Source organism: Salmo salar, chromosome 17 (genome assembly GCF_965601325.2).
Source record: "Salmo salar chromosome 17, fSalSal1, whole genome shotgun sequence".
Classification (NCBI taxonomy): Eukaryota; Metazoa; Chordata; class Actinopteri; order Salmoniformes; family Salmonidae; genus Salmo; species Salmo salar.
The window spans coordinates 5,219,396-5,341,291 of record NC_138307.1 but is presented as its reverse complement, the minus strand read 5'-3'; the positions used below and the strand labels follow the sequence as shown (position 1 = coordinate 5,341,291).

The 121,896-nt window shown below is 43.4% G+C and overlaps 5 protein-coding genes across 16 annotated transcripts; 3 read left to right on the top strand and 2 right to left on the bottom strand.

Moving 5' to 3' along the window:
* Nucleotides 1–6,066: 6,066 nt before the first annotated feature.
* cbr1 (carbonyl reductase 1) lies at nucleotides 6,067–8,238 on the bottom strand. Its single transcript, XM_014151250.3, has 4 exons — nucleotides 8,105–8,238; nucleotides 7,442–7,723; nucleotides 7,234–7,341; nucleotides 6,067–6,922 (listed from the first exon to the last, which is right to left on the bottom strand). Exons 2-4 carry the CDS (start codon nucleotides 7,719–7,721, stop codon nucleotides 6,486–6,488), a joined length of 825 nt encoding a protein of 274 aa, XP_014006725.1. The 5' UTR covers nucleotides 7,722–7,723; nucleotides 8,105–8,238; the 3' UTR covers nucleotides 6,067–6,485.
* A 28-nt stretch (nucleotides 8,239–8,266) lies between these two features.
* setd4 (SET domain containing 4) lies at nucleotides 8,267–16,546 on the top strand. Of its 3 annotated transcripts, none has more exons than XM_014151247.3 (10): nucleotides 8,267–8,972; nucleotides 9,085–9,157; nucleotides 9,270–9,307; nucleotides 9,389–9,477; nucleotides 9,879–10,308; nucleotides 11,296–11,470; nucleotides 11,730–11,814; nucleotides 11,909–11,989; nucleotides 13,339–13,462; nucleotides 14,149–16,546. In XM_014151247.3, exons 1-10 carry the CDS (start codon nucleotides 8,805–8,807, stop codon nucleotides 14,317–14,319), a joined length of 1,434 nt encoding a protein of 477 aa, XP_014006722.3. In that variant the 5' UTR covers nucleotides 8,267–8,804; the 3' UTR covers nucleotides 14,320–16,546. The 3 variants fall into 3 exon arrangements, with proteins under 3 accessions (XP_014006722.3, XP_045554734.2, XP_082819506.1); XM_045698778.2 differs by having other exon boundaries at nucleotides 9,062–9,157; XM_082963380.1 differs by lacking the exon at nucleotides 11,909–11,989.
* Nucleotides 16,547–17,717: 1,171 nt separating this feature from the next.
* Nucleotides 17,718–22,940, bottom strand: LOC106575083 (ferry endosomal RAB5 effector complex subunit 4). 2 transcript variants are annotated; one of them, XM_014151251.1, is made up of 13 exons: nucleotides 22,562–22,940; nucleotides 22,360–22,437; nucleotides 22,025–22,097; nucleotides 21,865–21,909; nucleotides 21,593–21,661; nucleotides 21,297–21,430; nucleotides 21,014–21,125; nucleotides 20,629–20,649; nucleotides 20,409–20,507; nucleotides 19,873–19,985; nucleotides 19,404–19,509; nucleotides 19,172–19,217; nucleotides 17,718–18,572 (listed from the first exon to the last, which is right to left on the bottom strand). In XM_014151251.1, exons 1-13 carry the CDS (start codon nucleotides 22,625–22,627, stop codon nucleotides 18,473–18,475), a joined length of 1,062 nt encoding a protein of 353 aa, XP_014006726.1. In that variant the 5' UTR covers nucleotides 22,628–22,940; the 3' UTR covers nucleotides 17,718–18,472. The 2 variants fall into 2 exon arrangements, with proteins under 2 accessions (XP_014006726.1, XP_014006727.1); XM_014151252.1 differs by lacking the exon at nucleotides 20,629–20,649.
* A 211-nt stretch (nucleotides 22,941–23,151) lies between these two features.
* On the top strand, nucleotides 23,152–95,867 carry itsn1 (intersectin 1 (SH3 domain protein)). Of its 7 annotated transcripts, XM_082963373.1 has the most exons (41): nucleotides 23,152–23,305; nucleotides 40,419–40,614; nucleotides 44,177–44,244; nucleotides 44,730–44,825; nucleotides 45,542–45,605; nucleotides 45,892–46,058; nucleotides 48,324–48,485; nucleotides 48,681–48,756; nucleotides 50,555–50,667; nucleotides 50,764–50,827; nucleotides 59,303–59,440; nucleotides 59,779–59,891; nucleotides 60,321–60,583; nucleotides 61,102–61,251; nucleotides 61,364–61,504; nucleotides 64,487–64,574; nucleotides 65,471–65,610; nucleotides 67,575–67,661; nucleotides 70,629–70,750; nucleotides 70,960–71,162; nucleotides 71,571–71,692; nucleotides 73,377–73,391; nucleotides 74,398–74,726; nucleotides 74,881–75,055; nucleotides 75,480–75,685; nucleotides 81,659–81,741; nucleotides 82,212–82,378; nucleotides 82,715–82,882; nucleotides 83,208–83,406; nucleotides 84,076–84,270; nucleotides 88,088–88,209; nucleotides 88,690–88,796; nucleotides 89,075–89,258; nucleotides 89,660–89,758; nucleotides 90,343–90,510; nucleotides 90,706–90,918; nucleotides 91,363–91,484; nucleotides 91,604–91,686; nucleotides 92,287–92,370; nucleotides 92,913–93,086; nucleotides 93,257–95,867. In XM_082963373.1, the coding sequence occupies exons 3-41, from the start codon at nucleotides 44,217–44,219 to the stop codon at nucleotides 93,403–93,405; spliced, it is 5,379 nt and encodes a 1,792-aa protein (XP_082819499.1). In that variant the 5' UTR covers nucleotides 23,152–23,305; nucleotides 40,419–40,614; nucleotides 44,177–44,216; the 3' UTR covers nucleotides 93,406–95,867. The 7 variants fall into 7 exon arrangements, with proteins under 7 accessions (XP_082819499.1, XP_082819500.1, XP_082819503.1 ...); XM_082963374.1 differs by lacking the exon at nucleotides 40,419–40,614; XM_082963377.1 differs by lacking the exon at nucleotides 44,730–44,825.
* Nucleotides 95,868–107,726: 11,859 nt separating this feature from the next.
* Nucleotides 107,727–115,639, top strand: LOC106575085 (homeobox protein PKNOX1). 3 transcript variants are annotated; one of them, XM_014151265.3, is made up of 11 exons: nucleotides 107,727–107,813; nucleotides 108,750–108,863; nucleotides 110,714–110,850; nucleotides 111,074–111,245; nucleotides 111,748–111,921; nucleotides 112,111–112,228; nucleotides 112,531–112,628; nucleotides 112,719–112,853; nucleotides 114,445–114,521; nucleotides 114,626–114,798; nucleotides 115,129–115,639. In XM_014151265.3, exons 2-11 carry the CDS (start codon nucleotides 108,813–108,815, stop codon nucleotides 115,308–115,310), a joined length of 1,317 nt encoding a protein of 438 aa, XP_014006740.1. In that variant the 5' UTR covers nucleotides 107,727–107,813; nucleotides 108,750–108,812; the 3' UTR covers nucleotides 115,311–115,639. The 3 variants fall into 3 exon arrangements, with proteins under 3 accessions (XP_014006740.1, XP_014006736.1, XP_014006737.1); XM_014151261.3 differs by having other exon boundaries at nucleotides 112,111–112,258; XM_014151262.3 differs by lacking the exon at nucleotides 107,727–107,813 and adding an exon at nucleotides 107,860–108,030 and having other exon boundaries at nucleotides 112,111–112,258.
* The last annotated feature ends 6,257 nt before the right edge of the window (nucleotides 115,640–121,896 follow it).

Below are 121,896 nucleotides of genomic sequence, written 5' to 3'. Positions count from 1 at the left end.
CATTGCCATCATCTTTGGGCGTTTCTGTAATTTTATCCTCTTATTCGAGGCTCAAAACTACTACACTGAACAATAAAATCCCCAACATTTTCCAGATGCACAAAAAGGCTATTTCTCAATCTTGTGCGCAAATTTGTTTACATCCCTGTTAGTGAGCATTTCTCATTTGTCAAGATAATCCATCCACCTGACAGGTGTGGCATGTCAAGAAGCTGATTAAACAGCATGATCATTACACAGGTGTTCCTTGTTCTAGGGACAATAAAAGGCCACTCTAAAACTTGCAGTTTTGGCACATAACACAATGCCACAGATGGCGCAAGTTGAGGGAGCATGCAATTGGCATGCTGACTGCTGGAATGTCCGCCAGAGCTGTTGTCAGAGAATTACATTTCTCTACCATTAGCCGCCTCCAACGTCATTTTAGAGAATTTGGCAGTACAACCGCAGACCACGTGGATGGCATCATGTGGGTGAGCGGTTTGCTGGTGTCAACATTGTGAACAGAGTGCCCCACGGTGGCAGTGGGATAAGGTATGGGCAGGCATAAGTTACGGACCACGAACACAATTGCGTTTCATCGATGGCAATTTGAAATCACTGAAATGCCGGGATGCGATCCTGAGGCCCATTTTTTTTTTTAAAGGTATCTGTGGCCAATAGATGCATATGTGTATTCTGAGTCATGTAAAATCCATAGATTAGGGCCTAAGGAATTTATTTCAATTGACTGAATTGTAACTCAGCAAAATCTTTGAAAATGTTGCGTTTATATTTTGGTTGAGAATATTTTACCAAAGACAAGCACCCCATTAAAATCGACAGCTCCAGACCTAAATACAAAGGCAACGATGGTTTTATGACCAATAATGTATAATTTACTTATTCAACATTTTGTTGTGTTAGAGCCTGAATTCAAAATGGATTACTGTTTTTTCCTCCCTCACCCATCTAAACACAAAACCACATAATGACAGTGAAAACATGTTAAGACATTTTTGCAAATGTATTGAAAATTAAATACAGCAATATCTAATTTACATAAGTATTCACACCCCTGAGTCAATACTTTGTAGACGCACCTTTGGAGACGATTACAGCTTTGTGTCATCTTGGGTGTCTATGAGCTTTACACATCTGGATTTGGGGATTTTCTCAAGCTCTGTTAGATGGGGATCGCAAGTGAACAGCAATCTACGTCTTTCCAAAGATTGTCTGGACTTTTAGCTTGGCCACTCCAGAACTTTCACATTCTTGTTCTGAAGTCATTCCAGTGTTGCTTTGGCTATATGCTAGTCCTGTTGGAACATACATCTTCCCTAGTCTAAGGTCGATTGCACTATTTGGCTCCGTTCATTGTTCCCTCTATCCTTACCAGTCTCTCAGTCCCTGCCTCTGAAAAGCATCTCCATAGCACGATGCTGCCACCACCGTGCTTCATGGTAGGGATGGTGATAGATGGGTGATGCGCTGTGCCAAGTTTTTCTCCAGACAGCTTTTTTCATTCAGGCCAAATAGTTACATTTTTGTCTCATCAGACCACATAATCTTTTGTATTATGCTCAGACTTTCACGTGCCTTTTTGCAAACTCCAGGTCATGTGCCTTTTTCTCAGGAGTGGCTTCTGTCTGGCCACTCTCCCATAAAGCCCAGATTGTTGAAGTGCTGTCGAGACTGTTGTCCTTCTGGCAGGTTCTCCCATCTCAGCCAAGGAACTCTGTAGTTTTGTCAGAGTAGTCATTGGGTTGTTGGTCACTTCCCTGACCAAGGTCCTTTTTGCCCGGTTGCTCAGCTTGGTCAGATGGCCAGCTCTAGGCAGAGTCTGGGTAGCTACATATTTTTTTCAATTTCCAAATGATGGAGACCACTGTGCTCCGCTGTGCAGTTGCTAACCAAAGTATCCACCTTCTTCACATGCAACATGTCAGGATCCCTCTGTTGACAAGGAACATCATCTGGTGTCTCATTTACTCCTACTACCATTACTTCTTCAACTTCACTCCTTTCTTCCGCTCTTCTCAACCCCTCTGGATAGGAGACATTCTGGACAGCCCTTATTCTTGACACCTCTGTCTCCTTCACCCCAACAGGACACTTCAGAAATTCAGGTGCATGTTCACCAGAATTGCAGCGTTTAGACTCAGCTGGCATATACTGTAATTCTCCCCCATTTGGGCACGAAGGCTCTCACAGGGAATCTCATATAACCCAAATACACGCCAGCTGATTCAAACAGAACATCCGCTTCCTCCATTTCCCCCCCTGGCGCCATGTCTTCCTGCTCTCACCCTGACATGCACTATCAACTGTGGGACCTTATATAGACAGGTGTTTCTTTCTAAATCATGTCCAAACAATTGAATTGGCCACATATCAAGGATGATCATAGGAAATTGGATGCATCTGAGCTCAATTTGGAGTGTCATAGCAAAGGGGTGTGAATACTTACAATTGAAGTCGGAAGTTTACATACACCTTAGCCAAATACATTTAACTCAGTTTTTCACAATTCCTTACATTTAATCCTAGTAAAAAACAACCCGTCTTAGGAATGTTAGGATCACCACTTTATTTTAAAAATGTGAAATGTCAGAATAATAGTTGAGAGAATTATTTATTTCAGCTTTTATTTCTTTAATCACATTCCCAATGGGTCAGAAGTTTACATACACTCAATTAGTATTTGGTAGCATTGCCTTTAAATTGTTTAACTTGGGTCAAACATTTCGGGTAGCCTTCCACAAGCTTCCCACAATAAGTTGGGTGAATTTTGGCCCATTCCTCCTGACAGAGCTGGTGGAACTGAGTCACGTTTGTAGGCCTCCTTGCTCGCACACGCTTTTTCAGTTCTGTCCACACATTTTCTATTTTTATTTTTTTACATTTTATTTGACCTTTATTTAACTAGGCAAGTCAGTTAAGAACAAATTCTTATTTTCAATGATGGCCTAGGAACAGTGGGTTAACTGCCTATAGGATTGAGGTCAGGGCTTTGTGATGGCCACTCCAATACCTTGACTTTGTTGTCCTTAAGCCATTTTGCCACAACTTTGGAAGTATGCTTGGGGTCATTGTCCATTTGGAAGACCCATTTGCGACCAAGCTTTAACTTCCTGACTGATGTCTTGAGATTTTGCTTCAATATATCCAGATAATTTTCCTCCTTCATGATGCCATCTATTTTGGGAAGTGCACCAGTCCCTCCTGCAGCAAAGCACCCCCACAACATGATGCTGCCACCCCCGTCCTTCACGGTTGGGATGGTGTTCTTCAGCTTGCAGGCCTCCCCTTTTTTTCTCCAAACATAACGATGGTCATTATGGCCAAACAGTTATACTTTTGATTCATCAGACCAGAGGACATTTCTCCAAAAAGTATGATCTTTGTCCCCATGTGCAGTTGCAAACCGTAGTCTGGCTTTTTTATGGCGGTTTGGAGCAGTGGCTTCTTCCTTGCTGAGTGGCCTTTCAGGTTATGTCGATATAGGACTCGTTTTACTGTGGATATAGATACTTTTGTACCTTTTTCCTCCAGCATCTTCACAAGGTCCTTTGCTGTTGTTCTGGGATTGATTTTCCCTTTTCGCACCAAAGTACATTAATCTCTAGGAGACAGAACACGTCTCCTTCCTGAGCGGTATGACGGCTGCGTGGTCCCATGGTGTTTATACTTGCGTACTATTGTTTGTACAGATGAGCGTGGTACCTTCAGGCGTTTGGAAATTGCTCCCAAGGATGAACCAGAGGTCTTGGCTGATTTCTTTTGATATTCCCACCTCTTCCCCATTCATTGAGGAGGCTCTCTCCATGCAGACACCTTTTTGGGTTGGGGCACCTTTCAACACATCTATGCACGCAACCACTCACTTACACTACTGGCTACATACACCACTGTATATAGGTTTCTTCAGTTATTAAATATTTTTGTTATTCCTTCATCTGTTGTCTCCCTTTTTGTTACGGGCTTCGAGCCATTTCGTGACACTGTTTAAAGAAAAACAAACTTTGAATTACAGTTTATCCTCGCCCAAAGACTACTTTAATGGTGCGGAACCATCTAACATAGAGTTGTAAAATCCTGACCTATCTCTGTTTTGTTTGTCTTTTTACTTTGTTGTTTTACACCAGCTTCAACATTTTTGAAAATACTATATTTTGGCTTATTTTTCACAGCAGTTAAGATGGAGCAATGATTCAGAACACAACCATTTTTTTCAACGAGAACATTTCTACATCATTTTGCGCCTTTAATAGTCCACAATAAAAAGAAAGACGAGTGAATATCAAAAAGATACACGATTAAAAGTCACAATGCATACACAATGTGCTGTATTTCCCCACACATAAGCACATCTAACTAAGCATGATACATTGTGTGCAGTGGCGATTTTGGCACTTAAATCTTGGTGGGGAAAAAAATGGATGCATGCCAGCAAAGCCACAACACTAAACAATACATTAATCACAATAACCTTAACAAACGGTGCCCATAAACTGTTAGGGCCAACAGAAGAGTCCCAACCACAGTCCCAACACCTTACTACTGCTACACCTATCAGCAGAGCCTTGTCTGACAGCGAAACAGTTAATTCAGCCTTATTTACTGCCTTTTAAAAAAGCATAGCTGATGTGGCTGACTTGCTTAAACAAATGTGGTCTACTGACAATTGAGATGTACAAACTGTGGCATAAGGGTAAATTAGATTAAGACATTAATGAGTGAGCTAGGATGGACGTAGTCAATATAACTATTTGTTCAGCACCTTTGAAATGTACAGTGACAGAATTCAGAACATGGGCCATTCTTAAAGTATTCTCCCTGTACACCAAGTCAGAACCGTAGGATAAATAAATGGGGCATATAAGCAGACAATGAAAGCTCTTAAAATATTCGATGATGACATTTATCTTAAACAGGCTATATGCTACATGTGCACCACCAAGTCAGACAGTAGGTAAAATTATGAAGGTAAAAAGGCACAACATTATTAGGGTGAGGCACATTGGCTACTAAGAGCTTACTACACAACATACACTTAGTATTACTTTCTTAGCTACAGTATATATATGTCCCTGGCATATTACATAATTTATGCAGCAGCATACAAGACATCTTTGGACTCACCTTGTTGTGTCGTGCTCACTTGAACAGGAAGGTGGTGCAGCGGCCCTTTGTGGGCAAATTTTGTTATCAAACTTTGATCAGTCTTCCATTCTCTGGATTTATGGTGCTTTCAAGACAACTGGGAACTCGGAAAAGGTTGAATCATGATGACAAATCATCAGTGATCTTCAGGTCGGAGCTTTATAAAGAGGCCTGAGTTCCCGACTTGCAATTCCGAGTTGGATGACCATTCAAAACTTATTTGCCCAGTCTGAGCTCATTTTATTCTGAGTTCCCAGTTGTCTTGAGCTCACTGAAGTCAGAGTTCTGAGTTTCCAGTTGTTTTGAGTGTGGCAGAAGTCATGCTGGATTGACAGCATGTCCAATGTTTAAAAAGAGACCCTTAAACTCAGACTTGGACCACACACCCACTCCACTGAATAGCAGGCTAGTGATTGCTTTGCAATGCTTGCAGTTAGCCACCGATTCCTTCCAAACCACTCATTGTTGAATTTGCGATTTCCAACTTCTGTAATGTTTATGTCCAATGAGCACTGATACGTTTTATCTATAATTGCTCTTCATATGACTAGGATTTGCCAGTAGATTGTCGACTTCATTCATGATGACTGCTAGCTTGAAGATTTTGGAAGTACTGTAGATATGTGATTTGACGTCATTTTATCTATGGCCAACGACCTTGAGCCTTCTTGGATGGGCACTTCTAATGTAACTATGACACCACCCAAAGGCCTTGAATTTTCGAGTTCTACCCGCAGAGTTTCGGTGACGTAGGGTCCCCATGAGTGACAGAACACTGAGCCAATCACAGTGCAACTAAAGAACATTACCAACCCCTACGCTCCGTTTTTTCCGCTGGCTGCCCCACCACCACAGAAAGCACTGAGCTAGGCTGAAACACCTGCATCTTGGAGCTGCCTTACTAAAGAAAGCAAAAGAGACCAAGTTTGTATGCAGCTTTATTAACTAAATGATTTTAATGAAATTACATTGTTTGCAAACTGATATGTGACACAATGCCAAAATAACAGGCAAAACTATTTTTTGCTAAACAGAGCCCCACCTGATTGTGTGAAAATAAGTTCAGCTTGTAAAATGTTGAATAAATACAATATCATACATAGGTGCTAAAAACATGGTTAATTCCATTGACCTGAAAAACACTATTAGAGTGAGATTGGATAAACCCACAAAAATACCTGGGTTTACACATTTTTGTACCAAAATCAACATTCCTGAATTTTCCTGTGATGTTGTCCTTTCCAATGTATACAGTGCATTTAACCCTCATTCCCACAGATAAGAACAGCCAGACTCTGTAAACCCCTCCAGAATACACACATTACTCAAAAACCTAATCCTCACCACGGATGGACCTTCTTGTCCATCACAAACTGTCCCTGCGGCTCCCCAGCCCCCGCAGGAAGCAGGGCCAGGTAAACGGGGGTGATGGCACCCTCGTCAGGTGACTTGGTGGCGTTGGGCCCAGCCATATCGGTCCTCACCCAGCCCGGGCAGCACGCATTCAGAAGGATCTGATCAGCTGGTCTCTCATGCCCCAGCTTGCGGGCATGGATCCTGGAGAGCACGGTGAGGCCTGTTTTGGACACACCGTAGGCTGTGTCGGGCCAGCCCCCCTGGGAGTGCGCCCCTGCCTGGGCCTCCTGGACAAACCTCTCCATCAGCCCCACCAGCTCCTCCTCTGTGATGTCATTGCTGCGGAACCGGGCCTGGAGTTCAGGGCTGCAGCGGTTCAGGGCGATGGAGCTCATAACACTAGACACGTTCACCACCCTCCCTGAGGACAGACAGACAAACAACTGTGTTGTTAGTAAAATAAACACTTACAGGTATCTACTGTCAACTGACACAGCAAAATAACCCTATGACTATGAGAGAGGGCGGGTAATGTGGTTGTGAGGTTCTGTGGCACAGGAAAAAACGAAGGGTCCTAGAATGTGTATGGTCACAGAACATCATTGTTCTGAAGTGATAAAACACAATGATGTGTGGTCATAAAAGGTCCCTCTGTTCCAGGGGATAGGCTCTACAATCTATTGCTATGCGTCAGTGTTCCAGCTGTCAGTTGGCTTGTTCTAACAGTATTACCTCCTGGTTTGATGATGGGGAGAAACTCATTGCACATGTCTCTTGTGGCAAAGAAGTTAGTTTTGAGAGTCACCTCAGCTTGGGTTCCAAAGGGTGTAGTATCAGCGTCTGTAAAATAAACAGTCATCTCTCAGATCAAAGGGGCATCATATAGCATCATTATGGCCAATCATAGTAGCTATTACATTCTATCAACTTATTTCCGTACTTTTAAAGGCAATCCCAGCATTGTTAATGAGCACATCAAGGCCACCATATTTCTCATTGAAGAAATCTCGGGCCGCGCGCACACTTTCTGGGTCGTTGATGTCAAGCTGTTGGAAGAGGGGTTTCAGCCCTTCAGAATTCAGGCTCTCCACAGCCGCTGTTCCACGGCCAGCATCCCGGCTACTGAGGAAAACATCCCCATTGAATTGCTTGCAAAGCGACCGCACAATTGCAAATCCAATCCCCTTATTGGAACCAGTCACCAGTGCAACTTTTGGCATACCTGAAATGCAAAGTTTACGAGAGAATTAGATTATACCAGATGTGTATTCATTAGCCAGATTCAGTTGAAAAACTATATGAGGACCCGGATTTGTCCAATAGAAACTCTCGTTTGCGTTACGAAACGTTTTTCGTTTGGAGTAGTTACACAGTTTGCATGGCAAAACATTTCTGCAACGGAATCCGACTAATGAATACACTCCAGGCAGAGAACCATTTTCTGACAGGGTTTATGACTGACAACTCTAGAGCGCTTTGCTGCTCAAACTAGAGATATGTTCTAATTTGCTAACGTTAGTTAGTTGTGTGCTAAATTGAAGTGACTACTCTAAAACAGAACCAGTTAGGTTAGTCGATGGTACAGCAGTTTTGATGTACTTACTTTACAGTGGGGGTACTCTTGACGTGTCGAACAGTATTGTTACAGAACTGGCTTCAAACCACTGAGGTTGACACGCTTCAGGCTACTTGCTGGCTTCCGTAACATTAACAGCCTACTGCGCAGAACCGGAACAACAAACTCAAATGTAGATCCGGGTGAGCATGCGCTGAATTACAAAATCAATTTTTACACAATTCTAATCTGTCTATGCTATTATAATTGTATTTTAACATAATTCAATAGACGGATAGGGATAGCCTACTGAGAGATACTTGTGACGCCACTGGTTTGGGATACAGTTTGTTGACTAGATGGGATACAGTTTGTATCAGAATTGACTTCTCGTAGCAGGTTAGAATTTACGCTGCAGGTTAGGATAATTAACGTAGCAGGTTAGGACAATAAGGTTAAGGTTAGGAAAACGGTTAGCTAAAATGCACAAAAAAAGGGGAAAAAAATAAAATAATCACCTTTAGCGGTATCCCCTCTAGCCATGACCGCAACCACATGCTGCTTGGTTGGATAAACGCAAAAGTAGTTATGTTAGCTAGCCAGTCGTTTATTTCTTGGCCATATGATATACTAACGTTACATATTACTAATGTCAAAACGGGTTTAGCAACAGCATTAGCTAGCCACGAACATCAAAACGACATGTTTACAGTTCAACAACATAACCATTACAGTGAGTTATGGAGGCATGAGTGGGATTATTATCAACATTAGAACACGGGGAGTTTGCCACTTAATACGAATGTCTATGGATCTGATTTCCCATCACAAAGCCCATCATCGACGAGAAAGCAACATGGGAGAAGGGCGAGAAAGAAGAGGCAACGGGAGTGCAGAGAAACAACTGTTCAGTCAGGTGCAAATCATTACTGTCACAACCTCAATTCTCAAATTGGGTTCATGTTTCTTAGCCTTACTTTGTGGTGCTATTTGTTACCTCTCCAGTGACACTATCTCATGAACCACAGTTTGTGGCTCTAAGAAAATGGCTGCAACAGAGAGGCTTCAGCTCCAAGCTTCTAGTACCTGCACACTTCTCAGGTAGAAATCCTTCAGAGCCAAGATGGATGCCAAAACGTTATACATTTGGATAAAGGGTTGTCTTCTATTCTTCATACATTTCTAACCAGCAGTTTTGTATTTTTCTTTACAGACACAGGACGTGGACTGATGACCTTACAGCCTATCAAGGTTATGAGAATACCTGTCTTTTACTTAAAATACCAATTTGGTTCCAGCACGCCTTCAAACTCTTGTTCTGATTGATTTTAGGCTGACGATTTGGTGATCTCCTTACCTGAAAAATGCCTTTTAACTACCTCTACTGTTCTAAGGAGCTACATTGGTGAATACATAGAAAGGTAACACATACAAACAGCATCACACACACCAAGGGTGTCTTCATTAGTCGCACACAGTAGAAACATTTTTGCAGTGGAAACCGTTTACTCAATGCTCTGCAACTTGACGTAAAAGCTACTCTTAAACGGAAGTTGAAGTTAATAGGAATTTCTCTCTGCTACCCAGCTTCAAAATAATTAACTACAACTTCCATTTCAAAACTAAACGGAACTCGACAGCTTTTACGTCACGTTGCAGAGTTTAGAGTTAACGGTTTCCATTTAAAATGTTCTCTGCTGAGAACTTGATGTTCAAGTCTGGTTCAAATACATAAAGCTATCTGATTAAAAAAAAAAAAAAAAAAAAATCGAAATATTTATATTTCTAGTTTGTTGATATGTTTTATTAAATCCTCTCCTAGATGGAAACCACCTGTGTCTCCTCTCTTAGCCCTCTGTGCTTTCCTCATTTCTGAGAGACATTTTGGCCAACGTGCAGAATGGAAGCCCTACATCGACGTCCTGCCCCAAAGATACACGTGCCCTGCTTACTTCTCAGATGAGGTCATCAACCTGCTGCCGGGGAGTCTGAGTGGGAAGGCCCTGGAGCAGAGAGCCGTAGTTCAGGAGCTGCACTCCTCTTCGTTGGACTTCTTCAGTTCCCTCCAGCCTCTCTTCAGTCAGCCTGTGGAGAGTGTGTTCACGCATGATGCACTGCGTTGGGCATGGTGCAGTGTGAACACGCGCACTGTGTACATGGAGCACCTTCACAGCCCCTACATGTCCAGGGAGAGAAATGTATATGCCTTAGCCCCCTACCTGGACCTGCTCAACCACTGCCCAGCCATACAGGTGAGACCAGTGACTGCACCTACAATGTAGGAACACACAACTTAGTCATTACTAACCTGGAATCCAAACTGAATTCTGCTCCGTTCACTGAAGTGAAATGGAACAATATTCAGTTTAGATTCCAACAAAAATATAAACGCAACATGTAAAGTGTTGGTTTCATGAGCTGAAATAAGATCCCCCACATTTTCCAAATGCACAAAGCTTATTGCTCTCAAATTTTGTGCACAAATTTGTTTACATGCCCTGCTAGTGAACATTTCTCCTATGCCAAGATATCCCATCCACCTGACAGGTGTGGCATATCAAGAAGCTGATTGAACAGCATGATCATTACACAGGTTCACCTTGTGCTGGGGACAGTAAAAGGCCACTCTAAAATGTGCAGTTTTGTGTCACAACACAATGCCAAAGATGTCTCAAGTTTTGAGGGAGTGTGCCATTGGCATGCTGACTGCAGGAATGTCCACCAGAGCTGTTGTCAGAGAATTGAATGTTCATTTAGAAGCCTCTAACGTCATTTTAGAGAATTTGGTAGTACGTCCAACCGGCCTCACAATCGCAAACCACGTGTATGGCATCATGTGGGTGACCGGTTTGCTGATGTCAACGTTGTGAACAGAGTACCCCTCGGTGGCGGTGGGGTTATGATATGGGCAGGCATAAGCTAGGGACAACAAACACAATTGCATTTTATTGATGGCAATTTGAATGCACAGATATACCGTGACGAGATCCTGAGACCCATTGTCTTGCCATTCATCCTCTGCCATCACCTCATGTTTCAGCATGATAATGCACAGCCCTATGATGTCGCAAGGATCTGTACACAATTGCTGGAAGCTGAAAATGTCCCAGTTCTTCCATGGCCTGCATATTCAGACGTGTGTGTGTGTATATTATTTATATATATATAGACATCTCTGTCTGGTGACAGTTCAAGTTGAAGGTATCAGAGTGAAGTATCAAAATGTACTATGTCCTCAGGTAAAGGCGAGCTTCAGCCATGTGAGCAGGTGCTATGAGATCCGTAGCGTCCAAGGCTGCAAGAGATTCCAGCAGGCTTTTATCTGCTACGGTCCCCATGACAACCAACGTCTCCTGTTAGAGTATGGGTTTGTTGCTCCTGGAAACCCTCACAGTGTGGTGTATGTGGACCAAGGTAAGGAAGTCTAGCTTAGTGGGATAAAATGGTACATGGACCAGTTCTTTTCAGCAACAATTATGTTCATGGTCTCAATCCTAACTTGAGTTCTGCACTCCATTGACATCAATGCATGATGTACGCAAAAGTTAGAGCTCGCACCTCAAGTTAGTTTGGCCTTATGTTTGCTGTAATATTTATTACACTGTCCCTATCCCAATTTCCAACCAATAGAGCCAATTGACTTGTTTTTTTTGGTTATTCATGTGTTTTCCAGTTATCCTTCAACAGTGCATCTGTATAACAGACATAAATCAGCTGGCACAGAAGCTACTCTTTCTGAAGAAAAATGACTTCTTAGCGTAAGTGTTACCAGCATCACAACTTACTGCTGTCTTGTACAGATGCCAGTATTTACAGTACCATGAGTTCACTTGCTCCCTCTCTCTAAAACAGAAACTTGACCCTTAGTTTGGATGGGCCCTCCTGGAGACTGATGACCACCCTCAGGCTGCTGTCACTTAAGACAGAACAATAGTAAGAAATATAATCTTTCAGTTTTATAACAATCAACAGCAGCTGCAAAACATTCTTAAAGGGGCAATCTGCAGTTCAAATAATAACAAAGCGGTCACACCCCCCCACCACTGCTTAGGTAAACAGCTAAGGGGTGGGGCTGGAGAAATCTAACAAATAGGATCCAAGAACTGACCATCCATGATATTAAAACCATGTTTTGAGGCTATAGTGTTTTACAATTACATTTAGAAACAGTGGAGTAAGAAAACAAGCTTATATTTAGTTCTGATTGGGTACAACCGTTGAATTAAGCTCATGAGGCATTTATAAATTATATTATTCTAGAATCAATGGGTATACACAGCATGTGGACACCTGCTCGTCGAACATCTCATTCCAAAATCATGGGCATTAATATGGAGTCGGTCCCCTCCTTTGCTGCTATAACAGTTTCTACTCTTCTGGGAAGGCTTTCACTCAATGTTGGAATATTGCTGCGGGGACTGACTTCCATTCAGCCACGAGCATTACGGGGACTGGCTTCCATTCAGCCACGAGCATTAGTGAGGTCAGGCACTGATGTTGGGCGATTAGGCCTGGCTCGCAGTTAGTGTTCCTAATCATCCCAAAGGTGTTCGATGGGGTTGTGTTCAGGGCTCTGTGCAGGCCAGTCAAGTTCTTCCACACCGATCTCGACAAACCATTTCTGTATGGACCTCGCTTTGTGCACGGGGGCATTGTCATGCTGAAACAGGAAAGGGCCTTCTCCAAAAACTGTTGACACAAAGTTGAAAGCACAGAATTGTCTAGAAGGTCATTGTTAAGATTTTAAGATTTCCCTTTACTGGAACTAAGGGGCCTAGCCTGAACCATGAAAAACAGCCCCAGTTGGCACTATGCATTCAGGCAGGTAGCGTTCTCCTGGCATCTGCCAAACCCAGATTTGTCTACCGGACTGCCAGATGGTGAAGTGTGATTCATCACTCCAGACAACTTGTTTCCACTGTCCAGAATCCAATGGTAGTGAGCTTCACAATAACAGCACTTAATTACCGGGGAAGCTCTAACAGGGCAGAAATTTGACAAACTGACTTGTTGGAAAGGTGGCATCCTATGACAGTACTGCGTTGAAAGTCACTGAGCTCTTCAGTATGGGCCATTCTACTGCCAATGTTTGTCTATGGTGATTGTATGGCTGTGTGCTAAATTGTACACACTTGTCACCGACTGGTGTGGCTGAAATGGTCGAATCCACTCATTTGGCCATGTAGTGTATTTAAATTGAAGTCCCAAAATGTGTGTACCAATCGCATATCAAGATTGTTTAAATTTGGAATGATTTTGAAGTGTGTGAATGTGTTTTTCAGCCCTTTCTGGAAGAGTGTCCTCTTGGGGGCGGTGGTGAGCCAGGACAGAGAGGAGTGGAGTGTCGATGCAGCCCTTAGGCTTTGTCACTACCTGATGGTTGACAACACTAAAGCTCTGGACAAGGTACCGTAGGAAAAAGAGACCTGACATTTAAATAGAAAAAAGCCAAAAGCAAACCCATAGACGTTCACAAAACGTGTCATGAAAAAGTATGGGGGTGTGACTTAAGCCAAGAGATGTCAGTCTCTAATGGCAGGAAAAATGGTCCTCAGGGTGACCGGATTACCAAGAACTTTGGAGGTCCATATATAATAGAAAGAATAGTTGGAAACTCTGTCACCCTTAACAAAAAGGCAGTATGTATAGTGCCGATCACTTGAAAAGAAGATAGTCTGAAATAATACAAAAACTCATGAAGAAGACCGACAGAGGTGAGATATAGGAAGGTCAGAGACAAAAACAGAATTCAGGAGCAGAGGTGGACAAAAATGAATACCTACAAATCGAGAGCAGGAAAGAAATACGGAGAACAGACACAGAAAAGCACAAAGAGCGAAGCAGAAAAGCTAAGAAAATCATGAAGACAAGGTACCGTAGTTGTGAGTTGCACTTGATACCCATGGCTATATCCATAACATTCTAATTTAATTGGTTTCAGTTCTTCTCCATTGACCACTTTAACAGATACTTGCACCTACAGACATAGAGTGGAGCAAACTTATTTAGGATTTTGCTGATGTGCTGATTCTAGGATCTTACAATGAGTTTGTTTTGAAATTGTGTTGAGGCTTTATCCTCTGTTTTTCCAGATATCCCAACTAACAGAGAGGGCAGACACGTCTCTCAAGGAGCAGCTAGCTGTGGTGGAATGGCTACGACGAGAGGAACAAGGAATTTTGGGTCTTAACCAGGAAATGCTGCAGAGTCTTCAGAAACAATTGTTGCCAAGCAGACAGAACAGCATGCACAACTTATTATGACGTTCCAGAACCGGTCACTTTATTTATCTATCACTGGCTATGCTTGTATGAGGAGACAACCATGTCTGTTTCATTATCAGTGCAATGAATTGGCTCAGCAAAAGGGCACGGTCACTAGCTACAGTGAGGGGAAAAAAGTATTTGATCCCCTGCTGATTTTGTACGTTTGCCCACCGACAAAGAAACGATCAGTCTATAATTAATGGTAGGTTTATTTGAACAGTGAGAGACAGAATAACAAAAAAATCCTGAAAAACGCAGGTCAAAAATGTTATAAAATGATTAGCATTTTAATGAGGGAAATAAGTATTTGACCCCCTCTCAATCAGAAAGATTTCTGGCTCCCAGATGTCTTTTATACAGGTAATGAGCTGAGATTAGGAGCACACTCTTAAAGGGAGTGCTCCTAATCTCAGTTTGTTACCTGTATAAAAGACACCTGTCCATAGAAGCAATCAATCAGATTCCAAATTCTCCACCATGGCCAAGACCAAAGAGCTCTCCAAGGATGTCAGGGACAAGATTGTAGACCTACACAAGGCTGGAATGGGCTACAAGACCAATCGCCAAGCAGCTTGGTGAGAAGGTGACAACAGTTGGTGCAATTATTCGCAAATGGAAGAAACACAAAAGAACTGTCAATCTCCCTCGGCCTGGGGCTCCATGCAAGATCTCACCTCGTGGAGTTGCAATGATCATGAGAAAGGTGAGGAATCAGCCCAGAACTACACGGGAGGATCTTGTCAATGATCTCAAGGCAGCTGGGACCATAGTCACCAAGAAAACAATTGGTAACGCACTACGCCGTGAAGGACTGAAATCCTGCAGCGCCCGCAAGGTCCCCCTGCTCAAGAAACCACATATACATGCCCGTCTGAAGTTTGCCAATGAACATCTGAATGATTCAGGGGATAACTGGGTGAAAGTGTTGTGGTCAGATGAGACCAAAATGGAGCTCTTTGGCATCAACTCACCGTGTTTGGAGGAGGAGGAATGCTGCCTATGACCCCAAGAACACCATCCCCACCGTCAAACATGGAGGGTGGAAACATTATGCTTTGGGGGTGTTTTTCTGCTAAGGGGACAGGGCAACTTCACCGCATCAAAAGGGACGATGGACGGGGCCATGTACCGTCAAATCTTGGGTGAGAACCTCCTTCCCTCAGCCAGGGCATTGAAAATGGGTCGTGGATGGGTATTCCAGCATGACAATGACCCAAAACACACGGCCAAGGCAACAAAGGAGTGGCTCAAGAAGAAGCACATTAAGGTCCTGGAGTGGCCTAGCCAGTCTCCAGACCTTAATCCCATAGAAAATCTGTGGAGGGAGCTGAAGGTTTGAGTTGCCAAACGTCAGCCTCGACACCTTAATGATTTGGAGAGGATCTGCAAAGAGGAGTGGGACAAAATCCCTCCTGAGATGTGTGCAAACCTGGTGGCCAACTACAAGAAACGTCTGACCTCTGTGATTGCCAACAAGGGTTTTGCCACCAAGTACTAAGTCATGTTTTGCAGAGGGGTCAAATACTTATTTCCTTCATTAAAATGCTAATTATTTTATAACATTTTTGACATGCGTTTTTCTGGATTTTTTTGTCTCTCACTGTTCAAATAAACCTACCATTAAAATTATAGACTGATCATTTCTTTATCAGTGGGCAAACGTACAAAATCAGCAGGGGATCAAATACTTTTTTCCCTCACTGTATGTTTCAATTAACTTGACCAGTGATTTATTTTTTTGGTCAACATTTTTAAACGTTTGCATAGAAAATAGATGCGACAATTGCCTGCTAGGGTGCATTTCCATTGAACTATTTTGTCAATTAAAAACAGTTGGACGTAATGACATTGCACCTAAAAAACAATTTACAACAAAAATAATAGCAGCCTGTATGCCCTCCCACCCATCTGTTTGTCTCAGGTAGCCCGCAAAAGCCAGCATGGATAGAATGCAATAATCAGGGGCACAACTTTGGTTTTAGAAGTGTTGGGGGCATAAATGTTTTTTATCCAGTTGGATAAACAGCCTACCTGACCGCTCAGAGACATCGGCATGGTCCTAAAGCACACCGTTGCCTCGTTTTGTATCACATTCCAATTATAAAAATGCAATTTCAGAATGTGGGGGGGGGGATTTGTCCCCCCTGTCCCCAGTGAAAGTTGTACTCCTGGCAACAATTGACTAATATTTGCCATATTCTAATAAATCTCATGTGCCAACGTATAGCCTCGACTCTAGCGCCCATGGACAGGCACTATCGGCTGCCTAGGCTTGTCTGTGCCATGTTGAAACTTGCACTGAAATAATTGGAAGGTGAAACTTGCATTCAGCCAACCAGAAAAGCAAGGGGAAGTATTCTTAAGTCAGGACAATTCTTGTGCTATTTTTATAGTTGGAAAATGTTATTTTGTAAGCAGTAGGGATTTAATATTAAATGTAGAGTGGATGATGACATCACGTACCCTAAGAGTATTCAGCAATCTTATTCGAAAAACGGTTCATGTCAATTTGTCACAACAAAGAAAGTTAGAAATAAATGTTTTGGTCCATCTTTAGAAAATGTCTCATATCTGCCATTTCCATTACACACCGCAATTATTTTTTTGCTACATTGCTTTTGTTGAATAAACCTGGGTCAATGGAAACCCGTCTATTGATAGGTCAACGACCTCAGACATTAGGGGTACGTTAACGTTTGCTACATTGCGGAACGGTTTGTACTGAATGACACATTTTCCCCAAACTTCTTGTATGTTCTTGAACAGACTGAAATACATTTGCGCTGGTCGGTGGGTTTCCAGGGTGTGGGATGAAGCAATGAGTGACGTATTTAAAAGGACAGCTGTGCATTTTGAACCCACAACCAAACCCTGCCATGTTTTTTTCCCCAATTGGTTGTTCAGTACAGCACAGTTTCTGTTCAGTTGAACGTTCTATTACGTTCTGTACTGAATGCAGCCCTGTTAACTCTGGCCAATCACAGTGAGGGTCACTTGAGGACAGAGCGTTGACTGGAAGGACAAACTATTTGGAAGTGACCCGTCTCTCAACACTTCTGATATGCCCTCAGAGAGCGGTACAGGTGGACAATGGTATCTCTCCAATCCCAGAAAGCCTCCAGAAACAGGACATTGTTGCTTCCCCACCTTAGATTAAATCATTTACCAAGAATTTCTCTGGTCACAAATGACACACGAAAAGCAGTTGCAGTTTATGTAGAATTCAAGTTGGGTCATGTTCAGTAAGGCACCAAACGGAATAAAACTTTTTTCAAAACATAAGGTTCTACAGATGTTTTGTTTTCTGTTGCAAATGATTTGCTACGGTGTGTCATACTAAACGCCACTGATGTGTTGCTCTGTTGGAGGCTGTAAAAAATTACAAGGCTTCATGCTTGAGGGTTAACCACAAAGGTTTTTAATAAAAAGACAAGCATCAATGTGTTGAATGTAATTACACTAAGCAAAACACACATTATTAGATGTTTTGATCAACTCAGAAACAGACTCTTAGCACATATTTACATTGTACTGGAATGACTGGCAACCAGTGGTATAAAGTACTAATAAAGTTGTTTTTTGGGTAACTTTTACTTCACTACATACCTATAGAAAATATTGAAACTTTTTACTCAATACATTTTCCCTGCCAACCAAAATTACTCATTACATTTTGAACGCTGAGCAGGACAGGAAAATTGTGAAATTGACGCACTTATCCAGAGAACATGTGATCATCCCTACTGCCTATGGTCTGGCGGACTCACTAAACACATGCATCTTTTGAAAATAATGTCTGAGTGCTGGAGTGTGACCCTGGCTATCTACATTTTTAAAACAAAATGGTGCCGTCTGCTTTGCTTAATATAAGGAATTTACTTTTGACACTTAAGTATATTTTAGCAATTACATTTACTTTTGATAATTAAGTACATTTAAAACCAAATACTTTTAGACTTTTACTCAAGTAGTATTCTACTGGGTGACTTTCACTTTTACTTACTATTAAGGTATCTATACTATTACTCAAGTATGACAGTTGGGTACTTTTTCCACCACTGCTGGCCACAAATACATAGGAAATATGAGAGGCAGAATTTGGGAGCCTGTCTTTTACAAGGGGAATGCTGGACCAGAGTGTCTGTCCGCCTCAGAGTTGAACAACCAACCTCTTCCGGACTTGTTTCTTTTGCACCATCTCCATGGAAACTGTGGCATCATACAAAGGCACCGGGTCCTCTAGCTGGGGCCTGCATAAGACAGAGGGCAAAGTGAGCACTGTCCACCAGGATAAACACAAACTCCTCAACATACCAAGAACAAATGTACTGTATAACCATGCTTATTCAAACATATATTTTTTTACTTTTCACCCCTCTCGTGATATCCAATTGGTAGGTACAGTCTTGTCCCATTGCTGCAACTCCCGTACTAACGAAGGTCGAGAGCCATGTGTCCTCCAACACACGACCCTGACAAGCTGTACTGCTTCTTGACACACTGCTCGCTTAACCTGGAAGCCAGTCGCATCAACGTGTTGGAGGAAACACTGTACAGCTGGCGACCGAAGTCGGCGTGCATGCGCCAGGCCCGCCACAAGGAGTCGATAGAGCGCGACGGGACATCCCGGCCAGCCAAACCCTCCCCCAACCCGAACGACGCTGGGCCAATTGTGCGCCGCCTCATTGGTCTCCCGGCCACGGCTGGCTGCAACAGCCTGGGATCGAACCCGGGTCTGTAGTGACACCTCTAGCTCTGCGATGCAGTGCCTTAGACCGCTGCGCCACTCGGGAGGCCCTAGCTTATTCACACTTGCACTGCACATACACTCATTATTGCAGTTCTGTACCTTAAGGTCCCAGTGGAAAGCTTCTCCACTATATCCTTCATGATGTCTGAAAAGGAGCATGTAAGGTTAACATGTAACATATTAGCAATTCTATTATCCACGCTCAACCCCTTATATCAGATTTTCATTTCAATATGCTTGTTTCATCTCAATGAATTATAGTTAGGAGATTTTAAAATTCCTGCCCCCTCCAGAGGCTGACCCAGAGGGGCTGAGGTTAGCTAAAGGATACGGAGGTACCTTCCCTGGCGGGCACTGGATGCCCCCCACACTTCCTCGTTGAGGAAAGACAGGGAGGCGGCCTTCAGGAAGAGGCTGCGGCTATCTGGAGGGTCCAGCTGAGAAACAGAAGAGACGAGCTCAGATTAAACCCCAAACAAACGTTGTGTACAAACTTGAGCAAATCCACTTGAAGGTCAATGGAAAGACAGATAAATACACATTATTACAGGAAACACTATCTAACCCAGATCTCTTCACTACTCCCAACATAACATTGGTCTGTTTTTTTGCAGTATTTTCAACTTCTCAGAAAGCACACATTAATAAGCTGTAACAAACACAAACAATATTTCAATCACCCATGGTATGTAAGTAGTGATGAATAAATCTTATATATGACTAGGGGAACTGAACTGCCAAATGGCTGCTCTAATCCAACACGAATTAATGGTTGGATAGAATACATGACTGCAGTCTACCTGCAGGTTTTGCTCAGTTGTAACCCAGTGACCTCCGACCCCGAGCAGGGTGATGATGTCATGCTTGTAGGGCAGAAGACACCTGGCCTCTGGCTCCTCCTCATGCAATCTCACTGGAGGAACACACACACACACACACACACACACACACACACACACACACACACACACACACACACACACACACACACACACACACACACACACACACACACACACACACACACACACACACACACACACACACACACACACACACACACACACACACACACACACACACACACACACACACACACACACACACACACACACACACACACACACACACCTCTTAAGCCTGTGTCAATGGTATAAAAACAACAGGGCACAACAGTGAATCCATTTCCCTTCTATTCCTGTTACAAACCTTTACTGTTTTGCGTTTAGATACAAAAATCACAGAAGCACACACTCACAGCACTACGATTCATGTTAGACAAAGCTAGCTAGCATAATGGATAACAACAACCTACGGCCCTACATTGGCTTCTTACCTCCAGAGTCCATGACAATGTCCACCCCTAGACCACCCGTCTCTTCCAAACAGGAATCCACCAGGTCTACCTTGGCATCCCACACACCGATCACCCTGGCTAGACACAGGACAGGGAAAACCCTTATGAAGGCTACACGCCAAACAGTGTACCAACAATAAATAACCATTTTTGGTACTCCATTTCCATTGCCCTCCAAGAGGACGCACACAAGACTTACCTACAAGAGACTCTCGCACTCCTAGAATGTGTGATTTGAGTGGAAAAGTGACAGAGGAAACAGAGCATAGACTAGGATTAAATACTACGGGCAAGTTTCCCAGTGAATTTCCATCTAGCATGCTTTTCAGTCCGGGACTATGCTTTAACCTGTGTCTGAGAAACTGGGCCCTATGTGTTGCTGTCAGAACTTTACTACTGTATTTTTCATGATGAGAGTGGTTTAGGTAACAGATAATAACGCTGTCTCATCGCATCCGTTATTACCTGGTTGCATTAATTTACAATCCTCAACTTCCAACACCTTCTCTACTGTGACACCGCTACTCTATTTACACACACACACACACACACACACACACACTTGCCCCCCTCCCCGTTCTCACCGACGCTGGGCCGAAGCTGCTCCAGGAATTTCTGGTCTTCGGAGGACAGGGCTGATGCCAGTACTTTAACTCCATGGTAGTGGGCCAGCTGGATGGCCAGAACTCCAAAGGGCTGAAAGGTATATACACAGCCAAAATAGCAGTTAGTAGTCTTGTTCTCTTAAAGAGAAATGATGTGCTACTATTAAGATTCTTTGCTAACATCTTCTTGTGATGTCCAACTATGGATTTATACAGTGCCATTGAATGCTCAGATGAGGGGCCACTATGGGGAAATACCTACACTGGCTCCGTCCAGCACCAGCAGAGTGTGCCCGGATGCCATACGGGCTAGGGTATGGAGGGCTGTATAGGCCCGCAGTCCATCCCGAATGGCCCCTGCCGCCTCCACCCAGCTCAACTTCTCTGGCTTCTGCACTGGTGAGCGAACACAAGTCACTCAATATTGCAGAAGAAACAATTACTTAATTTGTACCAATTTAAATGTGTACCCTTTATTACTTTGTTAATTTGTACCAACAAATACTAATAGATGTTATAGATGTACTCTTGCGTTACTTTTGGATGTGTACAACATACCAAGATGATGCTCGTTGATGACAATGGCATCGCACAAACCAGACATCGCTGTATCCAAGGGCAGAATTCCTGTCATGTGGAAGAAGGGAAAAGCAAAGTCTAGATAAATACACAATGGTCATATCCAAAAATTATAAAAAGGGAAGGGTCTTTCAATAGGTTATCGGGAACATTGCCGTTGACAATGTGAAAATCATCAAAATAAGGGGATGTTTTGAAACTCTATGATTTATCCTTATGTAGCAGGTTCAGATCCCACCTGTAACATTTACCTACAACTTCATCATCGGGTTGGAAAAAGGTCACCTTAGGCCCAACTGAAAACAGAACAAAAACATTGCAAAAGATTAAAGGTTTGCTCCAAAAATATAGTACATTGTGTAATTAACATCAAAGTGATAAACAAGGTCAATTAGTGAATATTCTGTTTACCTTGGAGGACGATCCCAACAATCTCCCTCCCTACTGGCACCAGGTCCCTTTGGAACTTTAGATCCTCATGGAGCTAACCAGAGGAGAGAGGGTAAGGAAATGTGACAAGTAGCCCATACAGCCATACATGCTGTGTGGTCATGTAAGGTAGGCCTATCATATAGCAACACACAGTTTGGTAAACAACAAAAAAAAAAGTTTTTTAAAAATACAGGGGCTGATATTTTCAGCAGCATATTGAGAGCGACAACAGTAAGTCTTGTCCATTATGGCTATTGCTAGGCGTATATAGTCAACATTGACAATACAATGAGTATAACACACATTAAACTTACTTTTATATCCAGTGGACTAAGGGCACATGCCTTCACTTGCACTTTGACCTGGTTGCTACCGAGGGCACTGGCTAAATTCTGTGACATGTTGAAAAGACAAGCAGTGAGTTTCAGACAGCAAACTAGCGTTATGAGCCCTCCTGCTAAAATTGTTGGCATGCTAGACTAAAGTGACAGCTACATTATTATGTTGGGCACTCACCGTTTCCTGGATGACAAATTTCGCCTCTGCAGTGGTTTCACCTAGCTTACAGTAAAGCCCTTTCATGGTGGAAAAACTATCAGCATGCAGGTGAAATTCACGCGCAATAAGAGCAACTAACGTTAGCTAGCAATGCTGTTTACCTGTGCATTGAAAGTAGAAACTTGTACTGTCAAAACTCTTGTTAAACCATGTCAATGAGTATGCAGATATCTTACAAAACAAATACATGTCATGTTGGACATATGATATCAGTTAAAGGTCTTCGGTTAAAAGAAAATGGGCAGAAAGATAGCTAACGTTAGCTAACGACATGCATAAACAAATATTTGTATGTTTTCCTTTAGTTCCTCTGTACGCCCAAAAAGTTCATACCGCGAGATTGGCTTAAGCTGCCCATTGGTCTTTTGATTTATCGCGTTCACAAAATGTATTGTCAATCAACGATTATAGTCCAATAGGACACTTACGTCACATGTTTGCTATTTGTGATTAGTACAATTTTACGTCGATCATATTATATCGTTCGCTGATTGGCTCGATACTGCCGATACACCTAAAACTCAACGTCTCGCGGTAGTACCCCATTTTCCAATTTGCTTAGCCTTACGGCGGGCCCATGGTGGAAGGGAATTTGGAATTAAAGGGAAATATCTCGCTAAATCGACCATTCAATTTTATCGTATAAGTAACACACAGTACCTTAAATTATCAATTATTTAAGAATGAAAAACGAATGATGAGGTAAGAAAAATATGGTAATCAATCAGTACAAATTTGGAAGAATTTCTGGCTAGCCTGGCTCGCGCTAGCTGGTAACAGTAGCTGGTAGGGGGCAGACAAGACGGTCGGTAGGAAATCGCTGCACTGCACTTATCAACCCATTTCGTGTTATTAGCTAGCTAACCAGTCAGATGCCATTGTATGAATTTTAGTGGATGATATTTCCAAGGATCCTTACCTTGCTAACTAGTTAGCCAACTAGCTAACCAAGTTAATTTGTGTTGGATGTGATGTTAAGCAAGGCAATTAGTATGTGCATTAACGTTAGTTAGCAACCAGTCGGATTAATCAGACTGTAATGCACAATTCATTGGTACGTTTTTTTTTATACGGGCTGAAACATTTGTGTGCGAAATCGTGTAAATGTTCCTTACAAAACAGAATGTTGTATATTTGAACTTATTCTACCGGTTGTCTGTGTAGTTTGTCCTTCCCTTCAACTGCTCTTAATTTGAGACAAAATATCCACAAGAAAGTATTGTTTACCCGACTATTTAGAGAGCAGTTAGGTAGCTACATATATTATTATATGGTTGGGTTCGAAACCGAGGTAAAGGTAGTTTTATATTTGGTTTTCTCTCGTCAATAGATATTGACCCAAGCATGCCATGACAATGGAACTTGTGTATCAGGGGTGCATCTTCCCCTGATTCAGAATATACCATGTTCGTTGTCATGGCATGTCATGGCTCAATAGCTATGAGAGAGAACCGAATATCCAATATAAAACTAATTTTACCTAGGTGACTAACTGAACCATACCTACTGCTAAAAAGTTGGGTAAATAATAAACAATTCTTTCCTGTAGATATTTTCCTCAAATTTCACGCAGTTGAAGGACAAACTGCACAGACAACTGGTAGAATAAGTTTCAATGTCATTTTATGCAACATTCTGGCTTGTAAGGAACGTTTTACAATATTTTTCATACAAATGTGTCACGCTGTATATACCAATTAATTCTGTATTACAGCCTGACAACTCAGACTAACTAGCGACCAATCATATAAGCCAACCGGCTAGCAGACTGACTAGCTAGCTAACGAAGCTGCATTGACAGTTAGCTGCCAGTTACCTTGCTAGCTAGGTATGATTTATTTTGTGCTGTGGGCTCTAAGAATTTAAATATTTTGCTTAGCTTCAATAGGAATGACATGGCCATAGCTTTCTATTTGCAATAGAAAAGAAGGCTCTGGACCTGGCCATATCTAACAAAAACTGCAGTGCCCTTGCCCTGACATCATTAGTCTTGCACAGGTTGGATTATTTTGATTCTTTTGTTTTAGCTAACGAAATGAATATCCCGCACAAACTTGTCTACTCTAGGATATTTCTGTGTTACATCTCGCCATGTCACTACGCATGCATTTTCGCGTGTGTTTATCAGAGAGACCGGCAGAGAAAGAAAGAGAGCATGGTTTTTAACAGCCATGTTTGGCATTGTCTCACACGCACCCTGTGGGCCAACCTAAACCTAGCCCTAGCCCCGCTGTCTGACTCTAGAAGTCATGCCAGCTTGGCTGTCAAGAAAGATCATATAAATGATTAATGTGAATTGAACTTTGTTGTTGGCAGTGACACCCTACCCCAAATTATCTCTATTTGAGGGGCATGAAGGAAATGACATGCTTTGATTTTGTGATATGATTTTGGTCACAGCATAGAATCATTTTGCCACCATAGTTTAACTTTCCAGTGCTATAGCCTGCTGAGTTTTGTCTGACTTGTAGGAGACCCACTATACTGCTCTGGCGCCAATGATTAGTGTTAGCGTGCTAATTCAGTTATTTGGTTTTCTGCTTTGTCTTACCATGTCTTAACAGCAAAGGCTGGGGGAGCTCTGCTTTGCTGGACTTGCATCTCCCTCTCAAATGGGGCTTTGTATTTTTCTTTATCAGCTTTATTCAATACCATAGAGTAGGGCTGGGCGGTATATACCGGTATCGATGCATGGACCATTATGGGTTTTTACTTTACCTTCTATAACAGTATTTGAATGTTTGGTTTGTTAAATGTGATATGCTTTGTGTAACATCCATTTTTATAGTTTACACCGCTCCTTGAGACATCCCTCTCCACTCTCCATGCCGCTTTCCACACAGATCAGGTCCCACTCCGTCACTCAAGGAGCGCATTTGTTGTTGCTTTACCACAAGACACTTGCATTCAGTCTGCATGGTCAATGCAGCACATGCAACAATGTTGATGACAATGATGTTGTTTTCACTTTTCTTCTCAATATATATCTACAAGCGTTCTATAATTACACTATTAGTTTGTTTTTCTTACATCTGCAAACAACTAGTTTGTTTTTCCTTGGCATGTTTTAGCTAAATTGTGTTAGCCTCTAATCCTAATCACTAGTTAACTGGCTAGCTAGCTATTAAAATGTACTGAGTCAAAGCAAATGTAGCTAGCTATACAGCCTGATACCAGTGATGGTGTAGGCCTAAATCAGCGTGTTGTTTGTGCAACAGTACCTTTTAAATAAAATAGGAAAAGCATGAATATGTTGCCAACACGAAGAAACATTTAATGAAGCCAAAGATTACAGGGTCTCCTAGGAAATACTGACCAACACTTTGGTTCCTACCCTGTCACAATAACTCCTCCCTGACATTTTCATTTGTTGTCATATCAAACACATGTTTGATACCATTCTATTTACTCCATTGCAGCCATTATTGAGTCATCCTCCCTTCAACAGCCTCCACTGTTATATTCTAAATATCGAATTTTAATAAACATTCGATTTCCATGATTCCAACTGTTCACCCAAGTGTTTTGATGTAAATCGCAAGTCAAATTGCAATTGCAACATTTGGTTAAAATAAGGTCTAGATTTTTTGCCCATATTGTGCCCTACGTGGCAGTGTGGAAATGATCTCAAATGAGTGCAGGAAATGCAGAAATTGATTAAAATGAAGGAAATTATTTTTGGTTGAATTGAACAGTATTAAACAATCAGAATGGAGGAACCCATTGAAATCACTTCAAATGTATGTGTTGCCACTCTAGGGTCACATACTACTCAAAGCAAATTTCAAAAACATAAAATACTGTCATATCAAAAAAAAAACATGGTATGATAATTTGACCGTATCGCCCAGCCCTACCATAGAGTCATGGCAAGAAAATGCAGAAAATTGCGCTGGCTGGTAGGAAATGCAATCTTGTTTACGGTAGGTAGATTTTCAATGCATATAATATTGAGTTTGCTTTCGAACTGGTGCTGTGCTGATGAAGCATCTGTGAATTTTCCTCTAAGGGCTGAACATGGTGTGCTTATTGCAGAGGGAATTCCAGACTTATCAACTTAACTGAATTGCCTCCGATGCCGACTAGTGCAGGGAAAACGGCCCACCAAACCTAATCTTTTCTGCGATTTTACATTAATCTTAGCCCCGATGCAGATCAGCATAGTCTATGGGCTAACTGATAGGCAACAGGCTTGTGTTTGTGTGCGTGCATGTATGTGAGAGAGCTTTGGCTGCGCAGTTGCAGACACTGCAGCGCTCCTATCTATCGCCCCTGGGTTGCTCAGCTACAGGGCAACCTTGCCTTGACATTGGCTGGAGCATGGCATTTCAGGTCCTCAACAGGAAAGTGTCACATTAAATCTACCCACCAGCAGTCCACACAGTCAACCGCAGTCCATTTTCAGCACATTTAATTATACTGCCAAAGCAACATGATGTAGGTTACAGCCAAATATGTTTCAAAGAAGCAGGCAATACCCTTGTCTTGGCGTGCAACATAGACGCTGTCGCTGCCCCATTCCCCACCTCAACCTTTTGATCGTTGACCAGTGAACCAGTGCTGCCCTTTGGTAACCAGACTACCAATCGGTTGCACAGCATTCACTGCAGGATCTGTGGGCCTGAGATTGACAAGCCATCTGATAAGTTAGATAGTCATCTGATGTTTTGTTTTTTTAAACACCAACTCCCTTATATCCAAGGTCATGTTGGTTTGATGAGTGATAATTCTGATGTTGGTGCTGCAGTTTGGAGTAGGATTCCCTCAAATACTACCTGCATGCAGTTTGGACCTCTCTTGGGGATGGTGGAAAGAACTGTGTGTGTTGCACAGTTCTCAATTTGGTTGTACAGTGCATTCGGAAAGTATTCAGACCCCTTGACTTTTTCCACATTTTGCTATGTTACAGCCTTAGTCTAAAATGTATTAAATTGTCCCCCCCCCCCCCCCCCCCATCAATCTACACACAATACCCCATACTGACGAAGCAAAAACTGTTTTTTTGAAATGTTTGCTAATTTATGTATATTTTTTTACTGAAACAATACATTTGCATAAGTATTCAGACCATTTACTCAGTACTTTGTTGAAGAACCTTTAGCAGCAATTACAGCTTCGACTCTCTTTGGGTATGACGCTACAAGCTTGGAACACCTCTATTTGGGGAGTTTCTCCCATTCTTCTCTGCAGATCCTTTCAAGCTCTGTCAGTGTTGGATGGGGAGCGTTGCTGCACAGCTATTTTCAGGTCTCTCCAGAGATGTTTGATGGGGTTCAAGTCCGGGCTCTGGCTGTGCCACTCAAGGACATTCAGAGACTTGTCCCAAAGCCACTCCTGCATTGTCTTGGCTGTGTGCTTAGGGTCATTGTCCTGTTGGAAGATGAACCTTTTCTCCCAGTCTGTAGTCCTGAACACTCTGGAGCAGGTTTTCATCAAGGATCTCTCTATACTTTGCTCTGTTCATCTTTCCCTCGAGCATGTCTAGTCTCCCAGTCCTTGCCACTGAAAAACCTCTCCACAGCATGATGCTGACACCACCATTCTTCCCGTAGGGATGGTGCCAGGTTTCCTCCAGATGTGACGCTTGGCATTCAGGCCAAAGCATTCAATCTTGTTTTCATCAGACCAGAGAATCCAGTTTCTCATGGTCTGAGAGTCCTTTAGGTGCCTTTTGGCAAACTCCAAGCGGGCTGTCGTGCCTTTTACTGAGGAGTGGCTTCCGTCTGGCCACTCCACCATGACGGCCTGATCGGTAGAGTGCTGCAGAGATGGTTGTCCTTCTGCAAGGTTCTCCTATCTCCACAGAGGAACTATGGAGCTCTGTCGACGTGACCATCGGGTTATTGGTCCCCTCCCTGACCAAGGCCATTCTCCCCGGATTGCTCAGTTTGGCCAGGCGACCAGCTCTAGGAAGAGTGACACCTCTTTTTATTCCTTTCTTCAGTTGATCCAGATGGGCCTGTGTCTGGGCGACTTGGATCACTTTGTATGTCTGTGTTTTGATAGCTTTTTCTCCTACACTTTTTTGGTTTGGATTTTTCACAATGCTTTTTTTGCCACTATTAGTATTCTTCTGAGCAGCTCAAGGACACCTATATAAGTCACTTGATTACTTAAATAACCTCCCCATATAACCTTTCTGATGTAACTCTTGGACGTCTAAGTCCAAACTGTACAAATCGCAGAAGATAACATTTGGGATGGAAAAACGCTTTGTGTAAATTTAAATGTGTAAAAGCACGTAAAGGTTGTGAAATTATATTATTTAAAAAAAAATATATATATATATACATACATACATACATATATACATACTACCGTTGAAAAGTTTGGGATCACTTTTTTATTTTGTCCATTTAAAATAACATCAAATTGATCAGAAGAACAGTGTAGACATTGTTAATGTTGTAAATGACAATTGTAGCTGGAAACAGCAGATTATAATTTTTTTATGGAATATCTACATAGGCGTACAGAGGCCCATTATCAGCAACCATCACTCCTGTGTTCCGATGGCACGTTGTGTTAGCTAATCCAAGTTTATCATTTTAAAAGGCTATTTGATCATTAGAAAACCCTTTTGCAATTATGTTAGCACAGCTGAAAACTGTTGTCCTGATTAAAGAAACGATTAAACTGGCCTTCTTTAGACTAGTTGAGTATCTGGAGCATCAGCATTTGTGGGTTCGATTACAGGCTCAAAATGTCCAGAAACACATGGCTTTCCTCTGAAACTCGTCAGTCCTATTCTTGTTCTGAGAAATGAAGGCTATTCCATGCAAGAAATTGCCAAGAAACTGAAGATCGCGTACAACGCTGTGTACTACTCCCGTCACAGAACAGCGCAAACTGGCCCTAACCAGAATAGAAAGAGGAGTGGGAGGCCCCGGTTAACCTCTCTAGGGGGTGTGGGACGCTACCGTCCCACCTGGCCAACATCCAGTGAAATTGCAGCGCGCCAAATTCAAAAACAGAAATACTCATTATAAAAATTCATAAAACATACAAGTGTTATACATCGGTTTAAAGATTAACTTCTTGTTAATCCAACCACGGTGTCAGATTTCAAAAAGGCTTTACGGCGAAAGCATACCATGCGATTATCTGAGAACAGCGCCCAGCAGACAAATCATTACAAAGACTCCCATTTACTCAATAAATGTTCGTTTTGTTCGATAAAGTCCCTCTTTATATCCAAAAACCTCCATTTTGTTCAGTAATTCACAGGCTCAAAGGCAGTCATAACAGACAGACTAAAAAACTATCAGTAAAGTTCGTAGAAACATGTCAAACGATGTTTATAATCAGGTTGTTTTTAGTCATAATAATCAACATTTCAACCGGATAAAAGCTTCGTCAATATAAAAGGAAAACAAGAAAGGCGTGCTCTCGGGCGTGCGCATGGAAAAACCTCTGGGACACTGAATGCTCCACTCATTCAAAGTGGTCTTACTCCCTCATTTTTCAGAATACAAGCCTGAAACAATTTCTAAAGATTGTTGACATATAGTGGAAGTGCAATTTGAGTCCTAAGTCAATGGAAACTGTAATGGCATTCAATAGAAAACTACAAAATAAAAAAAATCCCACTTCCTGGATGGCTTTTTCTCAGGTTTTCGGCTGGCTTATCAGTTCTGTTATACTCACAGACATTATTTTAACGGTTTTGGAAACTTTAGTGTTTTCTATCCAAATCTACCATATGCATATCCTAGCTTCTGGGCCTGAGTAGCAGGCAGTTTACTTTGGGCACGCTTTTCATCCGGAGGTGAAAATAGTGCCCCCTACCCTAGTGAAGTTAAGTTTGAGCACAAGAACACGGCATTAGCCATGGCATAATGCATATAATTGCAGGAAATTATCTTTAAAAATGGCAAAATCTTCTCTCAGGTCCATGGCTAAATGTGTAGAATTGCAGGAAATGTATGTTAAAACTGCAAAATTGTATCCTGGCTCCATGGAAAAATTCAGTGAACTGCAAGAAATTGTCTTAAATGCTAAATAAAATAAAACATAATCTTTATTAAAGCATTTTTTTCTTATTTTATAAACATAATAGATATGATTACAAATCAATTTTCACATCAATAAATGGGTTCATTATTAGGCTACATGATTTAAGTGTCCATGGAAGTTTTTGTAGGTCAACTAGTCTTTTGGAGTCCAGCATTCAAATATTTTTTTCCCCGTTTTGATTCGTTTAAAAATAATGTTTAAGTGGACAAAAAGTAGTTTTATAGTCATAATACATTTTGTCTTCCAAATCTTATTGTTCCCAATGCATATTATTGTCCACCATATATCTTTAGTATTGTCATCCATGTGAGTATCAAAAACACAGTGAGACTGTCTTGCAATTTATTCATACATTTACCATATTTCTTTAGTTCTGTAGCAGTTCAATATAAGGTGTTATAAACTCTCTTCGTCACTTCAATTCGGCATTGCCACGTCCCCTGCCACGTCCCCTGCCACGTCCCCTGCCACGCCCACCACCTAAGGCCCCTTTTGATACAGAAAAAGCACTCCTGTGCCATTCCAGTCAGCCCCACTTGGTGCTGTTCACCTTAACTAGTAGGGTTGTGACTCGCAATATTTTTTCCATGGCAAAAATGAAGCAGGCCACCTATTTTGGTCCTTTAAAAGCCTGCTGTATGTAAAATATTGTGTGCTGTAGCTTGGAAAATAACTAAACGTGACTCTGAATGACAACATAATGATGTTTCCTTCCAACATTAGGGCTGTTTTTTTTAATATAAGTTAAATCCAGTTTGTTATGTTTCCTTGCCATGATACTAATGAGTATCGCGTTACTGGTAGGGTCTCAGCCCTAATACACTGCTCAAAAAAATAAAGGGAACACGTAAACAACACAATGTAACTCCAAGTCAATCACACTTCTGTGAAATCAAACTGTCCACTTAGGAAGCAACACTGATTGACAATAAATTTCACATGCTGTTCTGCAAATGGAATAGACAACAGGTGGAAATTATAGGCACTTACCAAGACACCCCCAATAAAGGAGTGGTTCTGCAGGTGGGGACCACAGACCACTTCTCAGTTCCTATGCTTCCTGGCTGATGTTTTGGTCACTTTTGAATGCTGGCGGTGCTTTCACTCTAGTGGTAGCATGAGACGGAGTCTACAACCCACACAAGTGGCTCAGGTAGTGCAGCTCATCCAGGATGGCACATCAATGCGAGCTGTGGCAAGAAGGTTTGCTGTGTCTGTCAGCGTAGTGTCCAGAGCATGGAGGCGCTACCAGGAGACAGGCCAGTACATCAGGAGACGTGGAGGAGGCCGTAGGAGGGCAACAACACAGCAGCAGGACCGCTACCTCTGCCTTTGTGCAAGGAGGAGCAGGAGAAGCACTGCCAGAGCCCTGCAAAATGACCCCCAGCAGGCCACAAATGTGCATGTGTCTGCTCAAACGGTCAGAAACAGACTCCATGAGGGTGGTATGAGGGCCCGACGTCCACAGGTGGGGGTTGTGCTTACAGCCCAACACCGTGCAGGACGTTTGGCATTTGCCAGAGAACACCAAGATTGGCAAATTCGCCACTGGCGCCCTGTGCTCTTCACAGATGAAAGCAGGTTCACACTGAGCATGTGACAGACGTGACAGAGTCTGGAGACGCCGTGGAGAACGTTCTGCTGCCTGCAACATCCTCCAGCATGACCGGTTTGGCGGTGGGTCAGTCATGGTGTGGGGTGGCATTTCTTTGGGGGGCCGCACAGCCCTCCATGTGCTCGCCAGAGGTAGCCTGACTGCCATTAGGTACCGAGATGAGATCCTCAGACCCCTTGTGAGACCATATGCTGGTGCGGTTGGCCCTGGGTTCCTCCTAATGCAAGACAATGCTAGACCTCATGTGGCTGGAGTGTGTCAGCAGTTCCTGCAAGAGAAAGGCATTGATGCTATGGACTGGCCCGCCCGTTCCCCAGACCTGAATCCAATTGAGCACATCTGGGACATCATGTCTCGCTCCATCCACCAACGCCACGTTGCACCAGACTGTCCAGGAGTTGGCGGATGCTTTAGTCCAGGTCTGGGAGGAGATCCCTCAGGAGACCATCCGCCACCTCATCAGGAGCATGCCCAGGCGTTGTAGGGAGGTCATACAGGCACGTGGAGGCCACACACACTACTGAGCCTCATTTTGACTTGTTTTAAGGACATTACATCAAAGTTGGATCAGCCTGTAGTGTGGTTTTCCACTTTAATTTTGAGTGTGACTCCAAATCCAGACCTCCATGGGTTGATAAATTGGATTTCCATTGATTATTTTTGTGTGATTTTGTTGTCAGCACATTCAACTATGTAAAGAAAAAAGTATTTAATAAGATTATTTATTTCATTCAGATCTAGGATGTGTTGTTTAAGTGTTCCCTTTATTTTTTTGACCAGTATATTTAGGTCATGTCAAATCGAGATTTTATTTGTCACATGTGCCGAATACAACCGGTGTAGACCTTAGAGTGAAATGCTTCCTTACGAGCCGTTAACCAACAATGCAGAGTAAAGAAAAAGTTAGAAACGTCCTAAATAAACGAAAGGAAATATTGTAAAACAGTTAAAATAATAATCACGGGGCTATATAAAAAGTTGTACCGGTACCGAGTCAATGTGCAGGGGTATGGGGTAATTGACGTAATATGTACATGTAGGTAGGGGTAAAGTGACTGCATAGATAATAAACAGAGTAGCAGCAGCAAATGGCAAGAAAAAGTATGTGAACCTTGGCGCTCCGGTCATCAAATTTGATCTGATCTTCATCGAAGTCACAACAATAGACATAGTGTGCTTAAATAGAATAATTTGTGTGTTATTAGTTTGTCTATATTGAATACATCATTTAAAAAGTCATAGTGTACGTTGGGAAATGTATGTGAACCCCTAGGCTAATGACTTCTCCAAAAGCTAATTGGAGTCAGGAGTCAGCTGACCTGGAGTCCAATCAATGAGACAAGATTGGCGATGTTGGTTCGAGCTGCCTTTCCCTATAAAAAACACAGACAAAATTTGAGTTTGCTATTCACAAGAAGCATTGCCTGATGTGAACCATGCCTCAAACAAAAGACATCTCAGGAGACCTACGTTTTAAGAATTGTTGACTTGCATAAAGCTGGAAATGGTTACAAAAGTATCTCTAAAAGCCTTGATGTTCATCAGTCCACGGTAAGACAAATTGTCTATAAATGGAGAAAGTTCAGCACTGTTGCTACTCTCCCTAGGAGTGGCCGTCCTGCAAAGATGACTGCAAGAGCACAGCTCAGAATGCTCAATGAGGTTAAGAAGAATCCTAGAGTGTCAGCTAAAGACTTACAGAAATCTCTGGAACATGCTAACATCTCTGTTGACGAATCTACGAAACGTAAAACAAGAATGGTGGTCATGGGAAGACACCATGGAAGAAGCCACTGGTGTCCAAAACATTGCTGCACGTCTAAAGTTTGCGAAAGTGGACCTTGATGTTCCACAGCGCTACTGGCAAAATATTATATGGACAGATGAAACTACAGTTGCGTTGTTTGGAAGGAACACACACGATGTGTGGAGAAAAAGACACAGCACCCCAGCACCCGAACATCAAAACCATCCCAACTGTAAAGTATGGTGGAGGGAGCATCGTGGTTTGGGGCTGCTTTGCTGCCTCTGGGCCTGGACAGCTTGTCATCATTGACGGCAAAATTAATTCAAGACATTTTGCAGGAGAATGTGAGGCTATCTGTCCGCCAATTGAAGCTCAACAGAAATTGACTGATAAAATAGGACAACGACCTAAAACACAGAAGTAAGTCAACAACAGAAGAAAATACCCCTTCTGGAATGGCCCAGTCAGAGTCCTGACCTCAACCCCATTTGAGATGCTGTGGCATGACCTCGAGTGCAGTTCACACCAGACATCCCAAGAATATTGCTGAACTGAAACAGTTTTGTAAAGATGAATGGTCCAAAATTCCTGACCGTTGTGCAGGTCTGATCCGCAACTACAGAAAACGTTTAGTTGAGGTTATTGCTGCCAAAGGAGGGTCAACCAGTTATTAAATCCAAGTGTTCACATACTTTTCCCACCCTGCACTGTGAATGTTTACACTGTGTGTTCAATAAAGACATGAAAATGTTATTAGTTTAAGCAGACTGTTTGTCTATTGTTCTGACCTAGATGAAGATCAGATCAAATTTTATGACCAATTTATGCAGAAATCCAGGTCTTTCCGAAGGGTTCACATACTTTTTCTTGCCACTGTATGTGTGTGGAGTTAATATGCGTGTTTGTTTCCAGTGTAGTGTATGTGGTTAGTCCAGTGAGTGTACTTGGAGCCTGTGCAAGAGAGTCAGTGCAAAAACCTATAATAGATGAGAATAAAATAAGGGTGCCAATGCAAATAGTCCAGTTAGCCATTTGATTAACTGTTCAGCAGTCATGTCTTTTGGGGTAGAAGCTGTTAAGGAACCTTTTGGTCCAAGGCTTGGCGCTCCGGTACCGCTTGCCGTGCGGTAGCAGATAGAACAGTCTCTGCCTTGGGTGGCTGGAGACTTTGACAATTTTTCTGCCCTTGCCCTACTAGTATGACAGTCCCTCTACTTGTCATAGCCACTTTTGTCCTCCAGTGTGTCACAGCTTTGGATGTCAACAATACAGGCAAGAATGTGATAACGGTAGTGGCACAGGACTTTCACACCGGAGTGCGTGGCTAGTGAGGGTGATGTGGGGGGGCTATTATTACCCCTCACACTGTCCCGTCACCCCATGCCCCAATTAAGACGGAGAGAGAACAAAAACACATCGACTTCCAGTTCCACACACATTTTGTTCATCATAATTCCCTCATCCACTTAATGATGATGGAAGAATTAGCCCAAAGAGTAATGCCCAGGATTTATTATTGCTTTGTCTGGTTGGTTGTTGTGTATCAGGGATATATTCAACCTCCCCTGGAGTTAACATGGTCAGCTCAGACTCAGAGAAAACAGCCATAAGCCTGACTTAGTGTACTCAGGGCTTAGTGGACACACATCTGCTAGGGCGGGCCCAATGAGAGGGCCTTGACCCCATGTCACCCTAAAGCTTTAGTTACTAATCATTTATGCATACATACAGTGCCTTCAGAAAGTATTCACACCCCCTGACTTTTTCCACATTTTGTTGTGTTACCAGCTACCAGATTTTTAGGTCACTGGCCTACACTCAGCTCAGTGGAATTATGTTTATTGAAATGTTTCCAAATTAATTAAAAATGAAAAGCTGAAATGTCTCGAGTCAATAAGTATTCAACCCCTTAGTTATGGCAATCCTAAATAAATTCACGAGTAAAACTTCGCTCAACAAGTTTGATAAGTTGCATGGACTCACTCTGCAATAAGTGTTTACCTCATTTCTGTACCCCACACATACAATTATCTGTAAGGTCCACAAAGACCAAGGAGGTTTTCCAATAACTCACAAAGAAGGGGACATATTGGTAGATGGGTAAAAATACATTGAATAAAGCAATTGTACACTTGTGCAAAACTACTTTTTTAGCAGGGATGTGCTGATCTACGGTGCTCTGCTCCACCTCGTACCTATGACTGCAGCACAGCCATGCTAAAAAGGTCGTTTTGCACAACCTTGAGTGTACAATGGCTTTTCTACAATGGGTTACAAATGAAATAAAAACGTTATTTTTGATAAATATATTCATATGCTATTTCATCCATCAATGAAAATATAGGCCTAGTCCCAACATCTGTTTCTAGCCAAGCCATCAGTTATGTTGCCAGAGACACAATAGTGAAGTATTTCTGTTCTATATCTATGGACACAACCCAGTCATTTGTGCTAAATGTTCCGTTTCCATGCTGGCTGGCAACACTCTTATCCCTTGCTTGCTAGCTAGCCAACTACGGCTAACACAGTCGCGTCAAACTGTGCAGGAAGAACAACCCAAAATGACTCAAACCAATGGAAACTGTGTTGAAATGATAGTGGATCTACATTCATACAGTTTCTTGACTGGGTCCAGCTCGCAAAAAAATAATCGAAATGAAAGCTAGACAGTCAGGGAGCTTTGACAATTTACAAAAAAATATGGATAGAGGACACTATTTTCACACTCACTGTTCTCACCCTTTCCCTTTTGCCTCTATTTTAGTTTGAGCAGTGGAAATGTGCAGAGGCAGTGAAACGGAGACAGTCCATGTTGTCCTATGAGCAGGCAGAATGTTGTTCTGCACCGTTGTCCTGTCCTCCTGAGCTATGAGTGACCCTGCCGTAGTGTTGCACGGTAATGTCACGGTACCAAAACATCATGATACTTATGATACCAACATTTTAGAATACCTTGGCAGTGTTTCGTTTGAAACCACCAACTTTTTCAGCTCTATAAATCTAAGGAACCTGCTAGCGGCTTTCTAAAATGTTTATAAAGTCCGTTTTTAGTTCAGAAATTCTTATTGGGATTCGCGCAAGCGGGCCGTTTTAAACTAATCCCGGGTAACTAATTATTGGTTGTTCAGCCATGTTACCTTCGAGTCCCACAGTCGGGCTGAGGGAGAGAAGTTTTATACTGCAGGCCATAAAACTACTGAGCGAGGGGAACACTGGAGGAGAGAGGAAGTTGGTGGCTGAGCCTTAGACTCTGAGGAGAAGTAGGACTCAGTCATGACCAAAGTAATAACTCACCTCTTCTTCCATCAAATCACATTTTATTGGTCACATACACATGGTTAGCAGATGTTATTGTGAGTGTAGCGAAAAGCTTGTGCTTCTAATTCCGACAGTGCCGCAATGTCTAACAAGTAATTTAACAATTCCACAACAGCTACCTAATACACACAAATCTAAGTAAAGGAATAATATATACATATAAATATATGGATGAGCAATGACAGAGCGGCATAGGCAAGATACAATAGATGGTATAAAATACAGTATATACAGTGGCTTGCAAAAGTATTTACCCCCTTGGTATTTTTCCTATTTTGTTGCCTTACAACCTGGAATTAAAATGTATTTTTTGGGGGTTTGTGTCATTTGATTTACGCAACATGCCTACCACTTTGAAGATGCAAAATATTTTTTATTGTGAAACAAACATGAAATAACACAAAAAACCTGAACTTGAGCGTGCATAACTATTCACCCCCCCAAAGTCAATACTTTGTAGAGCCACCTTTTGCAGCAATTACAGCTGCAAGTCTCTTGGGGTATGTCTCTATAAGCTTGGCACATCTAGCCACTGGGATTTTTGCCCATTCTTCAAGGCAAAACTGTTCCAGCTCCAAGTTGGATGGGTTCCACTTGTGTACAGCAATCTTTAAGTCATACCATAGATTCTCAATTGGATTGAGGTCTGGGCTTTGACTAGGCCATTCCAAGACATTTAAATGTTTCCCCTTAAACCACTCGAGTTTTGCTTTAGCGGTATGCTTAGGGTCATTGTCCTGCTGGAAGGTGAACCTCCGTCCCAGTCTCAAATCTCTGGAAGATTGAAACAGGTTTCCCTCAAGAATTTCCCTGTCTTTAGTGCCATCATCATTCCTTCAATTCTGACCAGTTTCCCAGTCCCTGCCGATGGAAAAACATGGTGTTCTCAGGGTGATGAGAGGTGTTGGGTTTGCGCCAGACAGAGCGTTTTCCTTGATGGCCAAAAAGCTCAATTTTAGTCTCAACTGACCAGAGTACCTTCTTCCATATTTTTGGGGAGTCTCCCACATCCCTTTTGGCGAACACCAAACATGTTTATTTTTTTCTTTAACCAATGGCTTTTTTCTGGCCACTCTTCCATAAAGCCCAGCTCTGTGGAGTGTACGGCTTAAAGTTGTCCTATGGACAGATACTTCAGTCTCCGCTGTGGAGCTTTGCAACTCCTTCAGGGTTATCTTTGGTCTCTTTGTTGCCTCTGATTTAATGCCCTCCTTGCCAGGTCCCTGAGTTTTGGTGGGTGGCCCTTTCTTGGCAGGTTTGTTGTGGTGCAATAATCTTAAAAAATTGTAACAATTGATTTAATGGTGCTCTGTGGGATATTCAAAGTTTAAGATATTTTTTTATAACCCAACCCTCATCTGTACTTCTCCACAACTTTGTCCCTGAACTGTTTGGAGAGCTCCTTGGTTTTCATAGTGTCGCTTGCTAGGTGGTGCCCCTTGCTTAGTGGTGTTGCAGACTCTGGGGCCTTTCAGAACAGGTGTGTGTGTATATGTGTGTATACATACTGAGATCATGTGACACTTAAATAAAGTCCACCTGTGTGCAATCTAACTAATTATGTGAGTTCTGAAGGTAATTTGCTGTTTCCTGAAGTCCACGATCATCTCCTTTGTTTTGTTGATGTTGAGTGAGAGGTGTTTCCTGGCACCACACTCCCAGGGCCCTCACCTCCTCCCTATAGACTGTCTCGTCATTGTTGGTAATCAAGCCTAATGCTGTTGTGTCATCTGCAAACTTGATGATTGAGTTGGTGTGCATGACCACGTAGTCATGGATGAACAGGAAGTACCGGATGGGGCTGAGCATGCACCCTTGTGGGGCCCCAGTGTTGAGGATCAGTGAAGTGGAGATGTTGTTTCCTACCTTCACCACCTGGGGGTGGCCCATCAGGAAGTCCAGGACCCAATTGCACAGGGTGAGTTTTAGACCCAGGGCCTCAAGCTTATTGATGAGCTTGGAGGGTACTATGGTGTTGAATGCTGAGCTGTAGTCAATGAACACCATTCTTACATAGGGATTCCTCTTGTCCAGGTGGGGTCGGTGTCTGTGACGTGGCTGGTTTTCTTTTTGTAGCCTGTGATTGTCTGTAGACCCTGCCACATACGTCTCGTGTCTGAGCCATTGAATTGCAACTCCACTTTGTCTCTATACTTAGATTTCCCTTGTTTTATTACCTTGCAGCGGGAATAACTACACTGTTTGTATTCGGCCATATTCCCAGTCAACTTTCCATGGTTAAATGCGGTGGTTCGCTCTTTCAGTTTTGCGCGAATGCCGCCATCTATCCACAGTCTCTGGTTAGGGTAGGTTTTAATAGTCGCAGTGGGTACAACATCTCCTATACACTTCCTTATAAATTCACTCACCGACTCAGTGTATAAATCAATATTATTCTCTGAGGCTACCCGGAACATATCCCAGTCCGGGTGATCAAAACAATCTTGAAGTGTGGATTCCGATTGGTCAGACCAGCGGTTAATAGACCTTGTCACGGGTACATCCTGTTTGAGTTTCTGCCTATAGGAAGGGAGGAGCAAAATGGATTCATGATCAGATTTGCCAAAGGGAGAGCGGAGGAGGGCCTTGTTTACATCGCAGAAGTTAGAGTAGCAGTGATCCAGAGTTCTGCCAGCGCGAGAACTACAATCAATATGCTGATAGAATTTAGGTAGCCTTGTTCTCAAATTTACTTTGTTAAAATCCCCATCTACAATAAATGCAGCCTCAGGATATATGGTTTCCAGTTTGCATAAAGTACTTAATTGGACTTTAGAGGCGAGATATACATGGCTGTGACAATAACCGATGAGAATTCTCTTGGGAGATTATACGGTCTGCATTTGATTGTGAGGAATTCTAGGTCAGGTGAACAAAAGGACTTGAGTTCCTGTATGTTGTTACAATTACACCATGAGTCGTTCATCATGAAACACACTCCCGCCCTACTTCTTCCTGGAGAGATGTTTATTTCTGTAGGCACGACGCACAAAGGATCCCAGTGGCTGTACCGACATATCCCGGGAGTTCTGTGTTTCCGTGAAACAGAATATGTTACAATCCCTAATGTCTCTCTGGAAAGCAACCCTTGCCCTAATTTCGTCTACCTTGTTATCTAGACTGGACGTTAGCGAGTAATAAACTCTGAAGCGGTGGGTGGTGTGCGCGCCTCCGAAGTCTGACCTGAAGGCCGCTCTGTCTACCTCTTCTGCAGCGACCTTGTTTTGGGTCAGCCTCTGGAATCAGTTCAGATGCCCTGGGTGGTTCGGACAAAGGATCCGCTTCGGGAAAGTTGTATTCCTGGTCGTAGTGTTGGTAAGTTGACGTCACTCAGATATCCAATAGCCCTTCCCGGCTGTATGTACTAACACTAGTTAGTGTTACTGCGTTAATGTCTGCCCTTGAAGGGTGGAACAGGGGTGTATGTAACATGGGTGTATGTAGTGATTGGCCTTCATGCAAAATCGTAAGCCTCCTTTTTATGTAATTGTATTTAATCTGTAAAAATAATACCGACTCCAACTCCATGTGATGTCCTTCAAAAATACATTATTTTGGCCTGGCCGAGCCTGTCTTCTGCGGAATATGCTACAAATCTGGTTAAGAATAATTCTCCCCTTCACCTGTGTGCCAGGTGTGTCTATCAGTCTGTTTGCTGCCTGTCACAGGAGTTCAACTTCTGACCCTGCATTGGGCTATGCCCTCCCTCAGACTGCATACCTCTGCTATGACATCATGTGCAGTGGTGCACTAGCCCCAGCCCTAGGCGTCTAGCCTGTCTGTCTTACATGGGGCGTCCCACCACAACAGGAGCTTGCCAAGTGACCAGATTATGTAGATAAATCCACCTTGCAGCCTAGCCTATGTTTCTCTCTCTGAACTGTCCTGTTCAAGACCCTGGGTCACAGGGAAACACTCATCACCACCAAAGACAATCAGAAAAGTTAGAGGGAGAAACTAGGTCAGAGGGACAAAACAGCCTTGCCCCGCCCTCATTTGTTTGGTATGTGTGAGGCGTGCGTGTCTGTGAGTCAGTAAGTGTGAGGCTAGCTCAGAGTGTGTGACGAGGCTCTTGTGTGCCTCTCGAGGGAGATGTGATGTGAATGAAGTGTAGGATGGTGAATCACTGTGGAACAGCATGGTAATCTCTGCTTTTTCTCTGCTCTTTCTGCCTGGAGGACAGAGAGAGAGAAGCTGGCAGCAGCGTCAGTGCACTGCTGGCCTGGCTTTGCTCTTACGAAACAGAACCTCTCAAAGCTCCGGAAACAGTCACTCCTCCCGTAATTAATGCACACGAACAAGCTTCTTTTCTTTTTTACCAAACAGAGACTGCCTAGTATGTAAATGTCGTAGGAAATTACTTCTTTTTTTATGAACAGAGAGAAGAATACATTGCCTGTGTCTCCTTGTCATTGAACTGTTTCAGCCTGTTTGGAGCTCCCACTGTGAGGGCTTTACGGGAGGGGTGGTCTGGCTCTGATTAAAATACCCTTGGGGGGGGGGGGTGTTTGTCTGTGTGCTGCTCCCTTCCCCCATGTCTTAGGGGGAAGGGAGCAGATACTCCGGCAATGGCCGTCCTTTCTCACCATGACGTTTATACAGCTGGGAGATAACATTGCCTCTCCTCCGTTCCCTCTCCCGCCATCTTCCACCCCGTCTTTGTATCTAAGGCACTGCATCTCAGTGCTAGAGGCATCACTACAGACCCTGGTTCGATTCCAGGCTGTATCACAACCAGACATGATTGGGAGTCCCATAGGGCGGCGCACAATTGGCCCAGCGTCGTTAGGGTTTGGCCGGGGTAGGCCGTCATTGTAAATAAGAATTTCTTCTTTACTGACTTGCCTAGTTAAATAAATAAAATCTCATTCATCCACTTTATAAAAACATGAAGAGGGCCCCTCTGTCCCCCTTCCTCCCCTCTTGTGACACCCACCGTAGGATGTAACTAGGCCATTTTAAGGCCAGAGTTCTGCCTAATCAACATCAAATCAAGTGTTATTTGTCACGTGCTTCGTTAACAACGGGTGTAGAGCAACAGTGAAATGCTTACATGCGGGCCCTTCCCAACAATGCAGTGAGAATTGTTTTTCTTTTTATAATAGAAACATAGAAAAATAATAACACAAGTAGTGATAACTTGGCTATATTAACGGGGTACCAGTGCCGAGTCAATGTGCATGGGTACAAGGTAAATTAGGTATATATGTAGATGTAGGGATAAAGTGACTAGGCAACAGGATAGATAATAAACAGTAACAGCAGCGCATGTGATGAGTCAAAAGAGTTACTGCAAAAAGGGTCAATGCAGATATTCAGGGTAGCTATTGGTTAACTGTTTAACTATTTAGCAGTATTATGGCTTGGGGGTAGAAGCTGTTCAGGGTCCTATTGGTTCCAGACTTGGACCATAAAGCACCTTAACAGCTTCTACCCCCAAGCCATAAGACTGCTGAACAATTAATAAAATGGCCACCAGACTATTTACATTGACACCCGCCCCCACCTTTGTTTTTACACTGCTGTTTATTGACTATGCATAGTCACTTTACAAATGACCTGGACTAACCTGTACCCCCGCACATTGACTCGGTACCGGTACCCCCTGTTTATAGCCTCGTTATTGTTATGTATTTTTTTCTTTTTAACTTTAGTTTTTGTAAATATTTTGAACTGTATTGTTGGTTAAGGGCTTGTAAGTAAGCATTTCACGGTAAGGTCTACACCTTAATTTGAGTTATTTAGCGGACACTCTTATCCAGAGTGACTTACAGGAGCAATTAGGTTTAAGTGCCTTGCTCAAGGGCACATCGACAGATTTTTCACCGAGTCGCTCTTAACCGCTCGGCTACCTGCTGCCCTGTATCATCGTCGTCGGTAAACTTAATGATGGTGTTGGGGTGTGTGTGTGTGTCTTGGGTCCAGTTGCAGAGGGAGGTGTTTAATTCCAGAGTCCTTAGCTTCGTGATGAGCTTGGAGGGCTCTATGTTGAACGCGGAGCTGTAGTCAATGAACAGCATTCTCACGTAGGTGTTCCTTTTGTCCAGATGGGAAATGGCAGTGTGGAATGCAATAGCAATTGCGTCATCTGTAGAGCTGTTGGGTGGTATGCGAATTAGTTGGTCCACGGTGTCTGGGTTGATGGCGTTGTGAGCCATGACCAGCCTTTCAAATAATTTCATGGCTACAGCTGTGAGTTCTAAGGGGTGCTAGTCATTTAGACAGGTTACCTTGGCATTCTTGGGTCTGCTTGAAACATTTCACACTGGGTCAGGTAGAGGTTGAATATGCTCTGAGTATGCATCCTGGTAATCAGTCTGTCCGTGCGGCCTTGTGAATGTTAACCTGTTTAAAGTCTTACTCACATCAACTACAGAGAGCATGATCACATAGTCGTCCGGAACAGCTGGTGCTCTCATGCAGGGTTCAGTGTTGCTAGCCTCGATTCAGTGTTGTTAACCAGATGACAATCTACCCATACATAATGGTTGCATCTCAAATGGCACCCTATTCCCTTTATAGTGCACTACATTTGACCAGTAAGCAATGCACTGTATTGGGAATAGGGTGCCTTTTGGGATGCACCCCATGTACTTTACAGTCAAGTGATGCATTTCGGCCAATCGACCTATTACCAAACAGGTCATTACAAGTCTCTATTGCAAAATGTTTACCTGTCTGTTAACAACTTGCTGCCTGGCCTGCCCTCACTCTGAGGAAAGGAATAGAAAAAAGGCATAGAACATGATACTGCTTTGATTTCCTTTGAGGGGAGTTTCTGTCTTTTGGGAGATGGAGGAGAGGAGAAGAGCGAAGAGGAGAGGATATAGACACAGTTGTGGACCTGTTGACTGTTCCTGACCTTCCTGTCTTTCAGGTGTTTGCAGCGAGGCTGCAGTTGACTAACCGACTGAACAATGGCTCAGTTTCCCACGCCCTTCGGAGGTGAGTGCCACCCAACAAGATTGACGACCGTGTGTGTGTGTCACAAGCGTGCATATGTGTCAGAGTAATGTATGTGCGTGCGGCTGCGTGCCTGCGTGCAGGTGTGTGTGTGTCCTGATCTCCCTCTACACATGGGTTAGTGAGAGTTATACTGTAACTTCAGCACAAAGGAAGGGCCACTATCAAATTATTACTTCCAAGAGGTGGAAGCATGCCTGCTGGACTGCATGGGCTGCATCCTTAATGCCACCCTTTTCCCTACATTCCTCAACATCAACTCTGAACCTCAAAGCCAGTTCCACTGCATTTTAACACTGTTCCCCTTTAATCAGGGACTGATTCAGACAGACACCAGGTGGGTGCAATTAGTTATCAGGTAGAACAGAAAAGCAGCAGGCTCCGTACCTCGTAGAGTACTTAGCCTCTCACACACACACACACACACAGGCCAGGCGAGAGCTTCAACTGATCTTTCTCTCTCTCAGGAGGTCTGGACGCCTGGGTGATCTCTCTGGACGAGCGAGCCAAACATGACCAGCAGTTTGTTAGCCTGGCCCCCTCACCAGCTGGCTACATCACAGGTTAGCTTCACTCACATCAGGGGAGGGGATGGACAAACAAAGGGAAAGAGCGGTAGAGGACAGTCTTTGCAGTACATCATCATGTCAGGCAGAAGTTACTTGAAGATAGCAGAAGGTCACTTCATAAAGACTGTCTCTTATATTACACACACACACAAACAGAGTACCAGGTCGAAGGTGAAGGGTTAGTGCTTCTATATCTGCATTGCTCGCTGTTTGGGGTTTAGGATGGGTTTCTGTACAGCACTTTGACTTCGGCTGATGTAAAACTGACTTTATAAATAAATCTGATTGAATGAAGCCTGGTGGACTGAGTCTAGGGCGGGCCTTGAAGTGTTTCATTCCCTACAGCCCACACCGTAGCAAGCAACGTCATTCTCCACTTTTCTCACTTTCAGAAAGGACATTTCAGTCACTCGCACTCACTCATATTATCATCTGATATCATTGCCTTGGGTGTTTTGATTTTCAACATAACCTTGCAGAACCTCTTCACACAATTTTCGAGAAGTGTAAGTGCTTGTTTCACTCTGCTACTTCAGCAACAAGTCTCAAAATGGATGATTGTGTTCAAATTGAAATCATTTGCATGTGATTCCTGTTGAAAGAGGAACCAACTGGCCTCTTTTTCTCTCTGTGTTTGAATAGATATATCCATAATGGTGTACAACAGACTTAACACTATTATAATTATTTTCCCTTCTCATTGTCCGTAGGTGACCAGGCCAGGAATTTCTTCCTGCAGTCAGGCCTGCCCCCTCCCATCCTGGCACAGATATGGTGAATGTCTCCTCTCACTCCATCTCTCCAGTTCTTAACTCAATCTGCTGCTAATGTCAACCACTGTAGTCTCTCTCTCTTTGCCTTTCTCCTGTTTTTGTCGTTCTCCTCCCTCTCTTCCACTCCACTTTCACTCACTCTTTCTTTCTCTCTTATTTTTCTCACCCCTCTCTCGCTCTTCAATTGCTTTAATGACATGACATCCACACGGACATATTGTGAACAACAATGATAATAATCAGTATAATCTAATCAAATCTTTACTTTCTTGCTTTCCCTCTCTCAGGGCCCTGGCCGATATGAACAATGATGGGAAGATGGACATGCACGAGTTCTCCATCGCCATGAAGCTGATCAAGCTCAAGCTGCAGGGTCACCCCCTGCCCCCCTCTCTGCCCCCCTCCATGAAGCAGCCGCCCCTCACCCTGCCCCCGCCACCCACCGCACCCTTCGGTAAGGGACTAGACAAGGGCAGGGTGCATCTGAATAGTCTTGAGGCGTCCTTTCCTCCATCTGCACTGATCTGCACAGCAGGATAGATAAAAGCAGTGTGGTGGATGCAATAAAAAAAAAAAAAAGTACATATTTGCTTTGACCTGTCCACTTGTTCTTTCAGATCAATGCAAGTGATGTAGAAGAGTCTAGGAGCGTGTGCCACTAGGCTATGAGATACACCCATGTTACTGTCCCCATGGCCACCATTAACTAAATGGACTTTAGAGTGCTCAAAGCCAACTCTGCCATATCATCTGCACCATCTATGTTCATACAGTTGAAGTTGGAAGTTTACGTACACCTTAGCCAAATACATTTAAACTCAGTTTTTCACAATTCCTGACATTTAATCCTAGTAAAAATACCCTGTCTTAGGTCAGTTAGGATCACCACATTATTTTAAGAATGTGAAATGTCAGAATAATAGTAGAGAGAGTGATTTATTTCAGCTTTTATTTCTTTCATCACATTCCCAGTGGGTCAGAAGTTTATATACACTCAATTAGTATTTGGTTGCATTGCCTTTAAATTGTTTAATCAAATGTTTTGGGTAGCCTTCCACAAGCTTCCCACAAGAAGTTGGGTGAATTTTGGCCCATTCCTCCTGACAGAGCTGGTGTAACTGAGTCAGGTTTGTAGGCCTCCTTGCTCACACACACTTTTTCAGTTCTGCCCACAAATTTTCTATGGGATTGAGGTCAGGGCTTTGTGATGACCACTCCAATACCTTGACTTTGTTGTCCTTAAGCCATTTTGCCACAACTTTGGAAGTATGCTTGGCGTCATTGTCCATTTGGAAGACCCATTTGTGACCAAGCTTTAACTTCCTGTCCTGATGTCTTGAGATGTTGCTTCAATATATCCACATAATTTTCCTTTCTCATGATGCCATCTATTTTGTGAAGTGCATCAGTCCCTCCTGTCCTGCACTCCCACAAATAATGCTGCCACCCCCGTGCTTCATGGTTGGGATGGTGTTCTTTGGCTTGCAAGCCTCCCCCGTTTTGTTTTCCTCCAAACATAACAATGGTCATTATGGACAAACAGTTATATTTTTGTTTCATCAGACCAGAGGACATTTCTCCGAAAAGTATGATCTTTGTCCCCATGTGCAGTTGCAAACCGTAGTCTGGCTTTTTTATGGCGGTTTTGGAGCAGTGGCTTCTTCGTTGCTGAGCGGCCTTTCAGGTTATGTCGATATGGGTCTCGTTTTACTGTGGATATAGATGCTTTTGTACCGGTTTCCTCCAGCATCTTCACAAGGTCCTTTGCTGTTGTTCTAGGATTGATTTGCACGTTTCGCACAAAAGTACGTTCATCTCTAGGAGACAGAACACGTTTCCTTCCTGAGCGGTATGACGCCTGCGTGGTCCCATGGTGTTTATACTTGCGTACTATTGTTTGTACAGATGAACGTGGTACGTTCAGGTGTTTGGAAATTGCTCCCAAGGATGAACCAGACTTGTGGAGGTCTACAGACTTGTGGAGGTCTTGGCTGATTTCTTTTGATTTCCCCATGATGTCAAGCAAAGAGGCACTATGTTTGATGGTAGGCCTTGAAATACATCCACAGGTACACCTCCAATTGACTCAAATTATATTAATTAGCCTATCAGAAGCTTCTAAAGCCATGACATCATTTTCTGGAATTTTCCAAGCTGTTTAAAGGCACAGTCAACTTCTGACCAACTGGAATTGTGATACAGTGAAATAATCTGTCTGTAAACAATTGTTGGGAATATTACTTGTGTCATGCACAAAGTAGATGTCCTAACCGACTTGCCAAAACTATAGTTTGTTAGCAAGAAGTTTTGTGGAGTGGTTGAAAACGAATTTGAATGACTCCAACCCATGTAAACTTCTGACTTCAACTGTAGCTAAATGTTTCACTGGGGCAATTTAAAACCTTTAACTACCTATTATCTCAAAGCACAACCATGCTGTTTCTGGTATTTGAACAGGCAACGCCCTGGGTCGATATTTAGTTGCTTCCCCTGACAACCAGGGCATTTAGCTGTGCACTGCCTGTTTATGACCAGACTAATGTAGTTAATGTTCAAGTGAATCAGTCAGAACTCAGCACTTGTAGACTCCTCAGCTTTGGATGAGTGGGGAAAATAATAATTAACACAGTGTTAAAATAATAGGCTCGTCAGTAGAAAATGAACGGTGGTCTGTTGTCTTATGTTTGTCTGACATACCTTAATTCATTCTACCCTGCAGGAATGCATGGTTTAGGGGTAATGCCAGGCCTCCCAGCAGTCCCTCCATTACCCATGCCCCCTATGCCAGGGGTGGGTATGTCCCCACCTCTGGTGTCGTCGGGGCCCCCGTCTGTACCCCCCTTAGCTAACGGAGCGCCAATGACGGGCTTCTCCCACCCAGGTATGGCCCAATCAGCATCGCCGTTAGACACACCACTGAATATTGAAAGCGGAGTTCTGGTGAATGACAGTGAAGCCCTCTGGCAACGTTTCAGAGCATCCCACTTTGTTGATTTAATCCTTTCTTAACCTCCTTTTTTTATTTTATTTTGTGACCCCATCTCTCTCGGTCTCTTTCTCTCCATCTCTGTCTCAGCCACCACACTCAACAAAAGCTCTTCTTCCAACCGCTCCGGTGCCAAGATGCAGGGCCAGTCTTTTGAGACTTCTAGGTGAGTCACGGCACCCACTTGGAAGAATGGCCCCTGCTCACTGAGCCCAAACTCAAAGGGACAAATGTCGCTGTGTTTGTGCTTAGACACCGAGTCTTTTTGTTGTTGAACGCACAACAGGCTAGCTCATTAAAATGCCATCACATCACTTTGAGATGAGATCCCTCTGTTAAAAAGAGATGCACAGCCTACGCCCCACGTTGTCAGTTGGAGAAGAGCAATTCTTCTGTCCAGACCGCTTTGCTTTCTAACGTTACACAAAAATAACTTCATGTTGAGTTTAAAAGTTTATTGTACATTTTTTCCGGAAGTTAACCCTTTACACTTGTGGGAGTTGGCCTATATGGATAAAATGAAATGTTTCTTTCTTACAGAAGAAATATGAAAACCATATACATAAGCATGGTAGCAATTGAAAGGGAACCGTTTGGAGATTATGGGAAAATTATTCAACCAAAGTTGAGGACACAAACGAGACTCAGTCCAAACATTAAACTGTTGATTTTATGTGCATTTTACATCTACTGTACTTTTCGCCGCATTTGTTGGTAACAAAATGTGAAAATATTCTGGATATATTCAGTAACATGATAAGAATATTCTTGTTAAATGTGGGCTAGGTGCAACATAAGACCACGTTTAAGGATTTGAGTGAAAAGTGACTCCACGTGGTCACACACCTCTCTAAAGTGTGCACAGTTCCTAAGTTATTTCAACGCACTTTTATGACTCAAAGAAGAGTCTTCAACTATAAGGTGCATTTATTTTTTTTTTTTTTTGCTCTCCTAGTTGTGCCATTGAGGAAATAGAGCAAGTACACTTGTTTGGAACAGCCCTGCGTCCCCGCAATCAAACATTTCCTGTTGTTTACGCAATCCAAAAACAGGCCATTTATAAATTGCAATCTGGGTCAGTTGTGGGTCATTGGGAAGCTTTTTCTATTGCCAACATGACTAGCTAAGTTATAAAATAAGATCTTACAGTGTTAGGCTTTCACAAGGCAATTCAGAGAAACAGATTGTGTAATTTTGGTGGGCATAGAAAGGAGTCATGAGTGTAATTGGGTATGTGTTTTGCGGAGGGGGGGGGGGGAATTCACAGTAGACATTCTGTTTAGAACAACCCGGGTATAAAGCCATGTCATCTTGTAACTGTACATTAAACATAGTGATCATAAACGTTGACACTGTATATTACATGAATTTTATGTTATGGAAATGTGAAGCGCACATTTGGACTCACAGGTGTTTGTCTTGCTTGTATGACATCAAAGCGGTATTTCTTATAATCCTCAACATCTCATCTTTCTAAAAACATCAAGTCTTCCTAATTTCCAGCATTTCCCTCACTCAGACAAAAAAAACATTTAGCAAAAGTTGGCCAATTAGTGTTAGGGATGTGGGGTAACTTCTTATCTTGTGCGGCTCAAGTTCAGAACGTCTGTCAGTCAAAACCCATACAGTGCTGTGATGCGTAGATTCTGAGCTCTGACGTCATGTATGGCATGTTACTGTACAGCCACTGTGTTCCAATTTAAGCGCTTATCAGTGTCCAAATCTGCCATTTTCAACCCGTATCCGGGTACGAGTGTAAAGGTTTATAATGGAAATTTGTCTTCGACTTACAGGCATTTTCCAACTGGCTCCGACACAGACAGCACAGCAAAAACACAGAACATAAAACACAACAGTAACATAAAAAAACAACGAATAGATACAAGCAGATGTGAGGCATCATCAAAAAGTCTGTTTAAAAATACGCTTTTAATAAGATATTGTTCCCCCCCTCTCCATCTTAGCGCCCCTGTGCCCCCCCAGCCTCCCACTGACTGGGCTGTTCCTAGCTCGTCCCGGCTAAAGTACCGGCAGCTCTTCAACAGCCACGACAAGATGATGAGCGGCCACCTCACCGGTAAGACCTTGTCTGTCAACAATACACGCTGCGGTTTTTCCAGTCCACATCAGCGGTTTCTCAAAAGAGCTCATGGTTTTTATCCTTGTCTTTCAGGACCCCAAGCAAGAACCATCTTGATGCAGTCCAGCTTGCCCCAGACCTCGCTGGCGTCCATATGGTAAGAGATGGGAGCAGGGCCAATACTTAAGACACTTGGCCACTAATTCCTATATGTTCACACATTGCTGTTTTCTGACTACTGCTTCTCTCTGCTGACTCTGGGTAGAAGTTACTTTTAGGCACAGATCTAGGATCAGCTTAACCATCAGATGGCAAAACTAATCATATATCAGTTGTTGTTAAATCCGACCACAACTCTATCCTCCTGATTCCTGCTTACAAGCAAAAATTAAAGCAGGAAGCACCAGTGACTCGGTCTATAAAAAAGTGGTCAGATGAAGCAGATGCTAAACTACAGGACTGTTTTGCTATCACAGACTGGAACATGTTCCGGGATTCTTCCGATGACATTGAGGAATACACCACATCAGTCACTGGCTTTATCAATAAGTGCACTGAGGACGTCGTCCCCACAGTGACGTACATACCCCAACCAGAAGCCATGGATTACAGGCAACATTCGCACAGAGCTAAAGGGTAGAGCTGCCAGTTTCAAGGTGCGGGACTCTAACCCGGACGCTTACAAGAAATCCCGCTATGCCCTGCGACGAACCATCAAGCAGGCAAAGCGTCAATACAGGGCTAAGATTGAATCATACTACACCGGCTCCGACGCTCGTCGGATGTGGCAGGGCTTGCAAACTACTACAGACTACAAAGGGAAGCACAGCCACGAGCTGCCCAGTGACACGAGCCTACCAGACGAGCTAAATCACTTCTATGCTCGCTTCGAGGCAAGCAACACTGAGGCATGCATGAGAGCATCAGCTGTTCCGGACGACTGTGTGATCACGCTCTCCGTAGTCGACGTGAGTAAGATCTTTAAACAGGTCAACATACACAAGGCTGCGGGGCCAGACGTGTGCTCCGGGCATGTGCCCACCAACTGGCAGGTGTCTTCACTGACATTTTCAACATGTCCCTGATTGAGTCTGTAATACCAACATGTTTCAAGCAGACCACCATAGTCCCTGTGCCCAAGAACACAAAGGCAACCTGCCTAAATGACTACAGACCCGTAGCACTCACGTCCGTGTCCATGAAGTGCTTTGAAAGGTTGGTAATGGCTCACATCAACACCATTATCCCAGAAACCCTAGACCCACTCCAATTTGCATACCGCCCAAACAGATCCACAGATGATGCAATCTCTATTGCACTCCACACTGCCCTTTCCCACCTGGACAAAAGGAACACCTATGTGAGAATGCTATTCATTGACAACAGCTCAGCGTTCAACACCATGGTACCCTCAAAGCTCATCACTAAGCTAAGGAACCTGGGACTAAACACCTCCCTCTGCAATTGGATCCTGGACTTCCTGACGGGCCGCCCCCAGGTGGTGAGGGTAGGTAGCAACACATCTGCCACGCTGATCCTCATCACTGGAGCTCCCCAGGGGTGCCTGCCCAGTCCCCCCCTGTACTCCCTGTTCACCCACGACTGCATGGCCAGACACGACTCCAACACCATTAAGTTTGCAGACGACACAACAGTGTTAGGCCTGATCACCAACAACAACGAGATGGCATATAGGGATGCGGTCAGAGACCTGGCCGGGTGGTGCCAGAATGACAACCTACCCCTCAATGTAACCAAGACTAAGGAGATGATTGTGGACTACAGGAAAAGGAGCACCGAGCACGCACCCATTCTCATCGACAGGGCTGTAGTGGAGCAGGTTGAGAGCTTCAAGTTCCTTGGTGTCCACATCAACAACAAACTAGAATGGTCCAAACACACCAAGACAGTTGTGAAGAGGGCACGACAAAGCCTATTCCCCCTCAGGAGACTAAAAAGATTTGGCATGGGTCCTGAGATCCTCAAAAGGTTCTACAGCTGCAACATCGAGAGCATCCTGACCGGTTGCATCACTGCCTGGTACGGCAATTGCTCGGCCTCCGACCGCAAGGCACTTCAGAGGGTAGTGAGTAAGGCCCAGTACATCACTGCCATCCAGGACCTCGACACCAGGCGGTGCCAGAGGAAGGCCCTAAAAATTGTCAAAGACCCCAGCCACCCCAGTCATAGACTGTTCTCTCTACTACCGCATGGCAAGCGGTACCGGAGTGCCAAGTCTAGGACAAAAAGCCTTCTCAACAGTTTTTAACCCCAAGCCATAAGACCATTGTGTGCCCCTCCCCAACCCCTCTATTACGCTGCTGCTACTCTCTGTTTATCTTATATGCATAGTCACTTTAACCATACGTTCATGGGGGGAACAAAATGGCGCCGTAGAGAGAACACGGTGTTTCAGCGAGCTCACGCGGTATTCGTAAATTTATATTCTTTCATTAATCTCCTAGCTTGAAAAAGTGGTAGAATTGGCTAAATAAGTTACCCTACAATGAGTCTTGGCGACTATTTCTCAAAAATCTCCGACAACATGCCCAACAGAGCTACTAAGAAGTCGACCAAAACCGCCATCCATGTAGATGTGCGTGAGGAGCTAGCTAACGTTAGCGAATCTAACAACATTACAGATCCAGGCACAATGGACCTGGTGATTCAAAGGATGACGGATAACATTACTAAAGTGATCGATGTTAAGATAGGAACGGTCCTGGAAGCAATAGCAGGCCATTCAGCTGAACTACAGAGGGTTGTCAAACGTGTTGATGAGGCGGAAGGAAGAATTGCTACTGTGGAAACTTCAACTACATCCATGGACACTAAGATAAAAGCACTTGAGAAACAGGTGCGCGAAATGACGGAGCACATTGACGACTTGGATAATCGAGGACGCAGATGCAATATACGTGTTGTGGGACTCCCGGAAAATTCTGAAGGGACACGTTCAGTAAAAATTTTTGAGGAATGGATCCCTGGCTACCTACAAATGGACACTAAGGCTGGTCGGGTGAAGCTAGACAGAGCACATCGCTCTCAAGCACCGATACCTGGTCCCAATCAGCGCCCACGACCAGTGATTATAAAGTTCCACAACTTTACCGACAAGCAGCGCGTCATGGATGCGGCTAGAAACATCGGTTCTGATGGTAGTCAACGTAAAGGTCCAAAGGTCTCATTCTTCAATGATTATTCCACAGCAGTTGTACGAAGGCGCAAAGCGTTTGATGAGGTGAAGGCCCGACTCAAGAGAATGAAGATCGACTACGCACTGCTGTACCCCGCCACATTGAAGATTATGGTCAACGGATCGCCTAAAAAACTCATCTGAAGAGGCTGCTGCGTTTATTGACTCTCTCGGGTAAATAACCTTAAGCTGCACCTCTGCAGCATTGGATAACGTCTTATTTTATTTTTAATCTGATCATGAAACAGGGGTGTAAGTTCTCATGTGCTTCTGTTCAGTGACATTCGTATTGTTATTATTTTTCTTGCTAAAGTAACTGCCGCCTTAGCTCAGACTGAGATATGTGTGAACCTATATTGGTGCCCAGGCTTGGTTTTAGGTGGAATAGCCTCAATCTTCTATTGATTTTAATTTCCACATATATAAAGGATGAGGCTATTGAGTGGCAATGCGGACTTAAGAGTCTACATTGGAGAGTTGAAATCCCCTGCATGTTAGCTAGTGGGAAAACCCCCTTTTGGATCTTTTCATGTTTAATTTTTGGGTTTAGTATAGTTCGAGTTCAGGGTTCATATCGTTTGTTTACGCTCAGTGAGATAGAGGAGAGTTCAACACATGGAAAAAGGTACCACCCCATTTTTACAGTAGGATTCAGTCTGGATATTGAATGGTCAAAGCGCAATGGCAGGTAACAGATTACGTATATGTACATGGAACATTAGAGGGAGCCATAACCCCATTAAAAGGAAGAAGATACTGTCCTTTTTGAAAAAAGAAAATATTGATATTGCCCTATTACAAGAAACTCATTTGAATGATAAGGAGCATCTGAAATTACAACAAGGGGGGTATGGTCAAGTGTTTTTCTCATCATTTACATCCAGAAGTAGAGGTGTAGCAATTCTTGTGAAAAAGAACCTACCACTTAAGGTCTTGAAGTGTGTGAAAGATAAATTGGGTCGCTTTGTTATAATTAATGGTACTTTACAAGGGCAGAGCATTTCCATAATGAATATTTACTTCCCCCCTGCCCACCCCCCTGACTTCCTCACTAAGGTATTTCTAGACTTTTCAGAATTAAACTCAGACACTGCAGTGGTTGGAGGAGATTTTAACTGTTTGTTGAACCCCCTTATTGATAAGATTCCCAGTGGTATAGCCTCACTCTCTCCTCAAGCTAAGTCACTTACGGCTATTTGTGACGATCTGGGGTATGCTGATGTTTGGAGAGCTTTTCATCCCTCCAACAGAGAGTTCACTTTTTTCTCTGCACCTCATGGATGTCAGACTAGAATAGATTACTTTTTTATGCCCAGGACGTCACTGCAGTCGGTTTTATCCGCTAGGATAGGAAGCATAGTCATATCTGATCATGCGGAGGTGATCCTGGACATAAAACTCAACGGGGCATTCAATCAGTCAAGACACTGGAGGTTGAATACAACCATTCTTAAAGACCATACATTCACATCATATTTTATTACAGAGTTTAAGGCATTTTTCTCTATTAACTCTCAATCAACAGATAACCCCTCACTCCTCTGGGAAACCTGTAAGGCGTACGCCAGGGGTCTGATTATGTCATACACAGCCACTAAGAGGCGGAAAAAGCGTGAAAAGCAAAAAACACTAGAGGGTGAATTAGGAACTAAAGAGAAGGACTACATTGAAACTCCCACTCCTGCCCTATTAAAGGAAATATCAGTCATTAGATCAACGTTGGACTCCCTCCTAACACAGGACGCTGAAAAGAAAATTAGATTTGTCAAGCAAAAGCTATATGAACATGGCGATAAGCCAGGAAAGTACTTGGCGTACCTAGCTAAAAAGAGAGCTGACTCAGTCAATTGCAGCTATTACTGATTCTGATGGCAATCATTTATATGAAAATAAATTGATAAATGACTCATTTAAGAAATTCTATGCAAATCTTTATGCCTCAGAACTGCCAAATGACGCAGCCAAGTTAATGGAGAACTTATTTTCTAAGATTGAGCTCCCTACTATCTCCGAAGAACAGAGGTCTCTCCTTAATGCCCCTATTACCGAGGAAGAGATATTGTCCGCAATTAAGAATCTGCAAAATGGTAAGGCCCCAGGACCGGACGGGTTTTGTAGTGAGTTCTATAAAGAATTCCATGGCCTGATCCTTGAGCCATTGCGTGATATGTTTAACCACTCATTTTCAAATGACCAGCTCCCCCAAACGCTGCGAGAAGCCAACATATCACTTATTCTCAAAAAGGGAAAATGCCCGGAGTCTTGTTCCTCGTACAGACCAATTTCCCTTCTGAATGTGGATAGAAAATTGCTTTCTAAAATTCTAGCCACAAGATTAGAGGACTCACTGCCGCTAATTGTGAAAGGAGACCAAACTGGCTTCATTAAGGGACGTAGGTCATGTAACAATGTCAGACGGCTTCTTAATGTAATTGAAGTCTACCAACGAAGTGCTATGGATGGTCTTGTGCTCTCCCTAGATGCTGAGAAAGCATTTGATCGTGTGGAGTGGTCTTACCTATTCTTTGCTCTAAATAAATTCGGACTGGGGGACAACTTTATAAAATGGGTGAAAGTTTTATATGATGACCCTCAGGCTGCTGTCCTTACTAATGGACTACGGTCAAATAGCTTCCCTATACACAGAGGTACCAGACAGGGCTGTCCTTTGTCCCCCCTCCTATTCGCACTTATGGAACCATTGGCTGAGGCCGTCAGGGCAACGCCTGCTATACAGGGGCTGCTCATTGGCGATGTTCACCATAAAATAAGCTTGTATGCTGATGATGTCCTGATATTCATTTCTAATCCCGAGACTTCAATCACATCTCTTATTAATATTATTGAGTTATTCAGCGAATTCTCAGGCTACAAGATTAACCTAACTAAATCAGAGGCTATGCCACTTGGTAACCTTCACTCTGTACCTAATACTTCTCCCCCCTTCCCTTTTAAATGGTCTCCCTCAGGTTTTACGTATCTGGGTATATCTGTAACTCCTAAATTCCAACAAATGTACAAAGCCAATTTTGTTCCCTTGTTCGACACAATAAGACAGGATCTGGAGCGCTGGAACTCTCTTCCGATTTCATGGTTGGGTAGAATATCCCTCTTGAAAATGAACATTTTACCTAGGCTACTCTACCCAATCCAAATGATCCCAGTATTACTCTCCAATAAGGTAATAAAGGATGTAAATGGATGGCTAAGTTCCTTTATATGGAGTAAACGCAAGCCAAGACTTAAGATGGCAATATTGCAGCTGCCAAATTCTATGGGTGGCTTGGATCTGCCCAATATCAGGTTCTATCAGTGGTGTGCCCACCTATGTTATATTTCAGACTGGATCACAAACGATGACTCCTCTATTTGGTTAGACATTGAGACTTCTCTTTCAAAATACCCTTTACAGGATCTTTTGTTTTTCACAAGTTTCAAGTCTGTAAAAGATCACTGTAACAACCCCATTACACTTAACACACTCAAAGTATGGAAGTCAGTTCAACGTTTCCTGGGAAGGTCCAAACTAACCTCTGCTCTTACCCCAATTCTTAACAACCCAGATTTTGCTCCAGGATTGCTGGATGCTGGCTTTAACGTTTGGCTTAATAAGGGCATACGCAGACTAAATGACTTATTTGCGGATAAGATTTTGTCATTTGAGCAGTTGTTCGAGAAATATCAACTCCCAAAGCAGGACTTTTTCCGTTTCCTACAAGTAAGACATTATATTCTGAAGAGCACCACCTTAATTGGCAACCCTGATATGTCTGTCATTGAAAGAATGCTTTTTTTCCCACAAAGGAAAATGTCTGTAAGTCTGCTTTATGATGCTTTAAGGTCCTTTTCCGCTGTCGATACACAGAGGGTGAAACAAGTGTGGGAGAAAGAACTGTCTGTTACTATTGATGAAGAGATGTGGGAGGACATTTGAAAATATGCAAAAACAATATCTATATGTAATCGTACTAGAGCAATTCAATTAAGAATAATACACAGATTGCATATATCCCCAAATCGCAGACATGCTTTTAGCCCCTCTTCCTCTTCTCCTCAGTGTCTTAAATGTAAAACTGATACAGGCACCCTAACACATTGTTTATGGTCATGTATCAAAATACAAAGATATTGGTCTGGTGTTCTGCAAGAAATTGAAAAGATCCTAGGAGTCGATCTAGAATTGGACCCAGTCTCTCTACTGTTAGGTCTACCTAGTAGGCATGTAACTTCTGTGGGTAAGAGGAGGCTTTACAACATCCTCACCTTCGCAGCAAGGAAAAACATACTTTTACAGTGGATTAGTGATAAGGTTCCCTCTATTAAAGATTGGCATAAGATACTATTTGAATGGGTACCGCTGGAATATCTGACATGTACATTGCATTCTAAGACAGATCAGTTCTACAAAGTATGGGAACCTTACCTAAATTACCTAGAACCTGAAGTGTCAGCTATTATGCTGCAAGGATTCTCTTAGAATGGTGATCTATGTATTTCAGAATTACACTGTACGTTCCATGTGGGGAACTCAACTTCTTGGTTTAAACTGAGCTCTTTATTTTCATGTATTTTAATTTGTTTGTATTTTATTTATTTATTATTATTATAATTTTTTTTTTTTCTCTCTGTTCATGTTTGATTAAATGTATGTATTGAGAGACGCAATGGGGGGGATGGGGTGAGAGAAGCGCTGAGCGGGGAGAGGAAAATGGTGGGTGTGTGTGGGTGTGGGTGTGTGTGTGGGTGCATGCATACATACGGATATGTGTAAGTGAGTGCGTTTTTTTTTGTTGCCTTGTCCTTGTTGTTGTATCTCTTAATATGGGTGAAAATTGTGAAACTCCAATAAAAATACTGTTACAAAAAAAAAACATACGTTCATGTACATACTACCTCAATTGGCCCGACCAACCAGTGCTCCCGCACATTGGCTAACCGGGCTATCTGCATTGTGTCCCACCACCTGCCAACCCCTCTTTTTACGATACTGCTACTCTCTTTTCATCATATATACATAGTCACTTTAACCATACCTACATGTACATACTACCTCAATCAGCCTGACTAACCGGTGTCTGTATGTAGCCTTGCGACTCTTATTTTCAAATGTCTTTTTACTGTTTTATTTCTTTACTTACCTACCTACACACACACACACACACGTACCTTTTTTTCGCACTATTGGTTAGAGCCTGTAAGTAAGCATTTCACTAAGGTCTACACCTGTTGTATTCGGCGCACGTGACAAATAAACTTTGATTTGATTGTTTAGGAGGGTGAAACGCAAAACTGGTCTCGGATCAGTTGTCAGGGTGCTCCTAAACGGCACTTGTGTTTTACCTTCCTCCACTCTGCTAGTCACAGGACAGGAAGTGCATTGCTGGTGGTAACACGCCACGTCTTTCTCCCTCTCCCCCTCTCCCTGTTTCTCTATAGGAACCTGTCGGACATCGACCAGGACGGCAAGCTGACGGCCGAGGAGTTCATCCTGGCCATGCACCTGATTGACATGGCCATGTCCGGCCTGCCCCTGCCCCCTATCCTGCCCCCAGACTTCATCCCCCCCACTTTTAGGTACAATCCACTTCTCCCTCTGCTGTCTGGCAATGCCCCATAGCTCTACCTCTGTCTGCAGAGCATTGATACCAGTCTTGTCTAAAGATGCTTTATTGATCTTATTGCCCTTCACCACGGCCAGGTTTTTTTTCCTTGACCCCGTGACCTGACCCGGAAAAGCTGGCTCCTATTGTTTTAACTATCAACCAATCAGTCTATATTGATTCCATTAGGAGTTTTTCCTGGTCAAGTTACACGGTCAGGAAAAACCCCTGGTCTTGCTCATCCGTGACCTATGTGAGGTGCTGTAGGTTAGTGAGCTGCTCTGACTGTGGTCTGATGTTGTCCGTCTCCAGGAGGGTGCGTAGTGGTAGCGGGGTGTCTGTCACCAGCCTGCACTCCACTGACCAGCGGGTCCAAGAGGAGGCCGAAGAGGAGCAGGAGAGCGAGAAACAGAAGCTGGAGAAACGTAACCACTCTTAAATTCATAGACAGAGCTATGGGTGACTGACCGTCCATGGGATCGAAGTGATAGATCTGAAGCTATGCAGTGTTTGCTTACAATTACGTTGTTAACGAACAATGGAGCAAAACGAGCTCATATTTTGGGTTCGGGTGCGGTGTGACAGTTGAACTAAGCTCACAAGCATTTTAGTTATGTTCTTCTCGAATCTATGGCTATGTATCATGTATTTTAAATTCCAAAAATGTATGTACCAATCCCTTTAAACGCACAGCAAAACGCTCCTTTATAAATATGAACAGGTATATAAAAATGTCCCCAGTTTTCCAAGAAATGCCCCTGAAAATTAGGCAACAGGGGCAAAATAGGTCCCCCACTTCTCTCTCCATTTCTCTCTCTCTCTGACCCCTCTATCTCTCTCTCTCCCCCCCAAAGTGACTTTCGAGGACAGGAAGCGGGAGAACTTTGAGCGGGGCAACCTGGAGCTGGAGAAGCGTCGACAGGCCCTGCTTGAGCTGCAGCGCAAGGAGCAGGAGCGTCTGGCGGCGCTGGAGCGAGAGGAGCAGGAGAGGAAGGAGCGAGAGCGGCTCGAGCAGGAAAGGAGGCGGCAGCAGGAGCTGGAGAAGCAGCTGGAGAAGCAGAGGGAGATGGAGAGGCAGCGGGAGGAGGAAAGACGGAAGGAGATCGAGAGGAGAGAGGTGAGGAGGTGGAAAAGAGTAAGGAGGATAGAGAAGGAAAAGAGGGGTAAGCAGGACAGTGAGGATAGAGAGGGAGGTGGAGGGGGAGATGAGAACGAGGTTTAAGGAAGGAGATGTAAGGGGAAAGTGAAGAACACAGGAACCAATGCAGTGTGTGTGTGTGTGTGTGTGTGTGTGTGTGTGTGTGTGTGTGTGTGTGTGTGTGTGTGTGTGTGTGTGTGTGGGTGTGTGTGTGTGTGTGTGTGTGTGTGTGTGTGTGTGTGTGTGTGTGTGTGTGTATTAACCATTCTATTACGTTGTCTTTTTAAGATTGGTAAATTCACTCTCCTTATTGTATCGCTTTAATGACAGAGGGGGAGACGGGTGTAGAGAAAAGGGTGGAAACGCGGGTTGAACCCAGGTCTCCGGCAGGAAGTTGAATATGTGCATAGATCTGGAAGTGTTACCATTCGACCACGGCTGGCTCTGCACTATTTCTACGTATGCAGTATAACATTCCCTCTGTTTCTTCGGGCTAGGCAGCGAAGCGGGAGCTGGAGCGCCAGCGTCAGTTAGAGTGGGAGAGGAACCGCCGGCAGGAGCTGCTGACCCAGAGAAACCGAGAGCAGGAGAACATTGTCCTGCTCAAAGCCCGCAAGAAGAACCTGGAGTTAGAGCTGGAGGCACTGGTAGAGACAGAGACACACACACACACACACACACCAACATAACTGTCTTTACTTTGTTCTTTGGAAGAAAAGATAGTACGGTATGATAATTCGTTTCACACTCCCTCCCCAGAACGACAAGAAGAGCCAGCTGGAGGGCAAGCTGCAGGACATCCGCTTCCGCCTGTCTGCTCAGCGGCATGAGATCGAGAGCACCAACAAGACCCGCGAGGTCCGCATCGCTGAGATCACCCACCTCCAACAGCAGCTGCAGGTACGTACACACCCTGTGTAACACATACAGTCCCCTCCATAATTATTGGGACAGTGAAGCATTGTTTGTTCTTTTGACTCTATACTCCAAAAGTTTGGATTTGAAATCAAACAATGACTATGAGGTTAAAGTGCAGACTCAACTTTAATTTTGGGAACAAATTCACTTGTATGTATAATAAAGTAGTCAAAAGTTAAGTAATTGGTCCCATATTCATAGCACGCAATGACTACATCAAGCTTGTTGCATGCTTTTTCTGTTTGTCTTGGTTGCGTTTCAGGTTATTTTGTGCCCAATAGAAATTGTGTGTAATGTTGTGTACATTTAGTCACTTTTATTGTAAATAAGAACAGAATATGTTTCTAAACACTTATACATTAATGTGGATGCTACCATGATTACAGATAATTGTGAATAATGATAAGTGAGAAAGTTACAGACGCACAAATATCATACCCCCAAGACATGCTATCCTTCGCCATTACAATAACAGGGGAGGTTAGCATTTTTGGTGGGGTATGATATTTAGGCGTATAACTTTTTCACTCATCATTATTCACGGTTCATTCAGGGTTATCCATAGTGTATGGTCGCATCCACATTAATGTAGAAGTGTTTAGAAACATATTCTGTTCTTATTTCAAATAAAAGGGACTCCAAAATGACACCATAAATTATTCTAGAGCCAAAAGAAGAGGAAATGATTCACTGTCCCAGTAAGTGTGCAAAGCTGTCAAGGCATAGGGTGGCTACTTTGAAGAATCTAAAATATATTTTGATTTCTTTAACACTTTTTTTGGTTACTACATGATTCCATATGTGTTATTTCATATTTTTGATGTCTTCACTATTATTCTACGCTGTAAAAAATAAAGAAAAACCCTTGAATGAGTTGGTGTGTCCAAACTTTTGACTGGTGCTGTATATACAGTGCCTTCGGAAAGTATTCAGGCCCCTTGACTTTTTCCACATTTTGTTACGTTGCAGCCGTATTCTAAAATGGATTAAATAAATACAAAATCTACCCACAATACCCCATAATGACAAAGCAAAAACAGGTTTTTAGAAATGTTAGCAAATCTTATAAAAAAATCAAAAACAGAAATACCTTATTTACATAATTATTCAGACCCTTTCCTATGAGACTCGAAATTGAGCTCAGGTGCATCCTGTTTCAATTGATCATCCTTGAGATCTTTCTACAACTTGATTGGAGTTCACCTGTTGTAAATTCAATTGATTGGACATGATTTGGAAAGGCACACACCTGTCTATATAAGGTCCAACAGTTGACAATGCATGTCAGAGCAAAAATCAAGCCATGAGGTCGAAGGAATTGTCTGTAAAGCTCCGAGGCATGATTGTGTCGAGGCACAGATCTGGAGAAGGGTTCCTCAGGCAAAGATCTGGGGAAGCCATTCCTCAGTAAAAGGCACATGACAACCTGCTCGGAGTCTGCCGAAAGGCACCTAAAGACTCTCAGACCAAGAGAAACGAGATTCTCTGGCCTAATGAAACCAAAATTGCTCTTTGGCCTGAATGCTAAGCGTCACGTCTGGAGGAAACTTGGCACCATCCCTAGGGTGAAGCATGATGGTGGCAGCATCATGCTGTGGAGATGTTTTTCAGCAGCAGGGACTGGGAGACTAGTCAGGATCGAGGCAAAGATGAACAGAGCAAACTACAAAGACATCTGTGATGAAATCCTGCTCCAGAGCGCTCTGGACCTCAGTCTGGGGTGAAGGTTCACCTTCCAACAGGACAACAACACTAAGCACACAGCCAAGACAATGAAGGAGTCGCTTGGGGACAAGTCTCTAAATGTCCTTGAGTGGCCCAGCCAGAGCCTGGACTTGAACCCGATTGAGCATCTCTGGAGAGACCTCAATATAGCTGCGCAGCAACGCTCCCAATCCAACCTGACAGAGCTTGAGAGGATCTGCAGAGAAGAATGGGAGAAACTCCCCAAATACAGGTTTGCCAAGCTTGTAGAGTCATACCCTAGAAGACTCAATGCTGTAATCACTGCCAATGGTGCTTCAACAAAGTACTGAGTAAAGGGTCTGAATACTTATGTAAATGTGATATTTTTTATTTGTAATAAATTAGCAAACATTTTGAAACTCTTTTCAATCAATTTTAGAATATGGCTGTAACATGTTGAAAAGTCAAGGGGTCTGAATACTTTCTGAAAACACTATCGTCCCACAACTGTTCGAGTCTGTTTTGGAATAGGCTTTTTCTTTCTCTCACAGAACGACACGCTGACCAATAGAATAAGACAACTTTTCTACTATGTGGGATATTGGATTTGCATAGGCTAGTGACTTGCTGTTCGTTTGTCATCTTGTTGGCTCAGGAAAAGTAAATGTGGCAGTGGGTGGATGCTCTAATCATGGTACGCACCCAATGCATATGGTTCCGGTAAATTTCTCAAATGTCCGTTCAATTAAAATGCTGCCAGTCGATTGTCCGGCCCCACCCTGACACACACACATTATTCTGCAGCCTCAGGTGCATATCCTCCAGCCAAACCTTATACAGATTAGGGATGTGACACACAAAGTTTGATCTGATCATTAGCAAACAGACAGAGCAGGCAGGCCAGCACGAGAGAGAGAGAGATGGAGAGGTGGGGCAGGCAGAAACGTGCTCGTATGTTTTTGTAATCTGCATCTCGCAATGTCTTACCTTGCAAATTCACCAAAGTAGCCTGAAGTTTGCCTCGCCTCTTCCTCTCTGGTTTTATTTGAATTACACAACTTTCCCAGGCCTTTATAGCCTACCGACTATAACCTATAAAATAGTATGTTTTTTGATAACTGCACTGAGATTTTAATTAAGTGTGGGGGGACGAAAAAACATTTGTTTTTCGGTTAGGGATTTTTCTTAACGTTAAGGATCCCAAATTAATTTTAACGTTTAAACATTCACAGATGCAGTTTCCTTAAGACTTGCCGTTGCTTTGTTTGTCTCCCCCAGGACTCTCAGCAGTGGCTCGGCAGGCTGATCCCTGACAAACAGTGTCTAAACGAACAACTCAAACAGGTTCAACAGAACAGCCTGCACAGTAAGTACTGCTTCCTCACCTCACCTCCGCACATCTTCCAGATCCCTGGTCAAAGTAGTGCACTATATAGGGAATAGGGTGCCATTTGGGACTCTGACGTGTACTGTACTATATGCTTTGCTGTTATAGATGGCTTGTGAATTCTCTGCTAAGGCCATACAATAATTCCCACGTAAATGCATTGTTTTATTCCCCCATGTACTTGTCATAAATGAGTAGTTAGCTTTAGCCTGATTGCTAGTTAGTCCTAGCTATGCTATCATACTGTGCATGGGTTGGCCACATTGGACTGCCTTATAGCCTGTACCACAGTGTTTCCCCTACTATAGTATAGGTGTGGAAGTGCCCCCCACCCCACCTAGCGCCACATCAAATAATCTGGCCTATTAGTTTTAATTGACAATCTGTTGCCTGAGGGGCCTTTGTACCCCACCTGCAAACAAAACTAAGGGAAAGACTGACTGCCCTACTATACTTAAGCAATAAGACCAGAGGAGGTGTGGTATATGGCGAATATACCACAGCTAAGTCCTTATGCACAACGCAGTGCGGAGTGCCTGGATACAGCCATTAGCCGTGGTGTGTGTGTGTATATAGGCCACCTACCACAAACCCCCTAGGTGCCTTATTGCTATTATAAACTGGTTACCAACGGAATTAGAACGGTCTGATATACCACGGCTTTCAGCCAATCAGCATTCAGGGCTCGAACCACCCGGTTTATAATAACCAATACGGCGCTTGCTCTCTGGGTCATATTCACTAGGCTCAAAATGAACGGGCCAAACGGGGAGGGGCTAGCCGAACTTGTCCAATAAGAAATGCTTGTTTTAGTTTTCTGCTGCAAAAAAATTGCTACGCTGGGCACTAATAAATACAACCCCGTCCTTGTCCAGGAGACTCCCTGTCGTCGCTGCAGAAGGCAGTGGAGGTCAAGGAGTCTAGTCGGCAGCAGCTGAGAGAACAGCTAGACACCGTGGAGAGAGAGACCCGCTCCAAGCTGCTGGAGATAGACGCCTTCAACACCCAGCTCACGGTACTACTACTCACTAACCACTCCTTTTCCTAGGTTACAGACCAGGGCCCGCTTTTTAAGGCTAAGTTCATCGTTAGAACCTTCGTAGGAGCATCGTTAAATCTCTGACCTGTTTCTCAAAACCATTGCCATTAAAGTTTCACTTGAAAAACGCTCGTTATTTACCGACTGCCCCAGACCACTCATAGAACAGCACATCGTGAGATGCTTTTTGTACCCTTCTGCATCACTTTATACAAAGAATATCTCCAGTGCACATGGAATCAAGATGTTGATCTGTCACTCTGTGACCGCAGCTAACTTCAGAAGGAAGTCGACTATAAATAGAAAGTTGTCCGTTTTTTTTCAATTGTTACAAACAAGCGAAGGGGGAAAAATGCTTTGAATGAACACCGAGATGACTGCCTATATTTCAATCATAAGCTATTGAAATCAATTTCATGTTCAATCAAGAAGTTATATTTTGCAATGCTAATGTCTATAATTTGTCTCAATATATTTCATGCTGTGTGACATGTGCGCAATGATGTACCAAATCTGTGATTTAGTGCATTATGATAGGGTTGGCATTAGAATAAACAGCCTCAATATTTGCAGCCGTATAGGTGATGATATCTCTCTAGGTGCAGATCTGTTGTCAGTATTGTGGAATAATTCTAACGCTAAAATAAGATTTGAAAGGAGAAAGCTGATCCGAGAGCAGCGCTGACTTTCTTTCGAATCTATCAGTGTCGACACATGCTCCAACGACGCACTTATGAACATTCTCTGTGCGTGGTGTTTTGGGAAAAGCATGTGACGTCTTCAGTCGTTTTTTTTTTTATAGGAACGATACCTCGTTGAAACATATGGAAGCTTAAGTTCCATCGCTATCGGGAAACCCGGCCCTGGTCTCTCCAACCCTGTTCCTGGAGAGCTATCCTCCTGTAGGTTTTCGCTCTAACCCCAGTTGTGACTAGCCTGATTCAGCTTATCAACCAGCTAATTATTAGAAGCTGGTGCTCTAGATTAGGGTTGGAGTTAAAACCTAAAGGATGGTAGCTCTCCAGGAACAGGGTTAGAGTGCCCCGTCCCTGTCTCCTGTTCCCAGAGGATAGACCTATCCCACAGAGCACCGACAAGAAGTGACTGACAACTGGCTACAGTTCTTCTCATAGGGGCGAATCCTAACTACCACATAAGTCGAATTTTCACCATGCATTGATTTCAATAAGAGACCAAATGAAAATCTGACTTAATAAATGGAAGATAGGATTTGCCCCATGTGCTCAGTTTAACAGTTGATAGTGGACAATTTTAAAACACTGACTTCCAGAACTTTCTTGATACCTATGCATCTCTTTTGTTTGTTTGTGTGTGTGTGTGTGTGTGTGTGTGTGTGTGTGTGTGTGTGTGTGTGTGTGTGTGTGTGTGTGTGTGTGTGTGTGTGTGTGTGTGTGTGTGTGTGTGTGTGTGTGTGTTGGGGCACCAAGACTGTCAGAGGGCTTGATGATGTGTCTGATGATCCCCCTTTTTAATTTCAATGTGATCTCAGTACTTTAGTCCTTTCTTTTCAACCAAAACTTTAATTGCTCCACGTACCACATCAGGCCCCCAGCGTTTCAGATATACAGTACAGTGCATTCCGCTTATAGTGAATGCGGTCATGTAAATGTTATAGTGATCCATTTATGTGTGAATGTGATCGCTACATGCGGAGTGCACTGTAGTGGAGTAGGGTGAAATTGCCTGTAGACACTGATCTTGGGTCAGTTTTGGATTTGGGGAAGGGGAGCTGATCCTAGGTCCGTACCTAGGGGAAAACGTGGGGGTTTACACTGTTGTTCTCTCACTGTATCTGACTGTTGCTCACTCTGTCGCCCCACCCGCCATCCACCCTGACACCCCCGTCTGGTCCGTGTGGCTTGGCTGACCTTTTCCCCGTGCCCTCTGACCTCTGCCCACGCCCTCGCCTGTCCGTCCAGTCTCTGGCTGCGTTCTATCAGGGCCATACTGCCCGGATAGAGGGCCTCCGTCTGGAGCTGCTGCTGGAGGAGCAGAGGGGGCGACAGGTAGTCCACTCACCAGCACTGCTGCCCGCCGCAGGACACTCTAGAGTAGTGCACCCCTCTGGAGAATAATAACCAATCAGAATAACTCTGTGTGCTGTTACTAAGCAGATTTGAAACCCAATGGTAAAGAAGGAAGCTGCCTCACTAACTGATGAAGAAAGTTAGACCCATGTCACACTACAGGGCCAACCGGAACTGTACTGGGCTGGCTCAATTTCACATTGCCCTTTAAAAACACGGTTCCAGCAACTATGGTGGATGTGTAACCAGGCCTAGTGCAGTACGGTTCTGCTCAGCTGGGCTCAGTAATGTGATGGGTATATTAGGCTCACCCTGTGCCTGTGGTAGGCTGTGCTGTTTCCGAGCAGTGTGGTCCTCTTCCCCACAACATCCTGTGGGCTCAACCTGGGGAATCAGAAATGGTTAAGCTGTATGTGGGTTGCTATGGTTTGACGTCGGACACAGCCACATGGGGCTGTTGGGCCACCTAACTCAAGGCGCCAGGTCAGGGCTAGGGGTTGAGTCTGATCTGGATGTGTACCTGGATCGTGTTCATTAAGGACAACGCAATGGAAAACAAACATGTGCTTTCCTTATTGGGCAGGTAGTCCCTCCCTTTTTCAGTCTGTTTCTTTCTGTTTGGTGCCTAATGAACACAACCTTGTTGTTGACCTCAGTGGCACTGCTGCTGTTCTATCTGACCCTTGACCTTGGGGTCACTGTGTGTCTCTTTTCAGTCCGAGGGGGGCTCGGTGGACCAGATGCTGCTGGACTGTCTCTCGGCCCTCCTGGCCTGTTTGCAGCGTATAGACGTCTACCTGCAGGTGTCCCTACTGCCTCCTCCTCCTCTTCCTCCACGCCCTTCCCCCCGCGCTCCCCCACCCCAACCCCCTTACCACTCCTCTGCTTCCTTTGAAGGGCTGGTCAAAGCAAGCCATGCTGCCCTTCCGCTTGAGCGTCTTTAGCTTTAGCCTCGGTAGCCCTGCAGCGAGTTAATAAAAGCCAGCCGCTTCCCTCCTTTATCTGTCTTCTGGGTGGTGCTGGAGTATATCTCTCTCATTGCCTCCTCAACCCTGTAGTCTAGGCCCCAATAAAAACAATAGCATACTATGTAGTATGCATTGCCAAGACCAAAGTCAATTGGGTCACACTAGGTAGTATGCAAGTGTATACTACAATTTTTATATTTTTCCGCTCCTTGAGCACTTGAGCTTTAAGTTGTCAGGCTTTGTAGTTTTGGTTACGGTGAGAGGACAACATTTACCTATTTAGTATCCCCAAAAACTTTAAGACATACGTTTGTTGCGTTAGTTAACATCTGTAGAAAGCACAAAAACATTTCTCAAAAGACTCGTAAGGCACTCTGTCTTATTGGAAAGAAATGAAATGCCTTTGTTAAATTACATGGCAGGAGGACAAGATTAAAAACAGCACACTCGACCGACACTTTGCGGCTGTACACTCCTTCTACTGGGTGAGTGACCACTAGTGTTAGTCATGTATTTATTTAATAGTGAACTGCAGTGTACGGCCTACTATTTTGGGAGACCAAATCCATGCAGACATAGGCTAATTGAAGACTTGGTACAGTAAAGAAATATAGAACAGGGTCATGTAATTTATCAGTAGATTGAGGCGATATGAAAATGATCCTCAAGTTGTTATTGTGAGACTAAAGAAATCTTCACAGTTGCTCAGACAGTCGTGCATCGCTCACCATTTTAACCAAGTACTAAACCAATATCGCTTTCCTGAACGTACCTCACTCTCTCCAGCTCCATGTGTTGATGACACGCCAACTAAACATATGGGGGTGAAGCCTTTTGGTTGCATGGTGTTTCACAATGCATGGTTCATCACAATCTCAATCTATGAGACTGGTTAACTGAGGGCTGTGGTGTGTGTGCGGTGTGCCCTCTAACGCTGGACTACATTTACCCAGCAGTCACTCTGTCCAAATGGGCCATAGTAGTGGTCAGGACCAAATGTTCTCAAGCTAGTGTGGCCTTAGTGTTAATGTATCTATTCCTCGTTATCAGATATGGACATTAGATTATTCCTTTGCTCAATGAATATATCGTTTAAATTGCATTTTCATCTAATGTAAGACTGATTTAATGATATTGATAGTAATTCATTCAGGAAAATCAAGTCCTCAGAACTTAATTCCCTGCTCAGACTGTATATTAAGACTTTCTTAACCCTTTTAGAGACGATGGGTTTGAATTACCCCTACCTATGATCCTTGTGAATTTCCCATTCAACTCTTTTGACTGATCTCCATATCAGTCTGTGTGCTTTTGAGAATCATAGTTTGGCTCAGATTTCTCCCAGAACCATGAATGTTCTTTGTGATTTGGTTGGTACCACTTGGCTTTAACCAGTAGTGTTTCCATTTGGTGCTCAAACCGGAGCAGAACGGAGTTGCCCCTGGATGCTGATCGTAGGTCAGTTTTGCATTTCCCGTACTAGGATTGGGGGCAATGAAGCTGATCCTAGATCTGTACCTAAGGGAAACTTCACCCCGGAGCGCTGAAACACTGCAATCTTCCAGTGGTGTCTGTGTTGCCGTAGTAACCCAGGGCTCGTTTAACCCTCCCTCAGTGGTTCATGTGCAGCGCTCGCCAGACTCCGAGAGCTGTCCAGCTCCCATGAACTCACTGTGGCGGCGGCCATGTTTTGTGCAAGACTGTCCGCCCCAAAAATCCAACCGACACCTACATTTCAGTAGTAGTAGTAGCCCAGCATTCATTGGAGAAAACACCGAGATGAGATTAAATGGAGGGAAGCAGTAGACTAAACACAGACTTTGCATCTGGTAACTGAGCCCGGCTGGGATCATAATGGCGCTTACAGGGCACAAAATGGCTGACGCCTCACTGTGATGTGAGTGTTGTGTTGAGTCCCGGCGACCCCCACCCACACTTCCCCCTCACCGGTCCTCCTCTATCCCACGCTGCCTTGCAGGAGCTCCGAGAGATCCACAGCAAGCAGCAGAGGCAGAAGCAGAAGGATCACCTGGAGGGAGAAATCAACATCCACACCATCGCCCAGGAGAGGGCCAAGTCCGCCGAACTCACAGACGGAAGGTGTGTGTGTGTGTGTGTGTGTGTGTGTGTGTGTGTGTGTGTGTGTGTGTGTGTGTGTGTGTGTGTGTGTGTGTGTGTGTGGACACCATATGTGTGAGCGAGCTGCTCCTATGTCCTCTCATTCTGTATGGGTTACGCGGATGCAGCCCCATCACTGTGATCCAGTCAGTTTAGAGGTAACCTCTTAACACCCCCTTCCCTCTCCCCAGGTTGTCTGCCACTGACGAGGGCCTGGCATGGCGAGATGAGGGCACGGTGGAGGCCCCCACCCCTCCCCCCCAGCCCTGGATGAAGCGCGTGTGTGAGGAGGAGGGGCGCACTAAGAAGGACATCCAGGACAAACTCAACCAGCTCTTCATGCAGCAGCCTGAACCAGGGAAACTCATGAACCAGAGCCCATGGCCCACGGGCGGTACGTGTCAAAAATAACATGTATTACAAAGTCTTGAAAGAGCATGCATACATTAGAACCTCAGATTTACAAAACCTCCGATTTCTGGACTGACCAGGGGCAATATCGAACTGGGACAATTAAATCACACAACCAAAATGTGTACTGTAGGTATCTGAATAAATTATTAGGAAATGCATGTAGATTCAATTCACACAATTCATATTTTCTGTGAAGTTTAATGCAGTTTTTAAGTAGTCTCGAGTATTTCAGTGTCCCGAATGACATCCATTCCAAACATTTTCAAATCTCAGAGGTCCTACTGTAGAAGTTCTAAGAACGTTTGGATGTGCCTGGTTCCGTGGGTCAGAGAGAAAGATGTGACCCTGTCCTGTGTTCCTCTCTCCCTTCCTCGTCTCCTCCTTGCAGACAAGATCCCGGTGACTGGGTTCAACCAGGACAAGGTCAAGGTGGTCTTCTACCGGGCGCTGTACCCCTTTGATGCCCGCAGTCACGATGAGATCACCATCACCCCCGGAGACATTGTCATGGTGAGAGGCAAGCTGTCAATCACTCCTGCCAAGCACCCTTTGTGTGTATGTTATGGAGGTTTATGTAAAGGGATTAATCTATATGAACCAAGGAGTGTGTGGTTGAGTGTAGAGGTCGACTGACTATGATTTTTCGACGCCGATAACGATTATTGGAGGACCAAAAAAAGCAGATACCGAATTATCGGACGATTTTAAATATATTTGTAATAATGACAATTACAACAATACTGAATGAACAATGAACCCTTTTATTTTACCTTAATACATAAATAAGTCTATTTAGTCTCAAATAAATAATGAAACATGTTCAATTTGGTTTAAATAATGCAAAAACAGTGTTGGAGAAGAAAGTAAAAGAGCAATATGTGCCATGTAAAAAAGCTAACGTTTAAGTTCCTTGCTCAGAACATGAGAACATATGAAAGCTGGTGGTTCAATATTCCCAGTTCTTCAATATTCCCAGTTAAGAAGTTTTAGGTTGTAGTTATTATAGGAATTATGACGCGTCCACTATTTCTCTCTATACCATTTGTATTTCATATACCTTCGACTATTGGATGTTCTTATAGGCACTTTAGTATTGCCAGCCTAATCTCAGGAGCTGATAGGCTTGAAGTCCATAAACAGAGCTGTGCATCAAGCTTTGCTAAGAGCTGCTCGCAAATGCAGTAAAGTGCTATTTGAATGAATGCTTACAAGCCTGCTGCTGCCTACCACCGCTCAGACTGCTCTATCAAATATCAAATCATAGACTTAATTATAATAAACACACAGAAATACGAGCCTTTGGTCATTAATATGGTCAAATCTGGAAACGATAATTTCGAAAACAAAACATTTATTCTTTCAGTGAAATACGGAACCATTCCGTATTTTGTTGAACAGATGGTAACCCTAAGTCTAAATATTGCTGTTACATTGCACAACCTTCAATGTTATGTCATAATTATGTAAAATTCTGGCAAATTTATTACGGTCTTTGTTAGGAAGAAACACCGTTCACAACGAGCCAAGTGGCCCAAACTGTTGAATATACCCTGACTCTGCATGCACTGAACGCAAGAGAAGTGACACAATTTCCCTAGTTAATACTGCCTGCTAACATGCATTTATTTTAACTAAATATTCATGTTTAAAAAAATATACGTCTGTGTAATGATTTTAACAAAGGCATTGATGTTTACGGTTAGGTACATTTGTGCAACGAATGTGCTTTTTTCGCGAATGCGCTTTTGTTAAATCACCCGTTTGGCGAAGTTGAATTGGGCTGTGATTCGATTGATAAATTAACAGGCACCACATTGATTATATGCAACGCAGGACAAGCTAGTTAACCTAGTAATATCATCAACCATGTGTAGTTAACTAGTGATTATGTGAAGATTGATTTGTTTTTCATAAGATAAGTTTAATGCTAGCTAGCAACTTACCTTGGCTCCTTGCAGCCACAAGGTCCTTTTGATGCTGCACTCGTGTAACAGGTGGTCAGCCTGCCACTGTTTCCTCATGGATTATAATGTAATCGGCATCCAAAATGGCCAATTACCGATTTGTTATGAAAACTTAATATCAGCCCTAATTAATCGGTCGACCTCTAGTTGAGTGTGCTTGTCTGCCTACATGAGTGAGTATTAACTTTTGCCTCCTGACTCTCTCCCAACTGTGCTCACTCTACCTGAAGGTGAAAGGGGAGTGGGTAAGTGCAGGTCCACTGTCTAATCAGCTGCTCACTTGTGATCCCAACACCTGCTCTCATTGGTCCATCTCATGTGTCCATCTCAACTGCTGTCATCTCTTCATAAGCGCTTAAAGAATTTAATCTTTGGTTGCATGTTTGTGGTTGTATATCCATTATATGGTCAGTATACTCGGAGGATACACACTTGTTCTCAAAGGGCATATGATTATACATCTATACAAGCGTGCCTCTACGTTTTATACTGGACAAAGCATCTTGTAAGCTGCTGAGAGTGAGCCGATTATCCAGACACATTTGATCCCATTTCACTGAGTACTCCTTCAACAAAGCAGTCCCAAAGCCATCCACTGTCATTCTTATCCTCTCAGCTTCTCTTCATGACCATCCGCATGCTTGGAAAGGAAGCGGTGATATTCAACTCGTCTTGTGAATGGCGAACGTCCGTTCCAAAAGGGGTCCAACCACTCTGTCGTATGTTTTAAATAAGGAATAACCACACATGGCTGGGCAACCCCAGTCCACAGGATTTATTGTAACCGCTCTTAATTGAATTTGTTTTCCCACAATTTATCAATCTAATCCTGTGTTGGCTCGACAGTATCTTGGTCCAGACTACTCGCCTTGTCTGTCAGTCAGAGTTGGGGTCCATTCCATTTCAACTCAGTCAATTCAGGAATTTCCCCATTGCTTTTCAACAAAGCTTTTCAGTACATGTTCCTAATTTGAAATAGAATTGATCCTAACCCTGCTGTCAGCAATGAGCCTGTAGCTGGTTAAAGGAAAAGGTCCAATGGATAGTGTGATCCCTGAGAACTGGGGTTGTGGGTTGTTCTTGGCATAGAAATATAATTACTAGAAGTTACTCAATATGGCCCACCCGGTCCACTCATCCCAGCATGACTTGAATGAAAATATCCGCTCTATTCATTTTAGTTATTTCCATAGTCTTCGTTGGCTCTGTAGTGCTATGATGGTGATCTGACCTTTGACCTTCAACCCCCAGGTGGACGAGTCCCAGACAGGTGAGCCAGGCTGGCTGGGTGGTGAGCTGAAGGGGAAGACTGGCTGGTTCCCTGCCAACTACGCAGAGAAGATCCCAGAATCCGAGGTTCCCATGAGCCTGCGGGCCAGTGCTGCCACCACGGGCGCCGCGCCCAAACTGGCCTCACGGCTCACACCCAGCACCGTCTCCAGCACACCCACGCCACCCAGCCAGCCAATGGCAACCCCTCCCCCGGCAACAGCTCCCCCTGCCCCCGGTCCCTGCCCTGGCCCTGGTCCCGCCTCTTCCTCCTCCTCGGCATCTAGTAACTGGGCAGATTTCAGCACCACGTGAGTGACAGCTCCAACCCTTCCTCTCACACAGCACTCAATACTATATAATGCAATACAAGTGTTTCAGTCATAGTCTTACCTACACCAAGTTATTAATTTAAGAGAAATCAGAGTTTGAGTTGGTAAACTGTGTGTGCCTCTCTCCGCTCAGATGGCCGTCCACCAGCTCTGTGGAGAAGACTGAGACTGGAGAGGGCTGGGATGCTTGGCCCACCCAGCCGTCTCTCTCTGTGCCCAGTGCCGGGCCCGGGGGCCAGCTACGCCAGCGCTCTGCCTTCACACCCGCCACCCTCACTGGCTCCTCTCCGTCTCCCGTCCTGGGACAGGTACAGTCGTTTTTAAAATGTATATATATTTTTTACCCTTTTATTTCAACAGGGAGTCACATTGAGACCGAGGTCTCTTTTACAAATGAGCCCTGCAACATACAAAAATGTAATGAAATACAAAGTACACGCATCAGTCAAATAATAGTAATAATAATACATTTGATTGTAACACTCAGTTTAGATGACACTGAGGAGCACAGGAACATATCACCTAGGCCTAGCAGGAGAATGATATTGACTCTACCTAAAGCAGTGTGGTTGTACTGTCAATGAATGAAGAGCAGGGCTTAGAAACAGCACATAGAGATTCTGTAATACTTCTCGTCCTTCTCTCACTATCTTTCTCACACTCTTCCTCTCCCGCTCCCCATTTCTTTCTCTCTGTCTCCGTTTCGCCCCCCTCTCTTCCTCCATCTTTCAGGGGGAGAAGGTGGAGGGTTTGCAGGCCCAGGCTCTGTACCCGTGGCGGGCCAAGAAGGACAACCACCTCAACTTCAACAAGAGTGACGTGATCACAGTGCTGGAGCAGCAGGACATGTGGTGGTTCGGCGAGGTGCAGGGCCAGCGGGGCTGGTTCCCAAAGTCCTACGTCAAGCTCATCTCTGGCCCCGTACGCAAGTCCATGAGGTGAGGAGGATGAAACTGTCCCTCCCCATAGTCACATTTATCAATTATATGTATGTATGTGTAATAATATAGAGTATTATTAATCTAAACAATTATTTATAGTCATGTATTTTTATTCGACCCTTAGGGCAGACAAAATTGATTCACTGTTTAACGGATTTTCCCCCCAGAAAAGTGAGGCGAGCGAGCAAAAAACAAAACATTCAGTGTATAAGGAATAACAGTATTTTACCACATTATATGGACATGAACAATAGGAGAAATATTCAATTTCAGACTGTTTTTCAGATTATTATTATTAATACACAAATTAACATTATTTACATAAGATGTATAATAGAATGCAATATTCTATCATATTGAGAAAAAAAAGTAATGTATGAATGTATTGTCAGTTCATTAATCTTCACTAAATCAAATTTTATTGGTCACATACGCGATTAGCAAATGTTATTCCGGGTCTAGTGAAATGCTTGTGCTTCTAGCTCCGACGGTGCAGAAATATCTAAAAAGTAATATCTAACAAATTACACAACATATACCCAATACACACATCTAAGTAGGAATTAAGACTATATTCATATGGACGAGCGATGTCAGAGCGGAACGGACTAAGATACAGTAGAATAATATAGAAAAACAGTATATACATATGAGATGAGTAATGCCAGATATGTAAACATTAAGTGACTAAGATATGGTAGAATAGTATAGAATACAGTGTATATACATATGAGATGAGTAATGCAACATATGTAAACAGTATTAAAGTGACTAGTGTTCCATTCCTTAAAGTGGCCAGTGATTCCCAGCCTCTAATGTGCTAGCGATGGCTGTTTAGCAGTCTGATGGCCTTGAGATAGAAGCTGTTTTTCAGTCTCTCGGTCCCAGCTTTGATGCACCTGTACTGACCTCACCTTCTGGATGATAGCGGGGTGAACAGACAGTGGCTCGGGTGGTTGATGTCCTTGATGATCTTTTTGGCCTTCCTATGACAGCGGGTGCTGTAGGTGTCCTGGAGGGCGGGTAGTTTGCCACCGGAAATGCATGGCCAGACTGCACCTCCCGCAACCGCAAGGCTTTCCAGAGGGTGGTGCAGTCTGCCCAATGCATTATCACAGTTGCCGTACCAGGTGGTGGTACAGCCGGAATAGGATGCTTTAAATTGTGCATCAGTAAAAATTTGTGAGGGTTTTAGGTAACAAGCCAAATTTCTTTAGCCTCCTGAGGTTGAAGAGGTGCTGTTGCGCTGCCTTCACCACACTATCTGTGTGGGTGGTCCATTTCAGTTTGTCAGTGATGTGTACGCCGAGGAACTTGAAGATTTCCATCTCCACTGCGGTCCCGTCGATGTAGATAGGGGGGTGCACCCTCTGCGGTTTCCTGAAGTCCACGATCATCTCCTTTGTTTTGTTGACGTTGAGTGAGAGGTTGTTTTCCGGGCACCACACTCCCAGAGTCCTCACCTCTTCCCTATAGGCTCATTGCCTCGTTGTTGGTAATCAAGCCTACTACTATTGTGTCGTCTGCAAACTTGATGATTGAGTTGGAGGCGTGCTTGGCCACGCAGTCATGGGTGAACAGGGAGTACAGGAGGGGGCTGAGCACGCACCCTTGTGGGGCCCCAGTGTTGAGGATCAGCGGAGTGGAGGTGATGTTTCCTACCTTCACCAACTGGGGGCGGGCCCATCAGGCAGTCCAGGACCCAGTTGCACAGGGCGAGGTTCAGACCCAGGGCCTCAAGCTTAATGATGAGCTTGGAGGGTACTATGGTGTTGAATGCTGAGCTATAATCAATAAACAGCATTCTTACATAGGTATTCCTGTTGTCCAGATGGGATAGGGCAGAGTGATGGCGATTGCATCGTCTGTGGATCTATTGGGGCGGTAAGCAAATTGAAGTGGGTCTAGGGTGGCAGGTAAGGTAGAGGTGATATGATCCTTGACTAGTCTCTCAAATCACTTCATGATGACAGAGGTGACGGCTATAGGGCGATAGTCATTTGGTTCAGTTACCTTCGCCTTCTTGGGTACAGGAACAATGGTGGCCATCTTGAAGCATGTGGGGACAGCAGACTGGGATAGGGAGAGATTGAATACTTAGCCTAACAAATTCAAGAATGATTGACAATAAATAATTGTAATCAAGTTAAAGTATTGATTCATAATAATGAGTTCATTACCTGAATGCATCTCTATAGCCTAGGCATTAGGTCTAATCATATTTGTATGAATATTTTGCTATCATAGACTAGGCCTTGTAGAAAGAGGGTCAATCAAGTTCGGTCTGCCAAATGTAATGCAGCATTGGAAAAAAGACACCCAAAACATAAATCCAGACATAGAGTATAGCCTATCATCATCAAAATAAAAAATGTTGTTTATAACATGCGCAGTTGGAAGCATCAGTCTATATACAGTTGAAGTCCGAAAGTTCACATACACCTTAGCCAAATACATTTAAACTCAGTTTTTTTCACAATTCCTGACATTTAATCCTAGTAAAAAATTCCCTGTCTTAGGTCAGTTAGGATCACCACTTTATTTTAAGAATGTGAAATGTCAGAATAATAGTAGCGAGAATTATTTATTTCAGCTTTTATTTCTTTCATCACATTCCCAGTGGGTCAGAAGTTTACATACACTCAATTAGTATTTTGTAGCATTGCCTTTAAATTGTTTAACTCGGGTCAAACTTTTCAGGTGTCCTTCCACAAGCTTCCCACAATAAGTTGGGTAAATTTTGGCCCATTCCTCCTGACAGAGCTGGTGTAACTGAGTCAGGGTTGTAGGCCTCCTTGCTCGCACACGCTTTTTCAGTTCTGCCCACAAATTTTCTATAGGATTGAGGTCAGGGCTTTGTGATGGCCACTCCAATACCTTGACTTTGTTGTCCTTAAGCCATTTTGCCACGACTTTGGAAGTATGCTTGGGGTCATTGTCCATTTGGTAGACCCATTTGCGACCAAGCTTTAACTTCCTGACTGATGTCTTGAGATGTTGCTTCAATATATCCACATAATTTTCCTGCCTCATGATGCCATCTATTTTGTGAAGTGCACCAGTCCCTCATGCAGCAAAGCACCCCCACAACATGATGCTGCCACCCCCGTCTTTCACGGTTGGGATAGTGTTCTTCGGCTTGCAAGCCTCCACCTTTTTCCTCCAAACATGACAATGGTCATTATGGCCAAACAGTTCTATTTTTGTTTCATCAGACCAGAGGACATTTCTCCAAAAAGCATGATCTTTGTCCCCATGTGCAGTTGCAAACCATAGTCTGGCTTTTTTATGTCGGTTTTGGAGCAGTGGCTTCTTCCTTGCTGAGCGGCCTTTCAGGTTATGTCGATATAGGACTCGTTTTTATTTTTTATTTACTGTGAATATAGATACTTTTGTACCTGTTTCCTCCAACATCTTCACAAGGTCCTTTGCTGCTGTTCTGAGATTGATTTGCCCATTTCGCACCAAAGTACGTTCATCTCTAGGAGACAGAATGCGTCTCCTTCCTGAGTGGTATGACTGAACATGATCTGAGCGTGTGATCTGAGGCTGTTTGGTCTGTTGGGCATCAACTTGGGAAAGACTCGAGGGAGAGCGGACAGTTCATTATAAACAAAGAGCCGCGTATATTGGCCAAAATTTAACACATCTGATTTATATTTTTTTTGTGGTGTGGAGAAACGTGACACGGGGCATCCGTTAACCTCCCTGGGCAAGGTGGGACGTTTGCGTCCCACCTAGTCAACAGCCAGTGAAATAGTGTGGCGCGAAAAACAAATACCTCATAAATGCTATAACTTCAATTTCTCAAACATATGACTTTTTTACAGCATTTTAAAGACAAGACTCTCGTTAATCTAACCACACTGTCCGATTTCAAAAAGGCTTTACAGCGAAAGCAAAACATTAGATTATGTCAGGAGAGTACCCAGCCAAAAATAATCACACAGCCATTTTCAAAGCAAGCATATATGTCACAAAAACCAAAACCACAGCTAAATGCAGCACTACCCTTTGATGATCTTCATCAGATGACACTCCTAGGACATTATGTTATACAATACATGCATGTTTTGTTCAATCAAGTTCATATTTATATCAAAAACCAGCTTTTACATTAGCATGTGATGTTCAGAACTAGCATACCCACCGCAAACTTCCGGTGAATTTACTTAATTACTCACAATTAACGTTCACAAAATACATAACAATTATTTTAAGAATTATAGATACAGAACTCCTTTATGCAATCGCGGTGTCAGATTTTAAAATAGATTTTCGGTGAAAGCACATTTTGCAATATTCTGAGTAGATAGCCCGGCCATCACGGCTAGCTAATTTGACACCCACCAAGTTTGGCCCTCACTAAACTCAGATTTACTATAAGAAAAATGTGATTACCTTTGCTGTTCTTCGTCAGAATGCACTCCCAGGACTTCTACTTCAACAACATGTTGTTTTGGTTCGAAATAATCCATAGTTATATTGAAATAGCTCCGTTTTGTTCGTGCGTTGAGGTCAGTATCCGAAGGGTGACGTGCGGGCGTATTTTGTGACAAAAAAATTCAAAATATTCCATTACCGTACTTCGAAGCATGTCAAACGCTGTTTAAAATAAATTTTTATGTGATTTTTCTCGTAAAATAGCGATAATATTCCAACCGGGTGACGTTGTATTCATTCAAAGAGAGAAAGAAAACATGGAGTCCTCTCGTGCACGCGCGCTCCAGTGTCAGTGTTCCCTGCCTGACCACTCTCAAAAACTCCTGCTGATTTTCGCCCAGAGACTGTAGAGCTCTCATTCCACTTTCTGGCGCCTTCTGAGAGCCTGGGCCTAGAAAATGTCACGTTAAAGCAGAGATGCTGTGTTTTTGATAGAGATGCCCTAGAAGGACAACAAATTGTCAGACAGGGCACTTCCTGCATGGAATCTTCTCAGGTTTTGGCCTGCCATATGAGTTCTGTTATACTCACAGACACCATTCAAACAGTTTTAGAAACGTTTGTGTTTTCTATCCAAATCTACTAATTATATGCATATTCTCGTTTCTGGGTAAGAGTAGTAACCAGTTTAAATCGGGTACGTTTTTTTATCCGGCCGTGAAAATACTGCCCCCTAGCCCCAACAGGTTAAACAGGTTCCTGTCCGGCCTTACCAACCAGGAAAGACGCTTGAGGTTAAAAACCTATTTTGCGTAGGTGACCTGGTCAGCAGGATAGATGCAGCAGGGCTGCTCAACCATCTTCCTGGACATCTACCGTCCTGTAGGTTTTCAGTCCAACCCTAAACGAGCATACCTGATTCCGCTAGTTAAGGTCTTGTTGAGCAACTAATACATCATTTTAGTCATTTAGCAGACGCTCTTATCCAGAGCGACTTACAAATTGGTGCATTCACCTATAATATCCAGTGGAACAACCACTTTACAATAGTGCATCTAAATCTTTTAAGGGGGGGGTTAGAAGGATTACTTTATCCTATCCCAGGTATTCCTTGAAGAGGTGGGGTTTCAGGTGTCTCCGGAAGGTGGTGATTGACTCCGCTGTCCTGGCGTCGTGAGGGAGCTTGTTCCACCATTGGGGTGCCAGAGCAGCGATAAGTAGAATAAGTAATAATAATAAGTAATAATAATAATAAATAATAATAAGTAATAATAATAAGTAGAATCAAGTATGTTCAATTAGGGTTGGACTATAAGACGGTAGATCTCCAGGAAGAGGGTTGGGCAGCCCTGGACTACAGACTTCAGCCAACTTTAGAGTAAATCCCAACTACTATTGCTTGATATTGTCTAGGCGGGAGCAACATGGCTGCCGTGGAATGATGTGACATCATTATGCTTTTTTTATTGAAACCTCAATGACCAAGTTCTCTGTGTATGGCTTTAGTCCCTCCCCATCTAGAATGTATTGTTATATTAGCCACCGGCTTGGCTGTCTGAGTGAATGTTTGCCCTCTCTCTGGTGCAGCATTGAGTCTGGCTCGTCCGACAGCCCCCCAACCATGAAGAGACCCACCCCATCCCCTACTAAGACCATGGACCCAGGAGAAGGTGGGTGGTGGACCTAGAAACACACGCACACACACAGCCCAGCATACAGTTGGAATCCCTTGCGGTGAAACTGCCACGTCCGTTTGCAATATTACTTCAAACAATGAACGCTGTTGTTTTTTTCTCTGACATCATTGCATTTCATTGCACGTGCGATAGAACAGCAGAGTATGTACTACGATTGTTTTTTACCATGACGCTGGACGCGCATGTCCTTTTTGATAAGCTAAACAAAACAATAACAAATACGCCTGGGGCAACCAGTGGCACCGTTTCACCTATTGCGGATCTAGGCTTTAAATGACTCTTTCTCTCAGACTATGTTCCACACCATATATACCATATAAAACAGAACACTTACACCAGAGTTCATCATGGAACACCAGTATGTTCCTGTTACTCTACCCATTTAGATGACACTAAAAAAGTGTATAAACAGACCCTGTAGCTCAGATGTTGTGTTTTCCCAGAATACATAGCCATGTACACCTACGAGAGCAATGAGCAGGGCGACCTGACCTTCCAGCAGGGCGACGTCATCGTGGTCACCAAGAAGGAGGGCGACTGGTGGACGGGCGTGGTGTCAGGCAAGACGGGGGTATTCCCTTCCAACTACGTCAAACCCAAGGACTCTGAGGTAACTTTTAGAGGACACTTCTCACTCACACGTTTTGTCAAGTCTTTGTGTGGCGATTCGTAAACTCTGCGATGCAGTCCTGTTTGTCTGATCAGCTCTCCCAGTAAAACCAAAGTGCTCTCCTTTAAAAATAAATACAAATATTTGAGTTTTCTTTTTTTAGGTAGAAAAATATACTTTATACGCGTTCCAAAGCGCTCTCCTAACATTAGCGAACGTTCACGGTGAACATAAAACAAATGAAGTATGTTAGTTGGCCAACGTTAGCTAACGTTTCACGAACTGTGTGCCTTGTTTAACTCCCAGTAAAACCAGAGCTCTCGGTCTTCCCTCTAGGGACTGGGACCCGCAGGGAAGACTGGAAGCCTGGGGAAGAAGCCCGAGATAGCCCAGGTCATCGCCCCATACACGGCCACGGGGGCCGAGCAGCTCACCCTGGCGCCCGGCCAGCTCATCCTCATCAGGAAGAAGAACCCGGGGGGCTGGTGGGAAGGGGAGCTGCAGGTTGGAGGACCATCTCTCAACACTACTCACCACAAACAAACAACACTTATTTGAAATGTCGTAGTAGATGTTTAAATGCTAAGTTGTATTCATATGTGGACATAGATGTGCCAATAATTGTCTTAATATATAATACTAATATACAAGGTGATATGGTAATTTATACATAGACAGTGATGTAGAAATTACAATACTGTAATGTAGATTCATTGTCATCCACACATTTGCTTTAAAAACAAGTAAAAGGGACTGTTTCTAACTGTTAAAATTCTTTGCTCTGCCCCTGTGGCCTTTCCCATACTCACAAGTCCTCTCATTGGTCCAGGCCCGGGGAAAGAAACGGCAGATTGGCTGGTTCCCGGCCAACTACGTGAAGCTCCTGAGCCCCAGCACCAGTAAGACCACACCCACAGAACCCACACCCCCCAAGCTGCCAATGCCCAGTGCAGGTAGGGGCCAGGAGCAGGGATCTGACGGGGGCCCGCCAGGGCCTTGGGGCCCCTCCTTGACTCAACATATGACGGGTACTAACACTGTGTCTGTGCAGACATTCTCTGTGTACTTTCATGTTATAATAGCGTCCTTGACAATAGCATTATTTTCTGTCATAATAACATTCTTTCAAGTTATAGTAACGTTCTTTACAAGAACATTCTTTCATGTTTTAATAACATTCTTGATAATTACATTATTTAGTGTTATAATAACATTCTTTACAATAACATTCTGTCATATTATTAGTAACAGAGGACTGTGTTGTGAAGTGGGCCTAATATTAATAGTAGCATTTTAAGGTCCAGGAGAAGCCCCTACACCCCTAGTCTCCTGTGTAGATCTGAAGGGATTGGATAGGTATAATTCATTTGGTCATAGCTCTACCTTGCCCTCTGATAAGCTATACATACAATTTTCTCCATAGTAGCCTATATAATATCCATCCAATCCTATCAGATCCTAAACAAGAGTTTTTGGGGGTTTGTTCGACATTGCCGACTGATTGATCTACAAATTGCCTTTTTTGCATCATTTATATCGAATAATTATTAGATCAATCAGTCGGTAACAATTTACCCACAATGCATCACAGATTTGATCGAACACCGCCTTTTGTCCCTTTTCTTGTGGACGGGGCCCAGGTCTATTGTATGGCCGTCTGACTAACCCTTCACTTGTATCTGTATGTGTGTCTCCAGCAGTGTGTCAGGTGATTGGCATGTACGACTACATGGCACAGAATGATGACGAGCTGCCCTTTGGGAAGGGCCAGATCATCAACGTGCTGAGCAGGGAGGACCCTGATTGGTGGAAAGGCGAGCTTAACGGTTCCGTGGGCCTTTTCCCCTCCAACTACGTCAAACTGACCACCGACACAGACCCCAGCCAACAATGTGAGTGCACACACTACTACTAAAGTCTCCCTCTCTGTCACACCCAGCAGTTTGAGTACATACTGCACCCTTCTCTCACACACACACACACACGCGCAGTCTCTCTCTCTCACTCACACACACACACACACACACACACACACACACACACACACACACACACACACACACAGTCACACACAGTCACATACACACACTCACACACCAACACGGGTCATAAGGAGTACTGTAATTACATTCCTTCCTCTCTCTTCCACACACACACACACACACACAGTCACATACACACAGTCACATACACACACTCACACACCAACACGGGTCATAAGGAGTACTGTAATTACATTCCTTCCTCTCTCTTCCCCACACACACACACACACACACACACACACAGTCACATACACACAGTCACATACACACACTCACACACCAACACGGGTCATAACGAGTACTGTAATTACATTCCTTCCTCTCTCTTCCACACACACCCACACACACCGATGTGGACTCCTGCTTTGTATAGACGTGATCTTCTTGTATCCTCTCATTCTCTTCGATACCTAATTCATTTCAACTAAAACCCCTGGAAACCTCTGGAATCTAATCAAATGGGACAGTGTTTGACAAGGGTATAATCTGTAGGCAACTGATCATACTGATACCTATGGGCCCCCTCTTTGAAGACCTTTCAGATCATGTACCATCCTCGGTTGAATAGAGGTGTGTGTGTGTGTGTGTGTGTGTGTGTGTGTGTGTGTGTGTGTGTACAGTCCCTCCTCACTAACATCTCCCTCAATGTCCTGTAGATGCCCCCTCCACATCCCTCATGCATACTGTACCGTGGTTAGACTCCACCTCATCTGTTATGCTGCACGCTGTGTGTCGTCTCGTGAACTCGTCCGCCACCGACGTCCATTTAGTTCTCCACGCTCGTGTATTTGCATATTTTTCTTTCTTTTGTTGTTGTCTTGTTGGTTTGTTTTTTTGGTTTGCGTTTTTTGCTTATGTGCTGTGTTCTCCTCCTCTTTCTAGGACTCATATGTTGCCCATTCCCACTCAGCCTTGAAAGTCCTCAAAGAGACCCACTATCCCCTAAACACTGCCCCCGCGGGATGATGGGAGATGCAGCCACCCCGATCATGTGACTGCCACATGATTACCACCTGGCCTTGTGGGCTAGAAGAGTCAAGCTGCAGAGAGCAGGCCGTTACCTCCTTATATTCGAACTGTTAGACGCACTCGCCAAAATTGCCAAGCAGCTTCCTTATCCTACACCGTTTATTCTTTAAACAATTTACTTAAACAAATTAAACATTTATTATTAATCGAAACATTTCAATGTTTTTTTTAGGAACTTGAAAAAAAGAACTACTTGAAGTGGTCATATGAATGGGAGACTGGATAGTGGGTCCTTTTGTGGCTTTCTGTGAACTCTGATTTTTTTGGGGTAGATTTAGACATTCTGCATTTTTTTTATCACCGCACCATGGATTTGGTCTATTTATTTTTTTTACTAATGAGTCCCCTCCCTTACTAACCCCTCCCCCATCCAACCCGCAGCTCCACAGAAAGACCCACTATTCATGACACACCGCATCAGACGGGCCCCACCAAACAACCGGGGCCTGGCCCGAAAGACAACCCCAAGCCCCTTACCCCTTCAGTTTGCAGATCTGAAGGAAACGGGATCGGTTGTAACCACATTGCTTACGTCTTACAGATCTGCACAAACCGAAGGGTTAGGGGAATGGGTGGTTGGTTGGTTGTCCGACTGGGCCCGGGATTGGTTCATCATGAGCAACCTGTCTAATGGATTAGTCTAGGGGTTCAAAGGTCACCGAAACACACATGGGTCACGTTATAGGATGGAGGGAGAGCTTATTACATTTACTGTAGCTTACATCCAGACCACCCCTGCCCCAAAGCCAGCTCATACAGTGGACAGAGAAGCTGTCTGTCAAACCTATGGGCGGGACTGAACCTCTCCATTTATCCACTCACATCTAGCTGTGTTTTTTTATGTTCATACTAAATGTTCTTTGGATGAATCTTGTTGTTTGGAGGTGCTGGGGTGTTTACTTTGTGCTGTAGCATTGTGTGAAATGGGGTTATGATCGACGCAAACCAAATAATGCACAGCCGCCACAAGTGGAGAGGGGATGGTACACACACAGTATGCACAGACTTGTAATTGTGTGATTTGAATGGAACACACAAAGTAAGTAAAGATGTTATCCTCAACAAGTCAATTCTTGTCTCCTCAGAACTATGTATTATTCAGAGTAGATGGGGTGTTTTTTATTCATGAGTTTGTTTACATGTTTTGTCCTAGATTTGTCAATTGACGTGTAATTGCTACACAAGTTGGACAACTCTATATCCCCAGTCACTATACCATGACAGTCTATTTTTTATAAATGAATGCAATTATAATGCATAGTGTTTTAAATATATATGGTTATGTAGTATTGTATTTTTTTTCCCCCTTCCCTCCTGAAGTTATTTTTACCGGTTTATGCAGTTGCCGTCCGTAAAAATCTGAAGCAACATGTCCATTTAGTTTGACCTTTTACGCTGTTATTTTGTCAAGAAAATCCTATTGAAAAGAACTGTGATTCAGCTGAATATGAACATGCTAACTATGAAAAGAATACCCGTCCTGATAATAGCTTTTTAACAACGTTTACATATGAAACCTAAGAAAAACTAAGACTATGGAATTTTTTTGTAGTCAATGTAATACCATGTCAGTGGAATACCATGTTCTAAGGCTATATAGCCAATGGCCTTAAACTGTTATTCTTCTCAAACAAAAGGAAAAGGCATGGCATCATCCATACAAAGCAATATACACACACAGTAGTATTGTACTGGTACCATATCAATGTTTGCATTTGTCACAACAGTATTGTAATTGTATTGTTATTCTAAAACACAAAGATGGAATTCCTGTATGCAGCCTTTTTTATATAACCGTTTGGTTCCTATTGGTTCCACTATATGACAGTATTGTTGTTTGCTGCTTTATGATTGGTTTGTTGGACTTTCCAATGTGTATTTTGAGACCCATCAGTTTCAAGGAGGTTTGTACTCCGTTACTGACTCGGGTTTGAGAAGCACAAAAAAATTCGAACTACTCATACGGTATATACAATACTCTGACTATAATCGTTACATTTTGGTTCCTGAAGCATTTTATCAGAAATGAATGTACAAATTGAAAAATGTATCCAAACAAGTCAGCTTTAATAAAAAAAAGTGTCATGCCGTCTTTAATATAGAAATGACATGTATAATGATTAAAAAAGCTCAATGGCAACGGTGGACTTGTGTTTTTTTTATTTACTGATTTTAAAAATCAAAAGGTTTGTTTACTTGAGCAAGAGACCTACCACCATTTATTTTCAAAGCATGTTTGCTTTAAGACGTTTTAATTTAAAAAAAAATATTCCTTTTGTAGGTAACTCTGGAAAAATGTCAATTACAAGGGTCTAAAGAATTATACTTTCAACTTGTTTTATTTTTATGTATGATGTTTGGCTGGCTTTTGAAGGAAGACCCTTTTACCCTACACCTTCTAAATACATTTTTTTATTATTTGACCAGGGAAGTATTTTGTAGTGTATATTGTTTATTTCAATGACTTGTTCAGGTGTCGGTCTACATGCCTAGAACTCTGAAGACAGAAAGTCCAAAGGGCCAGCCATTGGCTTTCTGTGGAAGTTTGTTTGAGAGATGGGTCATTGAGATTGTGTTCTGATTGGCTGTTGGTATTTGAGTGACAGAGCTGATCGAAGCTGTTGTCCTGTTCCACAGGGTGCGCTGACCTGCACCTGCTGGACATGCTGAGCCCCGTTGAGAGGAAGAGACAGGGCTACACACACGAGCTCATCGTCACCGAGGAGAACTATGTCAATGACCTGCAGCTCGTCACCGAGGTAGCCATTATTTATTTATTTATTTATTTATATACATTTTATTTTTTTGCTTATTTATTATATTATTTTTTTTACCTTTGTTTAACAAGGCCAGTCAGTTATGAACAACTTCTTATTTACAATGACGGCCTATTGGGGAACAGTGGGCACCTCGTTGCTAGATTGAATCCCCGAGCTGTCGTTCTGCCCCTGAACAAGGCAGTTAGCCTTGTTCAGGGGCAGGACGACAGCTCGGGGATTCAATCTAGCAACCTTTCGGTTACTGGCCCAACGCTCTAACCATTAGGCTTCCTGCCGCCCCATATTCAGATATGTGTGTGTGTGTGTGTGTATAAAAATATAATTTATTTGTATTTTCTTCACTCCATGGTAACATGATCACACATGCAGTCCAAGCATACACACTCTTGCCCTATCTGCATTACATGCAAACGTTTCCGGAATGTTTGTGTTAACATTGCGTCAACGTTTCCTCGCCAGGTCTTTCAGAAGCCTCTGCTGGAGTCGGAGCTGCTGACAGAGAAAGAGGTGGCCATGATCTTCGTCAACTGGAAGGAGCTCATCATGTGTAACATCAAGTTGCTCAAGTACGCCCCCCAGCCACCTCTGGTCCTGTTGTCTTAACTATAGTTTAACTCGCTATATGGTGGATAGCAGCTGATTTCCTGTGAGTCTTCATGACTCGTGGCTTAAAGGGGCAATCTGGGATTGGTACATCCATTTGTACACTTTCAAAGTAATGATATTTTGCCATTGATTCTTGTGAACAAACACTGTACAGCTTCAGAACATGGTTAAAACTATAACCAGACTCACCAATTGTTCCATTATCTTCTGCCCCCTTCCTCCTGTCCCCCATCACCAGGGCTCTGAGGGTTAGGAAGAAGATGTCGGGCGAACGGATGCCGGTGAAGATGATTGGAGACATCCTGACGGCCCAGCTGCCCCACATGCAGCCCTACATCCGCTTCTGCAGCTGCCAGCTCAACGGGGCCACGCTCATCCAGCAGAAGACCGACGAGGTGCCCGAGTTCAAGGACTTTGTCAAGGTAATGGAGAAAGGCCGTAAAGAACGCGTTGCCTGTGTCACCATCTCAAATGGCACCTTATTCCCTATATATATATGACCAGAGCTCTATGTTTGACTAATTTGTATTGAACTTTTATTGGCCTCTGTCTCATGCACATTCAGTTTGTTCATGCCCCTTGTTTGGTTAGCTGTGAATAGCCTCGACTCCAGCCGTTCTTGGTTTCTTCGCGTGATGTCTGACACCACAAGACTAGACTGTGATATACTAGCGTCAGTATACTTTCTTATTTGAGGGTAGCCGAGCCACAGCACTAGGTTGGGACTGATCCAACGTGATTCCTGTGTATATATATTCATATGTAAGTGTTATTAGGTTCTACGCTGATATCTGATAATGATAATGTTTCCTCTCCCCTACAGAGACTGGCCATGGACCCAGGTTGTAAGGGAATGCCCCTCTCCAGCTTCCTCCTCAAACCCATGCAAAGGGTGACGCGCTACCCCCTCATCATCAAAAATGTATGTGCACACGTTTTCTCACACCCACTCTTCCCACCATCTGAATAAAGTGTATGTGATTGAGAAGCCTGACCACAGCCTCTGAAGCTAAGCGGGTTTGGTCCTGGTCGGTGCCTGGATGCTAGACCAGATGCTGCTGGAAGTGGTGTTGGAGGACCATTAGGAGGCACTCTTTCCTCAGGTCTAAAATATATATCCCAATGCCCCAGGGCAGTGATTGGGGACATTGCCCTGTGTAGGGTGCTGTCTTTCTGATAGGACGTTAAACGGATGCCCTGACTCTCTGTGGTCACTAAAGATCCAATGGCACTTATCGTAAAATTAGGGGTGTTAACCCCAGTGTCCTAAATTCCAAAATACCATCATGGCCACCTAATCATCCCCAGCTTCCAATTGGCTCATTCATCTCCCTCCTCTCCCCTGTAACTATTCCCCAGGTTGTTGCTGTAAATGAGAATGTGTTCTCAGTAAACCTACCTGGTACAATAAAGGTTAAATAAATAAAACGTTTAACTGATACACACACACACACACACACACACACACACGGAATTGACTATCTGACTATGTGTGATACGGCTCAGATCCTAGAGAATACTCCGGAGACTCACCCGGACCATAGCCATCTGAAGCAGGCTCTGGAGAAGGCTGAAGAGCTGTGTTCCCAGGTCAACGAGGGTGTCAGGGAGAAGGAGAACTCTGACCGGCTGGAGTGGATCCAGGCCCATGTCCAGTGTGAGGGGCTGTCTGAGGTAATACACACACAAACATTGTACAAAAAAAAACTTAACTGACTTGCCTGGTTAAATAAAACACAATGAAAAACACAGGAACATGTACTTGTTTCCACAAAAATACACACATAATTGACACATTTCCACACCGTGAACACAGACTCAGTCCCAACTCACTCACTTGGCCTTTTTTCTTTAACGACTTGCTTTTAGCAACTCGTGTTCAACTCTGTGACCAACTGCCTGGGCCCGCGCAAGTTCCTGCACAGCGGCAAACTCTACAAGGCCAAGAGCAACAAAGAGCTGTATGGCTTCCTATTCAACGACTTCCTCCTCCTGACTCAGATCGTCAAGCCCCTGGGCTTCTCGGGCTGCGACAAGGTGTTCAGTGCCAAGTCCCACCTGCAGTACCGCATGTACAAGACAGTAAGTACTCTCCTCTCACCAGCCTACACATTGACCGCGTCCCAAATGGCACCCTATAGGGCAGCAATTCTCAACTTGTGGGTCGTGACCCAAATTTGGATCGTGTGAGGTTTTAAGTGGGTCATGGGTGTCTGATTTGCCGTACAAATCCCCAAGTACAGTAGTGTGGCATGTTCAAGACCAGGGCTACATCCCAATTATCTCTCCTTCCTGTACGTTTGTTCACTTCTCTTCACTGATTTGAAAGGAAATGACCTGTATAAGAAATATTGTGGAAATTCCCTCTAGCCCAAACCTGCACCAATCCCGTGCTTTTAGATTTATGGGATGTAGTAAACGAGTGCACACTTCAGGAACGAGACGAGATATTATTGCGATGCACTCCAGGAGTTCTGAACTTGTTGTGACCTCTGAACTTGTTGTGACCTTTACCCCCCGCTACAGCCCATCTTCCTGAACGAGGTGTTGGTGAAGCTGCCAACAGATCCCTCGGGAGACGAGCCCATCTTCCACATCTCCCACATCGACAGGGTCTACACCATCCGGGCAGAGAGCATCAACGAGAGGTACACACACAGACGTATGCATGCAGTCACACACACACTCTCTCTCTCTCTCTACACACACACACACACACACACATAGCCAAGGCTTTCTTTTGACCTTGTTGTGATGACTCATGCAGGACTGCTTGGGTGCAGAAGATCAAGGCAGCTTCGGAGCTCTTCATCGAGACAGAGAAGAAGAAGAGGGAGAAGGCCTACCTGGGTATAACAGTCTGTCTCTCTGCTCCTCTGTAGGTCCACTGTCTGGGAGGGACAGCTTTGTCACCTACCCTCCCGGACCATGGTCTCAAAAGCACTGTTGGTAACACTTTATATGACTGTCTTTTTTTTAAGCATCTTTGGGTTTCATAAAAGCCCTGTGTAAGTACTTTGTATTATTACTTGAAGGTTACCCCCTTATATCGTTGTAACCTTGTATTTATGCTAGTAACATTTTATGAAAATGTTGCTACATAGTAGTGTAGGAATTGTGGAGTTGAGCGATTTCTGTGTTATACATGAGGAATAGTGACTACTTATTCCACTTTTAACAAAAACGGCTTAATTTCACTAAGAAGCAAGGAACTAGCTAACACCGATTTATTTAGTTTTAGTTTTTAATGTATGTACAGTGTTAGTACACAGGTACTAGAGCAACTTCATGTAAAGTGTTACCAAACTATCTCTCATGACAACTGAGTGTTTTCATGCTGGCTTTGTCTCCTGACTTTGCCGTGTGTTTGTCTCTGACCATTAGGTTTAGTTCTGCCTCTGAGCATTACGTTTAGGTCTGACCATTACGTTTGTGTCTGTCTCGATGCAGTTCGCTCACAGAGGGCCACGGGCATCGGCCGGCTGATGGTAAACATTGTGGAGGGCATCGAGCTGAAGCCCTGCCGCTCCCACGGTAAGTCCCTAGAGATGACCCCCCCCCGCCACACCCAGACCTGAGGTTGATCTCAACACTGATCTGTGTGTCTCTGACACGAGAGAGTGACACACACCACCCTTTAATACATGTGTCGATTGCTGTTCAGTACACAGGAGAAGAATGATAGTGTTAACAGGACATGCAGGGGTTCAAATAGTATTTTTGAGCCTGCCTGCAGTGCCAGATGGGCGGCGTTTGCCCTTTTGGGACTATTCCATTGGTTCCATTTCCACAGCTAAATCGAGCACAAGTATGTGGAAGATTTAAAATACTATTTTGTGGAGGAATACCCATATTGGTCTATACAACTGTGCCAATCTGTTATTGGGTTGTAAAATTCTGGTAACTTGACAAAGGTTTTTCCAGAAATCCCAAGTTTGAGGATTTAGGAATCAGGAGGGAATAAGCATGGAGGGAATCCTCCAACTTGGGATTCTTCAACCGGGATTTCTTTCAAACCAGTGGATTTGGGGAAAGTGAGCGGAATTTTGCAACCCTAAGTTGTAATCTCTTCTCAGGTAAGAGCAACCCGTACTGCGAGGTGACGATGGGTTCCCAGTGCCACATCACCAAGACCCTACAGGACACGCTCAACCCCAAGTGGAACTCCAACTGTCAGTTCTTTATCAAGGACCTGGAGCAGGATGTGCTGTGTGTCACCGTGTTTGAGAGGGACCAATTCTCTCCTGACGGTGAGGCTGCGGGCACACACACACACACACACACAAACAGCTTTTTATTGACGAGGCCTTTTTGATTCAGTGTGCTGTCATGCGATATATTCTATCACAATATATGGTGTGACAACGTTGTATTGAACCCTCTTTACTTGTCTGTCCTGTCTGTCTGTGTGTGTGTGTAGATTTCCTAGGCAGGACAGAGATCCGTCTGGCGGACATTAAGAAGGACCAGGGCTCCAAAGGGCCCATCACCAAGAGGCTGCTGCTCCACGAGGTGCCCACAGGAGAGGTTGTCGTACGACTGGACCTGCAGCTCTTCGAGGAGCCCTAGCCCATCCCAGTTCAACCCAGCCCTGCTCAGCTCAGGCTAACCCAGCCTAGCCTAACACCCATATACTGTACACTCCCTCCCAAACCCCAGTTACCCCTGTCTGAAGTCTCACCATGCTCTAGTGACAATCCCCAACGGCCCAGCCCCACACTCCAATGTGTGTGTGTGCTGTGTGAATGAATGTCTGCAGAAGGGTCTTAATTATGGTGTATTTTTTTCCTCTTTATGATTTGGATCATTATGGTGTATGTATGATATCATGATTCCACTATTATTTGGTTGAACAAAATTATGAAGCATTCCACAGCTAATCTAAAATCTCAAAGGCCGTCTTATAACGCAATGAACCTTTGAGACATGATATCCTGTATGTAGAGAAATGTTTGAACACATATGATCATTGCTTATGCACTGTATGTCTTAAAGAGCCCACCCTGTGGCATTAACACCTGGGGCGTGTTCATTAGTCAACAGAAAACCGGGCGAGACTCCCTTGTCCAATAATAAACGTTCATTTTCATTTTACATTGCGAAAAGTTTTAAAACGCCTTCCGTAGCGTGGTCAAATGAACACCACCCAGGTGACCCCACTGTTGTGCCATCCCTGTGACAACAGACGGTAACCTCCCATATAACCTTTGACGCTGTGTTCACGTTTATAAACGTACGGCTATTATGTCATTGCAGGTCAGACGATTTCAGACGCTTGTCTGAAGCCTATCTAATAATAACCCTGGTTGTATTAGCTGGAACATCTTCGCTTGTATTTCTTTCATTCAAACGTGACCCAGGTTTCCAGTTATTTATTCGGTTCTGTGTACATCTGTTTGAGACCAGGGTACAAAAGCAGGTACAGTACATAAGTGAATGTGAGGAGGAGAGATACTTTGTGATATACCCTCAAAGGTTTGGTGAGACACTTTGGAAAAATGTGTTAGGGAATTAAAGAAGTGTTATGTTGGTATACTACAGTATGCTGAGAATGAAAATGAAGCTATCAGTAATCTTTACACTGTTGTGTGAGCGTTGTGTTTTAGATTGGAAAATCAAATGAAAGGCCAGATGAAATGTTTGGGTGTATTTGAAACATTACAGAAGTACTGTACGAAAGTACACACTAATATATTGGCTATCAAATTGGCTTAGCCTAAAATATATTGTTGTACGGTTTGAGGGAAATTGAAGAGCAGATTTCCTGTTTTCTAAATGATGTGTAAATGAGTGCTGATTTCTAGTTACATTTGCAGCGTAGGCCAAGATGATGAGTACCAATGTACTACAAATCATTAGTTTTTCGATGGTTAGAAGAATCATATGGTGATGTCAGGAATGTTTTTGTACTTGTTCCGGAAAATTCTGTTATTTTCAACGCATTCATATCTTCATGTTTTGTATGTATATTTTAGTTGTTTTTAATTACATTTTTTCGAATGGCAATAAAGCACCATTTAATATAGAGTGCTATATTTATGTGTTGGAAAGCCATTTGTAGGTGGTTTGTTTTGGAGACTGAGGTCAGGCTTTGTTGTGATGGACATATTCGGCCAATGCTGTAACTGTTTGTGAAGAGGTATTTCAGGTTCATTCAATTTGGGTCTCAAATTAATATATTTCCTTTGCAAGAGAACAGGAAGTATTTTTTTTTGAGTTTTGTGTTCAGTTGAACAACACTGTATTACATATTTATTGACGTTAAGAAAGACAATTCGGACAAGAGGCAAATATCAGCCTCCAGGTTGCTGCAATATGCAATCTACTCAGAGGTAGGAGACAATTTGTATCTTTCCTATTGTCTTATCTGTTATTTCGTTCTTTATGATGACCCTCCCATTATCTTGGGCTCTGCGTTGGAAAGGAGATGTACAAGGATATCCGAAGGCAGCCGAGACGACTGACTTCAGTCTGTTAAGTCTGACAACGTTAGCATAGTTTGTCTGTTAGTTTAATGTATGTTGTTGTTACCAGCCATGTGTCCATGTAGATAATGTACAAATACTAGTGAAATTCCACTGCCGTGTTAGTGAGAGTGGTCAAGGAGATCAGCTTTTGCAGAGCCTGTGTTCCTTATCATGTGTATGTCTAGGAGTGAGTGAGTGTGTAACATTAACTTACTATTCTCGAGTGCTTTGGTTTGTGCTGGGTCTCTGTTCAAGTTGGAGGACTTAGATTATGACTAGTCATTTCCCTATAGCGTGCAACCTGTACCTCTACTCCTTCCTGGTTACCCCACAGTAGTGCCCTTTTAATGTTCACTCTAAAACCAGGGATGGTCTCCATTCTTTTTAATGAGCAAAGTCTTAACTGATAAAGTACAGTATGTGAATATGTTGAAATATTTGAAAGGAGTATAAGTAATATATTACAACAACTACCGTAGAAGAATGTTGATGACAATGCGTTGTTATCAATGTATGAGAAGTGTATTGTCTTAAATGTTGAAAATAAAATTTGATTGGACCAAGGAGTTTGTAGCTTTAATTTACAAACCTTGCAAGTACTTATTTCATACAAAATGTACTTAAATGTTTTGGAATTTACCACCGTATATTACTTTTCCATGATATGGGTCTCATGGATAGCGTTCACTTCAGTCAGTGCCTGAAAGGTTTGTACATTCAACGTATCACTCATGTTAAAGCAGTAACCTTGATGATTTGAAGGGGCTGGTGTTTCAACAGGGTGCAATTTTATTATGCAAGGAATGTTTGGTGCAACAGAACTTTGCTGGATTTGGTGGAGTTTGACGTTGAAATCGCAATATGTATTGTTTTTGTGTAGAACTTGCATATATTTCACATTGAAACAGAATGTCTTGATCTGTGACATTTTGGTAATTTTGTTCTTTGAGGTAATAGGGTGGAACTAAATTTGTTTTCACATTTGTTTCCGTTTAGATGGCATTCTGTGATTGCTCATTCAAAGTAGTAATGAAAACAAATAGAATTGTTTGCAATGTTCTCCGTTATTTACCAAGTATTTCACCATATTTCAGTGTAAGTCTGTTTGGCTTGATGTCCAACTTGCTACAGTTGTTAGCCTAGTAGTCTCTTTGAGTGGGTCTAATTCTGGAAGCTAAATGGTTAAAGTTCCACAAGTTGCCACCGGCTGAAGCTATGACGTTGAAATTCTTATTTACTATGTTCCATCTCACTCCCAATCCACTGTCTCATCAGCCCAGCCAGACAATTTATGAACTTGATATCCATTGTGAAAACCATCTACACATTATCTCCCATTTATTTTAGACTAGCAATTGAGTTTTCAATAGCGGATACTTTTATTAACCTTACTGTCTGTCTCTGACATTTGCAACATTGTTTCAATATTGAAACTTTGTCTCTGGTCTTGAAAGCCCATGCCAATATATCCTCCAAATACTGTCTTCTTGGGCATTATTACTTAATTCAGAATCGTGTAGCAGCAACATTGCTGTTGATATTGGCTGTCTACACTGAACAAAAAATATAAAAGCAACATGTACCTTGATTTTATTTTTTTTACTTTAATTCGCTTAGTAAATGTTTTATTTACTCTTTTATTTGTCACAACACAACTGATTGGCTCAAACGCATTAAGAAGGAAATAAATTCCACAAATTAACTTTTAACAAGGCACACCTGTTAATTGAAATACATTCCAGGTGACTACATCATGAAGCTGGTTGAGAGAATGCCAAGAGTGTGCAAAGCTGTCATCAAGACAAAGGGTGGCCACTTTGAAGAATCTCAAATATAAAATATATTTTGGTTTGTTTAACTCTTATTTTGCATACTACATGATTCCATGTGTTATTTCATAGTTTTTATGTCTTCACTATTATTCTGCAATGTAGAAAATAGTATAAAAAAAAAAAACCTTGAATGACTAGGTGTGTCCAAACTTATGACTGGTACTGTATATATTTTTCCACACACACAAAAAAAATCCCCTTAAAACTGAAATATCAGAATTGGATAAGTCTCCAGCCACCTGAGTTAATACCCGGTGGAAGCACCTTTGGCAGCAATTACAGCTGTGAGTCTATTGTAGGCCTGTCCCTGACCAAAATAAATGTTGGTCCACCAAAAGTCGTATGTCCTTTCTACCAATCAATTGGTGCATATTTTTAAATGTGTATTTTCCATATATAGACAAACCCTATGTGTTTTAATAAAATGAACTACATTTGAAGTTGGAAGTTGACATACATTTAGGTTGGAGTCATTAAAACTCGTTTTTCAACCACTCCACAAATGTCTCTTTAGGGATAGGGGGCAGCATTGGGAAGTTTGGATGAAAAGCGTGCCCAGAGTAAACTGCTTGTTACTCAGGCCCAGAAGCTAGAATATGCATATAATTAGTAGATTTGGATAGAAAACACTCAAGTTTCCAAAACTGTTAAAAATAATGTCTGTGAGTATAACAGAACTCATATGGCAGGTGAAAACCTGAGAAAAATCCAACCCAGAAGTGGGAATTCTGAGGTTTGTAGTTTTCAAATGAATGCCTATCGAATATCCAGTGTCTGTGGGGTCAGATTGCACTTCCTAAGGCTTCCACTAGATGTCAACAGTCTTTAGACGTTGTTTCAGGCTTCTATTGTGAAAGGGGAGCGAATAAGAGCACTCTAAGCAGATGGTGAAAGCCTTTAGTTTAGTCACGCGAGTGGCCGTGAGCTCCTTTCTAATGAAAACAGTATTGTCCGGTTGAAACATTATTGAATATTTATGATAAAAACACCCCAAGGATTGATTAGAAACATCGTTTGACATGTTTCTACAAACTCAAATGGAACTTTTTTGACTTTTCGTCTAGATTTTGTGCCCGCGCTTTGTGCATTTGGATTACTGGACTAAACGCGCGAACAAAAAGGAGGTATTTGGACATAAAGATTAACTTTATCGAACAAAACTAACATTTATTGTCTAACATGGAGACCTGGGAGTGCCATCAGATGAAGATCATCAAAGGTAAGTGAATAATTTTAATGCTATTTCTGACTTTTGTTGACACCTCTCATTGGTTGGAAAATGGCTGTATGGTTTTTGTGGCTAGGCGCTGACCTAACATAATCGCATGGTGTGCTTTCACCGTAAAGCCTTTTTGAAATCGGACACTGTGGTTGGATTAACGAGAAGTTTATCTTTAAAATGGTGTATAATACTTATATATTTGAGGAATTTTAATTATTTCTGTTGTTTGAATTTGGCGCCCTGCAATTTCATTGGCTGTAGGCCAGGTGTTCCGCTAGCGGAACCCCCTTCCCAGAAAGGTTAACAAACTATAGTTTTGGCAAGTCGGTTAGGACATCTACTTTGTGCATGACACAAGTAATTTTTCCAACAATTGTTTACAGACAGATTATTTCATTTATAATCCACTGTATCACAATTTCAGTGGGTCAGAAGTTTACATACACTAAGTTGACTGTGCCTCTAAACAGCTTGGAAAATTACAGAAAATGATGTCATGGCTTTAGAAGCTTCTGATAGGCTAATTGACATCATTTGAGTCAATTTGAGGTGTACCTGTGGATGTATCTCAAGACCTACCTTCAAACTCAGTGCCTCTTGGCTTGACATCATGGGAAAATCAAAAGAAATCAGCCAAGACCTCCACAAGTCTTGTTCATCCTTGGGAGCAATTTCCAAACACATGAAGGTACCACGTTCATCTGTACAAACAATAGTACGCAAGTATAAACACCATGGGACCACGCAGCCGTCATACCGCTCAGGAAGGAGATGCGTTCTGTCTCCTAGAGATGAACGTACTTTGGTGCGAAAAGTGCAAATCAATCCCAGAACAACAGCAAAGGACCTTGTGAAGATGTTGAAGCAAACAGGTACAAAACTATATCCACAGTAAAACGAGCCCTATATCGACATAAACTGAAAAAGGCCGCTCAGCAAGGAAGAAGTCACTGCTCCAAAACCGCCATAACAAAGCCAGACTATGGTTTGCAACTGCACATGGAGACAAAGATTGTACTTTTGGTCTGATGAAACACAAATAGAACTGTTTGAGAATAATAACCATCGTTATGTTTGGAGGAAAAAGGGGGAGGATTGCAAGCCGAAGAAGCACGGGGGTGGCAGCATCATGTTGTGGGGGTGCTTTGCTGCAGAAGGGACTGGTGCAATGCACAAAATAGGTGGCATCATGAGGTAGGAAGATTATGTGGATATATTGAAGCAACATCTCAAGACATCAGTCAGGAAGTTAAAGCTTGGTCGCAAATGGGTCTTCCAAATGGACATTGACCACAAGCATACTTCCAAAGTTGTGGCAAAATGGCTTAAGGACAACAAAGTCAAGGTATTGGAGTGGCCATCACAAAGCCCTACAAACCTGACTCAGTTACACCAGCTCTGTCAGGAGGAATGGACCAAAATCCACCCAACTTATTGTGGGAAGCTTGTGGAAGGCCACCCGACACGTTTGACACAAGTTAAACAATTTAAAGGCAATGCTACCAAACACTCAATTAGTATATGTAAACTTCTGACCCACTGGGAATGTGATGAAAGAAATAAAAGCTGAAATAAATAATTCTCTCTACTGTTATTCTGACATTTCACATTCTTAAAATAAAGTGGTCATCCTAACTGACCTAAGATGGGGAATTTTTACTAGGATTAAATGTCAGGAATTGTGAAACTGAGTTTAAATGTATTTGGCTAAGGTGTATGTAAACTTCTAACTTCAACTGTATATGCATTGAGCTTGTCTGATGCTTTAAGTTTACAGTTTGATGAAATGCCTCAAGACGGCGCCAGATCTAGATAACCACAAGACAAAAACCTTAACCTGACCAAACTATTCTCTTCCCACCCCGTTGGCTTTTGCAGATTCTGGAGAGAGAAGTGCATTGTGCATCTGGGCGCATGGTCAATCCAATGTCTGCATTGGCCATGCAGCATTTACAGCGATATGGCCTCAGCAGAAGTCAGGGCACTCATATTTCTTGCGGAGCAGTGCAGAGCTGTTATCAAGGAAGTGAGTTTGTATTTATACAGGATGTACCGCCCCCACCTACCGTCAACCAATCATGTCAAAGCGGAGCTATACAGAGCCCTCCGCATTTTTACAAAATTTGGAAGGCGCATGGCGATGCGGTACGGAGCTCTTTTTGGCCTTCGCATGCCTCTGGACGCTCCACGATTGCATCACACCCAGTCTATATGGAGCCTCCGACCACATAAGTCCCTGACGATGAGAAAACATGATGCTGCCACCACCATGCTTCACAGTAGGGATGGTGTTCTTTGGGTGATGTGCTATGTTGGGTTTGTGCCAAACGTAACACTTTGCATTTAGGCTGAAAAGTTTCATTATTGTTTCATCAGACCACAAAACTTTTTGCCACATGGCTACATAGTCTCCCGAGTGTCCCTCAAATGGGACTCCAGGTGGGTTTCCTTCTTGTCACCCTACCTTACATGCCAGATGTGTGGAGATCCTGGGATATACAGTGCATTCGAAAGTATTCAGACCCCTTGACTTTTTCCACATTTTGTTACGTTACAGCCTTATTCTAATATTGATTAAATAGTTTTCTCCCCTCATCAATCTATACACAATACCCCATAATGACAAAGCAAAAGCAAGATTTTTGACAAATGTGCACATTTATAAAAAAAATATATATATATATAATAAAATCACATTTACATAAGTATTCAGACCCTTTACTCAGTAATTTGTTGAACCATCTTTGGCAGCGATTACAGCCTAGAGTATTATTGGGTAGGACGCTGCAAGCGTGGTACGCCTGTATTTGGGGAGTTTCTCCCATTCTTCTCTGCAGATCCTTTCAAGCTCTGTCAGGTTGGAAGGGGAGCGTCACTGCACAGCTATTTTCAGGTCTCTCCAGAGATGTTCAATTGGGTTCAAGACCGGGCTCTGGCTGGGCCACTCAAGGACATTCAGAGACTTGTCCCGAAGCCACTCCTGTGTTGTCTTGACTGTGGGCTTAGGGTCATTGTCCTATGTGAAGGTGAACCTTCACCCCAGTCTGAGGTCCTGAGCGCTCTGGAGCAGGTTTTCATCAATGATCTCTCTGTACTTTCCTCCATTCATTTTTCCCTCGATCCTGACTAGTGTCCCAGTCCCTGCCGCTGAAAAACCTCTCCACAGCATGATGCTGACACCACCATGCTTCACCGTAGGGATGGTGCCAGGTGTCCTCCAGATGTGACACTTGGCATTCAGGCCAAAGAGTTCAGTCTTGGCTTCATCAGACCAGAGAATGTTGTTTCTCATGGTCTGAGAGTCTTTAGGTGCTTTTTGGCTAACTCCAAAAGGCCTGTCATGTGCCTTTTACTGAGGAGTGGCTTCCATCTGGCCACTCTACTATAAAGGCCTGATTTGTGCTGCAGAGATGGTTGTCCTTCTGGAAGGTTCTCCCATCTCCACAGAGGAACTCTGGAGCTCTGTCAGAGTACCATCGGGTTCTTGGTCTCCTCCCTGACCAAGGCCCTTCTCCCCCGATTGCTCAGTTTGGCCGGACGGCCAGCTCTAGGAAGAGTCTTGGTGGTTCCAAACTTCTTCTATTTAAGAATGGAGGCCACTGTGTTCTTGGTGACCTTCAACGTTGCAGACATTTTGGTACCCTTCCCCAGATCTGTGCCTCGACACAATCCTGTCTCGGAGCTCTACGGACAATTCCTTCGACCTCATGGCTTGATTTTTGCTCTGACATGCACTGTCAACTGTGGGACCTTATATCATGTCCAATCAATTGAATTTACCACAAGTGGACTCCAATCAATTTGTAGAAACATCTCAATGATGGTAATGGAAACAGGATGCACCTGAGCTCAATTTTAGCAAAGGGTCTGAACACTTATGTAAATAAGGGAAGGTATTTAAAAAATATATATATGTACATTTGCAAACATTTCTAAAAACCTGTTTTCGCTTTGTCATTATGGGGTATTGTGTGTAGATTGATGAGGAAAACCATTTATTTAATCAATTTTAGAATAAGGCTGTAACGTAACATAATGAGAGAAAAGTACAGGGGTCTGAATACTTTCCAAATGCACTGTAGTTGTCACATGCACACTTTGACCAGGCTTGGCTATAAAAGTGTGTGTAACTCTTTCAAAGTTGCTAATGGACTCTTGGTAGTCTCTCTGATCAGTCTCCTACTTGCTCTGTCATCCAGTTTGGCGCAAAGGCCATTGGAGGAAAAAGTACCCAATTGTCATACTTGAGTAAAAGTAAAGATTCCTTAATAGAAAATAACTCAAGTAAAAGTGAGTCACCAAGGAAAATACTAGAGTATAAGTATAAAGTATTTGGTTTTAAATATACTTCAGTATCAAAAGTAAATCATTGCTAAAGTATACTTAAGTATCAAGAGTAAAAGAATTTCAAATGCCTAATATTAAGAAAACCAGACAGCACCCTTTTCTTGTTTTTTAAATGTACAGATAGCCAGGGGCACACTCCAACGCTTACAAATGAAGCATTTGTGTTTAGTGAGTCCGCCAGATCAGGGGCAATAGGGATGACCAGGGATGTTCTTTGATAAGTGCATGAATTGCACCATTTTTAACACGTACTTTCGAGTATCAGGGAAAATGTATGGAGTAAAAAGTACATTATTTTCTTTAGGAACGTAGTGAAGTAAAAGTTGTCAAAAATATAAATTGTAAATTACAGATACTCCAAAAACTACTTAAATAGTACTTTTAAAGTATTCTTACTTAAGTACTTTACACCACTGGGGACGGACTGATCTAAGCAGGGTCTTAGTGCTGCCATACAACTTACACCTCTTAATAATCGTCTTGACCGTGCTCCAGGGGATATGAATGGCCTTTGAAATATTTTTATACCCATCCCTTGATCTGCGCCTTTCCACTACTTTGTCCCAGAGTTCTTTTGAAAGCTCCTTCATGCTCATGGTTGAGTTTGCTTTGCAATTCACTACCCAGCAGAGGGAACCCACATGAACTGCTGAATGAGTCCTGAAATCATGTTAATCACTACAATTTAACAGATGAAGGCCAATTAACTTGGTGTATGATTTTGAAGGTGATTGGTTACACCTGAGCTAATTTAGGATTGCTATTACAAGGGGGTGGACACTTATCCAACCAAGCTATTTCATTTTTTGTTGTTGTTGATATAAATAAATACAAATCTGAATATTTGTTTCACTTGGAAGTTGTGGGGTAGGATGTATAGATCAATGGAATAATAAACTATTCCAAGCCATTTTAATTCCAGGCTATAAGGCAACAAAAGGTGACAATTTTGAAAGGGGGTGTAGATTTTCTACACTGTTTCTTTGATTCCTCATGTCTCACCATGTTTTCATCCCTTCTTTCTATCTTCCAACACTTGGAACGATGGCGCCGGAGCGTAGGGCTGCCGTCTTATCGGCTCCAGCCAACCATGCTATTTTGTTTGTTTTTTCGTGTTGTTCGTAACTTGTTTAGTACATAATGTTGATGCTACCGTCTCTTATGACCGAAAAGAGCTTCTGGACATCAGAACTGCGATTGCTCACCTCAAACTGGACGAAGAGTTTTTCGTCAATGAGTCGGACGGGAGGGATATACTACAGACACCCGACCAGGCCCAGAGCCCCGTGATTCGCTGGAGAAGGAAACTGAGATTTTGTGGAAAAAGATCAGGGTGCCTTGCGAGGATCAGGCGACAAGTGGCCAATCTGCCCTTGCGATCCGTATCGCTAGCTAATGTTCAATCGCTGGAAAATAAATGGGACGAGCTGAAAGCACGTATATCCTACCAACGGGACATTAAAAACTGTAATATCTTATGTTTCACCAAGTCGTGGCTGAACGACGACATTAAGAACATACAGCTGGCGTGTTATACACTCCATCAGCAGGACAGAACAGCAACCTCTGGTAAGACACGGGGCGGGGGCCTATGCATATATGTGAACAACAGCTGGTGCATGATATCTAAGGAAGTCTCGAGGTTTTGCTAACCTGAGGTAGTGTGGTCTACAGCTTATCATGAGATACTCTATCTACCTAGAGAGTTTTCAACTGTATTTTTCGTAGCTGTCTACATACGACCACAGACCGATACTGGCACTTAAACCGCGCTCAATGATCTGTATACAGCCATAAGCAAACAGGAAAACGCTCATCCAGAGACGGTGCTTCTAGTGGCTGGGGACTTTAATGCAGGGAAACTTAAATCAGTTTTACCTCATTTCTATCAGCATGTTAAATGAGCAACCAGAGGGGAAAAAATTATAGACCACCTTTACTCGACACACAGAGACGCGTACAAAGCTCTCCCTCACCCTCCATTTGGCAAATGTGACAATAATTCTATCCTCCTGATTCCTGCTTACAAGTAAAAATTTAAGCAGGAAGCACCAGTGACTCGGTCTATAAAAAAGTGGTCAGATGAAGCAGATGCTAAACTACAGGACTGCATTGCTTGCACAGACTGGAATATGTTCCGGGATTCTTCCGATGGCATTGAGGAGTACACCACATCAGTCACTGGCTTTATCAATAAGTGCATCGAGGATGTCGTCCCCACAGTGACCCCAACCAGAAGCCATGGATTACAGGCAACATTCGCACTGAGCTAAAGGGTAGAGCTGCCGCTTCAAGGAGCGGGACTCTAACCCGGAAGCTTATAAGAAATCCCGCTATGCCCTCTGACGAACCAAAGCATCAATACAGAACTAAGATCAAATCGTACTACTCCGGCTACTCCGGCTCCGACGCTCGTCGGATGTGGCAGGGCTTGCAAACTATTACAGACTACAAAGGGAAGCACAGCCGAGAGCTGCCCAGTGACACGAGCCTACCAGATGAGCTAAATAACTTCTATGCTCGCTTCGAGGCAAGTAACACTGAAACATGCATGAGAGCATCAGCTGTTCCGGACGACTGTGTGATCACGCTCTCTGCAGGGCCAGATGGATTACCAGGATGTGTACTGCGAGCATGCACTGACCAACTGGCAAGTGTCTTCACTATATATATTTACCAAAACAATATATGAGGGATTGGAAATCATGCAGACAATTACAATGATGGAAGCAACAATTTATCCGCAATATTAAAGCTGATCCACCCCTTAAAAAAATAATAGGAAAGAAAAAATCCTGAAAAAAGTGTCTTCACTGACATTTTCAACATCTCCCTGTCTGAGTCTGTAATACCAACATGTTTCAAGCAGACCACCATAGTCCCTGTTCTCAAGAACACAAAGGCAACCTGCCTAAATGACTACCGACCCGTAGCACTCACGTCCGTAGCCATGAAGTGCTTTGAAAGGCTGGTAATGGCTCACATCAACACTATTATCCCAGAAAACCTAGACCCACTCCAATTTGCATACCACCCAAACAGATCCATAGATGATGCAATCTCTATTGCACTCCACACTGCCCTTTTCCACCTGGACAAAAGGAACACTTATGTGAATGCTACTCATTGACTACAGCTCAGCGTTCAACACCATAGTACCCTCAAAGCTCATCACTAAGCTAAGGACCCTGGGACTAAACACCTCCCTCTGCAACTGGATTCTGGACTTCCTGACGTGCCGCCCCCAGGTGGTAAGGGTAGGTATCAACACATCCACCACGCTGATCCTCAACACGGGGCCCCCTCAGGTGTACGTGCTCAGCCCCCTCCTGTACTCCATGTTCATTCATGACTCCACGGCCAGGCACGACTCCAACACCATCATTAGGTTTGCTGATGACACAACAGAGTCATTGACAACGATGAGACAGCCTATAGGGAGGTGGTCAGAGACCTGACCATGTGGTGCCAGGGTAACAACCTCTCCCTCAACGTGATCAAGACAAAGGAGATGATTTGTAGACTACAGGAAAAGGAGGACTGAGCAAGCGCCCATTCTCATCGACAGGGCTGTAGTGGAGCAGGTTGAGAGCTTCAAGTTCCTTGGCGTCCACATCACCAACAAACTAACCTGGTCCAAGCACACCAAGACAGTCGTAAAGAGGGCACGACAAAACCTATTCCCCTTCAGGAGACTGAAATGATTTGGCAAGGGTCCTCAGATCCTCAAAAGGTTCTACAACTGCACGATCGAAAGCATCCTGACGGGTTGCATCACTGCCTGGTATGGCAACTGCTCGGCCTCCGACCGCAAGGCACTACATAAGATAGTACGTACGGCCCAGTACATCACTGGGGCAAAGCTTCCTGCCATCCAGCACCTCTACACCAGGCGGTATCAGAGGAAGGCCCTAAAAATTGTCAGACTCCAGCCACCCTAGTCATAGATGTCCTCTCTGCTACCGCACGGCAAGCGGTACCGGAGCGCCAAGCTACTCTCTGTTATTATCTTTGCATTGTCACTTCAATAACTCTAACTACATGTACATATTACCTCAATTACCTCGACACCGGTGCCCCCGCACATTGACATTGACTCTGTCTTGACCCCCTGTATATAGCCCCACTATTGTTATTTACTGCTGCTCTTTAATTATTTGTTATTCTTATCTCTTACTTTTTTGGGGGGTATTTTCTTAAAACTGCATTGTTGGTTAATGGCTTGTAAGTAAGCATTTCACTGTAAGGTCTACGCCTGTTGTATTCGGCGAATGTGACAAATAACATTTTATTTCATATCAGAGCCTCTGGGGGCTTGGTGGATAAGTATGAGAAAGCACTGTCTGAGGAGATGGCCAAACTACAGTGGTTGTATGGTGGCGGTGACCTCACTGAGTTCCCCGATTTTAAGTTCCCTGGTGAGTCAATTGTGTGTTCATAAGTATCCGTCCTTTGTTTAATTTGGTAAGATTTGGTTGTAGTTTAAATGACATTTAAAAAGTCAAGTCAGTCTAGGCACACGTTCTACTATCCTTTGATCATCTGTGATGCACTTTATATCCAGAATGTGCATCTCAATTTGGGAGCATAGATTTCACAGTGTACAGTCTCTTTTTTTTCTCTTTTCAGGGCCCAAGTTAGATGATTGGTCTGCAAAACTATTTTCACTATCTGACCAATAACCATCTTTAATTAAAAAAAATATGTTTTAGTGTGGGTAGTCTTCTTCACTTCTTGTTTAAAAAGTAGTCATTGCATCAGAAATATAAAACGCATGATGTCAATTATTAGGCATAATTTTTCAATGATTAACGTTTTTGTAATTTGTAGGCCTAGTCCATTACATACACTTTTAAGTGTATATACATTTTATGTAATAGAAATGTATTTGTATTGCTAATAATAATTTGTAATCATAATTTAAGCATAAGGGGAAGGGTATCGGCCTCTAGGGGCGGGACAAGGCATGTTCGGAATTGCTTCTCCTCCCACATGTTGAATATTAATGAGAGAAAATCGTCTGCGAGCCTATACGTAGTGACGACACACGAAAACTGCGGGCCCGGATTGCAGCAGCCCCTTGTCACTGTGACGAAGATTGGCACTAAGGTAAGCTGTCACTCAAATTCCTCTTTTTTTTCGTCGCCCATCAATCTAACAATCGACGCAACATGCTTGAATGCAATGGCTCGCAATGGAATGAGCCAATGTGCACTTTGCAGAATGAACAGTGAGCCAAAAGACTGATCACACATAAAGGCAAGCTGTTGTGGCGAGAGAGAGAAAAAAAGATGTCCGCTTGTTTGGAAAAGGCGCATTGGAAATGGTGAATGAGAAGGCCGAGCGTGTGTTCACTAATCTACAGACTATTGGACATTCGAATGTTATTAGGAGAGATACCTAGTGATGACCGCAATGTAGATGGGATGTGTGCTGTTCACCAGTTTTATTTGTTCAACATTTGAAAGCACCAAAAATGATCTGATACATGTAGCCTGAGCCGCTATACGATCTTAAGACAGCGAGGGTAGGAGACATTGGTAATCCAATTGACACGAAATTGTATGCACTTTTTTGTTTGTTATGGAAACACATTTGATTTATTCCCTTATTTATTGTTGCAAATGGATACGGCTTGCTAAGGAGAGATTCATGGGCCTAGTGTCCCAGTTTAGGATGATGCTTGGTGAACATTACGAACTGTAGATGCACAACTACTACGTTGAAAAATGCTTTATTTAATCAAAATGTGCCCGGGAGTTAGGGCTACTGACCATACGACATACCCCCCCACCCTGCACGCGCGTGAATTGATAACTGCACTGTCTGAATTCCACTCTGATACACGCATACAGTGACCAAGCATTTACCACACTCCAAAAAAATATGAATCCTCCTACCCCAGAATGAAAGACCCTGTGTTGACATAGTACCCAGACTCTACGTTCTTCATTGCCTATGTATGTATCATGCAATGGTTATATCTAATCTATGACAACAACAAAAACCTCATCTAACCCCCATGTCTGATGCATGTGTCTGTAGGACTGGTAGCCAACACAGGTCTTGGACTGGAATGCCCGAGTATTGGCATCATTGGCAGAGACCATGATGGAAGCCCAGTCGGCGTCTCTAGATGAGTACCCGGAGGTGGATCAGGTAAGAGGTTGAAGATGAGGAGGAGGAGTGAAGTTTGAACGTTTTACAAAGTGGGTGGCCATATTCCAATGAATGAGCTGTGTGACGTTATATACCCCAAACTTAACCACAAATTCACTAGTAAATGAATAACTGTCTGAAGAAGGGTGTTCCTGTCCTGAATTCCCAATTTCAATGAGCTGCTGTGAAAAGTAATATTACACACTTTAAAAGTCTATCAACCCTCTGTGGACTCCATGGCCTCTCAGCAAACATGGCAGAGATCGCAGGGGGCTGAGACTAAGCACACATCTTCTGTCTCTCACACGAATGTGTATTTTAACACATTTGCCTTTCAATCAAAGCCGTTGTTGCGCCATCACATGGCAATCGCAAGGGCAAGGAGCATCAATATCCAGAGACCGTGAGTGGGGGAATGTTTTTCAAATACTGTAACAGCCACACATCTACAGTGTGCACGTAGGAGAGAGGCAATAATCATCATCATACATGTCTTTTTAATATATGCCATTTTAGCATACGCTTTTATCTATACAGAACAAAAATATAAACGCCACATGTAAAGTGTTGGTCCCATGTTTCATGAGCTGAAATAAAAGATCCCAGATATTTTCCATACGCACAAAAAGCTTATTTCTCTAATTGTGTGTACTAATTTGTTTACATCCCTGTTAGTGAGCATTTCTCTTTTGCCAAGATAATCCATCCACTTGACAGCTGTGGCATATCAAGAAGCTGATTAAACAGCATGATCATTACACAGGTGCACCTTGTGTTGGGGACAGTAAAAGGCCACCCTAAAATGTGCAGTTTTGTTACACAACACAATGCCAAAGATGTCTAAAGTTTTGAGGGGGTGAGCAATTGACATGTTGACTGCAGGAATGTCCACCAGAGCTGTTGCCAGAGAATTGAATGTTAAATTCTCTACCAATGTTGTTTTGTCATTACGTCCAACCGGCCTCACAACCGCAGACCACGTGTAACCACGCCAGCCCAGGACCTACACATCTGGCTTTTTCACCTGCTGGATCGTCTGAGACCAGACAACCGGACAGCTGATGAAAGAGACTGGTTTTCTGATCCACTCCCCTACCTTTTTTTTAATGGTATCTCTGACCAACAGATGCATATCTGTATTCCCAGTCAAGTGAAATCCATAGATTTATTTCAATTGACTGATTTCCTTACATGAACTCTGACTCAGTAAAATCTTTGAAATTGTTGCATGTTGCGTTTTATATTTTTGTTCAGTATAAAATGGCTTGCAGTCATGAGTGCATACATTTTTTATGTATGTTTTACGTATGGGTAGTCCCGTTAATCAAACCCACTGTCCTGGCATTGCACGCACTATGCTCGTAACAACTGTGCTACAGAGGACCACTTTAAAAACCAATGACTGTCAGACCTAGTGAAGAATTCGGCATAGTTGGAATGAGCCTGACCGGGCAGTGTAGGACAGGGTCGTGTTCACTAGAAACAAAATGGAAGAAACTGTTGAAACGGGGAAGGACTACAATGGATCATGAGTCATTTATAACTTGAGTGTAAAAGTTACAGACGGTGTATTCATCAGGGTTCAATGTGAGTGATAAATGGCTACGGCGGTCTCTGCAAGCCGCTGAATTGAGACAGTGTTATGAGTGGAAAGAGACCGACCAATATCTCTCTCCTCTCCCTGGTGTGTGTGTACTCACGCCATTACCACCCAGAGGGGAGTCATCCACTGACTAACTTGACGGGATTTCACTCTCCTATCCCCTCCCTTCTCCTCCACTCTCCTTCTATTTTATCTGCCTTGTTTCCCGGTCTTGTCTTTACCATCCTTGTCTCTTCCCTGGGTAAAGGTCTTGGTGCAGATGCGTGTGGATGCGGAGGGGGATCCGGAGCAGAGTCTGACCGAGGGAAGCGAGGGGGGAGCGGGCAGCCCCTCTGCCATGCAGCCCCAGACGCCCATGGACACAGACAAGCAGGCCATCTACAGGTAGGCGAGTCATGGTACTCCTCCACTCCGTCCTCCTCATCAGAGTTGTTTTCTCTCTGTTTTCCACTTCTTTTCCTCCCCCTTCATTTTCCTTCCCTTGTCCTGTTTATGACTGTAAACTTGTGTGGATGTGCGAGCATCGGTGCACGACTGTGCGTTTTTGTACTTTCATTAACTGCGCCGACTGTAGCGTTAATCCTTGGCACTCGCGTGTGCATCGTAGGCACCCCCTGTTCCCTCTGCTGGCCCTACTCTTTGAGAAGTGTGAGCAGTCGACTCAGAGCTCAGACTGCGTCAGCTCTGCCAGCTTCAATGTGGACATTGAGAACTTTGTCCGCAGCCAGAAGAAAGAGGGCAAGGGCTTCTTCTGTGACGACCCAGACGTGGACAACCTGGTGAGGAACTCTGCACTACCAGGGTCTTGTTCATTTGGGCATGCAACTGAAAACATTTGAAAATGTTCTTCAACGGGAAAAATAGTTGTTTCTAATTGGATGTGCCCAGTTGGTCCTTTCCTGTTTCAGTCTGTTTTCTTCCTTTTGGTACCTAATGAACATGACCCAGCTCTTCCACGTCTGTCTCTGACGTTAAGAGATAATATCACGAAGTTCCACGGCTGTTGTGCCCTTCAACAAACCACTCTTGAATTGCCTCTTTACATCGAGCAATTGAAAGAGTATGTGTGATGGTAAATGTTTGATCAAAAAGACAGAAATAAATGTTGTGACCTATGTCTTTATTGGGAAGAACTGAAGAGACATGACTGACCAGCAAACTGATGTTGAATGACCTAATTGGTAATGGTTAAGCTTAACCCTTGGCTACGGTCAGGGTTAGAAGCATGCCTACCGATGGGACCGCTAATGACCTCACCTGACCTTTGACTCCTGACCCCAGATGGTGAAGGCCATCCAGGTGCTGCGTATCCACCTCCTGGAGCTGGAGAAAGTGAGCGACTTGTGTAAGGACTTCTGTAGCCGCTACATCGCCTGCCTGCGCACCAAGATGAACAGTGAGACCCTGCTGAGTGGAGGAGAAACTGACAGCCCTTGTTCCCCTGTCCAGATACAGGTACACACACAGGTTATACACACACATTTTCCCTTCATAGATTGTTTGTATCTTTCCCAGGGGGAACTTTGGTTATTGTATTGGGATTAAATGATAAGCACATAATAGTACAATTATACAAGATGAACACAAATGAATGTAAATGCAGTAAGGCTAGTTCTCTGTGTGTCATCGTCCCCCCCCCCCCAGACCTCCAGCCCACTCACAGGAACCCTCAGCCCTCAAGGCATTGTGATGTCAGCCTCGGCCCTGCAGCAAGGCAACGTTACCCTGACAACAGTCAATTCTGCTGGCCAAGTGTTAGCAGGTATGTCTCCATGGCATACCACCTCTACAGGTACCCTCTCCTCTCCATCTTACTGTGTCCCTGTTAAGACAACTACTTGCAATACTGGGTCATATTAGTTATGGCACACCGTAGCAAAACATTTTGCAACGGATAACAAAAACAATATTTTCTTATCAGGTTCAGGTAGTTCCTCCCTGTTTTAGTCAGTTTTCTTGAATCCGTGAATGTTGCCTCTTTTTCAGAGCTGATTTCAAAGTTTATTATGGTGAGGTACCAAAATGCCCTAACTTTTATTTGTTCGTGTGTGTGTGTTTGAGCAGGTGGTACAGTGTACCAGCCCATCACAGTAGTCACTCCTCAGGGACAGGTGGTGGGACAAGCTATCTCACCCCAGACAATACGCATCAACAACACACAGGTGAGGAATACACCGCACACGCAGACAGACGCACAGTCACACAAACTACAGCCGGTTCTGTGAATTGACTGTGTGTGTGTGTGTGTACAGCTCCAGTTGCAGCTCAATCAGGACCTAAGCAGTTTCTTCACCCAGGAGGACAGCTCATCCAAGAGCAACAAGAGGGGCGTCCTGCCCAAATCAGCCACCAACATCATGCGTACCTGGCTCTTCCAACACATAGGCGTGAGTGAAAAACACCTCGTACCAACCGTTCCTAAGATTAGAATAACCGTAATTTCCGGACTATTGAGCGCACCTGAATATAAGCCACACCCACTGAATTACATTATTTTTTTTTTTTACATAAATAAGCCGCACATGTCTATAAGCCGCAGGTGCCTACCGGTACATTGAAACAAATGAACTTTACACAGGCTTTAACGAAACACGGCTTGTAAAAAAATAAATAGACTTTAACGAAACACGGCTTGTAACAAAAAATAAAAAATTAGCAGTAAACAGTAGCCTACCAAGAAAGTCATTGCTCCAGACCAAGCTCCCGTGCAGCAGCTCTATTTCCTTTTCCAACAGCCAGATCAATCGCCTTCAACTTGAAAGCTGCATCATATGCATTTCTCCGTGTCTTTGTCATGATGAGGGTGATAAAATGACTACCGTAATCAGAATGATGGGAAGTTTGAGCGCGCTCGATTTAATCTAAACAGTAAACAAAAAAGTTGTTTGACCTTAACCCGTTCGGCAATTTCATTGGTCTAATGAAAGCTTCATGCCGCCAAAAAACTGAGCACATCACAGAATGTGTATTTTTTGTAATTAAATTTTTATTTTATTTTATTTATTTGAAAGCGGGAAAAATCCATATATTAGCCGCGTCATTGTTTAAGCCGCGAGGTTCAAAGTAGCGGTTTATAGTCTGGAAATTACGGAACTTCAACTATAACTGAATGTATTGTAACCCAGAGAAAACCTCTGCTAGGTTATTCCAAGGGTGTCTGAGCATGCTTGTGTGCACGTGCATGCATTTGAGAGAGAATGATTGCCCCCGTCACGATGGCTCGTCACATGATGGCTCAGAGCGGCTGCATTGACAGAGACGGATGTGTTAGATCCTCATATGACTGGCCCATGGTCTGCTGGCTAAATGCTAATCATAGGTTAATCAGTGGACAGCCCACAGGCCCGATGGTGGACCTTACCAAACTGGTAGCTCACAGAGACCCTTTGTTCCCTGTGTGTGTGGGTGTCGGTGTGTGTTTTGTTGTGAGCATGTGTGTAAGAGACTGGTTAACAGCCAGATGTTAGAAAATAATAGCCCTCACAAAGACACACTTGAGATGAAGCGTCTTCACTACAGCTTGTTCCACTCTGCTTGCTCCCGAGCGGCCAATCCTGGCCCTCAAGCCTTTGTACATCCTAAAGTTGGATCTAAATACATCCGGGTTGGGACGAAAGCCCAACCTCCCAGTACCTCAGAATTTTTCCCCACATGGCCCACTAGCAATTTATACCGTTGTAATTAATGGTCCCTGTGGTGCCCACAAACGTTGCGTGATAGCAGGTCAAGTAACAGAGAAATTGGGTATAAAGGTATCCATACTAGTGGCCAAGCTGCTCCGAACTCCTAATTCACATAGAAGCGACTTTACTTAATCAACATCCTGTGCTGTTCCAATACAAATTGACCTTTTAGTCTTACGTCATCCATCCACAGTCTCTCCCAGTACCTACTCAGCTTAATAGGGAGCTAATAGAACCCATTTGCTGTAATTGATTGTTTGTGTTCTTTACCCTTCTCTCTTTCTTTCTCTCTCAGCATCCCTATCCCACAGAGGACGAGAAGAAACAGCTTGCCATACAGACCAACCTGACCCTGCTGCAGGTCAACAACTGGTGAGGCAATCTTTCACACACATACCCACACACACGTTAAACCCAAGCGTAGAAATGTGGCCTCGGATGATTGGCTTAGCCCCTGTCCGTCTCTCCCTCTCCAGGTTCATTAATGCTAGGAGGCGGATCCTCCAGCCCATGATGGACAGCAGTGCTTCAGACGCGCCCAAGAGCAGGAAGAGGACTCCCCAGAGCCGGCCCACCCAGCGTTTCTGGCCCATGGCCAACAACATTGCCTCGGCCGGTGTAGGGCAAGAGGTGGCCATGGATGATGACGGTAAATGCCCAGAAAAACAAATAATATGGAAAGTCTGCAACTCTGATATGCTCCTGTTGTGATTTATTAAAACGCAAGTGAGAAATCACAGTAGGAACATATCAGAGTTCCGGACATGACTTTAAAAAAAAATCCCCAGTCCTTACTACAGGCTGGGATGAATGTCATGCTGTGGTTTTTCACACCTTGATATGACTTGATCTTGTCCTTAACATACCAGCCCATCTCTATTCCCACAATAACCCCGGTCAACTCTGACTATACACTGTCCAATTACGTACTGGTTAGTGGATGTGGCTGAAGCTTGATCTTTTTCCCCTGTGCCCTCAGTTACCATGGTGACGATGGGCATGAGTGTAGACGAGCTGCAGACGCTGACCTCAGACGGTGCAACACTGGCCATGCAGCAGGTGATGATGGGAGGACACAGCGAGGAGGAGGACGGCGAGAGCGAGGAGGAAGAAGAGGAAGAGGAGGAGGAGGAGGGGGGTGACATGGCCGGATTGGAGTGACATACCACTACAGCGGGATGTGACGTCACACCCTCATGCATGCCTGTGTTTGACTAAATTACTCAACACTCATCACAGTGTCCAAGACAACCCACACTAGGCCTTTAAGGTCCTTCTAGAAACAGAAAAAAAAAAATGCTATTTTTATATGTAAAATGTTTGGAATGAAGGCTGCTTTATTTTTTTCATTTGGCTTTTTTGCTTAGTGTTTTTATTTTGTTTAGTTTGTTTTTTTAAAGAATATTTATGTATGAACATTGAATGTCCAATATGGCTGACCTGCTTTTCAAGGTCTGTTGGATTTCTCTAATAATAAAATGTTCAAGAAAGATTCTCCTCAACTTAGTTTTTTATTTCAGAGTGTAGACGCAGTATTTCAGGGGAGGATATCGACGTGATGAACTAGGATGTGTTGGAGGACATTTGATAGTTGTGCAAAGACGTCTGTACCAAGAAATTCACACATGCTTATGAGTGCAACATCAAAAATGAATCATTGGGGGGGAAAAATATTTTTTTGTAAAAATAAATACATATCTTTATGGCATTTAAAAATTATACAGGTTTTTACTTGCGTTCTCTGTATCATATTTCTCTACAAACACATCTGCTATATAACGGTATACTATACACAGTATGTGTTACAACTATTCCATTTGTCTACATACACAGTTTGTGTGTAGGGATGGAAGGGGCTCACGGTGGAGATGTCGACCTTCTAATGAGACCAAGTTTAGGCCAGGAATTAATCAGATCACCCTTTTTGACTATGCCCCACTTACAGGCGATGTTACCACGATCGTGGAGATCGCGTTCAAAGTAAACGCTGCAGATGTCGGCTCAATCGGAAATGACCTTTTAATGTCGACTTTGCTACAACGAGGATCCTCCACAGTCCGTATTGAATCCTGGCCCTAGTTCATCTCCCCAGTCTTCCACTTATTGTCCACCATTCCCCTCCATCTTGTTTCTCTGACTTTAAAATAGAGCTATTGCTCAGCCTCGGATTGTGTCCATCGTGGTGCTTAAGAACACATATTTAGTGTCTCTGAGTAAAGTCCTCTAACTATGTGAGCTAATGTGTCCTTTGGGGATCAAGAACTCAGTGCCTCTTCTTTCTGGGGAAAGATATCACAGAATGAGTGTGTCATTTTGATGTTAAATAGACTAACAGATTTAACTGACTAATCCTAAAGAATAAACTACCAAAAGGTTTTCCATTGATTTCACTGGCTGTCTCAAACTTCAAGACTACTTCACTCTTAAACGAACAGTTCATTCTGCAACTGGTGAAACTCTTAGTAAATCCAGGCCTAAATTCATTTTGATGTCTGAAAACATCTGACAAACTTTGATTTTGGGGTGGACTGTCCATTTAAACCACGTATCTCTCTACTTTGCATTGCAGCCTTAACAGTATTGCAGTACTGTCTGCCAACAGTAGAGTTCATCAGTGCACCAGTATACAGTATCAACAGTAGAATTCACCTCCATCTGCTGGTGGATCCAGGTCAGAGCGTGGGAGATGAGAGTGTACAAGGCAGGATTGTCCCTCTCAGCACAGCCATAGGCCCAGCTAGTGGCCCCTGCCAGCTTCCACACTGACGAGTCCTCACAGGCCAGAGGGCCTCCGCTATCCCCCTAAGGAGCCAAACACGCCAGGATTAGCAGCAGTGCATTTGACTCCAAATAGGTGAGCTTTATAACACAAAACACACTGTGCTAACGAACGGTTAAAAGCAGCGGGTGACCGTCCTAGCGCCTTTGAACAGGAAATCGGTCGACATTTTCTGTTCATTTTCTGACAATTCTACTTGCTGAATCACCACCGTTTCGTGATGACAAACACACAGTGGCCACGCCCTGCTTTTAACCGTTTGTCTTCGCTGTGTGCTTTTTGTCTGCACTTTGTCCTTTAGACAAATGGTGCATAGAACTCTGAGGTCCACATCTGAAAGATACCTGGCAAGAGTTTTTTCCCCCCTCCAGGTAGCCTGCACAGACCATCCAAGGGGAGATGGCACCCTGGTACAGTCTTGGTCCACTGCAGTCCCTGCTGGAGAGCACAAGGACCTGGGCAGAGTGCATGGACACACTGGTCTCCCCTGGAAAGACACACACACACAGAGAGAGGAAGGGCAGGAAAGGTGTATCACAGTGTATGCGGGGATGCATCTAGTCAGGTGTTGAATTTGAGCCCATCACCTCCATCCACTGTGGCACCCCACCCAGAGATCCAGCACATCTTCCCTTCCTCAAATCTCTCCCCATAGTTCGGCAGGCAGATAGGCTCAACCAGACCTGGAGGAAAAGACTTAGCCAGTGAACCTGATGTGCTCCTTCAGATTTGAGGTGAATAAGAGCAGTTACTCTAAGGGCTCTATTCAATCCGTATCGCTGAAGTTCAGCACTAAAGCCCAATTTAAATTTAAAGGCAATGTTCCTGCGTTGGCGGGGGACTGTATTCACGATAAACCTTGCATACTGTATGTCAGCATAATCAGAAATGACCTTTACATTTCTATCACGCAATCTGTAATGCTCCAGCGATACAGATTGAATATTGAATAGAGCCCTATATCACTATCACTCAGTAGGACAGACAGAGGAAGAATTGGGACACATTTTTTGGTTGTTTTGCCTTGGTACTCCATGACACAATGACTATGAGGGTAAAGTGCAGACTGTCAGCTTAAATATGAAGGTATTTTCGTCCAAACCCAACAGCCTGCACTTCAACCTCATAATCATTGTGTCATTTAAAATCCAAAGTGCTGGAGTACAGAGCCAAAACAACAACAAAATGTCGCCTTCCCAATACTTTTGGGGCTCATTGTAGATCGTGGTACCGTTAAAGGTAAGAGGCTCTGTAAGCTTCAATAGAGCGATGTCATAATTTAAGCCCTTTGGTCGGTAGCTGGCGTGGTAGATAATCTTCTCCAAAGAGCGAGACAGCACCCCATTGACTGGCTGATCTGTCAATCCCACTTGCACCGCCCACAGCATGGTGTTTGTTGCAAACCTTGAGAAGGGATGGACAGTCAACCAATGAAACATCGTATCACTTTTAAAAGTCATGCTGTGTTCATGTAAGGTCAGTACAGTATAAATGTTTGTGTGCGTACGTACTTGCATGCATGCGTGTGTGTGTGTGTGCGCGCATGTGTACCTGTGTTTGTGAGAGAGACTCACCCGTAGACACAGTGTGCTGCTGTCACTATCCAGCGCGGTGTGATGATGGAGCCCCCACAGAGGTGTCGGTTCTGATAGTGCAGGCTGGCCTGCCAGGGAAACTGGCCTGGTTGGGAGACGTTCCCTCCCGCAATACGAGACCTGAACATGGGCCTGGAGCCACAATCTGCAGGGGCAGCCAGGGGAAAATCATTGATATGATAATGTTGCTGGTATACACTCACAACGCACACACACACACACTTCCTAACTCCACTGTCACTCTTTCACTCACCTAGGCACTTGAGTACGATCACACTCTCAGAGCTGCACTGGGTCTTACTGGGAAAACAGAGAATGAAGGCTTATACTTACTGCCAACATAGACACAGACAGTCTGTGGACCTGAGCACAGAGCCGATTGTATATAACATGCTGGAAATAACTTCAGAAAATGAAATTATACAGTAAACTGGTTCAAATTAGGTTCTTCTCTGTATAACACTAATGGGAAAGTTTGATGTATGGTTTCATTTGTACCATGTACAAACCCAGTCAAGCCCTTATGTAATTGAGAAACATGACATGGACTGAAGTGAAACATGAGATCACAACTAGACTTATGAAGCAGAGCAGAGCAACATAAACAATCAACACGCGCTTACATGCTTTAGTTAGTGCCGCCGAGCAACATGCGTTTCTGAGGGAAACGCAGAATTAGCCTAATATCTTGGGACCTTCCATTGTTTCACATGACAAATACTGTATCATGCTCCACTTTGGGGGTACCTCCAGACAGTACAGTGCCTTGCAAAAGTGTTCACACCCTTACCTTTTTTCCAAATACAGAGAAATTCTTCAGGGAAACCTGTTTGTCTTCCAGAGATTTGAGACTGGGACGGAGGTTCACCTTCCAGCAGGACAATGACCCTAAGCATACTGCTAAAGCAACACTCGAGTGGTTTAAGGGGAAACATGTAAATGTCTTGGAATGGCTTAGTCAAAGCCCAGACCTCAATTCAATTGAGAATCTGTGGTATGACTTAAAGATTGCTGTACACCAGCGGAACCCATCCAACTTGAAGGAGCTGGAGCAGTTTTGCCTTGAAGGATGGGAAAAAATCCCAGTGGCTAGATGTGCCAAGCTTATAGAGACATACCCCAAAAGACTTGCAGCTGTAATTGCTGCAAAAGGTGGTTCTACAAGTTATTGACTTTGGGGGGTGAATAGTTATGCACACTCAAGTTTTCAGCTTTTTGTCTTATTTCTTGTTTGTTTCACAAAAAAATATATTTGTATCTTCACAGTGGTAGACATGTTGTGTAAATCAAATGATACAAACCCCCCCAAAATATATTTTAATTCCAGTGTGTAAGACAACAAAATAGGAAAAATGCCAAGAGGAGTGAATACTTTCGCAAGCCACTGTAGCTCAAAAGGCTTCAGTTCCGATAACAGCAACGGGGAGACATTCAGCCATCACAGCCCTGTTGACAGCCTTACATCAGCATAGTATGTAGTCCTTGCTGTGGCATACTGTAGCTTAATGGCACAATCAAGAATTTGTGTACTTAACGCAATAGTGCTTGTGAAAAGATCTTTGGTTGTAAGGGCATACGCTAGAAGAGGAAGAACTTGCTGCTGCAGCTGTACATTAGAACTTTAACAAAAAGACTGGCAGACTGGTAATGAGCACAGTTTTATTTTCTGTCAGAAATGGATGGCCAAATGGTTCACCTGAGGAAGGTGGTGTTATGGATCTTGACAGTCTGCTGGCGATCTGGATGACTCAGGTTGACTGATACCAGGTTAGCCTGGAAGGCCGACTCGACAGAGGAGAGAGGCAGGGATCTGGAACTGATGTAGCTGAGTGAACAAGAAGGAACCACACAGAGATTTACAGTTTATTGGGGCAAATAGTGTGAATTTTCATTTGCCGCTTATAAGGCAGTGGGTGGGTTTGGAGTGGTATTATGCTGACATTCTGTGACTAGATCCATTGACAGAACTACCCATTCATTTACAATCCATTTATAAAAGTGGTCACAGGATCCTAATATACTTGGACCACAACGGAAATAAATCTGTTGACTTTATTGTGTTTTATCCACAGTTATTTTGAATGTGTGTCTTTGATTTCATGTGGCTGAGTCAACTTTATTTGTATTTTATAAAAGTAAATCATTATTAATCCAAACATACTCCTAACATTAACTAGGAAGGTCTTAAAGCGATACTTGGGGATTTTGGCACTACATCTTTAGTCTTTATCTACTTCCCCAGAATCAGATGAACTTGTGGATACCATTTTTATGTCTCTGTGTCCAGTTTAAAGGAAGTTAGAGGTAGTTTTGTGAACCAATGCTAACTGGCGTTAGCACAATGACTGGAAGTCTATGGTATCTACTATGCTAGCAGATACCCATAGACTTTGTCATTACGCTAATGCTAGTTAGCAATTGCGCTAGTGTTAGTTAGTAACTTCCTTCAAACTGCACGCAGAGACTTAAAAATTGTAACCACATGTTCATCTGAGTCTGGGGAAGTAGATAAAGGGCTTCATTACCAAAATGATCCCCAAAATGGGAACGTGGCCAGATCCGTTGTAACACTGCCAATGGTATAACTGACAATCTTGACCTACTTAGAGCCCTGGTTGTTTGGGCTGGTGATTTTTCACTTCATTTAATGCCAGGCTGATTTTAATGGGATTAGCAATGCAGTTAATGAGACCTTTGGGTACAGAAACCCATTAGAAAGCCCTCCCTCTGGACGCTGGGTAAATGTGAGTGTATTACAATGAGGAGGGAGAGAGTTTTATCACAAACTGCAGAGTTATGTCGATGTAATAGTCTCTTTCTCCTCAGGCCCTGTGGGAGAATGGTTTCTATGGTGGAATGATCTGTATTCTCTGTATGTCTCTTGACATTGCTCCACTCACCCTCACCCTAGTCATCCACCATGCCAGCCCCAGTGAACCTCTGACCCTTCACTTATCTTTTTACCCCTGTCACAGAGAACTAATTCAATTCCATTCAATTCCCAACCGGGTACCTGGAGTATCCCAGCTGTCTGCAGGCAGAATAACCCAGTGTGTGATCCCAGTTGGTGGAGCACACAGTCCTCCATACACCCCTACTGTTGATCTGCAGCACAGAGCTCCTCCCACTCAGACGCACTAAGGGACAGACAGACAGACAGACAGACAGACAGACAGACAGACAGACAGACAGACAGACAGACAGACAGACAGACAGACAGACAGACAGACAGACAGACAGACAGACAGACAGACAGACAGACAGACAGACAGACAGACAGACAGACAGACATTAGTGTGTGTACAGGTTACTCTGTGAAAAGTCTGGCCTATCTGACCTAACCTGGGGACGCGGTTACACAGTGAATAATGTG

Coding starts and splice junctions, on each gene's coding strand:
- cbr1 (XM_014151250.3), bottom strand. CDS start 7,721: ATGCCAAAAGTTGCACTGGTGACTGGTTCCAATAAGGGGATTGGATTT. Junction 7,342..7,441: donor TGCTGGGATTGCCTTTAAAA/GTACGGAAATAA, acceptor TTTATTTTACAG/ACGCTGATACTACACCCTTT. Junction 6,923..7,233: donor CCCCATCATCAAACCAGGAG/GTAATACTGTTA, acceptor GTCTGTCCTCAG/GGAGGGTGGTGAACGTGTCT.
- setd4 (XM_014151247.3), top strand. CDS start 8,805: ATGAGTGGGATTATTATCAACATTAGAACACGGGGAGTTTGCCACTTA. Junction 9,158..9,269: donor AGTACCTGCACACTTCTCAG/GTAGAAATCCTT, acceptor TTTTCTTTACAG/ACACAGGACGTGGACTGATG. Junction 9,478..9,878: donor ATTGGTGAATACATAGAAAG/GTAACACATACA, acceptor ATCCTCTCCTAG/ATGGAAACCACCTGTGTCTC.
- LOC106575083 (XM_014151251.1), bottom strand. CDS start 22,627: ATGAAAGGGCTTTACTGTAAGCTAGGTGAAACCACTGCAGAGGCGAAA. Junction 20,508..20,628: donor AGTGCGAGAGTCTCTTGTAG/GTAAGTCTTGTG, acceptor TCCTGTGTCTAG/CCAGGGTGATCGGTGTGTGG. Junction 19,218..19,403: donor CCGCCAGGGAAGGTACCTCC/GTATCCTTTAGC, acceptor GCTCCTTTTCAG/ACATCATGAAGGATATAGTG.
- itsn1 (XM_082963374.1), top strand. CDS start 44,217: ATGGCTCAGTTTCCCACGCCCTTCGGAG. Junction 61,505..64,486: donor ACCTCCAACAGCAGCTGCAG/GTACGTACACAC, acceptor TGTCTCCCCCAG/GACTCTCAGCAGTGGCTCGG. Junction 89,759..90,342: donor ACCCCCTCATCATCAAAAAT/GTATGTGCACAC, acceptor GATACGGCTCAG/ATCCTAGAGAATACTCCGGA.
- LOC106575085 (XM_014151261.3), top strand. CDS start 108,813: ATGATGGAAGCCCAGTCGGCGTCTCTAGATGAGTACCCGGAGGTGGAT. Junction 110,851..111,073: donor GACAAGCAGGCCATCTACAG/GTAGGCGAGTCA, acceptor TGTGCATCGTAG/GCACCCCCTGTTCCCTCTGC. Junction 112,854..114,444: donor GGCTCTTCCAACACATAGGC/GTGAGTGAAAAA, acceptor TTTCTCTCTCAG/CATCCCTATCCCACAGAGGA.